This window comes from Poeciliopsis prolifica, unplaced genomic scaffold (assembly GCF_027474105.1).
Source record: "Poeciliopsis prolifica strain line A6 unplaced genomic scaffold, Auburn_PproV2 SCAFFOLD054, whole genome shotgun sequence".
Classification (NCBI taxonomy): Eukaryota; Metazoa; Chordata; class Actinopteri; order Cyprinodontiformes; family Poeciliidae; genus Poeciliopsis; species Poeciliopsis prolifica.
This window is the reverse complement of record NW_026562429.1, coordinates 1,945,001-2,082,500: the sequence shown is the minus strand read 5'-3', so window position 1 is coordinate 2,082,500 and position 137,500 is coordinate 1,945,001. Positions and strand designations below refer to the sequence as shown.

Genomic DNA, 137,500 nt, shown 5'->3' with positions numbered 1-137,500 from the left:
AACTTAGTCACACGCATTTAAGGTCTCATAGGCTATCATGACCTCACAGACCTCTGTGATGACCTCATGAGGTCATCATAGATGTCATGAATGACACTGGAGTTCCTGTGCAAGGTCTTGCTTCTGATCGTTGCTATGGAAAAAAATCAGACCAATTCTGCATGATATATATATATATATATATATATATATATATATATATATATAAATTCCCTTCTCACCCACCTCGGGTGGTTCTTATCCTCTGAGCTCGGGTCCTCTACCAGAGGCCTGGGAGCTTGAGGGTCCTGCAGTATCTTGGCTGTGCCAAGGACTGCACATTTCTGGACTGAGATGTCTGATGTTGTTCCTGGGATCTGTTGTAGCCACTGCTCCAGTTTGGGGGTTACTGCCCCGAGGGCCCCGATGACCACAGGCACCACTGTGGTCTTCACCTTCCAGGCCCTCTCCAGTTCTTCCCTGAGGCCCTGGTATTTCTCCAGTTTCTCGTGCTCCTTTTTCCTGATGTTGCAATCACTTGGTATTGCTACATCTACCACAACGGCTTTCCTCTGTTGTTTATCCACTACGACAATGTCTGGTTGGTTCGCCATTACCATTCTGTCTGTCTGGATCTGGAAGTCCCACAGGATCTTAGCTCTGGCGTTCTCCACCACCTTTGGGGGTGTTTCCCACTTTGATCTTGGGGTTTCCAGTCCATATTCTGCACAGATGTTTCTGTACACTATGCCTGCCACTTGGTTATGTCGCTCCATGTACGCTTTCCCTGCCAGTATCTTGCACCCTGCTGTGATGTGCTGGACTGTCTCAGGGGCCTCCTTGCACAACCTACACCTTGGGTCTTGTCTGGTGTGGTAGATCTGGGCCTCTATATATATATATATATATATAATATATATATATATATATATATATACGAGGCTGTGGAAAACCACCCTTGAAGCCAACTGCAAACCACTTGCACAAGTGTCCATCAAATGTGGCATATACCAAGGAGATGCTCTGTCCCCGCTACTGTTCTGCATAGGCCTGAACCCCCTCAGCCAAGTTATCAACAAGACTGGCTACGGATACAGACTCAAAAATGGGGCCAATATCAGTCACCTCCTCTACATGGATGACATCAAGCTGTATGCCAAGAGTGAGCGAGACATCGACTCACTGATCCACACCACCAGGATCTACAGCACTGACATTGGGATGTCATTCGGACTAGAGAAATGTGGTCGGCTGGTCACAAGGAGGGGGAAGGTCATCCACACAGAAGGGGTCTCACTCCCACAAAGGAACAATAGCAGACATAGAGGACAGTTACAAGTACCTTGGTATACCACAAGCAAATGGCAACCTCGATGAGGTCACAAGGAAAGGAGCCACAGCTAAATACCTCCAACGAATAAGGCAAGTCCTGAGAAGCCAGCTCAATGGCAAGAACAAAATCCGTGCGATAAACAGCTATGCCTTGCCAGTAATCAGATACCCTGCTGGAATAATTAGCTGGCCAAAGGAGGAGATAAAAGCCACAGATATTAAGACCAGAAAGCTACTAACAATGCATGGAGGGTTCCATCCCAAATCCAGCACCCTGAGACTGTACACGAGCCGCAAGGACGGAGGCAGAGGACTAGTGAGTGTGAGAACCACTGTCCAGGACGAAACAACTAAGATCCATAAATACATCAGGGACAAAGCCTCAACAGACAATGTGCTCAGTGAATGTCTCAGACAACAGGGAACGGAGGTTGAGGTGCCAGAGATACCATCATGGGAGGACAAGCCCTACATGGGATGTACCACCAGCAAATAACCCAAGTGGCTGATATCAGTAAATCCTACCAATGGCTGGAAAAAGCTGGACTCAAGGACAGCACAGAGGCCCTCATCCTGGCCGCCCAGGAGGCCCTAAACACCAGAGCAATAGAGGCCCAGATCTACCACCAGACAAGACCCAAGGTGTAGGTTGTGCAAGGAGGCCCCTGAGACAGTCCAGCACATCACAGCAGGGTGCAAGATACTGGCAGGGAAAGCGTACATGGAGCGACATAACCAAGTGGCAGGCATAGTGTACAGAAACATCTGTGCAGAATATGGACTGGAAACCCCGAGATCAAAGTGGGAAACACCCCCAAAGGTGGTGGAGAACGCCAGAGCTAAGATCCTGTGGGACTTCCAGATCCAGACAGACAAAATGGTAATGGCGAACCAACCAGACATTGTCGTAGTGGATAAACATCAGAGGAAAGCCGTTGTGGTAGATGTAGCAATACCAAGTGATTGCAACATCAGGAAAAAGGAGCACGAGAAACTGGAGAAATACCAGGGCCTCAGGGAAGAACTGGAGAGGGCCTGGAAGGTGAAGACCACAGTGGTGCCTGTGGTCATCGGGGCCCTCGGGGCAGTAACCCCCAAACTGGAGCAGTGGCTACAACAGATCCCAGGAACAACATCAGACATCTCAGTCCAGAAATGTGCAGTCCTTGGCACAGCCAAGATACTGCAGGACCCTCAAGCTCCCAGGCCTCTGGTAGAGGACCCGAGCTCAGAGGATAAGAACCACCCGCGGTGGGTGAGAAGGGAATTTTTTAATTTTTTTTTATATATATATATATATATATATATATATATATATATATATATATATATATATATATATATATCCAGCCTGTTAATTGTTAAGTTGCTCCACACTAATATTATATCAGTTACTTTTACTTACTCTATGTTATTTAAATTGACTGTAATGCAATAATAGCACACTCACATTTTGTGATCACATTCGTATTAGCACTAGAGAAAATGGATGAACTATTTGTAAATAGGAACAAATTAATCAGTTATCTGTATTTTACAATAAATTTGACTTCAGTTATGCTTTTTTCTTCATGAAGGCATTTAGAAGATAAAGTTTTTTTATATATATACTATATTTTTATATATTTTTATATATATATTTATATATATATATTTTTATATATATATTTATATATATTTTTATATATATATATATATATATATATAGATATATAAATATATATATTTATAGATCTGTAGAGCCTTCATATAGTATATATATAAAAAAAAAAAAAATTCCCTTCTCACCCACCACGGGTGGTTCTTATCCTCTGAGCTTGGGTCTATATGTATATATTATATATATAATATATATATTATATATATATATATATATATATATATATATATATATATATATACTGCTAAAAAAACAACAAAGGAAACACTCAAACAACACAATATAAGTCCAAGTAAATCAAACTTCTGTGAAATCAAACTGTCCACATAGAAAGCAACACTGATTGACAATCAATATCATCTGCTGTTGTGCAAATGGAATAGACAACAGGTGGAAATTATTTTCATATTTATTTCATTCATTCAGATCTAGGATGTGTTATCTGAGTGTTCCCTTTATTTTTTTGAGCAGTGTATATATATCATCCACTATAAAGCACACTAAATCTTTTTAGACTGTGGCAGGAAGCCGGAGCACCCGGAGAGAAACCTGCAAACTACTTAGAAAATTGAATTAGACAATATTTTTTATTCGCACAGGCTATCTTTTAGGACTATGGGAGAAAGCCGGAGAAGCCATGGAGAAAATGCAAACCGCAGGCAGACAGAACCCAGGCTGGGTTTCAAACCAACAGCAAGAGTGCTCCCAACTGAGCCACCGTGCAACCCTGATGTTTCATTTGCTGAATGTATTTTTTGTTCACACCTCAGAATTTAGAGAGACCAACAAGACAGACATGTTTTTAGACAGTGGGAGGAAATCGGACAGCCCGAAGAGAAACTTCAGACGTAATTCCAATAAAAATAAAAAAAAAACACGGAAACACAATAAAAAAAAGCCAAGAGAGAGATATGTAAATTACCAGCCCAGCATGAAACAACACAAGGAAATACCATGCATAACAAAAAATAGAAAAACAACTTTGGCATTATATTCTCCCAGAAAGTTTCTTCTATTTTGCTGTACAAATTTTCTGTCTGACTCTCTCTCATTTCTCCCCCCTCAAAATGGCCGCTTGGTTTGTTTTCTGCACTATTTCCTTTGACCAAATTTAGAGGTTGTGTCTGCTCTCGAAAACCGTCTTTATCATTTCGGAGAGGAGTGGAAGGAGAAATAGGTGTGTCGGATTCCTCTGCTTTCGTTTGCTTCTCATAAAGGTAAATAAAACCCCTTTCACACATGTCCTCTCTGCAGGATTTATCTGTAGAGAGGACATTCTCATCTACCACCTTTAAAATCCGTTGTCCTCGAATCAAATAGCTGTAGAAGTGAGCTGATTTATTGTCACCACAAATGACAGACGACAGACGGTATAACTCGGTTCCACTTTCTCCTGGAACCTCCATGAACAGTTTGGGAAATACAGGGTGTCTTCTTTTGACCCAGTGTGGCAGAAACAGGACTATAACATTATTATTGCTCAAGCAGTTTTTCCGAGTTAAGCCTGACTTGCAGTTGGAACAACAAGGCTGCCCAAACAAACTTACCCAGTCTCTAAAAAGCGAAGCAGTGTCGTTGAGTAATTTTGTGGATGGAAGCACAACAACGAGGCCATTCGTCAACAGCTCTAAGAAGGACGTCTCACATATACTACAAGTGTTTTCAAAGTACATTTCCTGATCAGTGTTCCCACCGTACGAGTCCAGCCAGACAAGCACCAATTCCACTAAACACAAAATCTCAAACTGTTTTCCCATCTCCAATGACGGTTCTCTCTCCCTTAGCTCCATTAAAATGGGGTAGATGTCCGCTGGGGTAAAGTGTCGTCCTGGCTCGTGGACGGCGGTGTGAATCAGATTAGCACAGTTCGGGATACGCGAAGCCTCTTTAAATAGTTTCTTCTGCGCCAGACACCGTCTGGTGACTTAGGTTGAGAATGCTCTGAAATCCAGCACTCATCCAGCTGTTATTGAACTGGTTTGCAAATCTGCAGATGTCTGTCTCCGTCTGTCCCATTATCATTTGCTCCTCAATTATAGCCTTCCCGTCCGGGTCCGTTTGGTTCTGAGGGAAAGTACAAAGGAGTTTCTCCCAAAAGTCTGAGGATGAAAAACTATCCCCTCCGGGAAAATGTTGAGTTTCTGGCCCACAGAGCAAACTGCCCCGGCTGGGTCAGTTTGCTCTGTGGGAACCGCTGAATGTCTGTTCCCAATATCTCCCACAGTGCTCTGACCTTGAGTGACACTCTCATCCAAGTCATTTCCAGGGAGGAAATGATCAAAAAGTTTCTGCTACCCGTTGTGACCAGGTATCCAACTCCAAATCCAATAGGAAAAATTAAGGGGTACATTTCTGAAACTCTAAAAATCTTTGTCCGACAAAGCTGGGTATCACAAACTTGTTTGGATCCTAACTGACCATGAACTTAGTCACACGCATTTAAGGTCTCATAGGCTATCATGACCTCACAGACCTCTGTGATGACCTCATGAGGTCATCATAGATGTCATGAATGACACTGGAGTTCCTGTGCAAGGTCTTGCTTCTGATCGTTGCTATGGAAAAAAATCAGACCAATTCTGCATGATATATATATATATATATATATATATATATATATATAAATTCCCTTCTCACCCACCTCGGGTGGTTCTTATCCTCTGAGCTCGGGTCCTCTACCAGAGGCCTGGGAGCTTGAGGGTCCTGCAGTATCTTGGCTGTGCCAAGGACTGCACATTTCTGGACTGAGATGTCTGATGTTGTTCCTGGGATCTGTTGTAGCCACTGCTCCAGTTTGGGGGTTACTGCCCCGAGGGCCCCGATGACCACAGGCACCACTGTGGTCTTCACCTTCCAGGCCCTCTCCAGTTCTTCCCTGAGGCCCTGGTATTTCTCCAGTTTCTCGTGCTCCTTTTTCCTGATGTTGCAATCACTTGGTATTGCTACATCTACCACAACGGCTTTCCTCTGTTGTTTATCCACTACGACAATGTCTGGTTGGTTCGCCATTACCATTCTGTCTGTCTGGATCTGGAAGTCCCACAGGATCTTAGCTCTGGCGTTCTCCACCACCTTTGGGGGTGTTTCCCACTTTGATCTTGGGGTTTCCAGTCCATATTCTGCACAGATGTTTCTGTACACTATGCCTGCCACTTGGTTATGTCGCTCCATGTACGCTTTCCCTGCCAGTATCTTGCACCCTGCTGTGATGTGCTGGACTGTCTCAGGGGCCTCCTTGCACAACCTACACCTTGGGTCTTGTCTGGTGTGGTAGATCTGGGCCTCTATATATATATATATATATATATATATATATATATATATACGAGGCTGTGGAAAACCACCCTTGAAGCCAACTGCAAACCACTTGCACAAGTGTCCATCAAATGTGGCATATACCAAGGAGATGCTCTGTCCCCGCTACTGTTCTGCATAGGCCTGAACCCCCTCAGCCAAGTTATCAACAAGACTGGCTACGGATACAGACTCAAAAATGGGGCCAATATCAGTCACCTCCTCTACATGGATGACATCAAGCTGTATGCCAAGAGTGAGCGAGACATCGACTCACTGATCCACACCACCAGGATCTACAGCACTGACATTGGGATGTCATTCGGACTAGAGAAATGTGGTCGGCTGGTCACAAGGAGGGGGAAGGTCATCCACACAGAAGGGGTCTCACTCCCAAAGGAACAATAGCAGACATAGAGGACAGTTACAAGTACCTTGGTATACCACAAGCAAATGGCAACCTCGATGAGGTCACAAGGAAAGGAGCCACAGCTAAATACCTCCAACGAATAAGGCAAGTCCTGAGAAGCCAGCTCAATGGCAAGAACAAAATCCGTGTGATAAACAGCTATGCCTTGCCAGTAATCAGATACCCTGCTGGAATAATTAGCTGGCCAAAGGAGGAGATAAAAGCCACAGATATTAAGACCAGAAAGCTACTAACAATGCATGGAGGGTTCCATCCCAAATCCAGCACCCTGAGACTGTACACGAGCCGCAAGGACGGAGGCAGAGGACTAGTGAGTGTGAGAACCACTGTCCAGGACGAAACAACTAAGATCCATAAATACATCAGGGACAAAGCCTCAACAGACAATGTGCTCAGTGAATGTCTCAGACAACAGGGAACGGAGGTTGAGGTGCCAGAGATACCATCATGGGAGGACAAGCCCCTACATGGGATGTACCACCAGCAAATAACCCAAGTGGCTGATATAAGTAAATCCTACCAATGGCTGGAAAAAGCTGGACTCAAGGACAGCACAGAGGCCCTCATCCTGGCCGCCCAGGAACAGGCCCTAAACACCAGCAATAGAGGCCCAGATCTACCACACAGACAAGACCCAAGGTGTAGGTTGTGCAAGGAGGCCCCTGAGACAGTCCAGCACATCACAGCAGGGTGCAAGATACTGGCAGGGAAAGCGTACATGGAGCGACATAACCAAGTGGCAGGCATAGTGTACAGAAACATCTGTGCAGAATATGGACTGGAAACCCCGAGATCAAAGTGGGAAACACCCCCAAAGGTGGTGGAGAACGCCAGAGCTAAGATCCTGTGGGACTTCCAGATCCAGACAGACAAAATGGTAATGGCGAACCAACCAGACATTGTCGTAGTGGATAAACATCAGAGGAAAGCCGTTGTGGTAGATGTAGCAATACCAAGTGATTGCAACATCAGGAAAAAGGAGCACGAGAAACTGGAGAAATACCAGGGCCTCAGGGAAGAACTGGAGAGGGCCTGGAAGGTGAAGACCACAGTGGTGCCTGTGGTCATCGGGGCCCTCGGGGCAGTAACCCCCAAACTGGAGCAGTGGCTACAACAGATCCCAGGAACAACATCAGACATCTCAGTCCAGAAATGTGCAGTCCTTGGCACAGCCAAGATACTGCAGGACCCTCAAGCTCCCAGGCCTCTGGTAGAGGACCCGAGCTCAGAGGATAAGAACCACCCGCGGTGGGTGAGAAGGGAATTTTTTAATTTTTTTTTTATATATATATATATATATATATATATATATATATATATATATATATATATATATATATATATATATCCAGCCTGTTAATTGTTAAGTTGCTCCACACTAATATTATATCAGTTACTTTTACTTACTCTATGTTATTTAAATTGACTGTAATGCAATAATAGCACACTCACATTTTGTGATCACATTCGTATTAGCACTAGAGAAAATGGATGAACTATTTGTAAATAGGAACAAATTAATCAGTTATCTGTATTTTACAATAAATTTGACTTCAGTTATGCTTTTTTCTTCATGAAGGCATTTAGAAGATAAAGTTTTTTTATATATATACTATATTTTTATATTTTTTATATATATATTTATATATATATATATTTTTATATATATATTTATATATATATTTTGATATATATATATATATATATATATATATATATATATATATATATATATATATATATATTTATAGATCTGTAGAGCCTTCATATAGTATATATAAAAAAAAAAAAAAATTCCCAATATCTCCCACAGTGCTCTGACCTTGAGTGACACTCTCATCCAAGTCATTTCCAGGGAGGAAATTATCAAAAAGTTTCTGCATACCCGTTGTGACCAGGTATCCAACTCCAAATCCAATAGGAAAAATTAAGGGGTACATTTCTGAAACTCTAAAAATCTTTGTCCGACAAAGCTGGGTATCACAAACTTGTTTGGATCCTAACTGACCATGAACTTAGTCACACGCATTTAAGGTCTCATAGGCTATCATGACCTCACAGACCTCTGTGATGACCTCATGAGGTCATCATAGATGTCATGAATGACACTGGAGTTCCTGTGCAAGGTCTTGCTTCTGATCGTTGCTATGGAAAAAATCAGACCAATTCTGCATGACTCAAATTAAAAATGAAAATGAAATTTATATATATATATATATATATATATATATCTATATATATATATATATATATATATAGATATATATATATATATATATATAGATATATAGATATATATATATATATGTATATATATATATATAAACACAGGGACCACTGTTAAATATCAGAATGTTGTGAAATAAAAACAATCATTTCAACACTTTTTCTAAATTTACAGGGAACCTTTTATGCAAAATTCACATTTTGCACGTTTTTGTACTTCCATTTGAATCTACTGAGTCTAAAAACAGTGAAAGCAACGTCACAAATCAACAGACACTGACTGCTAGGTAACTGACTGTTACCTAGAAAGCAGAGCTCCAGCATGTTTGGTCAGCTGGTTTTACTGCTGTATGCACTGCACAATGGCTGCTGGAAAAGATGAGTGTTTTGTTGTTGACTTGCTGTTGGTTGTGCAGGAGGCTCTGCTTCTGCTTTTCAAAGAGGTACAGTTGTATAATTGCGCATCTGTTTGCAGCCATTTTAGCAAGAGTATAAATGTTGAGTTAAGGGGCGTGGCCAGCTGCTGCTTATGTGGATTTAAAGTGACAAGAGGCCGTAAAACGGCTCATTCTGAAAGCAGCTCAACATAGAAAGAAATTAGCAGAATAAAATTTTGTTGAATAAGAATGATTTTGTGGAAAAAAAAATGTTTTGTATCCAAATGTTTCAAGGAAGCCTAATAGGACACTTCTAATATTGTGTATTCTGTTTCAGATGAAACTGAAACTGGTCCGAGAACCTACCCAGAGAAACGCTACAGCAGCTGCAGGAATTTCAGCTCATTACTAGTTTTATCTTCTGTGTGTGGCAGAAATCTCCTGTATTCTCCGCATGCCGAGAGCAAAAACTAGATGCATTTTCCTTTCTGAAAGACCATAAAGAATTTTTCTATTCTTTCTTACAGAAGAAACATCTTGGTCTCCTGCCAGTCTCTCCCAACGCCTTCTGGATGGATACCAAACTGAAAACAGACTTGGTCTCAGTCCCAAAACATAAATTGAAAGTTGGACATAAACAAAAAAGCATATCTACAATAAAATGATGAACTTTACTTACTTACTAATTGAAAGAACGTGAGAATCTCACAACTTAAGCAAACGTTAAAGCACTAACTTCAGTTACTGCAGTTATAATTACATAATTTATCATGTATTTGTCGTGTTTAAAAACTAGTGTCACAAAACGGTGGAAATATTCACCATGCTGCCCATGCCAATGTTTAAACTGGAGAATTTATAATAAACTAAAGTAACTGAATCACTTTCACAGCTTCTTTAAAAACTAGAGTTTGAGTTTAGTTCGATCAAGGTTGTTCAGGATTATTTCTGCACACCCTTGTGTCATGAATCACGTTCACCACGATTGTTTGCTCACACCAGTGAGTCATAATGAAGCGCTCCGAAGAAAGACAGCAAGCTGTTTTTTTTTTTTCTTGTTTTTTTTTTCATGCTCCACTCTGGACAAGGATGTCAGCTTGATATTTGACAGTATAAAAATCCACAATCCAGACACGTGGAAGCGGATAGAACATCCGTTTGGCTGAGGAAGAAAAGTTAACCTCAACCCAACAAACTTCTGAATTGTGAAATCTGCAAAAAAAAGCAAACATTATTTCCAAGAGCTGACTCTTCTGCTCATGAATCTAAGCAGTTGCATCAGGAATAAAACAACGTATTTGCATACATGCCTGCACTTTGTTTTGTTCTTGGCTCTGTGAAATGTAGGTGAGACTGATTTAATGATGAAAGCTGATCTGCACTCAGAGGTACTCGACGAGATCAAAGCGAGCTCACAAACCTCCTACATTCTCATTTCGGAGCACAAACTGCTCCGTTAGCTCTTCCTCTGTTCTCTCCAGCAGAAGTTCCTTAATGTAGAGTTGTGATTGCTTATGACCTTCATCAACAAAGTAATTGGATTACAGTGGCTTTGGGTGACCTGTGCAAAACAATGGCGTATAAAAACGAAAACTGAGTAATTTTCCTTTTTTTTTTTGTTTTATTTCACATTAGTCATGGATATTTTCTAGATGAAAAATGTCTTGAATAAATATGAAAAATTCTGATTAAACTGAAATTTTCTAGATAAAATTTGAAAATGTATGAGTTTAAAATGATAAAAAGTTTCTAGAATTTTTTTTAGAAATGTGTAGCCTGATGTCAGAAACTTTTCTAGAAAAAAAAAAAGAAGAAAACATATGAGTGTAAAAAGTTGAAGATTTGTTAGAAAAAAATTACATTTTCAGATTGATTCCAGATATTTTCTATAAAAACTTTATTTTTGAGCTTGAAAGCTAGAAAAAATGTTGGAAAAAAATCTGAAATTTTTAGAATAATCCTAGAAATTTTCCAGAAACAATTTGCAAATTTCTGTGATTAAAACACAGAGATTTTGAGCTTAATCTCAGAAATTCTCTCAAGAAAAATTAAACATTTCTGAGCTTGGAAAGTTGGTTTTATCGTGGAACAAGTTTTATCTGGCAAAGAGTTTCACTTATTTTTAAAACATTTTTTTCCCAAAAAGTTGCACAAGTCAATGTAATTAGTTAAATACATAAGTTGACATTTGCTCATCCTTCTCCTGACTAATACATTTGCATAATCAAATCCTTTGTAATCTCTGTTTAAATGATGGTTTTAGCTAAATGATGCATGAACAACTCAACTTACAGAAACTTTTCAAAATCCTTCAGACTGGATATTTTAAAGCGTTTTGAAAACTTTTTTCCACTGTATTTCAGCAAAATACAAGATATCTTTATCCTCACAAGGCCATCCAGCTGGAATGTCAAGATTAACAAGAAAAATGTTACATTGAATCAAATTTAATAATAATAGTGTTTTCCTGGTTTAATTTCTTCTGCACTCAATAAAGTGAAAGAAATGTTTAAAAAGTTTTTTTCTTTTTTTTTTTTAGGTTTGGCATTTTAAAACAACTCAGTATCTCTTGAGTGGTTTAAAATCCCAAAACTATATTTTAATAGAAAAGTCAAATCAAAAACATTCTTCATCCTTTTCTTTAAGAAGCTGCAAAACGTCAGGGTTTTATTTTGGAATATTAGATAAGAGCGGTTAGATTTCGGGTTCATTTATCCTGTGATGCTAAATATTTAATCAGTTTTTATAGAATGCATAAATCTGTCCTTTTTCATGACAGCTCGGTCGTGTGAAATAGAGCCTCACCAAAACAAAACCAAATGCACAGTCAGTAGCACGTCCGTATAAATGCATGTATATAAGGAAATCCTTATCGTTTCTTTTAATATATCTTATCTAGCTTTTTAATCACATTTCCTTCTGATTTTTATTGAGTTCCACTCGTCATTTCTCAGCTGTATTTTCATCACTTTAACCTGCCAGTAAACAAACAAGTGAAGTGATGCTGAAATTACAATAAATGTGAAAAAATATATACATAATAATAACAACTATTTCACAAATAATTAGGTTTCAAATGAATATGAAATAAAACTGGAAGTTTTGTAACACAAACTGAGCAAAGACACCAAAATAGAGGTTTAAAATCCAGATTTAATTATTTACGAAAAATGTAAAATATATATATAATAATAATAATTAAATTACATCTAAATAAAATTGCATATTGTGGATAAACTTACATATTTTGTCACTCATTTCTTAAAGTGAAACTCATGATATCATAATCCACAAAGCATTATTGCACAGAACCTTTTCTCCGAGTATATTCATAGAAAGTTGAGTGGAAGGACAAACTGGCAGGAAAAGGAGCCCCAGTAACAGGGGTAACTGCAGCCTTAAGAGGATTCTTAAGCAAAATACATTAATAAAACAAATCAGCCACAAGTTTCATACTTAAACCAAGCAGAAAAATACTGAACTACTGCATTTTCTGAGATACTGGATTGATTTTCTGAAGTTTTATCGATAACCCCCAGTCATTAAAGAAAATGTTTCACCCTGTGTAACGGATCTATTTAACGAGTTTCACTTTCTGAAATATGTGGCATAAGGTATTAAACTTTCATCATTTTTTTTTAAAACATGCCTTTCTATTTGTTTTATTTCAAGTGAAAAGATCAAGATGCGTGGTTGGTGTTAGTTCAGTGAGAAAAGTTAAGAAACAGTAAAGTAAATAAACTGAACAAAAGTTCACTTGATAAACAAAGTAAAATCAAACTATTATGTAAGAAAGAAAAAGACAAAATTAGAGCAAAAACAAGTCCCGCCGCTTCCACCAGGCTGGATTTCTTTAACATTTGCCCCAAAAATGTTTGCTCAAAGCCATTTTTCAATTACGTTTTGCTGGGGCAGACGGTGAATACACATTGTCTGAAGCCTGCATATTTGCTGATTTCTGCATTTGCTTTACAGACGTTGCACATAATCAGTGGGCGAATAGTCGTGATGGCATCTGGCAGTAATGAATTAGATCACTCAAGCTGATGGAAAACCCTTGACACAAGAGCCTGAAATAAGAAAAAGATGTGATGATATATTTCCCACATTCTCCTAAGATGTCTTTACTATCCTCAGGTCAGCAGGAGATTTTAATATTCTGATCATGTCGAAGGTAAAGGACAGGTTTTTAAATCAGTATGTAGATGTGATTTTACGTCAAGATATAAGGATGTATAAGGAAAAGGAAAAATAAAAAAAAGACATTTCTGCATTGTAAAAACATATGTCATTTTTGGTCCTCCATCATTCGCGTCTCTAATAAGCCAGAAATATGAAACATAAACTACTCATTTAATAATACACTTTTACATTAATTCTGCTTTCTTTTTTTTACATATTAAATATTAATTAAATGGTTCAGCTTGACTCCAATAGACTGTTTATTTCTCTTGCACAAAATAGTATTTGCTGCCATTCTGCTCATGTAAAGGAACCTTGGATCAATAACCAGTTTAAATATAACCAGTTTATATATTTATATTGGTACTTTTTATTATTAATTATCTATTTTATTGTTAGTGGAGCCTTGGAACGAGATGTCACTCGTCTACATTTTTAACATTAACTTTAGCTTATGTTAGAAAGCAATGTTCCCTGATATTTTTCTTTCAATTTTACCTTATTTTGTGTTTATTTTCAAGTATATGATGTTTGTTGTCGTTAGTGTCAAACAAACATCATGTTTTGGGCTCTTTGCATGAATAAGCACAATTTTACTCATATCTTAAAAGTAGAGCAGCACTTGTAGTTCTGACTGTTCAGGTTCAAAGTCGTTGCTTTCAGACAAATATGGCCGTGTTCCTTAAGGTCGGCGTGTTATTTTGTTTTGTTCGTTTTGCATGTTTCTTGTGAAGCAGCATTGGGTTTACAGCAGTGAGTACAGGCCGGATAAGTGGCTCGGCTGCCTGGCTGTGGTCCGCTCACTCGTTCCCATACACTCGCTCTTTCAGACTGAATACAGAAGTGACTCCATGGAAATAACACAGGACGGCTCTTTTATTTACCATCCGTCTCCTTCCCTGTAGTTTCAGACTGAAGATGCTGGTCCAGAGTGATCGCTTGGAAATACATGAAAACTCAGAAGCCCGTTATAATTGGACGACGATGTTCATGGTTTTGCTTTGTCTTTTCTAGCCGTCATGGTAGCTAAAAGCAGTTCGTAATAAAAAAGAATTTTTTGGGGCAATTTCATCATTTTTGCTTCCATATCAAGAAATGCAATTATGGACCAAGTAAAGAACTTTAAGTTTTAAGTTTCAGTTTGTCACACAGTGATGTTCGTGATTCATAAATGTTGATGAATCTCAATGTCTTGCTTATTATTTCACCAAAAACAAATAATTCCTCCCTTAAAAAACTCAGGATAGAATAGAGATTCCAGCTTTGGACTCACAAATAGAAAAAAAAAAAGTAAAAAAAAAAAAAAGTCAAGCCAGAACAATTTTCTAAGCTTTATCTAGCTGAACAGCAATTACATCTACAAGATTTAATAACACACTCTTCTTGTAGTCCTTTAGGGGTGAAGTGAAGAGAAAATAATTCAATAATGCACTTTTCAGCTCCAGTGGGGCCAAGCAAAATCATACAAATTGCCTCTAGCGATTGCCACTTGACGAGTACAAGTTTGAAAATGCTCTAAAATTAAAGAATAGACGCTGGTTTAGGGCTAGAAAATGCAAAGCTGAATACAAGGCTTGTATTTTTCCAAATTCAGTTTGAAGGCGATGCTTGTAGGCTGCATCAACCAGTGGCTTTACTACAAAAATCTTATTTTAAATAAAATATTCCTTATTTTGTTTAAATCTGCACATCAAGATAAATGATGACTGTATCTGACGACTGCAGGAACCTTTTGTGAGCTTTGTTCAGGAGTTTGTGGACAGAGTGTAACAGATTGCAGTCAAAAGCTGCTGTGGTCAGATCATAAATATTGCAAAGGCTGTGACACTTTGGCTCAAACGAGTCCCATGCCTCCTCCCTCAGAACAGACAAGTACATGTGTTTTTGCCGTTAATTAGAATCAGTGCTGGGCCCACGTCGCATGATTAATAACCTCGTACCTTTTTAGTTGCCTGCAAACAATGATGACTCCCTGCTTGTACGCCATAGATAGCTGGCACCATTCATCACCCCTGTAAGGTCAAGCCCAATGTTACATTATGTTGTGTAATTACAAGGCTCTTGTTCCTGGTGTCATGTTCACTTAATGCTTTTGATTTTGACAAATATGTTCATTTTGTTTCTTTGGACTTCGATCAGTGTTCTTAGTGGACATTAAATCAATATTTTCATAGATACAAGAAGGTTTGCATACTGTTTATAACTAGAAACAATCAAAATACTGGTATTTTGTAAATCAAAATTTACAAAATACCAGAAAACTTTGCAACATTTTTAGATATTTAGAGATGTCTTCCTATTTGGTGTATGCAAATTTCAACTGTACATTAACTCAATTTATTTGTGTTGGAAAGGTTTTTGTAAAATAAATTGTCTTGTGTTGCGTAAAGAAGATAGGCATCATATTTACAGTTTGCTATCAAATATATACCTGGATAAAATATGCTCTGCAAATTATTTTGGTGGTAAAAAAAAAGCCCTGAACCTCTGTCTTAACCAAATACACAAAACAAAAACTGAAATTTAATTGTGGGACAAGATCTGAAGTGATTAGAGCACGGACATTTTGTTTTGGCAGCAAGCTAGTTAGCCCGGTTAGCTTCATTTGACGCCTTGAAGCTATTCTGTTTATTTTATTGCTTGACCTACAATCAAGCAATGAAATAAATAATATCATTCTGCTGCTCGTAAAGTCAAACTAGAATTGTTTTTCTTTTTTTGTCTGAATAGCATTTTGCTTTGTTAGCTTCCCTGGCCGCTAAAGTGAAACGTTACTTTATTACAGCAGAGGCAGTCAAAGCGAATTTGATCTTGTTAAAAGAAACCACTGCCAACTAGCTGCAAATGGCAGAAACAGTTCAATGCATTACAGTAAAGAGCCGAGTCTTCCCAAGGTTAAACCAAAAACATGAGATATTTAAAACTGATACACCTTAGACAGCTGCAGTATCTTTCTTTGTTTCTCTCTCTGGAGGAAATCCATTACTACACACCTTTTTGGCTTTGGAGAATGCCACTGAGCAAATGTGTGTCTCCTGACACCTTGAGTTAATGATCAGCCAGCTTCCACAGAGGCAATGTATTTTGAGTCACCGGCGAAGCATGACAATAACCTTTAACATTATCATTTACACACATATTATACAGCAGGACACATTGTCTATAGGCTGCCTGCAGCAATAAGTCATCTGCCACCGATCGGGTACAACTGTCATTTTTTTCCCCTTCTTTTTATGTTAAGGTATGTGACTTTAAAGAGGTTTGCAGGCCAAAATCATCCATCTTATAAAATTTCATTTTTGTCTTTTATGGAACGCCTTCCCACCACTCCTCCGCTCTGAGGTGAAACATTGCGATAATGTCATTGACGAAATGTTCTGAGATTAAAAAAGAAGGGAAATGAAATTAAGTGAGTCTTATCAGCCCATCGAATATCACCCCCGCATGCAGAAATTTGAATTATTACATATGTTTAAACTGCAGGATGACAGCTTCAAGGTCACGTTATGTGCCAGGAGGAGAGTGAAATATTTGGGAGAAAATGCAGATTGACAGGCGCCGAAAAAAGAATACCGTGGTGAGACAATGTGTTATGAATCATGCTGTGCAGCAAGATTCAACACCAACACACAGCAGTGTCGACTTTCTCACTGTTTTATTAAAACAAACTCTTGTGACACCAATTAAACCCTGTTTTAACATGTAAATTAAGAACTAAGGAGCAAATATGTTGGGGAAAGTAAGACCATTATTTTTGGTTTTGTAGAAAAACTTAAATGTCATTCTGAAAAATCACTGTAAATGTTGGACAAACTTCAAATATGCACTTATGTGATGAGCTGCATCCCTTCTGCATAGTGGCGAATCTTGAATATTCATAGCAGTTCTACTGTTTCAAATTGATATTTAATTACCACTTTGTGCATATTGCATATATTCTAGCATTCACCTAAAAATGTTATTTTTTACATGCTATATTTATTTTAACAAGGTCTACCCAGTTCAAATGAAAAAACTTACAAACGAGATTTGATCAACTTTTGTTTTGAACTGACAAGTTGCTTTGTTGGTTGATATGGTTGAATATATTGATTGAATATCAGTATAAACAGCCAAATGGTTGAATTTTGGATTTCAGCACGAGAAAAAAATAAATTTTACAAATATTACCACTCTTTCATGTAGATTTAAAAGAATTAATTAATTTCTATGCAATGTATAAATAAACCGACTATACTAATAAAATAGAAAAATTAAAATGACAACAATTAAGTCATAGAATTATGCTAATAGTCATAATATCACGAGACTAAACTCGCACAAAAGTAGTCAGAATATTACCAGAATAAAGACATATTATGAGAAACACCAGCATTTTCCTTTCTTTGCTGCTCCACTCACCGTTTCCACCGTCTTCTCTGCCATTTCTAATCCCATCCTATGCAACTCTACGCAATCAAGAAAGCTTAATGTTTTTGAAAAAATTACGTTTCTCGTTCCTCAAATGTCCTCGTCAGTCAGTGGAACTGCTGAAGAAGCAACACAGAGCCGGTGCAATGATAATCGTGATTACTGGGAAGAGAACAAACTCTTGATTCAGTCAATTACCTTTCAATGTTTGAAGGCTTTGACGATAACCTTGACAGCTGATATACAAGAGAGAAATTACATGAAACATTTTGGTCAGCGGTTCATCGCTGTTAAAGGAAGACACGTTTTATATTTGCTTCAAGCTTTTAAAACTGTTCATATTTTGGTTACACAACCAAAGTACGAACAATGAAACAATAAAAAAATATTGTTTAAATTCAACAGAAATTTTTACATTAAAATTCAAAGAAGCTGTTCACTTCAATTACATCAACATAAACAGTATATGTATTTGAGTTTTGCCTCTTAGCTTTGGAGAAAAAGAATCACTCATTTGTTCATTATGTATATAACCATAAAAATACAGGAAAATATAGAAAATATTTTTACAACATTTACAACTAAACATAATTGTCAACGTCACAAAATTACAATAAGAAAGCAGAAAAATATGTAAATAAATATGTAATATATAATAATAACTAGTTATAAGGTCATGTCAAGCATAATGTCATGTCATTACAAGGATAGTGATATTTTGAGAACAAAGTTAAAATATTATTGCAAATTGACTTATAAGATTTGTTTTTCTTCCAACTACAACTGGAAAACTTAACACAATTAAGTGCTTCATCTCAGTCGGCATTCTGAGATGCCGTGCGGTTCTGGATCAGAGTTCAGCGAATAAACAACCACATATAACTTTTTTGTGTGATGTTTAAATGAACATGTGAACAGGTGAGTGATCAAAATAAAATGTAAAATCTGAATAAATATAATAAGATGGCAGAATGCTGTCACAGCTCACTAACTTTCCTAAAGAAAACTGGATTTCCTAAAATAAAACAAATGTGCTCAGAATATGACCTTTTTTATCTAAAACAGATACAGACGCATCATTTTTATCTAGAACATAACTGATGGTGCAGATGGGAGCCGGATGATTTAATTAAGGAGGCAAAACCATCTTTTCTCCTTGAGCACTCAAAGACCTTTGTAGCAGCAGACATTTTGACTCGTCACAGTGGGAAGAGCACAGGTGGAATTAATGATGGCTCATTTCCATTAGGTTTCACCGTAAGCCGCCACAATGAAACAGTGTGCGCAACAGGCACAAGTAAAATAAGGCCATCATTAAATACCTGCGCTTCCCAACTGCTGCATATCACAATGCCTGCGGTGAAAAAACTGTTTTTGGAAAAGTCTGTCTTTGCTAAATGTGGTTTAGTGTTTCCAGCTAATGCTAATGATCTGTTGGTTCAGCAGCAGCAACACAAGACAAAAAAAGCAACTCTTTGTTTTGATCCCACAGTTTGACTTTTTAGCTGCGTTTTACTTCATCACCTCCATATCACTTTCTACATGTTTCTCTTATTATAAGTGGCATGCTCATCCTCTGTGTTATTGAGATCTGCAACAAAGTTGTCAACATTTATTTAGAAGAGGAGATGTGCACAGAAATGTTTTCCTTTATTTTATGAAGAATAGGGCAAGAAAAGTGTAGGGATAAAACTTTTGGACCTGGCAAATATCCCTTACCGCAGTGGGGAGTTTGGAAGAGCTAAATGCTTCCAACATCAACAAATACTCACACTGCAAAGTACTTCCTGCTGGTGGAAGCCATCAAGTGCATCACTAAGAATAATTACTGTATATTAAGATTGAGAAAGCTTTTAAATGTTATCCTGTATACTGTAGTGTTGCATTAAAGCTGCAGTATTTAACTTTTACAAAAGAATGTTTCCATATTTGTTTAAACTGTCACCATGTCATCACAGTACAGACTAATCTCCACTTCCTCCCTCAGCTGCTATTTCCATCTGAAGAAATGCCTACAAAAACCAACCAATGAGAGTGAGGAGGCGGGTCTTAGTGCTGTCAATCACCTCATGCATTCGCTATTCAATGTGCTAGTAACAAAGAAACAACTCAGTGGACAGGAGAACAGTTTATTCAAGATCAGCAGTGGCTATGCTAACTAGCCTATGAATTGACAACATTCTTAGGCTATGCTAGCTGCTGTGTTGCAGAGCGTTAGCAGCAGAACCACATAGACGGTGATTGACAGCGCTCAGACCCGCCTGCTGGCTCCGATTGGTATTTCTAGATAACGCTGAGAGAGAAGAGCTTAATCTTTTAACAGATTATCTGTGAAACGATCATCTGGGACAGCGTCAACAAATATGTTAAAACGTATTTAACATGTTTTAACATTTTTTTATTTTGTGTTTTTGCAGTGTGTTCACATTTGGCTTAATTTTAAGCTTTAATTTTTCTCCTTTTATAAATCTTAAAAGTTTCTCCTAGGCAGGAAATACCTATGTACTTTCTGTGGCTTTGCTTTCCAGACAGTAGTTTCAAGTGTATTTTACTTTTGGTGCCTTTTTTCAGTTTAGTCTAATATTGATTCTCTTTGTTCTTCTGCCTTTTCACTGCTTTTGAAAACAAACAGTGCTCACCTACGCCTGTCTGGCTTTCAACATCTGTCTGCAGTTTGCTCCTCTTCTTTCCTCCCAGCTTGATTTTGTGTCAGTCGTGGCTAAAAGTAGGCAGTTAGATAATGGCGCACAGCTGACGCCGCCTCACTTGAGCAGCAAGGTAGCAGTTTAGTCCATTGCCTTGTCATTCTCCGAACCCAACGATGTGTAGAGTTGTATAACTCCGCTCATCACCTTGACGCAACATCTGCTGCGACAACAAAGCTGTGGACGTAATTAACATAAGAGACACTTTCAAAGCTTCGGCAGGCTGGACAGATGGGAGAAAGGTAGACTTTTGTGTGAGAGATTTGAGATTTTCTGCCAGGTTTTTTTTTTCTCTGTCTGAATTGAAGACTCTTATGAAAGGATGAAGCTCTCGTCTAGTTTATGTAAAGATAATCGGGTCAGCTCACAAAGTGTTTGCACTTGTTGGAAAGTCAGTTTCCTATACAAGTTGTGCAGAGTTTCTATTGGAAATGAGGGTGTCTCACTTTGTTCCTCGATGGTTTAAATCCATCAATAAAATGTTAGATTTTTGTGATGTGAAAAGCTAGACTTTGATAAATCATTTGAAAATTCTTCCTACAAATAAAATTGATCTTGTCATGGAATTGCTTTGTTTTAGTGTTTTTGCTTATTCTCGTAATTTTATTTTTTCATTTTTTCTGAGTATGACCCTAATACTCCCTCATAATGCCTGTGTATAGAGAATAAATTCTCTATACTTTCTGTTATGTGTTATTGATTGATGTTTGTTCACATTGTTTACGGACTAAAAAGAGAAAATTAATGAGAAAACCAAACAAATATTCTGTTAAATGTTTTTCTAGCTGGATGTTGCGGTCATAGCCAGTGATAACAGAACAGCTTTGATATAATTTGAAACAACTGAACCAGCTGAGAGGTCTTCTGCAGCCATTGGACTCAGTGACGCGCACCAATGAAAAATCTTAATATTTTTTCAGATCGCCCTGAGGGAACACACAGTCTCAGAGGATGAAGCTTAACAACGCAAGCAGCTTTAAAAGTTGTGGAGACACTGACCTCTGTTCCATAGATTTCTTCTTCTGGTGTTTTTAATAGGTATGGAGCTCACTTGTGAAAAAAAATTTGCTTCCAATGGGTGATTTTAAGAGTTTAGAGTTATCCTAACATTTCAGAGAAAGTCGGTAGTTAAAATGCTAATTATCTTAATTAGGCAGGTATGCAGTTAAAGGAGCTCCACGTTCCAAACAGCACCAGCTTGGACTTGTCACCTTACAGCTGAGTGATTGCAAGTGATGCATGTATTCTGGATGTCAATGCAAGAGGTGGAGTTAGTGAGTCATTTTTGATTTGTTGGGTAGCGTTAATGCGCACAAGTGAAATGAAAAGACTGCTGAAATGGAAAACCAGAGCCGTTACCAGCTCCAGCAGGAAGCAGAGTTTAGGGAACAGTATATTCTTCTACGTGTAATGTATCGGCATAATGACAATAATCAAAATAAAAGTTCAAACGTGTTTGTCATACAGTAATGCATCTTCAAATGTCAACGTTTTTGTCACATCATATACACAAAAGAGCATTATTGTGTAATAGAAGCAAAATGATTTTAAGAATTTTTACAAATAAAAACCAAAAATTATACTTCCGTTCTTTGTAAAACCAACATTTTGTAAGATGTTATCAATTGTAAAGTTTTTTGTCAGTGGCACCAAAAAAAAGGCCAATTTCCAGGCATCTGATATGTAAAATCAGCTTTTTAGGGCCGAGCAGCAAAGCGCTGCGAAGGCCTATTGTTTTTGTACTGTTTCTTATTATTACAATTCTCCATCCAAATGAATTGGCTTTTTGGGGGCTTTATCATATTCAAAAATTCACCAAACTTGGCGGAGGCCTTAAGCCTGTACAAACGTTTCGTATTTTAAGGTCGTCGCAAAAATCGCACAAGAAACGGCTCAACGGCGACACCTAGCAATATTCAAAGGACCCTTTGCTATTCACTTACTTCATCATAGAGAAGTAAGCTGGTGGATTAACCAGGGGACGCAGTGGAGTCAAATTACATTTCAATGCTGTTGGGCTCTTTAGAGGTCAACAAAGGTCATACATATCCAGTTTGGCGCAGTCGGATGATCCATGTTTCATTTAGAGCCGATCGTATGCACGTGGCGAAGTAATGCAGTTCGCCATTTCTACACCCCAATGCGGTTCGGTCAGCAGCCAACATTCACAGAGTTCATCATCTTGTTGTTTTAAGTCAGTTTTCAAATGATGAAACCCATATAAATGATAGAATAACAGTAAAACTCACAGCAGAAAAAACAGGTGACTGCCTGTGAAAAGTGGGTGGGGCTAGGGTGATGTCATCAAGTGATCATGGAAATGGGTTCAGGACTGTTCTATAGAGAAACACAGGAAGTGTGATGCAGCTGTGATCTTGCATTTGGAAGTTATTTAATCTTGATGTTTCATGGCCAATAGTCAAAGTTTGACACTAAGCCACACCCACATGCTTTGATGTGAACTACAACTGAGATCTAAATGCAGTGCAACTTTAACCTTGGAAGCTGTCCCATTGTTTTTTGCGAAGTAGCTTAAGACCAGTCAGACTGGAAGGAGAGTCTGAGATTATCAACTTTGCTAAAATCTCAGACTTGCTGGAATACATGTCTATGGATTCTGGGCAATTTCCACTTTCTAATAATACAACACAATAAAGACTCCATTCAATGCTTTAATTGTCCTCAGGGTCACTGGGGGAACTTGCGCCCATCTTGAGCAATCGGCAGCAGGAAGGCGGAGGTTTAACCTGAGCAGGTCACCAGGTCAGGGTTTGACTTAAAACTAATGAGGCATTTTTCTCCAGGTTCTCTGATTTTTATTCATTTATTTTTCCTGTGGGAGGTTTTGCAAAAGTACATTTCAGCAGGAATCTCAATTTCCCACCTCCACTGACATGAGCTGACTTCTACAGTAGTTGGTCTGTGTCATCTGTGCAGTTCACTAAGACAACATGCTAAGCTCCTAAAACACAGCTGGAAAGTTCAGTTTCAACCTCTGACAAGTTTTAATAATTCCTTCAAATGTAAGCTAAATATAAACATCTAAAACTCAGTACTGAACATTCACATATACACCACGTAAAGGTGACCTGTTATGCTACATGGACAATTCAGAACATGTTCAGTAACATTATTTTGCACAAAATCATTCTTAGATTGTGAGATTTTAGTCCGGTCAGCTCTGCTGTCATTTTAAATCCATCTAATCTGCAGCTGGCCACGACCCCCAACTCAACGCTTACATTCGCTCATGAAAATGGATGTTAACCAATGTGCAGTTATACATCTTTGACAAGCAGAAGTGGAGCCTCCTGCACAACCCACCAGAAAGCAGCAGGTGGTTTCTGAACGATAACTCATCAATAAAACCCTTGTCTTTTCCAACAGCCATTGTACAGCAATAAAACCAGTTGACCAAATGTTCCACTATTGTTGCTAGTTGACTGCCTGGGGTTCACTGGTGACGCGAGATAACAGACTGATGATTTGTGATGTTACTCCAGCGTTTTTAGAAATGGCACCAAAAAATATTAACTTATTGCCTAAAAAGATGTTTTGTTTTTTAAGTGTTTGGAAAATTCTTAGAAGCTGTAGAAACAAAAATGGAAGTACAAAATCATGCAACAAAAAAAAAAAAAGTGAATTTTGCATCATGTGCCCCCTCAACTCTGAGGCACTTTGGTTTAGACATCAACCTAAATGGATTAAGCAGATTGTATATTTACAAAAACGCACTCATGCACGACACAGACAATATGCAGAGCCACCTTTTTCATGCATAATAAACTCAACATATTGTAATTTAAAATTAAAACACTCTATGCCTTTGCACCTCATGAATGCTCTTATTTGGCTCCATAATGATTCCTGCCAAACAGCCAAATGAAGACATAATGTGACCTCGGTTGGTAAAAGGCTTCCTTGCAGAACAGATTAGAAAAAAGGATCTATAATGTTTCTTCAAGACAGTTTATATTTATGCTATTCCATATTCCTCACGGTTTCAATACTAAGCAGAAACGTTAATCCTAAATTTTACTTTATTGCTTCTGCACTGAAAGTATTTTCAATTTTATCCAATACTTAAGCAGCGTTTTCTCCTACCCGCTGTGTACCAGCCTTGCGGCCATGTTATCTGATAAAGTAAAGACATAAATAGATCTTTGAAGCCTTTAGTACCCCCTTTCGGTTGCTGATAATAAAAATGAATAATTCTGCCATTTTTCGGCGGCCCATTCGGTGCACATCAGTGGATTCCTCTAAGAGCCTTTTATTATTCAAATTGCCATGTCTGTCCGTCTGATGGGCTCTCCCAGAGGAACTCTATTATCTTACCTTGTATCTGACTTCACTTCAAAAGGGGAAAAAAGTGGATTTCTATTGAAAGAAAGTGACACAATGCAGCAGAGGGAAAAAGATCAGAACATATCAATTTATTTTTAACAGCCCTTTTGACATGAAATTCACCCCAGATGTCCGTAACAACTCAAGTATACCGCAGATACCAAGATATTAGAGCTAATTAGCCCAGAAATTAAATAATGCGTGATAAAGTTTAATGACATATTTATCACACTTGGCCAAATTAATGCAGAACTCAGCAGAAAATACATCTTGATGTAGAAACTATCTTTGCTCAGGGTTTAAATTTGACTCATTCTTCCACTGTTTTAGAGTGAGGAAAAAAACAAGTTTCATTAAGAAAACTGTGGTTCAACAATGTAATCAGCTTGTTTTATGACTATTGTCTCTGGATTGTTAAAGGAAGCTAGGTAAACAAAGCAGTAATGTACATCACGCAGTAGATATGCAAAAAAATCTTCATCACATAGAGGGATTAGCGGTCAACGTTACGTCAGCAGCCTCTCTGCTGTGCATGTCGCCTTCAGAACACAGGCAAGAACAAATTAAACTATTTACAATGAGGCTCATAAAATAATTTACAGCTCTCCTCACCTGTCGAAACTCCCACACGAAGCTTTGCGGCATCTGCAGATGTCAGAGGTTTTATTTTTAGTACATCAGTACTTTACCTCACATTGCCTCCCGTTCAACCTGCTGCATTTTTAATTCGTGAAGGCTTAATTTATCACCTTGATGGATGCAGCTGCATCTTCATTTTCCTTCTAATTGCGACCAAACAAGGAAGAAATCATTTAATTTGTCCTTTGCATGCTAAATATTCTGATGGTGTTATTGCTCACCATATATGTTTTATGTCTTATTTAGAGGAATTCAACATATCTCATCTAGAGCTAACGATCTCACTGTGAACACATTTATTTTATATTGCTAGTAATTAATATCCAAAGTTTGGAGCATTTTCTCTTGTCGTTTATCAACTCACCTGCATTTAATGTCCTTAACAGGCATCTCATTCGCTAATTTTAAATTAGTAGCATAACTTATTTAATCACTGTGTGATAAAACTGTTAGAGTAACATACTAGCTTTCTCTCTTTTCACCAACAAACTGGAATATGAAAATATTCCAATTAATTTTTAAATTTCAATGAATATCAATATTCATTGAAATTTCAAATGTATTGATCTTTGAGAATGAATTCCTGCATTGTTTTCATTCCACAGAAAACGGCCTCAAACAATATTATTATTGCAATAACTTGCTAAATTTGGTATTGTAGGTTTAAATGTACCTCCTCTATTACCTGAGATCTGTTGTTTTCCGGTTGGGTCATCCATAGGGGTTTAAGTGAATACTTTAAAATGAAGATATTAGTTCAGCTGTTTTGAGTGTTTGCCGCTTGCTTATGTGACTTTTCCCAACAAGATTCTGATCCCAGCTGCTCGTATTTTCTGATATGAACACAGAATCCCATTAAAACACACCTGATGTTTGTCCTTGGGGAATCCACGGAGCTCGACTTGTTGAAATTGAGGCTCGAGCGGAGCACTGTTTATTTATAGCAGGTTTACAGCACCTTGTTGTCAGGGTGATATGATATGAAATGGGGAAAAAAATATTTTAAATGAAATCTCTTCAGCGAGTAGAAGCTTCCCCAAAAGAACGTGAAGAAACCCCTGCAGGATGGTAACGCTAAGAACCAAACATAAGTAAATATATTAAAAAAAGACAATTTGCAACCAGCCAGCAGTGGCTCAGGCTTCCTTATTATAATAATTGATGCATTTTCAATGAGGACAGCTTTTCAAGAGTGCAATCTATACTGGCTGTGATCAAGAAAGGAGGAGATTACGCTGTCAAACACTGTTCTGTTCATGGTTTTAACCGAAGATATCGGCCTGTCGGGGGCGATGACACCTGGCAGTTATGTCCTGTTAGACATGAATTGTGAGAGGGCTGCATAGTGCTAATTTTAGGGACAGTTAAATTGCCTGTGGAGCGGCCGCAGTGCAGTAAGTGGTTCATCAGTCGGCTGTCTCTGGAGCGGAGTATGAGTGGTTCTGTACAAACAGTAACATATTAAAGCTCTGGCAATATTGTGGAAGGCTCCCAGGAGACGCCCTGTTACGACGTGGAATCAAATTTTAATGTGTTTTATTGGGAAGTTCATGTGACAGACAAAGACTAGTAGTACATGATTGTGAAGTGGAAGGAGAAGTTACACAGGTATTCAAAGGCTTTCAGCTTTTATCTGATACCCCTGAATACAATCATGTGCAAACTTTTTCTGTATTACAATAGAGTCTAAGTGTTTCTAGAAGGCTTAAAAAAGTTCTTTAGGGTGTTTTCAGACTTTGTGAAATTCAGGGCCAAATTTGTAAAATTTGCTGCATTTGCAGCTGATGTGGTTCGCTTTCACACTGTGCCATGTCAAACTAACCGAACCCTTTGAAAACCTGAGCTCCTTCTCACCTGTGGTGGCGATACACCAAGAACTAACGAAGAAAACAATCTCTGAAGAAGACTTTCTTCTTCATGAAATGCAAATAAAAATGGAGCGAGGTCACATGTAACCACTAAAATCTGAAGCCGCTCCATTTTTCATTACATTTTTTCGAAGGAGGCTGCATGCAGTGTCTTCTTCAGAGGTTTCTGGTTTTGGTGCAGCGCCCCCACAGGCACGGAGGGAAAAGATTTTTCAATGAGTTTGGGTCGTTTGACTCAGTGAAGTGTGAAAGAGAACCGGACTGTCATGTGAAAACATAAGAAGAGATAAATCCTAAAAGACTGCATCAGTCTACACTGGTTCTGCTTGCTATTTACTCAAATTGTATTTGGAAAATCCATTTAAACCGTGTCTTATCTTCTTTGTACTTCAATATTACTCACTATCTTGTATTATCAAGGAAAACATGAATGATGTGGGCTTATTTGAGAAAAGCTGATTCATGTTTATTCTTTATAAAGACAACCTGACAGGTCACATTCACTTCACAGCAGGAAAACCGCCATTCCTGGATGCCTGAAAGTCAGTATAAGAAGGTATGACTTCAATGGAAAGCAGTCCCTTTCCCCTTGATAGGATGGCCTAATTAATGGCCGGGATAATTAACTGGGTCCCATTTCACTGGACCTGAAGAGCAAGGCAGCAGCCCCATTATCCTGTTGATAACTGAAGTGTCCTTTCTTTCATCTCCACTCTTAATGCCATCAAATACCATTACTGATTGTCCAATTTACAGAGAGCTCTGGGATCTCACTCCTCGTTGAAATACAGAAGTGCATCACAAATAGGAGTTGGTGCAATCACAGGCCGATGAATTTAGCCATGGCTGTGGTTTATTTTAGGGTCAGCAGCAGAAAGCCAGTATAGGATGCTATGTCTGAGCTGGGGTACAGCTACAAATATGCACACATTTTTGTCTACATACTGCTAATGTCAAAATAACACAATATCGTCATTGTGGTGTTTCCATTAAAACTCTGTTTATTAAAACTCTCACCATGTCCTGACAGCATAATATGAGACAGATGATCTGTGAAAAGATTGATCTCCTTCACCTCCTCCCTGAGCTACTACTGCCATCTGCAGAAATGGTCCACTTCCAGACAAACAAATAACCAATCAGAGCCAGGAGGCGGGTCTTAGCGCTGTCAATCATTCTCATGTACTCACTGTTCAATGTGCTAACCGGAGATTATCTGTCTCATAGTGTCTCAAAATGTTGACAGCTTCAGCAAATGTGTAAAAAATATTCTTTATAAAAAAATATTTACAATTTTTCAAGCACTGCGCGATGATGTGAGAGCGCTGGTAAAACTACATATTGTTTTAAAATAAAAACAAAAATGAACCATCATCCTACTACTACTTCCTGTCATCTTATTTGTTGTCGTCACCTGCCGTGTCACGAGTCGTGTTGATCACACGATGCGCAATACGGAAAAAGTGCTTCAGAAAAACAACCTCAATCTTATTGCATAAATCTATTGCAATACATATTTTTATTGATTTATTGTCCATCCAAGAATAATTTCATACATAGTACAAGATTTTAATTCATTAAAATTTGTCAAAGTTAAAAGCTTTAGCAAACTGAAACCAACCATCTTCAATTGAGCTGATGTCATGTTAACTGTGCTTCATCATACAATAATTAAACAGAACAGCAAAGAAATCTTTGAACAATAGATGAAGAATCAGCCTATAAATTTCTTCTGGTTGCTGTTATCTGGGTCAGCACCTGTGAAAATGTATCAGACTGCTATTTTTGGCGGCGGAGTTCTCTTTCATCAAGGATCGCTGTCTGCTCTCTGAGCTCTGTGACATATTCAATACTTTATTGTTCCTGACATGACAAAAATGAGAGCTTTAATAGTTTTCACAGACACCACCAATGTGCTTGCTTGACATCAGTTGTACATCATCTATGTCCCGTAACACAGAACGGGGTCCGACCGAAACTAAACAATATTTCACTGATAATAAAACTAGCAGAGCCACTCTAAAAACTTGCTAAAATTGACTGAATAAGTCTAATTCAGTTAGACAGTTGGTCTAATTCCAAGTAGTTCAAGTAGTACTGTTACTAATACAATACAATATTTTCACAAATCCACTCTCAAACCTAATTAAAACTGTCTAATTCCAAGTTGTCCATGTAATACTAAAACTACAACTAATCAAAACTAAACTAAAACTAAACAATATTTTCACTAATTAATAAAAACTATCAAGTCCACTCTAAAAACTAACTAATTTAGACTAATTCAGTCAGACATTTAGTTCAACTACTACTCCAATAACTAATAAAAACTAAACTAAACAATATTTTAATCACTCTTACTCTAGAAACCAACTAAAACAATCTAATTCAGTTACTGCTTCTTCTAAAACTAATAAAACTAAAGTGAAAGTAAACAATATCTCACTTGTAACTAAATAAAAACGAGCAAACTTACTCTAATAACTAACTAAAACTAACTGAATTAGGCAGACTAATTCAGTTACTATATCTATAGCTAATAAAGACTAAACATTTTCACTAATGACTACTCAAATCTAGCAAACGCTCTAAAAAGTCTGTCTAATTCAGTTATTGTACTAGAACTAATGCAACTAAAATGAAACTAAACAAAAATTCCCTAATAAAAACTAGCAAATCCACTCTAACTCACTTAGTTTGAGTTAGTTTTTAGACTATTTCAGTTACTACAACTATAACTAATAAAATCTAGCAATCTAAAAACTTATTAAAACTAACTGAATGAGACAAAGCAAAAGTCACAATCAAATAAAATTAATCCTAAACTATGATAAGTCTGCCACAGACTTTAAAGTCTCTGTCTAATAATAAAAGACAGAAACAATTCCTTCGGATTAGTTTTACTTGTTAATGAAGCCGTTTTGACAATCATGGTGGCATCACTACTGTTGGTCTCTATTCCCCGGGGATTATGGGAAATAAACACAGCTGCAGCCAAGGTGGCGTTAACAGAAGCAGATGTTATTTGTTTTACCACAAACCGGGGAGATGCTGCTGCGGCTGCTGCTGCAGGGCATTTTCTTTCCCTCAAACACCGGGTTTTATCTCCTCTCGCTTTTTATGGTTCTAATAATAAAACCTTTTGGTAAACAAGTGTGTTTCAGTGCTGAAATGCAGAGAATGGAGTCGCCTCTTCTAAGACTGATCCATTACAGCTTCCCTTTCACTCTGACAAATTTTTATATTAGTCCATCTCTGGTCAGCAAAAGATTTTCAAACATTTTGTCCAAAAATAAATAAACTATGCAGTTTGAGCCATTCTAACCACAGTGATAATTAAAGAATTGTCATCTTTGATTAGTTTATTCCAAATCACGCGGAGGAATGCAGTTTTATACACCGATAATCTTTGAGACAGATGCAAACAAAGTGAGACAGACTGACAGTTTGACACATTTAATCTGGATTTGTGACAAATAAAGGGACCGAGAAAAATGTCTAAACATCCTTTTAAGCTGTCAGACACGTTTGTGCAAAAAATATAAATCTACTACTTACGAGATTTCATGAGGTTTAATCTGCCAGGGGGAGTTGTGTAGACATTTATAAAAATGAAAATGTTGAATTTTATGTACTTTCAAAAACAACTCCAGTTCTTGGAAGGACTCTCTGTCATCACCCTAATCTTTAGTCAAGAGTTTAATTTGGCATTTTGAAGAAAAAAGTGGTTTAAAACTAAATTTATCAAACTTATGTCAAGGTCGTGTAGTTCGGCACTGTAGATGCAGGAGAAAAGCTTCATATTTCATTAAATTTCAATAACTATTTGCCCCAAATTTAAAGAAGCACATGAATATAAATGGACTCAAAATTCATAAATCAGATGTTAGATTCAATAAAAAACAATAGATACATAAACACCAATCTTAATACTTTGAGGTTTCACAATGTTTATTCCACATTGGTTGATAAATAAGATATTTACACAATCTTTGGGTATTTTGATTATTTCCTTATAGTTTTAAAGGGTATTATCATTTTCATGTTCCTTATTGCTATTGCCATCACTCATTTTTTACTTGGTGCTAAAAATATGTAAGCATGACAAATCTGACAAGATGAGCATAGTATTTCAATAAATTATTTTAACTTGTATTTGGAAAAACATATAGTGGGGCTGTTGGCTGTATATTCTTCTACCAAAACAATATCAAAAATTATACATAACATAAGAGAATTATAAGTAAAAATACCTCAAGCCCTGAAAGTACAGAAAGTTCAAAAATTAAAATCTAAGAACTAAATTTGACATGGGAACAGAGACGTGCTCTAAATTATACAAGGAAATCTCTGATTAAAGACATTTTTGTCCTTCGGTGGAGGGTTAGCATTCAGAAAATCTTTCTTTCTAATCTTCATGGACGAAAAAAAATAGACTGTTCATGTCCCGATTACCTAAAAAGATAAAGTCTGCATTAAGGACAAATACCTGAAAGTGAAGGTCAAACTTTCCATGTTTAGCATACAGCTGCATCTAAAACTAGACTGTAGTTTAATATCCAAGAAGCAAATCAATCTAGTTGGAGATAACCAGGGACATGATGGATAGAGTGAGCCAAGTCCTTTAGTTTCACTCATTTGTTTCACAAGATTTTATGTCCTGCTTCCAATAAATCTAAGTGTCACTGCTTAAAAAACACATGCCGTTAAAACCAGATTTTTACTGTTAACGTATAAAATCACCAATTTTATAACACTTGGGATTATAAATCAAGAGATTTTAAAGAACGCCTATTGGCTTCAATGCTAATCGTAGTACTTTTCAATATAAACACATGAAGGAAGCACCATATTGAATGTGTTGTCATTTTATGCTTCCTGGAACAGATTACGATAAGTATGGGATATACAAAACATTTTTTGCACAAAAGCATTCTTGGACAATGAGATTTAAGACTGACTAGTTCTGCCTATTTTGTTTTAGGGCCTCTTGTGACTTTAAATTCCAATGAGCTTCTGCTGGCCACTCAAGTGTTTGCACAATTATACATCCGCGCATCTTTGAAAAGCAGAAACAACAAAACATTGTCTTTTCCAGCAGCCATTGTACAGCGGTAAAACCAAACATGCTGGAGCTCCACTTGGATTGCAAAGTAACCGAAGTGCTTCTTTTTAAACTCCTCCTCTTCTTGGTTGGCTTTTTAGAATCAGTTTTGACCAAAACTGAAGCATAATATGCAAAAAGTGAAATGTGCACAATGGGTTCCCTTTAGCGCCTTTTTTTTTTATGCAGTGGATTCAGTTTCAAGTTTAGTTTTCTGTTACGGGGTAGGGAGGGAAACATGCATCCATTTAGCAGTGAGGTCAAACAAATCAAGAGTGATGCCTGTAAACCGTAAACGTCCAGCAGCTTACCAGCATGTACGCTCCAGAGATTCAGCAGTGGAGGATGTGTGCTGCATCAAAACTGCTGATCCTGATGTAATATCGACAGGCGAGGTCTCTGTGTCTGACACATTAAGGTCATATTACCTCCTCCCCAACCGCCTCCCCTTGCCAGGCTGAGCTCCAAATATACTCTTTTCCAATACAGAAGCATGTTTAGGATTAAAAATTCATGGACTTAATGTTAAACATGTTGCAGGACAGCGAGCCTCAAAAAGTGTTGGAAACCAAACTAAACAATGTTAAAAAACAACAACAACAACAAGCGTTTACTCAAAAACTTGAAAGCATCCAATATAAAAACCTCAAAAATATTATTTATTTATCATTATTATTCTTAAACCTGGAAGACAATATATTATTGAAGTGTCAGGGCAAAATTCAATATATCTTCTTGGCAGCATAAATAATGCATTACAGGCTCTTAGGGTAAAAAGGAGAGGACGTTATAAATATGAAAGATACGCGTTATATTGATGCGGCCTCGTCAGGCTGGCTCCTGTCATCAGCTGGAGACTTTCTTATAAAACAACAAACGAGTCCACTGTCATTGGTCTCAGCTGTTGCAACTCAAATTTTAGAGGTGAAACTGTTTTTTTCTTTCATAACAACATAAATCCATGAGAAAACACCTGTGCTAATAACTTTTATAAAATATTTCTGAGGTTTTGTTTTTAACTTAGAGTTTAAAAGAGCACCATATTTCCCCCCCCATTAATATATATATATATATATATATATACAGAAAATAATTGTTGCAAAATTAGTTTGCTTTCTCCTTTGATCTCTGCATCCTTTTGTAAGCCATGGTTACACATCACAGCAATTGTCCAAAAGAAAAGTGTATTTGTTGTTTTTGCTGAATATCCCTTTCTTTAAGCAGTTTTTATGTTTAAAGACATTTCTTTGAAGATATCAACTGGATTTGGCGGTATAAATTGTCCCGGGGTTTTTCATCGCATTGTGGATATAAAAACAATAAGACACAAGTAAGACTGTAAGGTCTGGGATGATTTGTCTCCTACAGATTTAGCTTTTTTTTCTTCGTCATAAATAATAAAGGTTATGTGAATCCACTGTGTTGGTGTTTAAATTAATGTTTTAATATACAATGCAAACCCAGAGGGAGAGCAATGTTGCGTTATTTCACGATAAAAAGTCCAAAGAAAAGCTTGAGTTTATGAAAAAAAGAATATGCTCTCATCCATCATAAGAATTGGATGAGCTGTAGTTGGGATAACAAGTGGGATCCTTCCAATGTTCTCTCCCTTATGTTCAGCCAACACACAAAGCAACTCGCTGTTCATCCATAATCAGAATTTTTCTCTCTTCCACACAGTATGACTTTAATCTGTGGATCTGATTTGTGTTCTCAACACATTTGGTGTGTTTTAGTGAGATGGGGGTTGAACTCAGCAGCTGGTAATCCCCCCAAAAAGGATTATATTTCCTCTGAAAACAGAGGCATAATGTTTTTGTTGCCTTGAAAATGTATTTTTCAAACGCTGGCCTTGGCCAAGGACTGCGTCATGTGTGGAAGCAGCAAGTAGGAGCCAATAAGAAACTGTTCAAAGCAGAGTTTCTGACTCATTTGGGTTGAGTGACTAAGTTTCTCTCAAAAAAAAAAACAAAAAAACTTAAATCAACTTGGAACTATTTGGCACTTAGATAAATTCAACAAACTGATTTTACATAAACAGAATCGAGTTCAAATCCCTCAAATAATAAGTTGCAAATTATGGATTGAAGCTGCCTGACTGTAACGTTTATAATTTACCTAGGAAAAATTAATGGGGTTTTTTATTATTATTTATTTACCCAGCTCACACTTACTTTTGCAAACAAATCTTTTGGTTGAATAAACATCAATTTGAATCAAAATCTGACAGACAAGAGTAATTTGGGGCTTAACTGTACGATGAGCATCGGTGGATAAACAAACTTCATTGCAGCTAAAGAAAAATAGAAAAACATGTAATCCTGTCTTATGTAAATAAACTGGAGTTTTGCGCTTCGTAATTGTAATTTTCTCATTTTTAAGATGATTTTAGGCAACAAGAACAATAGATTTAACATTTAATAATATAGCTAACAATGAGCTAATAACATTTTCACTAACTTGTATGTTGTTATGTGAGCTTTATGTTTTTTTTCTCGTTTTCGATAACTTCTTCCTCTTGCATTTGAAGCATCTGGAAAGTATTGCATGCAGTTCACTTCTTCCACATTTTGTTGCTACACTTTATTCCAATTTGTATTAACACTGCAAAAACACAAAATATCCCCACCTTGTTCTTGTCAGGTTTTCCCTGCCAGTAGTACACTTGAAATAAGATGAAACTATTACTTACTACTTTTTTATAAAAAGTTATTGACACAATCACACAATTAGTTTGTGTGATTATTATGCCAGAAACAACAATGAAAGTATTTAATCGGGCAGGATAATTGCTGCCTCTTTTTACCTGAAACATTCTGCATGCTGCTGAATCTTGAGCTGACTCACGGTCATTGTACGCTGCACTTGTCAAGAACTCTGAGCACCACTGAAAGGCATTTTTCCCAAGCTATTTCACTCCTCTTTCTTCAGTATCCTTTGAGTTTACAGCAGGCAGATGCCGAACAGCCCAAGGGAATTTCATTTCTGAAGCAGAACAACAGAAATGTCAGTACATTGGCTCTGGGCGCCACATCCAAGAGAAATCAAAGCCTTGTATGTTTCTTGTAGTCCAACCTTGGGATAAGCTTGTACCTTCATACCTGGGCCGTGTTACTTCAAGATCATAGCAACCTATTGTTGTAATTGCAGCAGCTCTCTGTTGGATAGAATGTAATGTATTTTAATGTTTTATTGAAATTTTGTGTGATGGACTAAATTAATCCAAAACATACGGCTTCCTTTTGTATTTAGTCCATTTTATCCAGTAGAAATTGACATTTTTGGGCTACAAGTAAAACACAAAGTGCAGCTGCATCATCAGAATCAATCAATGGGAAGATGGATGCTATGAGCTAAGCTAACAGTGTGGTGGCCAATTAGCTAATTTAAACCCCAGCTATACTGATGAGCAGTCAGAGTTGGTATGTAGGTCATCTTTTTATTTTGTGACTGAACCTAAACAAGCCAAACATCCATATGTCATAGTCAAGCTAGCATAACTGACATACTTCCCTCTCCACCACTAATTTGTTTCTTAAAACTTTTTCCTGACTTTGTCATCTAGTTGTCGTAGTGTTGACAATTAGTAGTAAAACACTGCATCCCTTTTAGGTATGAGGCATACATTTATTATTTAACTTGTTATGTTAAGCTAACAACTAAAACCAATGCTAGTCGTCGTTAGCCAGCAGTTTTTTGCTCAGCATGCCATCACTTTGCAACAGTTCCATAGAAACTCTTACGCTAAAAAGTGTTTTTAAGTATGTTTTCTGTAATATATTTATGCATATTTTCTTACATTTCTTTCTGTTTTTGCTTTTCTTTTTGATCATGTTAGCTTGGTGCTCTTGGGTGCCCCCTGGTGGTGCGATCACATTGCTTTTGGCTGACCCTGCTGTGAATCTGAAAGCTTTTTATTGTAATCTAATCTGAATGACATACCCAGAGTTACCTACAGATCACAGAAACCTCTTGTTGCAGCATGTTTCTCTTGCTGTAGTGAGAAAGCAGTGAGAAGAGAAAAGGTTTTTGGATTTTAGAACCACAGGCCGACCTCTGGAGCATTTTATCTGGCCGTTCAACCTGGCTGGATGGCATTCTCTTTGCATGCCGTCCTTGTGACTGGCTGCTTGGCGTAAAGCCCGGGGATGGCTGGCGCACTCTGGAACCGAATTCCCCCTCCCTTCCTTTTATTCCCCATCTTTACCCTTCTCCCTCTCTCTTTCTCTCTCTGATTGGCCACTTGCCTAAAGACAACTGCAGAGCTTTGTGTGGCCTAGGGGTCCCTTTATGCCGTTTTCACGGCCATGGCTGGTAGGGAGACATCGCCATGATAGCTATAGACAACTGCACAATTATACGGCATCGTCGGTAAGTCACAGCGATGCGGCTTTCTGCAATGCACGAGTCAACCATCAGCGGTGACTTACCGAGACGCCGGTGTAATTCAATTGCAGGGATGGCCTTGGGTGGTGCAGAATCAGGGGGACGTACAACAGCTTATTATCCACCTCTCCGACTGTCGATCAAACTGATGGCTCACTCTTAGTGGCATCTCATTGACATTGTGTTGAATGTCCTGTGTCTGCCCTGCTTAATTGAACACAGAATTACCCAATTTGGACACGCTTAGCGGAATGGAGCTTAACGAACGCAGAAAATGGAAGATGGGATCGGCGCTGACCTCTGGATCACACTCGGTGCACAGAAAGCAAGCGGCGCCCGTCACAGAGATTATCTACAGAGCTGGACTCCATGCTTTTTTATTTCAAATGTGATAAATGCTGGAGTCCAGCTCCACTCTTGGCTCCAATTTTTCATGGTTTTAACACATTTGAAACGTCACTGATGGCATTTTATCTCAAATACAGATGATTTGCTCTAATAGTTCAGAAACATCTTGAATTTGTTTCTAATTAGAGTTTAAATCACCAAATAATCTGTAACAATGAACCTTTTCAACATAAAATGCTTTGAAGGTTCTTAGCTCTTTAGATTTAAATTAGAGCTGAGTGGAAAATTGATTTGACCAATTAATCAAATTTTTGGTTTTTGAAGATTTAATTTCTGGAAAATCTCAACAAAAAACAAAGATAAGTTACAACTAAAAGTCAATAAGGAATAAATCACATCATTAATAAAAGCAATTTTTTTTTCTTTTCTACCAAAAACTGGATGACAAAAGACCAAAACCGAGTTTGGTCCTCGGTTTTGGTCTCAATTAGCTATATTATGAAGAACAGTTTTGCTTACAGAGACTTTTTCATGCACTTTATTTTTTTCTGTGGTTTTATTTACTTTGGATTTTTAAAATGTCTTCCCCGGAAAAAGGTTTCCCTATAAACCCTCAAATGTTAAATCAGGGTTTCTGCAACTCAAAGTTAAGACTATTCCGAATGAAATTTGTATCACGACAAACGTACAAAAGAAAATCATATATTTTATAGGAATGTATAGAAATGTCCTTGAAAGTAATAAAAGTGCTTATGACACTTTTGTGGCTGTCCTTGACCACAACAACAAATTAGAAAATAAAATTACAAGAATATCAGAATTGTGTGAGAACAAAGTCAAAATAAGGAGAATAAAGTCTCAGAATTATGAGAATAGTAATATTTTGAGGGAAAATGTTATTTTACCAGAATAAAATTATGAGAAGGGTCTTATTATCACCTCTCCAACTTCATTCACTATGATGAATAAAGTCATAATAAGGTGGGAATAAAAGTCAAAATGTCTTAAGAAGTCATATTACAACTCCTTAACACATTCTTATTAAACACCTTTACAATTAATCATTAATCAAAGTAAAGTAGATCACAGTGAGCTGAAAGATGCTGAATTCTTACCGATATAATCTGGTGACACAACCTGTTTGCTTTCCAGATATGATCGCATGTATTGCTGATTTAAATCCCTTCAAACATTTGGTAAATTCAGTCAAATGTAAATCAGTTAAGAGAAGGTTTTCCCTCATGAATCTTTGATCGATATGAATAATTAATTATTCTTATTTTTCACATCTCTCCTGCTGTGTGACTGGAATTAAACAGGCTTTGGATGTGATGTGTGGCATTTTTCATCAGTTTAGCCTAAGCCTGGATTACAAGTTTTTGCTCTTTATTTGTACAAATAGCTGTCATTTCATTTTTGTTCTAAGTTTTAGTTTTGTAATACATTGTGGGAGTAAAGAAAAAATTAAATAAAAATCAAATTTATGGGTGAAACCTGCAGCAGTCCATTTAATTTAATTTAAACGGTCTCTGCTGCCCTCTAGTGACTGCTTCTTGCATCTTAAATGTGTCTTTATAAGACTTTTTTTTCAATAAAATTAAGTTTCACTAGGATTTTCTAAATATTTCCATGTGTTTTATGGTTCAAAATATTTCTTTTGCCAAACATAATACCAAATGTTAACTTGATTTTATACTATGAACTAATTAGACATCACTCCAGAGGATACATTTGTTGTTAGTTTATTACATGGATGATATTTTTTTCAATAGTTTCTGAAAAAAATAGAATCAGTTTGTATAGAAAATAACTGCGACACAATAAAGTTTTTATTGCCTTAGAGAAAATGGTGAAACTGCACAGTGTTTGATGAATCTACAGCTTTAAAATGCTGATGGTATTTAGTTCAACTCTATTTTGGGAAGTGTTTCAAGCGTAAACTCAGCTTTGCACTAGTTTCAACTCACAAAATTAACAAGCAGCTTTTCAGGAAGATATAGGAGCTTGTTTTAAGTCAATAATTTCTGAATATTGAGAAAAAAGTATTTGTTAAATTGACTTATTTCACTTATTACAAGACATTTTTTGTAGTTATAAGTAAAATAATCTTCCAGTACTTTTCATCAATATGAAGGAATTATTGACTCTAAACAAGGAACTATTTCTTGGTAAAAAGAAAGTGTATTTGCACTAGAAGCTAATAAATATTTGGTAGGATTTTGTTTTTGCAGTGTTGGTGTATACATGTCCATTAGATGGAGCCAAATACCTGCTTAAGAGGTCTCCATTTTTAGTGTTTTTAGATGTGCAAAATGTGTATTAGGCTCTTCTAAGAACTAGCCTCTGATGGGTTTCCTCTTGAAAAACAACCAATCAACCCAACATGAGCCAGCCACGAACATCCTGCTCCCAAACAAAGATAGGCACCTGGTTTTCCCTTCTTAAATACACCGAAAAGAGGAGAAAAGCTTGTATGAGTAGCTACATTCCCCTCAACAAAGACAGCATTTACTGTTTCTGAACAGCAATCACATCTCCACTCTCCCGAAGAAAATCCTCCAGATGGGTTTGAAATCTGCAACAATTTGTTTGGTCATTAAGATGCCTATTCAGAACTGTTTTTGCCTCATAATTATGACAAACTAGGCAGTGTGCCATGTCACTGATGCATTCCCTGGTGCTCACAAGTAATTTTCTTTTCCTAAGGGGGAAAGACGCTGCTGTGTGTTCTTTAATGTTCAGCCCACGTCTGGAACTCGCAGCTACAAGAGTGCTGAAATTATTTCAAACACATGGAAGTGGATTGAAGATTGCCTGAACAACAAAGCTGCTTGGAGCTGGGTTTCTACTCATAAGTTTATCTCTGTCGTTATTTGACCAATCCATGTTCACGCTTTCTTGTTTTGCTCAGGTGTGAGGAGCACATGAGTCATTGCAGTTGCATAAAACAAGGCGGTTGTTATCACAAGAGCTGTGGATTGAACTAACCTTTGGTCATGAAACAATGAGGCTCTGAATATAAATGAACCAATCATTGGTTTGACTTGCTGACTTTAAACGTTTCGTTTAATTCTAGTCTACTTATGAGCTCTTAGATGTGACCTATTAGGCTTCCTTGAACAGGTTTGGATATATCTACGGTCTATATAAAACATGTTCATTACATTTTTCCATAAAAACATTTTTATACAATGAGATTTTAGTTGGAATGAGTTACTTCAGGGTCTCTTGTTACTTTAAATCCAATCCAACGTTTCCACTCACATGTGAAAATGGCTGCAAATATTGAACAGTAGAAGTGGAGCCTCCTGCACAATCAACACGAATCCAGCAAGTGGTTTCTGGATGGTAAATCAACAACAAAACACCAATAAAACCAGCTCACCAAATGTTCTGGTGCCCCATTTGGGTTGCTGGGAAACCTACTGGGGTTGCTAGGTAACAATTCTGGGCTTGGCTGGGGTTGCTAGGTAACAGCATAGCAGCCGCTGACTTGTGAAGTTTCATTTGGAATGTTTTGAAATGGCTCTTCCGTTAAAAAAGAAACAAAATTAAAATCACAGATGGATTCGTTTGTACACACGATAAGTCATTAAAGTGCTGCTCCATGTTCTCTCTACCACTTCCTGTCATCTTTTTAATCATTTCCACCTGTAGTAACATCCGGGTGTTGGATCACATGACTTGTGTGATGTGAGAAAATGTTTCCAATGCAGTTTGGGAAATATTCCAATTTTGATATGACCAAAAAAACCACAGAAACCTTTTTAATAAAGAAGGTGAAAGTCTTTTTTTTTTTCCCCAATTGGAGTGTTTTTCTTCAGAAAAATTGTTTTTGTAACTCCAATTTTAAAAGGTTATCGAAACTCAACTCGTCAATGAACTCTGGGTAGCAGTTGTTGTTGTTGTAGCAAATGGCTATTAGCATCAGTAACATAGAAACCGGAAAATAAACTTTTGTATTTTAAAATTAGCTTGATGATCTGAAATGTTTATGTGTGACCAAAAAGCACAAATCTGTAAATTACCAAAATATTTCTTCATGACTTGCTGAGCCATAAAGCTCCCTCTGGAGGCCTGGACCAGTGATTAGAAAACAAAAAAAAAATGAAGAACCAGAAACTATTTGCTCATATTTACCTGCATGTGCTGCAGGTTTTCTGAGAGCAGCTGTAATTACGAGCACATATTTTCTAATAACACATTTTCCACAGCGCGTTTCTGAAGTGCACCTGTATCGGCAAGTTGGGTTTTTCGAACGCTAAAGGTCAGTTAATGGAAAAATCTATTCTGCCCTCAAGTGGGGTGGCCGAGGCTACAGTTATGCAATCAGAGCATGTTAAAAATAATGACTTTTTGGTTACAGTTTAGCCACATTAAGCTGATATGCAGGGAATATGAGAAATTGTCTGCCCTGGGTATCAGCTTGGAACTTGTTTGTGCAAGAAATTACTATTATAAAAATGCAGGCGAGGAGGGACAAGGGGGGAAAAAAAGCCCCAGGCAGTTTTCTGCTGCTGTCACATCTCGTCTGCATACCAATATTTCACCTGCATTATTGATTGCACTACTTTGCGTCTTTTAGTCTTTTTTTTTTCTTCCAGCCACAATAGACCCATAAGAAACATCATGCATTATGAAACATGACACAAGGCCTGTTTTGTACTAACATTGCAGGGACTCAGAGAAGGTGGGGGGCCAAAAAACATCCTGGAGAATTGAAGTCTGGAGTTGTGACGTCGGCCTTGTTTCTGCCGTCTAAAACAAACAACCTTAAAATGAGATTTAGTGCTTATGAATTGGGAACAGGTGAATTTATTGCAAAAACCGAACCACCTTTAGGATGTTGATGATACTACTATTTTAAGCAATAATGGCTCAATAAAGAACTCACACTGCCACTGAATATTTTACTTGTGTCGAGGCAACACGGCTAAGCCATGCTGGGTATGCTGAGATTTTTAATAAGAGCTGACAGCATTCTGTCAGGTGAAAATCTCCTCTAATTTGCACAAGATACCGAGCCTCTCTTTGCATTCTCACCACCATTTCATTCTTGTATTCTGATAGCCTGTTATGGATGACCCAGGAGGAGAGATTGACAGTATGATAACCAAGTGTTCCTCCAAATAAAGTTGCACCTAAAACAATGCAGATTAGGTCCGTTGTGTAACCCAGTGTTAAAAATGCAAGTGAAAGTTTATGATGTTAATTTGATGTCTTTTTTTTCCCACAAGATTCGAAAGTATAAATAGATTTTATGTTTTGCTTTACTTAAAAAATTATATCAAAAAGTACTAAAAATCTTTAAAAAGCTGTGAAGTAGGCCTTTTGTGACTGTTTTGCTGATGGATTGGGCAGCCAATGGCTGGCGTGGTCTGATATTGCGTCAGCCAATGGGGTTGACTGTCCCGCCCCTTTCACTGCTGCGCTATGATTCTGCTCATAACGCGTCAGACTCGGTTGAGAGCTCACAGCTAACCGTTGGTTCCGTTAAGAGCCTGAAAGAGCTTATAAAATCTGGACAAACGGTAAGAAAAACAATATTGGTATAGTTTCTCAAAATATATAATTGAAAATAGTAAATTCGTTTTTTTATTTATCTTTGAGAGCAGCTGAGACTGGAAAAAAAAAATCCCCGTTAGCATCAGAGACGTCAGAGCGATGGTGAGTAACCGCACGCGCTCGGCAGTTGGCTCAGTGGATTGGTTGAAAATTGACAAAAACACGTAATATCTGACTAAATTTAATAAAAATAAAGTAGCACAGTAAAATTTTTATTATTATTGTTGTGTATATTATATTTTTTCTGTGTAGTTGTTTATTTTTCTTTGAGTAAGTAAAAGTTCAACGGTTCTATTTCAGTTATGTGCTTTTTCCGTTGGCATTACAAGAAATTTATAGTGTTGAAGATGTACCGGCACTTTTAGATTGAAATATATATTATTATGTTATTTTTCTTTACCACATATTTAGCTAATTTCTTTAATTTAACTGATGTATAAGTAACATTGTATTCTGATAAACTGATGACTTTTGTACAACTTGAAAAGAAAAAATTGATCAATGATGGAAGATCTCTGAATTACAACAATTTATTGATACATAGGTTTGATTGATATTGGCATCTTGTATTCTGAGATGTTTTACTTTGGCCTTGTTCCAGGTCAGGGTTTTTTTTTTTTTTTTTTACGGTGCACTTTTGGCTTGGAGTGCCCAGAGACTTTCAAGACCCATTTCTTCTGAATTTGGATGGCGAGCCCCAGCCCAGAGAACCCAGTCAGACGGTAGATAGTGACCCGACTGGTCACTATCCTTGAAACACTGAGAGAACTGACTGACACATTGGAAGAGACTGGACAAACACTGAAATAAACAAATCAAACAAGAACGATTTTAAATGCTTAATGCAACTAATACGCCAAGTGGTTTCTCCTAATTAAATAGAAAATGCCACAGTTAATGAGTGCTGCAGCCTCTGAAACGTTCAACCTCTAAATGACCAGCATTTTCAGCACTATTATGATCTGGTTTCAGATTTTCAGTAGAGTTCAAGTCAATGGATTTATCTGCACAAACACAAAATCTTATCAAGTATTTTTGGTCTACTTTCTTGTGCAAATATTTACAATACACCTGCGATAAGACAAAACTAACGTACAAGTAACCTTTCAGCAATCAACATGATCTTTTTTAAGTAAGTAATCTCTGATATTAATTAAATGCTAGTTCCACTGTCAGATTTTTTCACTTTTTCTGTTAGAAGAGAAAAAACAAAATCTCACAGTGGTACTAATACTATATTTATTTTCAAGAATTATTTTCTTGAGCTTCTGTAACTTACTGCAAAATTATTAAATATTTTATTAGAAAAGTAAGTTATTTTTGTCTTATTTCAAGTGGACTGAGATATTTAAACTATAAACCAGACCAAAAATATTGGGTCAGATTTTGTGTTTTTGCAGGGTAATGAGAAAACAGTTACATTTTTGTGGTGGATTTTATTTGCTGACATCGTAACCGCCAGTTAGCCAAAATCCAACCTGCGTCTCTTTTTTCTGCACCAATTAACTGTAAACCAGCTGACCAAATGTCCTGGAACTTTGGGTTACTAGGGAACAGGTTACATTCCTGAAGTATTTGAAAAAACACCAAGTTGTTCCCAAAGAACAGCAGGGGGTGTTATTTTAAGCACTTGGTCAGTTTTTAGAAGAAGCTGTAACCCAAATTGAAGCAGAGAATAGATTTTGCGTATTATGTCTCCTTTAACCATTTTGTCACAACTACAATCACCCACTGAGCACTTTTTTTTGCGAAAGTGTTTCAAGCTGCTTTCCTTCGGACTTCCCAGGTGCTCCTGTGCAACAACCCATCTGTTGTGTCGTGTTACTGGGTAATCCCAGAACTCCCGATGGGTTGTCAGCATGTGAGTTTAACCCAGAGCCCTGGAGGCAACCAGAACAGAACACTGCCACTCACAGCAAAATGAAAACATGTTTTTTCTTCCTGGAAATCTATAAGGTTTAGCATCCGGCGCTGATGTTAATTCATCATTTGCAAAACCTCCTTGCTAATGTTCCCTGGAAGCATCCAGGCTCATAGAGAGGGTACAGATTATCTACCTCAGACGCCAGCAGACACCCCGAGGGGAGCAGATGCCCTCTTCATATGTTCAGGTTTCAGCTTAGGTCAGGGTGTCGACTCACGAAACGCGCTGCAATTCTGCTGAAATAACGACGCAAAGCCAAACGTTTCTGCCAAGGCGAATCAGATGAACATTTCCTCTAATGCTTCCCACTGGATGTATAATTGAGCTCTTCTTTCTGGGTTAAATTAAGGAGGGCTAACATTAACGTTAATTATACATCACAACTTCCCTATATTGCACGTATGAAAAGCCACATTTGACTTGCAGAAATCATGTGTTTAATGATCATATTCATGTTCAGAAAAAAGAGACTTTTTTTGCGTGACTGACAACCGCTATAAACTCTGTTTTATTTTGAAAAAAAAATAACTGCAAAAAATCTAATTATTATCAAGTGTTTTTGTCTGGTTTCTAAGTCAATCATTCTTTTTAATATTGATGGAAAAAATACAGATTATTTTACTGACAATGAGACATGTAACAAATCTTCTTTCAAATGGTTCGGAAAGAAGAAGTTGCATTAAATTCTAAATATAATGTAAAATAAAGAATTAGATAGAATAGATCTGCCATGATGGATCTGGCACTTTGTCACCAATACTTCATGTTTATGGGACCAATATCGATATCAAATTCAAATCAGTGCATCTCTAAGCACAGGGCTGCTGTGTAGAAGTAAGAAATTCTGTCACCTGCAGGTGGGAGTAAGCATCTCTTCAATGTTTTTGATAAGTGTAAATTTAACTTGCACTTTTGGGGTTAATAATGTATTTTTGATTTTGTATTTCAGTTTTTGTGTAAAATTTGTGACAGACTTAAATTGATGCATTGGTGAAAAAAAAGTTGAGGATTTTTGTGTGAATTTCCTTGCAGAAAGCTGGAATTAATCAAAATACAGATAAAATCTGCTTAGATTTGATTTATACAAAATATTTAATCAGATGTTATCTTGAAGGATCTATTTTGTGTCCCTTCAAAGGGCCACATAAAAAGCTTCAACGGGCCGAATTTGTCCCGAGAGTTTGACGCAATGAAAGCAATAATGTGGGTATTAAAATGTTTTGAGTCAGTTTTATCAATATATGAGTAAGGATGGTGATGGTGAGTAAGGGGAAGGAAAAAGGTCTCAGCAGGCCCGCTTTGTGTGCGAGTCGTGATGGAGAGCGGGGAGGAAGTCACAGTCATCTGACACACAGACGCAGTCGGTTTCACCACGGAGCAGACACAGCATGAACTCCAGCGACTCAAAAGGTTTCCTTCAGAATTAGGTTCAGCCTCTCCCGCTTTCAGAGTAATCACTAATGCAGAAAGCAGCAATCGCTGCTGACGCCCCGCGCTGGCCCCGCGCTGGCCCCGGTCCAGAACCTTATGAAACACCTTTCAGGGTAACTAAATGTACTACTTCAACTTTTCCACATTTTAAACCCTGAAAATTGAAGGTATTTTATTGGGAATTAGAAGAACGCATTTAAAAAATTGTCTTTAATTTCAACCATCCCTTCTGTGAGTTATATAATGTAGTATTAGTTATGAGACTGTCACAATAAGCAATTAATCAACTGATTGCATGATAGATTAAAACATGCTCAATAATTTCTAGTCTGATTATTAATATTATTTGAGGAGGAATTTTCTTTAGAGACTTTGGCTACATTCACAGTACAGTGACTAAATTCCAATTTTCTTGCCATAATGCCACCTGATAATAAATATGATGGTCTGATTAAACAAAGGTCAGATTTTTTCAAATGGCCACTTGAATATCTGTTACATATCCGATCTTTTCCAATGTAACCAAGTCCTCAACGTCATTGACACTTGACAAACGTCACTGTTCTGCGTCCTTGTGCGCAAGCGGGAAGAAAAATAACAACCATAATGAGGCTTAAGTTGTTAATATTCTGGCTCCAGTTTGGACAACTTCAAAACCATAAGAGAGACAAACACGCCTTTTTGGAAACAAGGTATTTTGTTATCTGGAAAATGAGCCGTTTCAAAATCCTCTTCAGTTTTAACGCACATGCACCGTTACCTAGCAACCCTAGAGTTCTGTCCATTACCTAGCAACCCTACAGTTCCGCCGTTACCTAGCAACCCAAGCAGAGTTCTGGCACCTTTGGACAGCTTTTTTCATATGCTGTACAAAGGCATCTGGAAAAGACAAGTGTTTTGTTGTTGACTTGCCATCCAGAAACCACTTGCTGCATCCTTGTTGGTTGGGCAGGAGGCTCTACTTGTGCTTTTCAAAGATGTAAGGTTGTATAATTGCGCATCTGTTTGCAGCCGTTTTCACATGCGAGCGTAAACATCGAGTTGAGCTAATTTGGATTTAAAGTGACAAGTGACTCATGCACCTATGCTAAACCTTTAACCTTTCACCTTTAACCCAGTTTTAGACATTCTCCCTGACATGTTTGATGTGTATAGCCAACCAAAGTGACCTTTTCTTCACTGAACCACAATATTTGGAGGCAACTAAATGCTCTGGATTTTATTTTATTGGGCAGAATTTTTTTGTATCACTGACTTAACAGTGATACTCTACTTTATGTCGGTCTACCACAAAAACCCAATAAGTACAGTAAGTAAATTTGAGGTCTTGTGAACACTTTGACAGATGAAAATGTAGATTCTAACAGGAAACATGGCAAAACAGGAAACATCCCTTAAAGCTCTCTTCAAGCTTATAAAAGCTTATAAAACCTAAATTTAGACGTGCCATATTCTTCTATTTTATCTGTTTGATACTAAACTTGGATCACAGTTCACAGAACGGACATCATGCTCTGTTAAAGAAGCTGTAAAACTAGCTGAGACCATAAACAGTTTTAGAAAATGTTTATTGAGGTCACAAATCAAACGAGAAGTAGGGTCATTTTCCCAAAGACGTCTGCACAAACAGTTTAATACTTTCTGCAATGACTGGACATAAAAACATCATTGGGATTAGATTAATTGCTTGGCTGCTGGATTGGAGGCACTGGCTTGTACACGTGTACCTAATCACCACTTAACTCCATAAAGTACGATTTATGGAGTTCTTATTCAACTTTCCAAAGCAAGAGCACTTTGTTTTTAATGATGATAGCTTTCTGGCACAGAGTAATAACAAAAGTTTGACAATTTGTGGTTGCAGTATCATTGGGATGTGTCTTGTAGATTAATATCAGACTTGTAAAACTCTCTGGAAGTTTATTGAGTACAGGAAGAGTTCTTTTAGTCTTTTATTCTGAAATTTGGGGTTTCTGCATAATTTTGAACTGGATATTGGTATTTTCAAGCTCTGGATACAAAAGAAAATGAGGCTAGTTAAAAATGGGGGGTTTATACGAACCGTACATATTTGTCTTTTAATGCATGGTTGCAAAATCAGGGACAACATGAGGATTTTAAAAATATTTTAGCAGCTACTAACGTCTGAAGATCACATTGAATGCATAAATCGTCTCCAAATTTTCTGTATTCACAATAATTACTTTTATCAGCTTAATTTTGAAATGAAACAAAAATTGTTTGAGTAATGAAACAGAAATGATGTTTTTGCTCATTGTTGTTTTTGCTAAACTCATGAATAAAACCTGGATGTTACAAGATATTTGTTATTGGTCCCAAAATTTTGATTTTTCTAGCAACAAACTGAATTTGTGTGTTAAATTTTAATTTCAAAAATTAATTTTTAACACCAGTATGAAATTTCTATTTGATTTTTATCCATTTGACAAAATGTTTAAATACCTTATTACCAAACTTTTTGAGCAGAAACACATAATAGTCTTTTCTCTGTTATTAATTTCAATGTTAGGTATTTTTTTAACTGTATTACATTATATATTTATAATATCCTATTAAACCACATGGCTCTTTAAATCTGAGATTTAGCATATTTGAGTATTTTTCAAGTAATAGTTGTTACATTTCTATTACAGAACAAAATCTTGGAAAACTGAAAAGAAGCATGGCTTAACCCTTTTCAGATCATTTTATTAAGAAAATAAGTATAAAAATATAAATATAAAACAATATGACTCAGCATTCAAATAGCATGAAAGCAGTGTGTGACAGTTTCCTACAACATACACTTTCCATTACATATTACACCTACATGATGAAATGAATTCACAGTTTGACAAAAAGAAACTCCACCAACCATTCACATGAACATTGTTCGTCAAACAGATATAGCAAATAGTTTATACGATGTCCATCATTAAAAACACTTTGTACATTTACAGTATTTAATGGAGTTGGCTGGAAAAGCCGTTGGACTCCTTTCCCCGTTTCCCACCCAAACCAAGCCGGCACCATTTAACATTGATAGTATACAATACTACTATCGTTCATGTTGATTACAAAACACATTATTCACACCATTGTTCACAAAAGTCCTAAAATTTAAAGGCATCGTTACTGATTATGACAAAAGAAAAAGCAAAAGACTGAGATTTATATTGGATCTGCTTTTAGAAAACTCACTTCAAGCCTCATTCTGTGTTCGAATTGTCCAATCGATTAAACATATCGGCGTTTTGTTCTGGTTTCAAACCAGTGAAAGGAAACCAGTTACATTTACCTCTGTAACTTTGTTGAAAAAAATGTACGTTTTACTTTTACTTGAGTAATTTTATTAATTATTCCTACTCTTACTTGAGTTAAATTTCCGAATTTTCTACCTACTGAGTGAAAAAAGAAAAGAAATTACCAGACACAGACACACACCTGCACTTTTAGCTGAAGTCTCATAAAGACTTTTATTGAAGGAAACTGATATGGAAACGATTCTTTTCCACCTACTTTATTATTGTTACTGATCATATATCACGGTAATTAATGTGGCAATTTCTTATTAAAATTTTGTGAACATTTTGAACATAGCTTTCCCATTTCCACCTAAGAATAGGCAAAATTGATTATATATATTACTTTAAAAGGCATCAAGCAACAATATTATCGTTGATCACGATAATTACTGGGACAATTTATCGTGGAGTAGAATTTTGTGAGTGAACATTTCGAACACAGCTTTCCTGTTTCCAGGTAAGCTTCCACATGAGGGTTTAATATAGTGCGCATGAGTTTGTGCATTTTCACGCACATTTGTAGGTGGAGCAAACAGACAACCAGTTGACTATCAAGCTAGCTAGCAAACTAGACAAACAGATAGCTTGATAGATATTAAGACAGACAGGCTAGTTAACTAACTAGACCGACTTGTGTCTGGCTAGCTAGTTAGCCGAAAGGACATTGAAAAGGAGTTTGGATTATAGAGAGACGGATGGCTTCGTTTAGGTCTCTCTGTCAGGGCTTCTCCCTATGTACATCTCCGCCAGCTTTTTGAACTGTGGTCCCCAGTTGCTGAGGTAATCGTAGTCGTGGTCGCCCTCGGTGGCGGCGGACTCCAGCGAGCTCAGGGACTCCGCCAGGGACCCGGTTCCCTCGTATGCGTAGGTCGCCAGGGAGTCGTAAGGGGGCGCCGTGGGGTCGGCGTCGTTCTCCTGCAGCCGCCCGTTTATGAAGTCTCTCACATCTGTGTTATCCTTTATTGGTGATGTCCTCCGAAACGGAAACAGCATTTCGGGTATGATGTCCCTGCGAAGCTTGTTAGCATCCATCACCTCCGGGTTGCGCAGCGTGCCGATATCAAAGGCCTGAGTGTCCTCCTCTCCTCCGCCCTCGTCGTTGTAGCTGACAACGTTGTCTCTGACATCCTCTTTGGAGATGATCAGAGGCTCCTTCTTCCTCTGTCTCCTCAGGGCAGCGAACAGCACCACGATCACTGCACAAAAACAGCAGAGAGGGAGCACAGAGCATAAGATGCGTGCCTCTGAACATGTGTCATGCATTAGGGAGCAAAAAGCAGAAGGGAGACACATTTGCTACCAGTGACAAATCCCTAACTCTGCCTCGGGCGTTCACCTCCTATTATTAAAGATTCAGTGGAAAAGCTTTTTCTTCCCCTTTTTCTCCTGAATGGCACTTTCACTTTATAAAATGCACCGCGGTTCGAGGATCCCATTTTACACTCGTCAGCGAACATCTTCACATTTCATCTTCGGGGGTGAAAACGTTGCCATGGATGCTGTTGTAGTTGAGCTGTGCAACGATTACAAATTTAGTTTTAACAATTTGCTGTTTTTTTTTTTACAAGATATCTTAACAGAACAAACAAACATGCATGCATAAATAATGCATTACTCACCCCGTTTTTAACAAAATGTTAACAAAACTGCCGTAAAAAAAACCCTACAAAACTTAGAATTCTGTGTATTTTACTGAAATTGTAACTTTAAACCACTTTAAAAAATACAAATACAATTTAGACTTAAAGACATAAATAAGAAACAAAGAAAATTAATTTATTCCTGTAGATGAAATATAAGTGTGTCCTGAAAATATTACAACTTTATTCCTGTAATGTTGCAAGTTTATAAAAATTTGACTTTATTCTCGTATTATTTCCATTCTACTCTGATGTGAGTTTATTCTTTATTTTTTTAAAACTTTTTCCCAGAACAACATCACTTTATTTCTGAAATATTATGACTTTTATCTCATTAATAATTTTTTTTTTTGGTTCGGCTCTTATACTCGATCTTAAATTTGTATTCTACTCAGATTAAGAAAAACACAGATATATGTAAGAATTTTTACCAGTGATGATGAACCTGATCAACAACTATGAGTTTTCAAATTAAATGCAAGGAAGTTTGTGTCGAAAATGTAAGAAAACATGTAAATATTTAAAGGGCATGAATTTGATGAAATGAGATTCTCCCTCTTCCTCTCTGGTTTTTCTCGTTTTCCTCCCAGTGGGCTCCACAGCGCTCTGCTTGCCTCCCACCTACGCGTTAATTGCAAAGCTTTCAGCATGGGCTGAGGCCGTTTCAGACATTAGGACATTTGTGACTGGCCAGTGCACGATTTCAGACAAAACATAAGTGCAGCTCCAGCTTCCTGCATTTCTGAGTCAAATGAAGGTGAATGAGACAGTCTGTCAGGGGGGTTTCAAAGGCAAAAAGCTTCAGATAATGAGCAGATGTCATGATATTTTGTTTGACATGAGAGGCATAAAAATTCAACCTTCAGTTCACTTGAGAGGCTCGTTGAGATCTGCCTACCGTATATTCGTTTATATATTTGGAATTTAAAATGCAGACAGATGGAAGAAGAGCTGGTCTTTTCTGAACTGCTTGTGTCAATAGTCTGGTCAGAGGAAAAATGAGGATAAAGATGGGGTCAGTTCAACACATGGAGAGAGTCAGAGTTTCTTATAAACAGCAGTGAGTACGCCCACACATGCATGCTAATTTATGAGGATCTTTTTCTGAAGTTATTGTGATTATTCTAACAACTTTTGCACAGCTTTTTTGCAACACGAAGAATTATTTTCTTTTTCTTTTGTCCAGGTGAATTAGGTTTTAGGTCTCATTTACTCTTTACTAGTTAGACAAATAAATAAGACTAAGAAGCCCCAAAATATTCTGAGGTCAGATGGTTTATTTAGGCCAAAGTAAACAGAAAAAAAGGAGTTGATTTCTGCCCAAAAAATAAATAAATCTAAGATTTGAAAAGAAAAACTCAAATTTGAGATTAATCTGAGAAATTCTGAGTTTAATCTCAGAAATTTTGTAGAAAAAAACTGAAAATTTCTGAGTTTCAAGAGTTGACAATGTTCTAGAAAAACACAGATATGTTTAGATTAATCTGAATAAGTTTCTGGAAAAAATAAATAAATTCTGTGCTCCAAAAGTCTAAAGAATTGCAAGGAAAAACTAAAATCTTGAGATGTAGAGACATTTGTGTGGGGGGGAAAACTTGCATCTAAAAAGTAGAAGATAAAATCTCACATTAAGATGAAACTCAGAAATTTCCTGGAAAATTTAAATTCACTGGAAAAGACTCTTGAAAATAGTCTCAAACATTTTTGAGAAAATTTCAGATTTGCAAGAAGAAACTCAAAAAACTTTGACAAAAAAAACTTTAATTTGAGTTTCAAACATGTAAAGATTTCACCCAGATGTTAAGCACTCTCTTTTGTTTTCACAGGAAATCTTTTTATCTTTGTGAACTTTGTGTTTCCAGATCTTGACTATAATGACAAAAGAATGACTGTTCTGAGTTGGAGGTTTTGCAAAAATTGCTTATTCAGCATTTAGATTGCTGAATAAGCAATCTGAATGCAACACTTCCCTTTGTATTTATGTAATTTTTGCAGCACAATATTCACTTTTGCTTTGTGCAACTTTGTGTTGCTTTTCCACATGAAATCTCAATAAAAACTGGTTGTAATGTGACAAAATGTCAAATTCAGAGGGTCTAAATACCTTTACATGCGCTATATAATTTGGGGATTAAAGTGTGTCAGTTTACTGGAGCAAAGGAGAAACCATCGTCCCTCCTGAGAGTGTCTGTATAAATTGTGCATCGGTGTGAAATGTAAAATCTGCAGTTTGAACTCCTGTTTTCTTTAGAAACTTGATTGGATTTTCTAAGCCCTTTTCATCTCTGCCTTCCTACCTTTTTCATCTACGATGTGCGGCTTATGTGGAAAAATAAGATAGGCATGAATTTTAAGTGAAACACAGGGCAGCTGCCTCACAGTGAAATGGTCCGGCAATGCATATAAATAGCTCGCTATTTTCAGGCGCGCATTCGCTTGTCATTGATACGCATTTTACATGAAATTTTGCACAGTTACAGTGACTTGCCAAAAGGTTGGAACAATGTGGAAGCGAAGGACTGGATGCTTTATGTTATGTAGCGTTGAAGAGCATCAGCTAAAGGATGCACAGGGTTTTGTAATTCTGCAGGCTTCTATTTGTTTTGAAAAAAATGACCTGTGATGACCTCTTATGACCTTGACATGTATGAGTCGAGCTGCAGCAGTTTAGAGAAAACACTGTAAAATTTCAGCAATAATCTCTAAATGTAATAAAATGCTGTCATTTCCAATCACAGGTGGATATTTAATCTACCTCTATTCCTGTTATAAACGTAAATATTACACTTTATCACTCAGTAAAGCTCTAATTTGTGTAAAATTTGTGTTTCTCCTCTTGTATTGGTACAAACATAACAGAAGTTCCTTATCCCAACTTATTAGATCAGTAACGTGTATTTTGATCAAATACAGTTCAGATAAAATAAAAAAAAAACTGGAAAAACATAAACCATGTGAAAGTAAAGACTTCTGACTGTAACACCACTCCAAAAGTAAACTGTTGTTACTTTGTAACGACACCATAGTGTACCTGTGGCGTTACTGACGTAACAGGTCACACTGTTATGTCACATTGTAACTCCATAGTGTTTTAAACTGTAACTGCAATGTAACATTGTAACGTTCCACTATTATGATGTATCATAATTGAAATTTTAAGTCTCACATAAAATAATTTTGATAATTTTATCTGACTGTATTTTGATATTAGGCTTATGAAAATATCTGTAAATTTAGTTTTTTAATCAAACATTAAATTAAACCTTGAAAACACCTTTTAAAATTTTAAATCTTCCAGACCCTGAAAACGTGCAGATCTGACACCAACGATGGATTAATTTCCTCTGCTGCCACAAACCATCACAGACGCGCGGGTGGGTGGGTCGTCCAGGCGTATACTTACTGAGCAGGATGATCACGCAGAGCAGGATGGCCACCAGCGCTCCGGTGGTGAGGCCATCTGAGAAGGGCAGCACCTCCGGGCTGCAGGACTGCATGTTGCCGCGGCTGTCGCAGGCGCACACGCGGACCACCAGCGTGCTGGTGCTGCTCTGGATGGGGTAGTCGTTGTCGGAGATCACGACGGGGAGGAAGTACATGCTCATCTCACGCCGGCTGAACCCGCCCCTCCTCGTCAGGATGTTGGCAGTGTTGTCTGCAGGAACACGGAGATGGTGAAACCAACGGCTTTCCTCTTGTCACAAATGTTTGAGATAAAAACTGAGAATATATAAGTTGTGACCTGTTATGCTTCATTGAACAGGTTGGGATAGATCCATGAGCGAAACGACACATTTCATCACCTTTTGCACAAAATCATTCTTTGGTAATGAGATTTTTACAACGCCGTCTTCCACCAAAACACATTTTCAGATAATTCTCAGAAAGTTTCAGGATTATACAATGCAATATCTGAGTCTGAAATTTGAAACATGAAAGAGTATAATCTAAAAAAAAAAAAAGTGGAAATTTCTAGCAAATTTTTGGGAGAACAATATTTTGAGTTTAATTTGACATTATCTAGAGAAAAATTCTTGGTCAAAAAATAAAAAATTTGCAAGAAAAAAATAGAAATTTTGAGACTGATCTCAAATTTTCTAGTAAAAACTGTGAATTTCAGTTTAAAACATTGAATATTTAGTTTATATTAGTTTGTTTTCCAAAATTTTGAAAATTTATCTAAATGTTTTACTTTTTTTAGCAGCAATTTTCTCCTTTTTGTTACATTTATATAATCTACATAAATAACCAAACAGTTTCTTTTTAATCATAGCAGCTTCTTATTAGATATTCCATCCAGGAAGAAGAGCAATTGAAATTGCAGGAAGCTCCAGCGAGTTTGTGTTTCTGTGTTTCTGGTACAAATGTCACTGAATGTGTGCTGGGAGCCGAACTTAATCCTACCGTCCTTGTCAACGATGGTGAAGTTTGGGTTGGTGGCGCTTATGCTGAAGACAAACTTGTGCCCGACAAGTGGTTCATCTGTGTCAACAGCGCTGATTGTCTGAATCAGCTGCACAGGGAAACAGCAAACATTGAGTATTAGGCACGAGAAAACATCCATAATTCTTCTTAATACCGGGGGTTTATTGGGCATGTGATGCGCAAATAAAACATTTATGCATGAATCTTGTAATACAGTGATCATACTACAACCTCCTGCAAAAGGGTTTCAAGTCACAAAATTGATTTTTCCTCTGAAAATGGTCAAAAAAGGAAACTTATTTCGATGTAAAGTTTACTCAAACGTAAATACAGTGTCCAGCTCTCTGTGGAAGACGAATCGAGTTTATATTTTAACAGATTTCATTCACCTGTCCTGCCTTGACATTTTCACAGACAAAGGTGTCGTAGGACATGGCGAACTCTGGAGCGTTGTCGTTGACGTCCAACACCTTGATGAACACGGGCACTCGAGTCGTCTGCCGAGGGTTGTCTGAAACACAAAAAATAAATTTTGTCACGTATTTCAGGACTGAAGAGAGCTGTTTGAGGACCTGAGGGAGGAAGTTACTTATTTCGGTGGCCACCACAGAGATGTTGTGCCATTTGGACATTTCTCTGTCGAGGGATTTCAGTGTTGTGATGGTGCCGTTTACAGAATCTATGTTGAACAGCCTTTCAAGATCCGTGTGTCGGTCAATGGAGTATCTGCAAGAGGGACACAGACGTCGTTGTCAGCAGTAGATTTAAAAATGCGGAGTAGCCGCTGCTGTCTTCTACACAAAATTTTTTGTTAAGGTTTTGCACTGAGAGTCAAAGTGTTTTTCGTTCATATTAAGTGGATTTTTTTTTTTGGAAAACTGCAATGGAAACAAATTGTTTTGCATTACGAGTCAATTGCAAAAGCATTGGGTTGTTACTACTGTCAGAAACGCAGAAGAAGACAGAAAGTCCACATTAGCAAAATATAGACAAAAATATTTGCATATTTGGAATGGAAGTGCAGCAACTATTAGCCTATTTTATACAATACTAGACACACATTAAAAGATGAACATAAACAAGTATGTCATTTCCTTTTTTAAATTAAAAAAAATTACATTTTATTGGAAATAACAGCATTTTTTTACTAAATGTTTTTTATATTGAATGAATTATGAGTGTGTTGTTCCATCAGCATATGTCCTTTTTGAGTCCTTCTACCCCAGTTAACAATACATTGATTACTTAAATAGTTGATTGTTCCACTAATCGATTATTCATGATTAATTGTTTCAGCCCTAGATAAAGTGTATTGTGAATTGTGGCAGTAATGTGATAAAAATGTGAAAGCGTTCCAAGAGGTCTGAATGCTTATGAAACATTACATCCAAAGTCTTATTTTCATTTTAACTGGAAAAGAAGAATCCTTTTAAATATACCCTGGACGATGCTGAGTTGTAATTGAAATTTCTGGCTTTAGGCTGAATGTTGGGTTTTGTTTGTTTAATTTGCATAGATTTGTTTTTTAGAAGTCAGAAAAGAAAGAAGAAGAAAACGTATTCTCTTTTGTCAAAAGATGACGCCTCTCTTTTTTGTCCTGGAGTCGGCTCATTTGTCATTGTCACCTCTCATGCTCAGCCGAGATTTGAATATGCAACACGAAGCGCTGCGTGGTGTGCCACATCTCCTGCGACGGGGGACGGGCGGCTGCCATATGTGCGCCGAACGGTTTCTGTGACCCACGCGAATCAATACGGCAAATTAGGAATGTTTGACTTTGCGCGGCGCCGTGGAGGGAGCTTACATGATTCTGGGAAATAAACACCGTCTGTATTCACTTCGCTGTCTTCCATTGGGAAATCTCCAGTAGGGACCTCATGAATAACACTCCTTCTCTCCCCTGTCGGAGCACTGACACGTGGGCGGGTTGATGGATTAGATAAACCTGGTGGGCACATTTTCATCTTCACTGCATAAAACTGACAAGGAGACTGTAAATCCACCATATCGCACTTCTTTCTGTATTGATTTTTTTCGTTTTTGCTGGTATAATTGAAGAAGGGGGAATGAATTTCGAAGAGCTCAAATTCGGAGAATGAAGCAGAAAGCCCACTTGGTTGTCGAGGAAATGTTTGCTTAGCGGTCTATTGATCCGGCCTTAAGTTTATAGAATGAAGCTGATCTCATTTCATGCAGTTACAGTAACTCACAAAAGTATTCACACTGAAAAAATCAATGCATTTCATGAGGTTTTCATCTTGTAAATCGACATAATAGAATGGAATATTCTTTATTGTCCCACCATGGGATTGGTGTGCAGCTATTTAGCTCTATCATCTTAAAAAAGTGACCTGTGTCTCTTTATAAGGAAACTTCGCTTTGACTGAATTTTTTAAATATAAAACACTAAAGTTCACTATAAATTTTTGATAGAATGTGTTAATAAAGGAATGAAGGACACGAAGTGAAGTAAAGGGTAGAAGGTAAAGAAGGAAGAAGAAAAGAAGTGAAATTAGTTGTTGATCATCTCAATAATCCATTAATAAGATGAATAATTTCACTCTTCAACAGGTGAAAAGTTCAGGTTTTTCTGCTTGAGTTAACATCACATACAGTGAAGAGCTTATCTGATTATTTGATTAACTGACAAATAATTAGAAGAGAAAAGGCGCTTAAATTTTTAATCATTTAAACCAGGTGAAGCTAAAACTGCAATATGAGGTACTTTTACACAAAGTAAGTTTATTTCTGTCTTAAATGCAAAAGTATATATTTGCGCAGTTTTAGATTAATTACTGTAGTTTCGACAAATGAGCTTTTCTTTATCTAGTCCAGTTAATGATTAATCAATCACTAAATCAGTTGATAATCACTTTTAGTAATCGATTAATCACAATTAGTCTAATTGAAAAGTTAAGTCCTTTCTGCTTGACTTATCATTATTATAATGTAGAGCTGATCTGTTGATTATTTGATGTACTGATTAACAACAGCAAATATTGCTTAATAGATTAAAAAAACAGTATTTTAAATGCAAAATGTTTATTTTTGTAAAGTTTTAGTTTAATTACTGCTCTAAGTATGTCATTAAAGGAAATGGGTCTTTTTTTGAGTCAGTATACTCCAGTTAACAATTAATCGATCACTAAAATAATTGACGATTATTTCAGTAACTGATTAATCACAACTAATAATTTCAGTCCTACTTCTGACATCATGTTAAAAGCTCAGCCCTTTTTGCTTGAATTAACATCAACACAGTGTAGATATAATTAGTAGATTATTTTTGACTAATAATTGGTTAGCAAAAGGTATTTCATAGGAGATTTTTTTTAAAACTGGATTTCAACCAGGTGAAGCTAAAACTGCTACTTGAAAACTTCTGGGTAGAACATATTTACAGATATGTTCTAGTTTTGGAACAGATAAAAAACTTATTTAACTCCATGCACTCCAGTTAATGATTAACTGACAATAACTGTATAATCACGATTAATCGTTTCAGTCAAATCCAAAGCCTGTAAATCCTGAAGATAACTTATGTGGGATTCTTATTCTGAGAAACGTACTTCACTGGCTTGTTTTCTGCGTCAGGATCTCTGGCCAGCACAATGCCGACGAAGCTGCCGGCGGCCGTGTCCTCGTGAACTTCGATGATGTAAGGGTTGCGGGCGAAGACGGGTGGCTCGTCCACATCCTCCACCGTCACCTTGACCGTGGCGTAGTCTTTGAACTGCACGCCGTGGATGAACCTGGCGTCTAAGTAGGTGTTTTTCACCTCCACTCTGAACTCGTAGTCCCTCTTACTTTCATAATCCAGCGCCTGGAGATGAAAGAGCACCAGAGAAGGAAAGCTGTAGACTTTTCCATTTAAAAGAGAAAGCCTGCCTCCGGGATTTTGATATGCGATTCATTGAGTTTCATTTGTCTGCCTTTATCTTACTGCCTCTCTAAATTCAGAGTAACAAATCCAAGTCAGGAATACTAGAAGATCTTAGGGGAAAACTAAAGAGAGTTTGGTGCAAAAGGCTCCTTTATATTATTCATTTTACAGGCGTATGATATCTGATTTTACACTGCGCTTCAAAAATAAATCCTGTCATATCTTTTTTGCATGAATAAATGTTTTCAGGGGGCCATTTTTTCTTAGTAAGAATATAATGCTGGGGTTAAATGTTCTGTAATGTTGGGAGGGAAACGTTTTGTAAATCCAGGGTGGCTCAAAAGATGGCAAAGGTTTGACTAGAATGGAAATATGCAATAAGTTTCCAGTTCATTTCAATCCCAAGATATTTAGAAACATACTAACAACTCTTAAAACATAAAAAAAAAAACTCTAATTTTGTCTTGTTACAACCACAAACTTAAGTGTCTTTTGGTTATTTCCTGTGAAAAACAAATAAATAAATAAATCACAAAGACAAACATAATTAGGATTTAGGTGGAAAATAATTCATTTTATGTATCAACAAACCAAAAATCATTGCTAACCCCAGGCTGAAAACAGACACACTCAATAAATTAGAATATTATTAAAGTCTGTTTATTTCAGGAAGCTTATCTCAAATTGAAACACATTATAAAAGATGAAATGCACTAAGATGGATGTTTGAAACTTTTTATACTGTTAATTATCATTTTTCACTTACAGTTACAGTTTTGGCTTCATTAGTACTCTGAATATTTGTTTGAATACGATTAATTAATTAAATTAGTTGACAATTATTTCAATAAGCAATTAATCACAATTAAGACAATCACAATTAAGACAATTAATCACAATTAAGACGATTAATCATTTCAGCCCTAACTGAATTACACCCATCTGACTGCAATGGATTTAATCAGATTTAAAAATACAGCATGTATTGTGTAATATTTCTTCATGTCATAGTAATCCACTACTTAAAATCCAAGTAAAATACATGAAGTTCTGAGTATAACATGACAAAATGTGCAGAAACTTGTATTGGACGGGACGATACCTTTTTGATAACGATGATTCCTTCCTGCGTTGCTTGGTCAGTGATGATGTTGAAAGTGTCATGGCCGCCAACGATGCTGTACTCCATCTCAGCGTTGAGGCCCACATCGGGATCATCGGCCTTGATGCGTCCGATGGCGCCACCTATCTCCGTAGACTCCACTGTAGTCACTCTGAAGGAATCTAAATGAAATTTAAATCTCAGCTTTTCAGCGTTTTAAGCCTCAGTTGAGTTAGTGGAGATGTATTGGGAGGTCCTTACGGTTGGCGAAGCGAGGCGGACTGTCGTTTACGTCAGAGAGGGTGATGCTGACTGTCGTGGTCCCTGAAAGCCCGCCCATCTGTCCGGCCATGTCTTTGGCCTGAATTACAACCTGGTAGTGCTCCTTCACCTCTCTGTCCATGCCAGGTAGAGCCGTCTTTATGGTTCCTAGGAAGAAATGTATAGATTTTATTATAGTTATATGATGATTGGATGAAATCTCAAAGGAAATTAGATTACTGACAAGGTTAGAATCCATGCTTGGTTATTTCTAATACCAGATGTCTAGATGAATACAAATAGTATATGCTCCAGAAGTATATCAATGCAGAATATATTGAAATATTCTAAACTTTAACATTTTCTGCAGCTTTACCCCAAATTGCTTTTAAATTCCTGTTTGCATGCTAACAAAAATTCTGGCAAAGTGAACTCTGGCACAGTTCGAATGCATACGTGAACACCAAAATCAGGAAGTGGATTGTACTGCACGGCATTCTTGGTAAGCTGCATCAAAACTGTGACGAACTAGATAGAGAAATGACTTATGGTCTTTAACCAACGACAGAAGAAATCCTACAAACACAACAATTTGCTGCCACTCTTTTTGTTTACATCTCAACAAGAAGAAAGTTGCGCTCAGTGTCTTTTTCTGAGGTTGTTTCCTTCAGTAGTTCTTGGTTTAGCGCCCCCACAGGAGAGGAGGGGAACAGGTTTGTTCAAAAAGTTAAGTTGCAAAGTGAAAGCGAAACGCAGCAGCTGAAAATGCATCAAATGCTGTAAATTTGGTCCCGTTCGAACCGAATAACACGCACCATCAAGTGTAAAAACATCCTAAGATTGCTTAAAAGGTTAAAATCTTATTTTACATTGCTTAAATTATTGTCTGATCTCCTTAATGTTGTTTTTTATTCAGTTTTGTGATACAATTCATGGAAATCTCACAAATGCATAATTTCTCCTGGGATTAGAAAGGCATCAGAGACCTTGCCGGGTTTGTCTCACCGTTTTCTGAGTCCACAGAGAAATATGGCTGCCCCTGCAGGATGCTATAGACCAGCTTGGCGCTGTTTCCGTATGTTTGATCATCGGCGTCACTGGCAGTCACTGTGACCACAGACGTACCTGTGAAATGCAAAGAAGATACACACACAGTCGAGTTCAGCTGCTTGTAATGCTATGATCAAGAGACTCAGTCAACTTATTTTCTTGTTTGCTTTCAATTTGCATGGACTGGCTGCAGGCCTCAGAGCGCTTTTCAACCATGCAATTTTTTCCCCAGCTTTTAATACCAGCCATGCCCTCATGTTACTGTTTCAACCAGTCGCCAGTGACTAATCTTTAGTGACTAGATGGCCTGAAAACAGGGCTGGAGTTTAGTTTCTCCTGGCACCTCAGTGATTAAACCCTGTTTTTTTTTTTCATATTTCATTTGTTCTGTTCCTTTGAGCTTTGGTGAGACTGAAGCAAGCAGCCAGCTGTCGAAGCTAATGCATTTAGTTAAAAAGGACAAGAGTTGAATATAGATTTTGACAAACTAATTCAAGTTAAATGTATTATGAAGTATTAGGGCCATACTAAGATTCTTTTTAATTTATAAGAATAAAGTCACAATATTATGAGAACACACATAAAAAAATAAAGTTGTGATATTATGACGTTATTATGGTAATATTATCAGAATAAGACCGTACAAGAATAAAGTTGAAATACTTCAATTGACATGCTTTGAGAGTAAAGTAGTATTATGAGAATGTCATATAAGAATAAAGAGTAAATGAGTAAAGTTGAGTAAAATCGTATTAATATACCTAAAATAGATGAGATGCAAGTTTGCATAGTAGGCAATAAAATATTCATTTTACTATTTAAAAAAAGAAACAAATTGTTTTATTTTAATATTTTATTCTATAAATTTTATAAAAATGCTCAAGTGGTGAAATGAAAAATCAGAAGAATGCAGCAAATTCTTTCTCCGATTAATCAGTTAATCGTCAGAACAATCGATTAATCTGTTCCATTTTTGTCATCTGCTCCTGGGATCAAGATTTTTGAAAATTGACCTATTGCTTCAGTAGCTCACATATTTTTATATGTAGTGCTTTACAATTTCAAACCTAAAAGCAAATAAAAGAATAATTTTTTATTCAATTGTTTGCTTTACCGGCATAATAAATATGGTGTTGGCAACATAAACAGTTATTTTCTTACTGAGAAAGGTAACTGAACTGTTAATTTGCATCTTTTATAATGTATATAATGTATAAAAATGTATAAAAATGTGGTATATTGCAAAACAATCTACAGAATGTGGCATTGTTTTCATGCAATTAATCGATTATGCAGATGATTAATCAATTAGTCGGTTCCAGTTTTGTTTTGTTGGGGTCAGAGTTTATCAAGATTTCTTCTTTGGAGAACATTTGAAGTTGATCTTTTGATTTAGTGGCTCATAAATTTTAAAAATTAATGCTGTACAATTTCAAACACGAGAACAGATGAAAGAATAATTTGGTTTAGGATAATTTTTTTTGTTTGACAACCATAATAAATAGGACATTCCACCATTTTTGCTCAAGGTTACCACACAATCTGAATCTCATGGTGTAGAAAAACCAAAAAAATCAAATAAGTGAAAGTCACAATGAGCTCAGCTCCTCTTAGACATCCAAACACTGAAATCGCCTCAGTAATAAACTCCACTTTATCCAGCCGAGCGTTTCAGCAACCCACACTGCACATACTGTCCTTGGCATTCAGGAGACCTCTGCCATGTCCTGTTTGGGTCTGACTGTCTCTGTGCATACTAATGATCCCCTGAACATCTGTCTCACTTAGTTCCTCCACCGATAGCGTAAAGGGAAGAGGGGGTTGCTGATTCTCCATGGCTGGCTGCCTTGATAAAGTAACGTGTTCAGTTTCAACATGTGAGGCAGCTTATTAGTCCACAGATGAGTAGCGGTGACCCTGACACACACCTCTCCCCCGCAGCCTGTGCAGCTGGGAAAACGGAGGACACCCATTTATGAATTCCAAATTGAGTATTGTTATTTGTCATAAAGGCAATTGGTTTTTTGATTTACCCCTGATTGCTCCTGTGTATTAATTTGCAGCTTGGTAATTGAGGATTGATTTCAGCTTGCATGCATTATTTTCATAAGCTTTGTTTATATTCAAGCCAACCGATTTATTCCCATTACTTGAATTCGAATGGAGTGCAATGAAGCAAACACTTAATTGGAAAGACTGTGACAATCTAAACTTTCAATATTTCAGCTGCCTATTAAAAATGGCAAATGGCATTACTTAATATGAATGCCCAATGAGGCTGACCAAACATAGCAGTCAGAAAACTGTAGAAAAGCTGCACATTATCCCAGTAACTTTTCTCATCTGCATTTAAAAACTGCTTTACCATGAAGTCACAATAAAAGCTGGACAATAAGTTATTGCAATAAATGATAATAGTGTTGTTTTGAAACCATTTTTAATGGGTTAATAATGCAAAAAAATCCTCAACAATCAATAAGGTTGAAATTCCAATTAACATTTAACCCTTTAAGGTTTCAAGTCTCCATCTAGATATTTTTGCCTATTTTAATTGTATGCTGTTCTTTAAATGTCCTGAGTAAATATTTTTGCCTATTTCTCCATAATAGCTGGAACTTTCAATCTCTAGCAGTTATTTTTTGCAATTTAATGTTTATTAAAAGAACATTTCATCAGAGTAAACCAAAGAAAAACATACTCCCTGTAACGGCAGGAGTGAAATTACCGTAATAACCTGATACAGGCTGGAAAGCGTAACGTCTCCCCTTTTCAGAAACCATTGGAAATTGTCAGATAGCTCAAAGTATGGCAGAGTTAGGGTACCACAAAGTTGGCGACATATTTTGGCCGACATTGGAACTGGGAGAAATTTTAAATGAATAAACAAAACAATAGAACAAATAAAAATGGAAAAATTGTCCTTCAAAAAAAGGGCTAGTTGAGACCAAAGCACCAAACTGAAGAATTTTTTCATCCCATTTTTGGTAGAAAGAGAGAAAAAAGAGAAAAACTCTACATCATGCAAATGAGCTCATCTCAATTTATCATGCAATTAATTGATTTATTGCTCATTGCAACACTCCTCCTTATCATATTCTATTCAATCAGTACTGACCACCCATAACATTATGACCGCTAGGCTGTGAAATGAGCAGTGTTATGTTTGCCTTGGACTTGTGGTTCATCCAAGTAGCAAAGGGGCCATCATCAAAACGTTGCAGGCAGGGATCAAAGAATACAGAAAGAGAGAACGGAGGTGCTCATCCAAGCCCTCGACCTCAATAAATCCAAATCTGATGCAATCTAATGGCATCTGCAGGAAGCAAGGCGAAACCATCCAGCAAATCCACAGGGCCCAAAGGATCTAACGCAAACTTTCTGGAACAAGAAACTTACAGGGACCCATGCTCTAACAGCCTAAAGTTAATAATATGGCGAAAAGCCTGACTTACTTTTATGCAGCTTTGATGTAGTTTCTATTAATATTAATCACAATATGAGTGACAAAATACTTTCCCTGTAAAATGAAATGGTTTTCTGTTTGTCTGCAACACTTTCGAGGTACCGTCTGTGCAGATTTCTGTCTGTTTTAGGGCTTCAACTAACGATTAATCGATTATTCTGATGATTAATCAATTATAAAATTGGCATATTCCAGACTTTTCATTTAATCACTTAAAACTTCTTAGTGCCTCGAGAGCAACAGCACATTCCTGTCGTGAAGCTGAAACTGCAGTCCCAGCCTGGCTGTCTTCTAAAAGAGATTTCCTTTGATTTACAGACAAAAGTATTTTTATTCTAAATGCAAATGTATATTTCTTGTATAGTTTTGACTTAACTACTGCTCTGACTGAATATGTTGCTTCAACAAATACATTTTTTTGAGTCTTTACACTCTAATGATTCATCGACTACTACATGAGTTGATGATTATTTCAGTAATTGATTAATCACAATTAATACGATTATTTGTTTCAACCCTACCTTAGCAGTGCTTATTCTAGTGACCTTGAACATTTTCATATTTTACGCTATATTTTATGTGTCTGATTTGCAGCAAATTACAGCTGCTGTTTCCTTGATAAATCTTATGATTCGAGACAAAAATGTTATGATTTTAATTGATTTCACAATAAACTTCAGTTATTGATGTTAAATAAATAAAACAAAGTATGTTATTTTGCTATTCACTTTAACTTTGAAATTCATATCAGATTTTCTGAACTTTCTGTTAAATTTTTTTTATATGTAAAAAAAATGAAACATTTTCTAGAGAAATTTTTACATTTTTCAAAAGTTTGATATTTTGTCAGACACTTGGAAATTTCTGTTTAAAATGTTAAAAATGTTTGAGATTAATCTCAAATTTTTCCAACTCTTTCTTGCAAATTTTCAACTTCTGAAGCTCAGACATTTCCTATTTTTTCTAGAAAATTTGAAATTTGAGATTGAGAAATGTACTTCTTTTTCTGCCAACATTGACCCTAATATGCTGTCATAAATATCAGTCAACATGATTTTTGCGTTAGATAATATTTAGCATGTTTTCACAAACTGCTGTTTTCTCTACGATCTTGTTTAAGATAAAAAATTTTTTTAATTAATGGAACAGCAGCACAATAAAAATTTGATAATACAGAAAAAGTGACATGCGACTTGTGCAAAAACCAAATTTTTCAATCCAAAGCCAATCAGAAACATGATCACAAACTTTCAGCATACTCTAATAATAAGAGGACACTTTGAAAATTTAAATTTCTCATGTCCCGCCATATTCAGGAATTATGCTTTGTTGTGACTTTGTTTGTCAGATTGGGGCCGTGTTGCCTAATAATCAAATGAATCTGCATGTTTTGTATAAATAGTTGCAAAATTAATTTTCTCTCAGAACCAAAAACTCACCAACTTCAGACATTTCAGGGACGCTGGCGTAGTACACTTCCTTTTCAAATCTGGGCGCGTTGTCGTTGATGTCGTGGATTTTTATGTTAAATTCTGTGTCAGGTTCGAGTTCTGCGTTCGTGTTTCTGTCCAAGACCTTGGCGTGAAGCGTGTACATGGCTTTCTCTTCCCGGTCCAGCCGCTTGGTGGCGTGGATGTCTCCGGATTTCTCGTCGATCAGAAACAGGGTTCCAGCCCCGTCTCCGGTCAGGACGTACTTCACGGTGCCGTCGCCTTTGTCCGCATTAGAGTGCAGCTGGAAATCAGAAGACAAGTTTGTTCAATACAGAGAATACATTTTAGAAAGTTATTCTGTTGGACTAAACGGCATCAATTTAATTATGGGAATGTTTTTTTTGCCTCTCTTTTTAACACAAGTTAGTTAATATGGGGCTGGACAATATGGCTGATAAACATAACACTATATTACATCAGTCAATAGTGATAATTATCTTGTAGTTTCTTGGTATAAATATTTGCCAAACATTTGGGAGAATATAAGGGCCACTGAAAAACATTCCTGACTTTAATCTCAGAATTCTGAGAAAAAAAGTTTTAATTGAGAGAATAAAGTCAGAATTGTTTTTTTATTGGCCCTCGTCCTCTTCCATATAAACTAGCGGCGTGACCTTTTCTGCTTGATCCTGTTTTCACTCCACGCTCTTATTTTTAAGCAGTTATAAGGCTCGGTGCCAAAACCTGAACCAAAGAGAGAGTGAGGTAGTTGATTCCACCAACCTTTATAACCTGTCAGAGGTTGAGCTAAGTAAACATTTTCTGCCTGCATCTCCCAGAATGCAGTGCGGTTCTACATCAGTGAAATTACTGAATATTCTGTCACAATATATATTTTTATCGGTTTATTATCCAGCTGCAGGTTAATGCATATTTTTATAAATATTCTGTTTGTCAGAAATGCATTGCTATGTTTCTATTTTTGCAGCAATTTGGAGAAGGGCTGCAAACAACGATTAACAAATAACAAGTAAATGATAACTACTTTAGTTGATGATTATTTCATAAATAGATTAATCACAAATAATCAGATTAATAATTTCAGTCCTAATTTTGAGTATAAATTAGTTCTATTACCTGTAAGTTCCACACATTTTAACACAATACAGTGCTTAATTTTTAATTCAATTTGACATCGTAGTACTGGAATATGTCCTTCGCTGTTTTACAAACCTACATCTGATCTATAAATAAAATCTTTGAAACATTAGCATTGCTATTTAAATCATAGTTTTTAACCTCTGATGCCTTTGTTTTAGCAGTTTAAAAATAAAAAGCCAGGCTGTGTTAGAAACCCCAATCTAAGAGGTTCAACAGATTGGCTCTTTTATTTTTGATGGACTTGATGGACTTGGACTTGAATCTTCAAGGCATATAAAGATGATTACAAAGTCAGCCTTTTATCACCTGAGGAGAATTCCTTGCATTAATGTCCCAAGAAGATTTTGAGAAGCTTGTTCATGCATTTATTTTAGCTAAAAATAATTACTATATGAATATCTTCACAGATCTGTCTAAAAAAAACACAGTTACAAGCAAAAATAGAGCACATTACTCCAGTTTTACAGTTATTACACTCTGTAATAACACACAGGGAGCCAGAGAATAAAGTCTATGCTCTGCTGAGAGAACAGACTTTAAATTTCTCAATTAGTTTATAAATTATTCAGTGGTTTAACACCAAACACATTATAGGTCTGTTCTTGTAGTATCAGCCTTCAGGCCTCCAAACATGGAGAAGCAGAATTCAGTTGTAATTAATCACAAATCTGAAACTTCCAGGAAACTGAAAAATGTCACAATTTCACCAAAAATTTGTGTCTTCTCTTTTTGTTCTGGGCTTGACACACACTTATCGTACCAAAACAAATTTTCTCTTGATTTGGGACCTAAAAATGTGCTATTTAATTAAATTCTTACTTATTTTATTTACTACACCTATGTTATTCTGATACTCAGAAATTTATGCAACTCATGCCTAATTCAAATGTTTTAACGTCCTTTCAAATCTTTTCGAATATTCTTCAGCTGTTTCACGGTGGTGCATAAAAGCTGCAGAGAAGCCCCTTGTGAGCGATGAAATAATGATGTAAACCCACCAAGGAATCGGTCTCGGTCTCTAAATCTTCGCCTCCCTCTGCGGCGAGGGCGCCATCGCTCATTACTCAAGGTCAAATTATGCCACGATTTCTCTCCCAGATTGGGCCTTTTAAAAAAAATGAGGAAAGTCTGACCCAGAGCAACAAATGCTAAAATTAGTCACCTCTGACCATCGATCACCTTGAAGAGCCTGACGGTGTCGGCGAGGAGTAATGGCGCCATATTGTGACAGACACTTGATTCAAGCTCATTACTGCGCCGGATCTGTCAGCAGATATATTTAGAGCACTATCTCATGGGCTCACATTTTAAATGACAAGGAGTTAGGGACGCGGAGTGTACCTCGGCAGCTTATTAATATTAATGCCTGCATGCTGCGCGGGGAAGTAATTATTTTTTTTCCTCCTGCGTATGGAAGAAGCGATGCCAACAGCACAACTTTTGGATGGAAATCAGAAAAACGCAACACCAAGCCGGTCCGCCGCCGTTCCCGGGGAGGCATTAGAGAACGAGGACGACGTTCGAAAACAAGACGCCGTCAAGTTCAAATGAGCAGTATACATGGGATTTGGCTCTGCATTTGAAGAAAATTTCATGCAGATGAACCCTATTATTCCAAGTCTATTAAAGAAGGATATCAGTCCGCATGAATGTTTACTTATTCATTGTTGTGAATTTGAATTCCCTCCTGAGCTTTAGGCCAGTGAACCAAGGATTTAAAACGGGACGCTATGGATGTAAAAGCTCTCGCTGCCATTGACTGTAATTTATGGGACAATTTAAGCAGGTAGGAGAGTATTTGTATGAATTTCTTGCCCCCGAAACAGGCGTCTCATTCCAGATAAAAAACCAAACGGGGAGGACAGGAATTGCAAATTAGCCGGCACTAGAAATGCAACAGTGCGCAGTATTTGTTAATGCAAACCACATAAAAATAAATGAGAAGCAAACACAGAAGCACCTTCTTCCTCTTAAAAACTCATAATTCAACAGTAATCCTTCATCCTGTACTTTGAAACCAAATGTTTATCTTGGGTGTTGCGTGTAGGAGGATGCTGATCTCCTCAGCAACATGAGAGGAACATATTTCATCAACGTTATTCAGAACTGGGACTCTTCAGACTTCACTTAATTAGGCCAGAAGAATTTCAGACCACAGGAGTTGCCTTTTTTTCTCCCTCTAAAGCTTTTGATTATATTTTTGCACTGATTTTTTTATGTGATCATTACCATATTTCCCTGTCTGTGTTGCTAATCCTGCAAAATAAAAATGAATATGAGAATAACAAACAAGCAGCCATCAAAGACGCCTGTACTTTACCAACAGAGCAAACATGCTTCCATAAAAACATCCACCAGTCTTTAGAGAAACTTGTATTTTTAAATAGTGTTGGTGAAAGTTTTCACACCCAAATGAACTTTTTAACATTACAATAAAAGTTTAATGCTGACTTTCCATGTTCAGATGATTGATTCAATGAGATGTCAAAAGTTTGGGATATTATTTTACAGCTTAACTCTGCAAAGATTTGTAATGGAAACACATTTATTGGCTGCAGCTATAATGCTGCTTGTATTGAATAAAATATTTAAAGATGCTACCCGCCAAACAAACCAGTTGTTTTCTCAGCAACTAATTAATCGGTTGATGCAATTTGTCCCAAATAAATTGCCCCTTACCTGAAGAAACTAAACATGCGATAAAGTGTCGGGTCTGTCATTAAGAATGTGCTGCGAACAAAGAGATTTGCTGGAAAATAATAGGAAAAAATGGTTCAACGTTGTCACTAAAGATCAGGATAGAGTTTATTCCTTTTCCAAAACTCAAACAAAATCTGAACAAATAAGAAAGATTGATCAATTCCTGTGGCTGACCTCATGAACAGCTATAGAGCTAACACATCTTTTTGTCATCAAAAAGATGTGTTAGCCGAATGCTTGGTGGTTAAATCAAAGATTGATGCGTCAAGCTCGGCCCAAAACAATAAATGCTTGATGTTGCTACAAATGGGTGCAGCTTCTTTGTGAAGCAGTAACTTTTCAGACATGTGGTGCAAATATTCTGACAAATGTAATCAAACACAGTTCAGATTCGTACTAGTAGGAAATTACTCACCCGCTTTTTAGTGCAAAATGTGCTCGACATAATAAGACAAAAAAGATGCACAGATGTGACAGAAAACACAACTGGTCTAATATTTGGAAAAATTTAAAAATAGAAGACAAATATTTGCCAGCAAAGCCAATTTTGAGCTGCATCTCCTCACATCATGGCAGCCAAGCTGCTGTGACCCCAGGCAGTTGAGGCTACCGCTAACACACCCTTGTTAGCAAGCTAGCTGGCTTTTTTACATTTATTACAGAGACGCAGGTCTTAAATTCCATTCAGTGGGTCTTAAAAAGTTTTACATTTCACTTGGTGGAACTTGTCAATGAATTTAAATATCATTAAGTTTCAGATTTTTCTAGCTTGCGTCTGAGAGCCTGACTTAGCCGACCTGCTAACGGCTAACGGCTGCCATGATGAGATTTTCTGTTGTTCATGTCATCTGTCAGTAGCCTGATTAGTGAGCACCAAACATGTAGGTAATAACTTGTTTTTGTCTTCTTGCTTGCTAAATTTCTCACTAAGAACTTCTGCAAACAAGGAACATTTGTGCAAACAGTGATAGTGTGAAATATTTCAAACTGTGCCAGGAACAGAGATTTATCCAATAATACCACAAAAACTCTAAACTTCCTCACTTTAAAGGCTACAAACCAAAGTGTGCGGCTTTTCTCTGACACGTGAATCTATATTCATGACTTAAATCTATATCAGTTTGCACAGCTTGGGAAAAAACGCCTTGGTAATTTTGAATAAGTGTGCCACAAAGTGTTTTTGCACAGCCTCCCCTTAGAAAATCAAATGTTAGCACATCCGTACTATATTTGCAGAGACTTAGCGGCTCGTCTTCCAAGGCCCCGTTGCACAAACACAGCCTCTTCAAGGCCTTACAACAGAAGCACAGAGGAGAGCCTTGATGAGTTAAATCACTTTGCACAAACACTGAGGAATTGTCAGTAAAGCAGCAAAAAATCATTGGCAATTCTTGTCAGGTCTCTGGTAAGCATTGCTTGCTGCTGCAAAGAGGAGATAGCAAAATAGAGCACAGAATGGATGCAGAATAATTACTCTTTCTCCTCTCTCTCCCTGCGCCTTTAAGACCTGGGTTGTGATTCTTTACTGTGCTATAATGTCACATCTGCAGGTTAAAGTTGCAGCACGCCGTATCTCTTAATGCGCTTTACGATTTTCCATTACTTACGCAAAAATTTATCAAACGAGGCCTTCCTTTCTGAATTCCCCTGGATGCTTATTGTCCAAATATTAGCACAACAAAGCAAGCTACCTTGAATATTTTAATTTAGGCCAGCACATTTTGTTTACAAGGCACAGCACAATACAGTGTACCAAGAATTTAATAGGATTTAGCTCACTTCAAACACACCACTCCAGTGCTCCTGAATCCAAAGTTTGCGGCTGTATTGCTCAGCATTGCAAGTGTTCACACTTCACAGCCTCGCTTAAGAAGTAGGCCACCGCAGCTGCAGACAGCACAGAGCTCACACTCACTAATGGCCTTCTCAAAGTATGTTAAAATGAGATTTTTTTTCTTCTTATGGGAGGATGGGTTTGCACTTGATTGCATAGGATATGAGTGGACCAAAAGATACGCCGTGCTTTTTTTAAAATCACGACGACAGCTGCGACAAAGCAGAGGGTAAAAGGTTGCAAATCCTACAAACGGAATGAGTAATTGTTTGTCTATGTCATTTTCTGGTATCTGTCAGCAGCATTCGGCACGCAAAAGCCTGAAAACGGCGTGTCTTTTGAACGCTGTGATAAGCATTATTGTGGAGCAGCAGTGCACTGCTTTCCCTTTCAGCTGAGCACAGGGCTATAAAAGACTGACAGTTCTTTACATCTAGTTTCACTGCCATAATCAAGAAATCAACCTCAAGTGACAGTTAGCGAGCGTGCAAAGGCTGATTGGAGAGGTTTGATTGAATGTGAAATAAACAAGGTTTCCCACAGTGCACTGCAAAAGGCTATTAAGTGATCTTTATGTGGAAGACCATCAAGGCTTTGATAGCTTTGTACAAAACATGAGTTCTTTTCGCAGTTTCATTACTTTCTTTTTTTTCTGCCTCGCTTCTTTTTTCCTTGTAGTCAACTTTGTGATTATATAATTACACAACGTATGTAATGTATAATTTATGTCAATTATGTAATGGGCAATTATGGGCGAAGGAAAGACGTGATGTTCCTTAAAAATAACACTGTAATGAATCAAATTCATATTCTTCTCATAATCAAGTTTAAAGTCTTTGAGGTCCAGTTCAAGTCTTGATGCTAGAAGTTTCTACAAAACCATCCAAAAATGTACTTTCCAGATAAATCTTTAGTCTTTCACCTCCACTCCAAAGTCCCGACCAAAGTCTTTTGGTCAGACTGTAAAAACACAAAATGTCACCAAGTTTTTTTGTCTGGGTTCTCGTCTAAATATCTACAATCCAAATAAGACAAAACTAACTGACATGTTACGTTTCGACACGATATAAGAGCTTGTTTTATGTCAGTACTAGTTTCACTGGCAAATTATTTCACTTACATCTTGTGATTGAAATAATCTGCCTGAGGAACAAGTACCTTTTATGTATTTTATATTATATATCCATAAATGGACCTATAGGAATTTTATTTTCTGATCATTTTACATTTTTTGTTCAAAATGTCGGCCGTGGCTGTCATTGAAAATGAATATTTATCTAACTGCAGTAAAAATCTACAATTGGATAAACATGTTTAGTGTTAAATCATTGCTTACATGATTTCCATGATCTTAAGTCATGGAAATATGATTCTGAATAGGATGACCAATATTATACACGTGATGTAACATAAAGTTAATCCAAGTTATGAAAATGGGTAATATTTTATGGCAATATTTTGTCAAAAAATGCTAAGCAATGGCGGCCATCTTTAAAAATGGCGGTCAGTCTGAAATTAAAGTTTTAAATGGGAAATATGAAAAACATTCAACCTGACCAGATTTTTTTCCTCTGTTACATTTTCCATTTATTTTGTTTCTATATTACCAATAACACTAAAATGTTACTACACACAATTGTAAAAACTACATGGTTATTTAACATATTTTATAAAACTACACGCATCATTTTTTGTGTAAGATTATGCTGAGGTTATTTACTTAATTATAATAAATCTATATTACAAATAAAAGGCTTTTTTGTTTCTAGAAATGTATCATTTGAACGACTCTTTAAAGTGAATGCAAGTCCATTTTCCTGACTCAGAATTGTCCTTTTGTTGATTTCTTTTAATACATAACACCAAGGGATCTTTTGTTCAGAAAACTGAGTCAGAATTAGAATACTCCTCTGTCCAAGATGAGTCATAATGTTTTAAGAGATAGAATAGACTTATAATTAAATCCAAAGTGTGGCCTGTTTGCTATTATCGAACTTGTCAGTGAAATATGCTTTTTCCTGTATTGGTGCTGAAGTTGCTCTGTTTCTCTGTCACCGGCAGAAGATTGTGACTGTTGTTCGATTTACCGATGCGTATCGCCACGCCTCCGCCTGTAAAACAAGAAGCACAGAGCCTTCGCTGCCGCCACCTGTAAATTATTTAGCCGTCATGAAGTTCTGACAGTTTAATGACTTTAGACACAAGGAGAGCGCGGAGACGGCGAATGTGATTGCCACGAAAGTTGGATGCCAAGAGGCATCAAAGAGTTTGGGGAAAAAAGGAAAAGTCATTGATGATTCACCGGATGGCTCCTTTTATACTTCACAGCAGCTGCTTTGCTGCATCATCACATATCAGAGAGTGAATTTATATATATTTTTTGATTGATATGTTTTCTTCCTTTCCATTTTGTCTCTCTTTTCTGTTTATTATACGCTGCACCTTTCTCCTCACCCACATCAGGATGATAGTTTCTGCAGAGGAAGTTGTCATCCCTCCACCCCTCCCCACTCAACCCTTTCACGAGACACTTGTTTTCTCCGGAGACTGAGGTGCCTGATGAAAGCAAGCCTTCTTCTGAGAAAATTGGGTGTTGACAGTCGCCTCATTTCCCTCTCCGAGTTGATAACGCCGGCGTTCCACCATGCTGCCTGTCTTTACGGTGAGCCGGTGAGCTGACAGGAACCGCTCTGATTTCCGGGACTGCAGATGAGAAGAGTTGTCCCAAAACACTCTCGGATCGGTTGTAGCCTTAAATTTGATCTCAAAGCTGCATCTCATGCTGATAATGTGTCCAGCCTCCTTATCGTGCTTTAAGTAAGTTTCTCCGTGGAACAAGTTCCTACCCTATGAAGACCTTACTACAGAAACAAAGCTTCTTGTTTTTCTAATTTTGAAGACTGGTCAAGACAATGCCCTCTGAAAACAGGTTTAAAGGGAACGTTTTAAGCAAATTTGTTTGTTTTTGTACGTTTCCATTTGAATCTCTACTGCTTCTGAACAGTCCAGCTAGTTTTTGGAAACAGCACACAGTGACCCTGGCCCCTTACCTAGCAACCCAAGCTGAGCTTCAGCACATTTGGTCAGTCGGTGGAAAATGGCTGCCGGAAAAAACAAGTGTTTTGTTGCTGTTGACTTCTGACCAATCACAATTCAAATTCAAAAATACTTTATTGATCCCAAAGAAAAATTAAGTTTCTTCTAAGAGTTACTGTAGATAGTGAAGGATGTTAGCGATAAATGTCTCCTGTAGCAGTCTATAATACAGCGAATCTGCAGCAGGCACGCTGTATTTCTACGTCAGTCTCATGAAGAGGTTGGCCATCATTTTATTATCCTTCTTTTATTATTCATCCAATCTGTTGTCCAGCTGAAAACCTAGGTATTTGAATTCCTCATCCACCTCCACTTCTTCTCTCATCAGATCTAACCCTGCTGTTTCTCCTGAAGCCTACAGTTATCTAATTTCAAGATGAGATGATTGCTCCCACACCATGTTACAAAGCGTCCACTAGATCTCTGATTCACCCGACGACTGCGGAGTCATCCGAGTATTTCTGTGGATGACAAAAGTCTGACTTGTGCTGTAAGTCTGAAGAGAGTGAAAAGGAGTGGTGAGAGTCCATTTCCCTGTGGTGCTCCTGTGTTGCACGACCTGGTTAAACACACAGTCCTTCTGTTTCACCAACTGAGGTAATCAGATTTTAGTCTTATTTCAGTTATTCAGTGCTACCCCACATCCAGCCACTAGGGGCCACCATCGCATTAGTTGCATAGAAAAGAGCTTATGGACACGCAGAAGAATAAACCTTCCTGTTAAATGCTATCAAAAGCTGAACATGTATCCCTCATCTTTTCTGCCACAGGTCAGTAAATGTGCCTCCCAATGAATATACGTTGCTGATTTTAAAGATTTGAAGATATTAACTTCTGAGTCATATCATTTGGTTATTATAAAGTAAAACCTGAAAACCACTGCGTTTTCAGGCATTTAGCATATAGAAATAATTTTAGTGATTCTAATTGACCCAAAACAAAAAAAGTTTAGTTTAATTAAACTTGAAATAGTAAGACAACATGTCCTTATTCATTAAGCATCTAGCTTTAACTGGAAACATTTTCCAAATGTAGCCTTTTAATCATGCATTAGATTGCACTTTATCATAAAATTGTGAAGCCTGAAACTATAATTTTGTATAAACAACTTTATACAGAAATTAACACCTAATTATTCAAGCATTTTCAAGAACCTGTCACATGTAACTTTTCTCCAACTTATACTTTAACAACCTGAGAGAAAAGAATAGTAGATAACAAATAATATTCTTCCGTGTTCAATCAGTGGAAGCTTGATTTTAATTTTAACTGTAATGTTTTCCGGGATTAGGACTGCACTGGAAAGCAGCATAGAGAGGCCATTGGTATGCACTCAAGTGGATCTGATTGGTCCAGTTAGCACTGCCTGTAACAATCAAGACTTCTGGCAGCCCATCCATCTCCTCCCAATTACATCAAACACTAGCCCAACAAGCTAAACCAGCTACAATTACTCTGCAGACAATGCACTCGGACACTTTACCTTGCCAACGTATTGGTGGTCATTTCCTGTGTACTCTTCGAGCAGAAAGAATTGATTCCACATCCATCCCCGTTTGGAACGCTGAAGAACCTTCCCATCACTCTCTGGCATCCCAAACAGATTCCCAATATTCCCAGTAATGAAAGGCAGGGCAGTACTGGGCCACAGGAAATAGAGCATCAACAGGAGCAGAGCTTGATTGCCTATCATGGTATCCAATCGGCAGGGAAGCGTCCAGAATGACTTGTGAATTATGGAAATAAGCTGAAAGGTAGCCGTGGCAGAACAGGCATTGTATTTCCTTTCACTCGTGTCCTTTAGATTTCTGTGAAGAGAGAGAACTGCAGTTAGCGTGGACTTTGTGACACTTTGTGCAGATTACAGCACAAGAATGCTCTTGTATCCACAAGCTTCAGGCTAAATTTATTCAATCGTAACATCAGTTTGTGCTTCACAACAGTCAGTAGCTGGAGAAAATATGACAACAGCAAGGAAAAATATGTCTTTCATATGATTTATTTATGAGGGTGTTAAGCCTTAAAGTTTCTAATCTGATGCTGGAATCTCATCTAAATTCAAATGTACTCAAAAGTTATACAAAAATAAATGAAAAACATATTCAGATATGATTTACAAGCCAATGAACAAGGATATTTTCCATCACGAAAATAAAAATGTCAACTCTTTGCCTTTGGTAATAAATTTAAAAACTGATGGAAACCTCATAAAAGACAACATATGTCTACCTTAGAGGCCTAATTTATTTAATTCATAATTTGATAATCAAGTTTATTTTTATAACACAGTTCAAAGTGCTTGACATTGTAAAATCACAATGATAAACTCAAAACTTGAGAAATCAGTAGCAAACAATGTAATTGGTCACAATCAAAATCATCAATATTTATCAATGTTTCAGGGATCAAAATAATAATAATAATAATAATTTGGACTTCTCGTCATGAATTACAAATTGAGTTTTTAAAAAATTGTCCACGTTTTGGACAAAATGTTGCTAGGTAACCAAAGTGTGAAGAAGTTAGTTGATGCCACGTCTCCCATAATTTTGTGCGTTTCTGGAATTATTGAACAATCTGATGTGTATCAATGTGTCTATCGCAATATATATTGTTATTGGTTTATTGTCACGATAAAACTTTCAGTTTGTTTTGCCTGTCTTTACTTCAGAGTCACTTAAATGGCCTTAAAGAGTCATTTTTGAAAGTCAGATGCTTCAGATGTGAGGTGGGGAAAAAAAACCTACATTTTAATCTCAAACTCACGTTTTATTTATGCGTCTCGTTTCACACCCAGTTGCAGTGTGCAGCTTCTCTAACATGTGAAAATGGATCGCGTTGCTCACAGGCAATCTACCCTCTTTTCACAACTCCTCGTAATTTTAGCTCTAGTCTATTTTACTTCCTTTAACTGAAGGGTAAAGTCATAGATTTTTGTTCCCACATCAAAAACGTTGTGAATCCACATGAGCCTATGAGGAATGGCCAAAAACGACCAAAAATCATCCCCAGTTACTGCCTAAGCTTTTGTCTGCAGATAAGCTGTTTTCTGTTATTGGCAGTCTTCTTCCAAGACCTCACTATAAGGCTGTATCCCCAGCAGGAATGGCCTCTGACAGGTAATTTGGGTGTGCATGCATAATTTACCGTCTTTTGGGAGTTAATCCTAATAAATCTTTCTGCTCTCTTTAAAGCCATTTGTGAAGGCTGAAGTTGGAGATTTATAATGAAACGCATTCTCTGTGAAACTCTGGGACTGTGGAGGCTAAGTTCACACTGCAGGTCTTGATGCTCAATTCAGAGTTTACATTTTTATTTATTTATGTGTGTGTGGTTGTTCATGCTACTAATTAAACATGACCCCAATGAGACTTATGAGTGAACCGTTTATGACTTTATTTACGCTCTGTTTATGGAAATGCATTTATGGATTGATTTAAAGGTTTATTCAGCAACAGTATCGTCACAAGACAACACAAAGGAAGCTCAACTTAGACTAGATTCACACTGCAGCTTCAAGTGACCCAGTCCTGTTTTTTGCCTTATCGTGATTTATATCTGATCTTTTTATGACACGCTCAACAACACCTCAGATTTTTTCAAATCTTGGATATCCAATATATATTTTCAGATATAAATTGAGTTTGAACAGCCAGGTCACATTCACTCGAACTGAATGTTATTGATTCTCGACAAACGTCACTATGATACAACCATGGCGGATGATAATAACGAATAAGTTGTTGCTGTTCTGCTTCTGGTTGGGTAACAACTTCAAAATCGTAAGATGTGCTCCTCCATTAGCATCTACATTTACCTCCACAACACAGAGCATTTCTTCTTCTGCTTCCTTTTCATGGCGGTTGGCAAAACACTGATGTCGTTGCGCATGCAGGACACTGTCATGTCGTTTGCAGCTCACGCAGGAGATCATAATACAAGTTGCGCAAGTAAACAAGTATGCAAATAAAAATCTGATTTCACCCAAAACATTGGAACTGAGCTTTAAGGCCTGCAGCTTGAACAGGTGGACTTTTGTGGAGAATTGACTGCAGTTTCTGTGGAGAAGTTTGTAGTCAGAGCTAAGAGTTGTGGGATTGTAAAGCGTTTTAGTGACAGACTTATTTCATAATTTTATAATTATAATTTCCGGCCATTGTTTACATCCCGATTTACTGCGTCCAACTTTTATGACATAAAAGTTGGACGCATGTCTCATGTCAGACTGACGACGCTTTGAAGACAGTTGGCTATTTCAGAATTTTAAAGTGCAACGTCACTTTAACAAATTTTGCTGGGTAATAAAATGTCACAGTAATTACTGTGATAAACAATTTTGTTGTTTTGAGACCATTTTCAATAAATACATCAATAATGCCATAATAATGGAAGTTCATTTTATACAAACCAGTTCCACTGGAACTGGAAAAACATTTTAAATAACCAAAATAACACGCAAAACCCAAAAAACAAAACTTTTAGTTCTAAGAATTAAAAATATGAGCTATTTGAATGTCTTTAAAGAAGCTTTTGTAAGTATGATAAATGGTAGTATATGTAAGTCATCAAATAGTACGCATCTTGGTGAGATTATTGGTAAAAGTACAACAACAACAAAACATGTTATTGGTATGATACAATGATGCTAATGATAATAGATAACTTAGGAACAACAAAGCATCTGGTTAGTAACTGGGGCCTTCCAAATAAAAATCAACTTAGGGTCCCAAAAAGCCTTGGTCCGGCCCTGCATATGAGTCCGAAGTGTTGTAGTTTTCCAGGAGTTAACGCCATAATCATGCTGATTGCAGATCCATTTCTCTGTAGGTACGAAATGTGACATAAGTGTGACACGAATGCTGCTGAAATCAGGGGAAGCGGCCGCCTTGCAATTAATCCAGTCTGATGCTTGTGATTGCATTTTCTAATTATCATTCCAGCCCGTCCTTGAGATTTTAATGGCATTCTGGATATTAATCTTTGATGTGGCGTGCCTATTAAGCATTAGGCCAGTGTTTCTTTTTCAAAAATTCTTCCAAACACTCCATTAAAGGATGAATGAGCGCGCTTGAAACCACGCCAGATCCTATAGGGTCGAGCTGAATTATCTCGACTTATTCAGCCCATTAAAAGAAGCGGGGCGCATTAAAAGAAATTGTTTATGACTAGATTAACTTGTAGGGAGCTTATTCGCCTTGGCACTACAACACACACAGATGTGGAGGGGACCAAATTGTTAAATATGCTTTTATGGGTGGTTGTCTTTGAATGTTTTCTCTTAATCTTGGCAACTACGCATTCCGGCTGGCTGGCAACAACTTCACCGTGCTCCATTGCTTTAATCTGCAAATTATACATTCTTGTTTTGCTGAATAAGAACATCTTTGATCAGATACAAACGAGCTGTTCATCAGGATCTGCTTCCTGGGAAGAAGAAAAAAAAAAAGCGCAGCCTTTGCAACATTGAATATGAATTTTCATGCACATGCCGTCCTAAAAAATGAACATGCAAGCTTGGAGAGAAAAACCGGAACTGAGCTCTGCAACTAAGCACTTTTGTGGATTCTCCAACTCGAGGAGTACAATAATTATAGCTGCAGTATGCTCTTGAGGTAAGCCTGCATGGAATGTTTAGAAGCGTAAAATATATGCAGTAAAGCTCAAATTTGTTCATACTCCTTGCAGATCCAGAGTTAATAGTTTTTATGCAACAAAGAAGTTTATTTCCACTGGGAAACAACAGGAATCTCTGAATAGACGATGAAATAATGTAAAGAAATCAATATTCAGTTTTCAGGGAGAAACTTTGGCATTACAGTAGAGCTTCAACTTGTCCAGAAACTTTCAGATTAGGCTTAAAACATTATTATTGTCGGTTAAATGAAACATGCTGATCCAATTAAAAGATTATTTTAAATCTAAATCTTTCTGGCATTCAAAGAATGAGTTTAAACGTTTAATGACTTTTACTTCTTCAACAAAGCTTAAAGTTTTCTCAAGAAGTTGCTGTGCCAAATAAATGTAGTGTAAAAACATATTTTACATATTTTTTTGGTTATTATCAAATATATAAAGCTTTTGATTAAAGCGTTATATGTACATAATTTCACATTCTCTCCATGTTTGCACTAAAATGTAACTTAAATCTTGATTAAACTCATTAATCAAATATCCAAGTTTATCCACTAGAGTCCAGGATGTTATTGTGTCTTCATGTTTAATGCAGTTTGCCACTTTCCACCAATCTGGATTACATTTCTCCAGTCTGAGATTAAAGGAAAAAGTTAATTTCACAACTATATGTATTTTCTTCATTGTTTCTATTCATTATTTAATATTAAGGGATTCTTAGACTTTAATCAGAATCCAGCTACTTGAGGCAAAGATAGAAGGAATATTTCCCAGATGGATAAACCTCGAAAAACCTTCTTTTTTTAAAAAACAGCTGCATCTTTAAATTTAATACGGCTGTTGGTATTACTTCCTAGTTTAAACTTAAACAACTGAAGATATTTTTCTGATCATGATCAACTTTTTTATGATAAAAGTTTTCATTTAAGTTTATTTTCCATCCCTTTAAAGGGTTTTAATATATTTTTCTTTCAAAAAAATAATGCAAATTAAAACAAAGTCATGAATTAAACCCAGTAAAGTTCTGGATATTATTGTGATATCTTCATATTGAATGCAGTTTGACACTTTCTTCCAGTATGTTTTAAACTTTTCTAATGTAAAATTAAAGGAGAAAGTTTATTTCTCCACTATATGCATTAAGAGGTTCTAATACTTGGCATTACTTGAGTTAATGTTGGAAGAAATATTTTCCATATGAATAAACTCAAACTTATTTAAATGTAATATCTGTTGGTTTTACTTTTGAGTTTGAATAAAGAGATTTTCTGGTTAGAATAAACTTTTTCACATTAAATTCTTAGTTAATTTCTCTGCTATGTGTATTTCCTTCAATGTTACAATTCATTATTTAATATTAAGATGTTCTTATATTTAACCTAAATCAAAGTATGGCTTTTTTTTATGTGAGGCAATGATAGAAGGGATATTTCCCAAATGAATAAACCTCAAAGCTTTCCCTCTAAAACAACTACTTCTTTAAATTTAACATGCCTGTTGGTATTATTAAGTTTAATATTAAAACGGAGCTATAAATATATTCAAATATAGATCTACTTCTTAGCAGATGTAGCGTTACGTAAGGACTGGATCGTATAATTAGGCGTCAATAATCCAAAAACTCCCACGCACAATGTGAAACAGACGGCTATTTCCATTCAAGTATGTGGAGCAAAATTCAGCAGTGAAGGTTTCGGATTCCAAGAAAACAGAGAAGACGACGACAAGGTCATGCACTGGGGTTACATATTTAATTAAAAAAAAGAAACATAACTCAGACTGACATAAGCAAACAATCAAAGGAGAAAAAAAAACACTGCGAGGTTTGATTTCCAAACAATTGCAATCTGATTGGCAGGTTTAGTGACTCCAGTGATTGCTTGCAGGGACAGAGTGTAAATCTACCTGGTGGGGGGGTTGAGGGGGGTGCAGTTGCAGTTACACCTACCTCCACTTGGTGGAGCCCTAGCCCTTCTCAACGCCGTGTGGCTGCAGGCTTTGGCAGACCTCTGCGAGCTTTACTCGTGTTTTGAAATCCTCAAAGCAATTTTGTGATACAGTGCACACTTCCAACACCAAGCCGGCTCGGCTCGGCTCGGCTGGGCTGGACGTTTCTTGAAAAGAGTCTGACAGTTAAAGTATGCCATGAAACCCAACCTGTGTTATTTAGAAGGAGACATTCTCGCTGGACTTTCTTTGGGGTTCATTACAAAAAAAGACTAAAGATTCATTTTTAAGAAGTGAAACATGCAGCAGTTTCCACTCCTTATTTGCACCTAAACCCACTAAAAGCACTGCATCGTCATCCCCCCCAAAAACCACTTAAGAGTGAGGAAAAAAATCAAAAATGAAGCCGGTCAGGGTTGGATTAAGTTTGTGCTTTGGAACACATGTCCAAGATAAACACCTGGAGCTATATTTTTTATTTTTCTTAGAGATATGAACGCTACACTGGCTCTCCATCAAATCGCAGCACAAGTACGACTTTCTTTCTTGTGGAGACTCAGAAAGTCAAACAGGTGCCAACACCTGCTGTACATGGTAGACACCAAAAAAAAGAAAAAAGAAAAAGAACGAGCAGGGATGAGTGACAGGTGTCATGCTTAATCTGAATTAACAGCTGCAAAAAATAAAAGAAGATGAATCCATGAAGAGTTTTCAGTCTTATTTTTCAAAATCTTGGCATGTGATTATGGGTTGAAGTAGCATGCAGATGAGATATGATGGATGGATGAGGGGAAAGGAGGAGGAAACGAACTGCTTTACCTTTGGTTTTGCTCTGCTTAGCATCCATCTGTGTGTCTCAGTGAGCGCTGCTCCGTCTCGGCGCTTAGCGGTTGGAGAATCGGACTCCTGACGGCAGCGCTTACATTCCAGGACTGACAGCGGCACAGCTGCTGCGAATGTGTATGGGACTGTGTGTGTGTGTGTGGAGGAGAGAGAAAGAGGAAGAGAGAGAGGGTCCTCCTCGCTCGCTCTCTCTCTCGCTTACTCCTCCTCCTCCTCTTCGTCCACACTTTCCTTCTTTCTTTCCATCATTTCTCACAGTCCCCTCCTCTTCTCTTTCCTCCTCCAGCAGTGCATCAATCCTGCCGGTGGATGTCACCGAGGCGGAGGCGACTCTGCCCCCTGATTGGCTGCCATTCACAAGTTACAGATAAAGGGGGATGAGAAGAACCAGAGCGCCGGCTGACGTCTAATCTTCCCTGAATGACGGAGGAATGAAGGAGAGAAAAGCCATAACTTGTAAATCAGAGTAAGAGGGGGAAGAAAGTGGGTTTCGTTTTGACCAGTTTAGCTTCATCTTCATCATCTTCGACTCGTAGACTTGGCCGCCAGCGTGAGGCAGGTGCACACACACAGAGTCCAGGCACTCTGTCATCTCTCCTCATTACATGCTGGATGCATATCAATCCGTCTGCATGCAGCGCGGCCCACTGAGAGCCATATAACATCTGTGGATGCACAATCGAACCACGGAGAAGTAGAGAATAAATAAAATCATAAAATTAGGAGAATACAGTCATGAAATTACAAGAAAAAAATACATTTATGAGAATAAAGTAATAAAATTGAGAAAATGTTCAGAAATGTTCCAAGAATAAAGTCAAAATTACAGAAATAAGTCAGAGTATTACAAGAATAAAGTTGAAATAATTCAAAATCAAGACGTAATCTTACAAGCATTGTCAAATTACAACTATTTTCTTCTTACAACTTTATTCTAGTATTTGAGTTTAATCTTGTACGTCTCATAATAGATTTTTTTTAATTCTCCTACAGCTTTACTCTACAATAAATAATCAATTTTATTTATAATGCCCTTTATACATCCAATTGAAGTATTAAAGTAGGTGATGCAAAACTACTGGACTGTAGCTACAGCTGCTCAGAGGCAGCCTGACAGATGCAGGCTGCCGTTTTCTGCCACTGGCCCAAGGGCACAAACAAGGGCAGGCGGACCGGGAATTGAACCGATGAACTACCAATTACCGAGCAAACTCCTACCACCATCACCCCCATTATGACTTTATTCTCATATTTTCATTTCTTTAATAATTTTTTCTTAGAGTTGTCGGCCAGTGTGAGGCAGGTGCACACACACCGAGTCCAGGCACTTTGTCATCTCTCCTCATTACACGCTGGATGCAAATCAATCCGTCTGCATGCAGCGCGGCCCACTGAGAGCCATATAACATCTCAGTTCAGCTGGAAGGAACAGAGGGAGGAGTGACGTGTGATGGATCTGATGAAGAAGGGGGCGGTGCATCTTTAAGGGTGGATTCACACCGATTGGTGCGTTTTAATCCACTAGTTTGACTACAAAGTCCAGCTCATTGGGGGAGTTGTGAATATGCAGTTTTTACTTGTACTTAATCGCTGCCTCAGATTATAATCCATGATCTAAACAGCAGTAGTAAAACATCACATTTACCAACATAAATAAGTGCAAATATTGAAAATATTTCCAAATTAGTACCACAAACGCTTTAATTTTTATTGTAAAAAATTACAAAAAGTCTCACAAAATCCTGGAGGGACTGAAAATATTCAATAATATTTCATTTTAGGAATTTATTGATATTGTAACAGTTTGTGAACAGGTTCTGTCAATGCATTCTGGCCCAACCAGCCCTTTAAGAGCATTTATGATCTTTATTTGGCCCAAAACGAAAAAGAATTCAACACTCCTGCTCCAAATCGTTGCTCTTTAGGTCCAGTGATAATAACTTCAGTTTTGTTTCTGTTCAGCTGGAGAAAGTTATGGCTTCATGTATTTATCTACCTAAGAATCTGTTTAAGTTCAGAGTCAACTGGAGATATGATATAGTAATATAGAGCTGTGTGTCATCTGCATAGGTAGGATAGCTAATTTTATTTCTTCTAAACTGAGTGAGTGGGAGCATGTAGACTGAGCCTTGGGATACGCTACATGAATAAAAATGTTGATTTTCTTATTTTAAAATGGAATTTATTATTCACTTTTTAATGTGTTTCCAATATTATATAAAAAAATGATTGATTAAATAAAAAATCTGCAGAATGTGCCACTTATCAGACAATGAATCACTAAAATAGGTCCTAAATACCACATTGTGTTGGTCAAACATTAAATCCCATGAAAACCTTGACCTTGTGATGAAATGTGCAATAATTCAAGTCTGTTGAGACTCTGGAGATCTTTAGACATCTCCATATTTCCTTAAAACACATCAGCCCAGAAAAAAGTGACTTTAAAAAACCGCCAGTCGCTGCTTGATGAATAATGTAAGAAAAGAAGCGGCTCCGCTGGCCAGCTTCAATCTGGGATCGAATTTTACTCTGCTGATATCAGTGTGCATAGATTATCAGCTGTAATGCGCTGCGCCAGATAAATAAAAATGCAAACAGGCCAAACTAATTAACATCCAAACGAGCGGCGAGGTAGCCTCCCTCTGATGCCAAGCCAAGTCCTCCTCACACTCCATAACTCAGCCCCTCGTTGGGTTCATGGTGCTGGGAGATTAAGAAGTAGGTGTGTGTGTTTGCATTTGTTCCCCCTGTGAGCGGTGTTTACCGAATGGTTGTGTGAGTCTGTGTGTGGCGTTCTCTTGCTAACAAGCCTCTGAAAAAAGGAAGCAATTTTGTACCTCTCTGCATAGAATTAGTAATAATTTAGTTGCTATTTACACCCCTGGGATGTTAATTACGCTGTTGTTACGCGGCCCAAACAACTCGGCAAACATCAGAGAATGAGAGCGAGCATTGTTCCAAGCTGCTTGAGGAAATACAGGAACATTTTCAGACTACACTTCTTTGGAAAACACACAAACAAGCAATATCTTCCCATTTTAACTCCACAACCTTATCCGCAGCCAGCGATTCCCACAAAGCAGTTTTTTTTCTTGCCTCTCTTACTCTCTAGATGAGGACTCTATTACATTAAATCAAAGTTTTCCAGCCTGCAGAAACAGCTTCCTTAAGTAAGAGGTGTCTCTTGATCCTCTCCTAATACAGAGTGTCAGCTTCCATCAGCGTCACAGAAGCATACCACCAAGCTTCGGCCCTGATCGGTTTTCCGATGTGCCGCAACTTCCCAAAGCTGCCAGCCACTGCGGATGCTCGGTGGCTGTTCTTTCTGCTGGAATCAGGACTCCAGCTGATGACAGGTTGTTGATTTGCCTCATTGTTTGGCAGCGGTTAAATCACATTCAGTTAATTCTCCAAGCTCCCATTTTTCTCTTGTTTTTTTCTTTCATCTTAAAGGTGACCAATTATGCTTCCTTGAACTGGTTAAGATAAATCTTTGTGACATAGAAAACACCTATATTACACGTTTCTGCAGAGATAATGAGATTTTAGAGTCTCGCCATTTTAAATCCAAATAAGCTTCTTCCGGCCAGCCCTGCCCAAATTAATATTTACACTACAATCAAAATGGCTGCAAACAGATGTGCGATTATACAACCATACAACTGAGAGACGCATAAAGACGATGCCAAAGTTGGCGTTCCACCATCTGCAGAACATTTTCAGGATGACAGGACTATATTACAAGAATAAAGTTGTAACTTTAGTGATTATGCAGTTATTTTATGATTGCTAACAAATGATTAGCTAAACTGGCTGATAATTGTGAGGAGTGAATGGTGCTAGTGAGTGATTTAATGTAATATATGGTTTCCTTGGACAGAAAACATCCTAAACTAATTAGAAAAATAAACATCTTGATAATGTTGAAAATTAACAACCGAACTGAACATTTCAGGGAGATTTACACAAATAATAGTTGTTTAAATTTGAGCATAAGCCCTAACTTGTGCATACAATTCTTATAAATTACTGTCGTTTATGTTCTCATGATATAGAACAACATGAACCAATCAGAAATTTTGGTTCATGTCAACTAAAAAAATAATTTTAAGATTTTAAAGGGACTGTACCATCCTCTTGGTGTAGAGACAAACAACTAATTAAAAAATACCTTGAGTTTTTTCCACTTGTATCGATTCAAGTCATTGAATGTACAGTTCAGCAAGGCAGTAATTACCAAATCTCATGAAAAGACAAAACGAGGAATCTCAAACAGTCGTCCAACCCATCCTATGTAGTTCTTAATTTTTGGTTTGTATTGAACAAATGAGCAAGCCATGAATTCAAGAATGTAATTAGGGCCTGAGAACTTAATTAGCTTCTTGGGTCTTTGGCTTGTTCACAAGAAGCTAATTAAGGTTCAGGATCTCTGTAAATGTTACATGAGAGCTGGAATCCCTCAGAATGGTCAAACAGGAAGGATTCTGGAGATCGTTTTGTTTTAACGTCCTTCCACAATCAGTAAAAACGTTTATTTGTTTACAGAGAAAAATATCGGAGGGTCACAATAAAGACTCCTCAATCCTAATCATCTACAAATGGTAATAATCCTAACTTTACTACTAGTCCCACAGACTTTACATGACTAATCTTAAAGTACAACAACTGGTCTCAAATAAGGATTTTTAAACTGTGTTGTTTCAGTTTAAAGTGCATAAAAGTTTAATGATTCTGTCACATTTTAACGCTTAGCATTTTGCCAATCCTTTATTGTTTTATTCGTTTATTCCCTGAAAAGATTACATTTTTAGTTCATTTAAGCCTGAATAAAAACTTACATGTACTTCCTTTAGTGTTGCTGCTGTAACATTTCATGTAATTTTATAAATTTAAAGTAATTTCTGATACATATTTATACCAAATTAACATAACTTCCACCCCAAGAAAAAAAAAAAACTAGAAAAGTCTAAGCTTTATATATATGTTTGGTTTCATTGATGTGAAAAATTACAATAAATTCCACTTAATTATCTCTGAAGAACCCAAAAACTGTTACTTGTTATGATTTCTCCATTGTTTGTTTCACAAAAGCATCAAGAAATATCAATGAAATAAAAAAATTCAAGCAAAAAAATAATTACTATGTGCCGCTTTAGTTTTTTTCTAATGGAAAACATATTTTAAAAATGTTTGCAAATATCTAAAAGGTTGTATGTCCATTTTTGATAAACTAGGTGAGTTTCCATTGCACAAATTGAAAATCCGAAATTTAATTTTTGGCATTTTGGAAAAAAAAAAAATCCAGTTTTTCTAAAAAAAAAAATGCTAGTACAGATTTGTGCATTTTGAAAAAAACTACATGTGGATTTTATCCCCCCCACATCACTCAAGTCATACTATCAACAGCTGCATGTTACCACTGGCAGAAACGGCAAAGAAGACAACAGGAAGAAGTAATAGCATAATGATGCTGCATGTTTTCAATGACTTATTCACATGTGATTTTAATTGCGTTTCTTATTTACTGAAAACACAGCAATTGCGAAATTGTGGGTTTTTTATCACCACTAGTAATGAAACACATCTAAGTGAACTTCCTCTGATACTGGGGTGAAGGAAATTACAAGCTGTTATCTCATGTTTCATAAATTCAAAAAAATTTTCTCTCAATATTTTATGTAATTTAGGAGATTTTGATTCTTTTCTTATACATAGTTAGAACTCAGTTATGAATATGTCCGTAGATATTTGAAGTAAACAGCTACTATTTGTAGTTGATACTGTTTAGCCTATTTCTGTTATTTGGTATGACTGCATAGAAAAAAATACATTATTTAAATATGATTAACAATGCACTTAAAGCCGATCTTCTGTAAATTTAGCATATTTTCACCTGTTTACTCTGGTTAACATGCTTCAAGGATCAAGTATTGATACAAAATTGTTATTTAATTAGACATTATTACCACCAATGTTAGAACTATTCCTTTTTAATTGCAGTTCCTGGTAGTTGAGCTGTACTTTATATTAATATGCATTTTGAAAAGTAAACTGGGTTTGTATAAGAAGTTTTTAATGGGTAGAAAGACACAGGAGATAAAACAAATAGTGTAAAAGTACGTTATACAAAGTACATTGGCTGAATTGGGCCAGAGTTTGATCTGGTTTCATTTAAATTCATTTCACAGATTAACTGCAGCCTTACTGAAAGCCTTGCTAACCCAGGGTGAAAATCTATAACAGAGCTTCATTTCCTAGTTCAAGGACACTTTCCTTGTTTGAATGGCTCTTATTAGACACGTTAGCTATCTGAGCTGCCTTCATATTACCCAGACTTGGATCCGGGTTCGGACTTTATCCGAGGTTTATTGCTCTTGTGGAACCGTTCCTTTCAAAATGTGGTTCAAAGGAGGGAATCAATTTTTATTTTCAACTATGGATATTTAATGTTCATTATTAGCAAGACGAGTAATGAATAAAAACTAGAGAAAAGGACATGTAAAATATTAAACTAGAAAGAAATAAGTCATTTATTGTCACTTAAAATGCCTACATGACATGCAAATTTCTAATAATCTATCAATCAATACATATAGTCAGAACAGGCTAAAACCCTTTTTGCTGCTAAATTAAGTAAATAGACATGAACTCCACAACATAATGTTCAATGTTTTTGTCATTCAACCAAAGTGCTATTCTACATGAAATCATAGTTATGTTAGAATGTGTTTGCAATTAAGCTAATTTGTCAGATTAAATGTACCTTTTGAAAACTGACAGGTAATAAACATAACCTTATGCATCAGATCTACAGGCTTTCCAGAAATGCCATTCATTATGTATGAAAAGATACATTATTTTAAATTTCTAACTTGTTAAAGTCTTTTAATTAACTAAAGTTAATATGAGAAAGCCCTAAGCTTTTTAAAAACAAAATGTAATACGTGTATTGGGTTGTATATGTATGTGTTGATTGAAAAACGTTACTTTGGATGCCTATTTGATGAATTGAACATGATTTTCTATGGAATCTTTTGGGATTATTTTATGCTCTGGGCTCTCCCCTTGTGCCTGTTCTCTGTCTCACATGTTAGAGAATCAACCAGCGGTCTACGTGTGGATTTAGGTAAAAACACCAGCAGGAGCAACTTTGTTCCCATCGTTTTGTAGACCCGATGAAAATCAAACCTGTAGTCCTGATATTGAAAGTCCTTGTATTAAGATTTTTTTTGTTTTGCTCCAATGTCTTTCTTCTGCTAGCTCCCTGTTTCTGATACTTTTTTGTGTATTTTCTTTTTTCTCCGTCGGACTCCCAGCAGTCTCTGAAGTTCCCACTGAGCATGCTGAAAAGGGAGCGATTAGTCTTCTCCGGACTTATATTTAATTCAGCTGTAAATCTAAAGTTTTTCCTTAAAGCCAAGTTCAGACGGCACAATTTTCAGTGCCATTGTTTGCTTCGCACTATGCGGCGTGTTTATCTCTTAATCGGGAGTTTAGGAGTCCCAGAGGGTTCATTCTACACAAATGATCAGCAATGGGGGGTTGAACTCTGCCAGATCTTTCACTACACTGAACCCCCCGACTTATCTGACGGATCTTTATCAAGGAATTAGAGCTGTCATGCAGACAAATCCCTCTTTCACATCATTACTGTGTTTTACACCACAATTCATGAGTTAGTCGCTTTCACTGAGCATTTTGTTGGAGAAAAAACTCAATATTCCCCTCCAAGCTTTTTCTTTCTCAACTCTGCTGTGATTTTGCATGCTGAAAATAGTCCTTCCAGCACAATAGCATCTCCACCATACACTCTCCGTTGTGACCGTTGCGTGTTTTTCTTGTTGCATTTCCCTCTTCCCTCAATTGTTGTTGTCTCATTGGCAGCAGCTCCTTCTGGCATCTTGCTTCACCAAAACCTTCTCCAAAATATCTGGGAGCATAGATACATGTCTGGTAGGGGACTACTAACTGCCGACGCGGCCATCAATCCTCCTCAGATCTGGGCTATTTGCCTGCAACTTGCAACGTTTCTCGGAAAATCAGGTCTAAAATGGTGTGAAGTGATTACCTGGCTGCAGGCAATGTCTTCCTCCAGACTTTGTGGTTCATTTTTACCAGAAGCATTTTGTTTGCCTGGGAGGAGGCGCAGTCTTCGGTGGTATATATGAAAATATTATTTTTTCTCCTTGGTACAGAACGTTCCCTCTACTGTTACTATATATACAAATATTCTACAACATGGCGGTGCGAGTGTCACGCTATTTTGAGTTCCTCTTCACATTTTAAATCCCCTCCAACAAGTCCAAACTCAACGTTTACATTTGCACATGAAAATAGCTGCAAACAATTGTCCAATTATACAACCATACATCTTTGAAAAGCAGAAGTAGAGCCTCCTGCACAACCTATAAGAATGCAGCAAGTGGTTTCTGGAGAGTGACATGAACAGCAGAACAATTCATTTCCTGCAGCCATTGTACATTCAGCAGCAACATCAGCTGACATGGTTGCTAGGTAACGGGGCGGGGCTTAGCTGGGTTGCTAGGTAACGGTGCAGCGCCATTGGAATGTAACTTAACAATCGAAGTTTTTGAAATGGCTCGTTTTCCAGACACTAAATAACATTATTGCCAGAAAACGGCTGTGTGGGTTTTTTTTTTAAGTGCTTGGGCTGTTTTTAAAAGGAGTTGAGACAAAAATGAAAGTTCAAAAACAGGTGCTAGTTGTGCTGCAAACTGCAGTTACCTTCTGAGACAATAACAACTATCGTTCTAAAGCTTTCCTGACTCAAAGAATCTACAGCATTTCTGCACATTGACATAGTTTAGACGTAAAGTGACAATAATTTGAGGCAATTTCAGGCCAGTATTCCACTTCCCAGTGGTAATTTTACAGTAGTTAACCACAGTAGACATCCAGACACCCCTTCCGTGATGTAATTTATTACCAACAGTGATTAATTAGAGTTAACAGTCTATATTGCACATTACTTGGTGAAGACTTTCCATCATTGGCTGGCATAAATCCCCTGTAATGTGCGGTGACGTGTGTGGGGATGGGTTGTGTGCATGATGAAGTGTTATGTGGTGGATTCCCAGCAAAAAGCCCTGAGGATGCTCCTGTCCTAGCCAAAGTGATGACAGTTTAGTCAGTCTGTGAATACTTACTTATGGAAGTGAAACATCTGCTTTTATTGACTAAGCTGGCTCTATATCAGAGAAATTTCATGCTCTGCTGCACTCTGTGGGCTTTCATCAGATGCAGCGCTTGCAGTCTTCAGCTGTTGAAGCTCATTTATTGCCGCACAATTAATTAAGCAAGTTGGATCATTTTTTATTATTTTTTTGGATTATTAGTTCCTATCACATATAATTTTGATAAGTCAGAACTTATCACTTAATAGTAGAAGATAACAAAATGGAACAATCAAAGCATTAAATGGCACCTTGTTTTTCCAACACTGCAGGAAAAGAAGATTTAAAACGCTGAAATATGGATTAACATTGCACAATGTTGTAACATATTAAAACATTAAAACAGCCTCATAATAATAATAGTACATCAAATTTATGTAGTGCATTTAAGGAGATTATGTAACAGTCAATGGAAAATGTAATAAAACTGCAGAACATAAAAAAATCTGCCAGTAGAAATAATAATTTTTCAAAAATATGAAATAATTATTGACTTAAAAAAAGCTCTTATCTTGTTCTAAGAGCTTATTTGTTTGTAAGTTAGTTTTGCCTAATTCAAATGTACAAAGATGTTTGCACAAGATTAACCGCATGCATCAACGTGTTAAAGTTGACAGCCCCAATTTTCCTTTCATTAGGAAAAGTGTGTTGGGGTTAGGGTAGAGTTAGGGGTCAAGGTTAGGGTTAACCCTAACACAAAAAAATCCCTACTTTTACATTTTAAAATATATACAAAAGGTTCATTTTTTGTTCCATCGCAGAAGATGTTCCAAGTGAAATAATCTTTCACTGGAGTTAGTATTTTTTCATCAACATTAAGGAATTATTGACACCTATCTCACTGAAAAGATCCTTGTAAGTTAATTTTGTCTAAATTCAAGAGTCCAAAAATATCTGCACTAGAAACCAGACCAAAAATACTTGGTAAGATTTTTGGTTTTTGCTGTGCATGTCAAATTCTGGTTTTGAAGACATTAATAAGTGTCTTTTATATATTATGTCTGTTATTATTGTGACATTTAGCAATGAAAAACATGCGTTCCTACTTGTCTAACTTTAGATAATGAGGTGGGAAAAGAGCGAATGTGTCTTTTTATTTGGTGTATGTAACAAATTTTTGGTTTCAAATGTATTTTGTTTTTCTTATTTGTTGAGCTGTTGCTGGAATGGAACAAGAGTCTGACCTTGGCGGGAAAAACAGAACGAACACAATGAATGTTTTGCATCACATTCGGCCTGATTTTTGCCTGAATGCAAAAAAAGGAGGGCAAAAAGACGTTCAGTTTGCGAAGAATTACCTATAAGAAACCTTGAATCCTTGCTGCAACAAAGCCACATGCCAAGATTTCTGACTTTTCTTCCCTATAACGGCTGCTGTCAATACATAACTGTGAGTAATTAAGGCGCTCCCACGAGGTTGTAACACCAATAATAGTAAAGGCACTACTGTGACTCCCGAGGACAATTTTTCTTTTCCTTTTTTGCTTCGTGAAATGTTGATGTTCGACCTTTTTATGCACTTAGGAACCATTTTATATGTGCAAAAAATAACAAAGGTCTTCCAAACCCTTTTTGCACATGTTTACCAGAGGGATTTTTCATTCAACGGCTCAAAATTGCAAAAGGTTTCTTGGCTTTTCTCTGAGATCGTTTTGATAACTTATGTCAATGTGACTCAGAAGCTTGTAGGAGAGAAATTTGTAGTGAAACTATCAATTTATTTTGACGTATAATCACTTATTCTAATGATTAATTGAATGTTCTCGTGATTAATCGTTTATTCTGACGATCAATAATTTATTCAGATAAAGAAATTATCTCATTCTGCAGATTTCTCATTTAACCATGTGAGCCCATTTAAACAATATTAAAAATACAAACAAATAAAATTATTCAAATACTTTTTCAAGTAAGAAAAAACATCTGTTGCTTTAGCTACAGTTGATAATTTGCTGCAAAAAATGCATCTGCAGCTAAGAAACACAATGACTTTAGTTATTGCTTTGTTTTGAGTCATATAAAAGACAAAAATATTGCATATTTTATCTATTAGTATATAAAAAAGCAACAGAGAAAACATACAGAAAGTACAAGACTGCCTGAGTCATCCAATTCATGCTTTATATGACAATAGACATCAAGAATACATTCAGCTCAAAAAGACGTGGGAAGAAGACAAATTTAATTACTCCCACTCCATATTCGCATATATAAATACTGTCTACTGGTTTATTTGCTTTTTTTAATTAACATATGGACCGAAAATGGTGCATAACATTTGTTTCTTACAATTTGAACCAGGTAGAACATATTTAACAGGGTTTTTCACCTTAAATACAAAATATATGTGTTTGGCTTAATTACTGCAGTGAACTTAACTACTGCAGTCAACAAAATGGTCTCTGTATTCTCCAGTTAATGATTTATCTTCTACTAAATTAGTCTTCTGTAATTGATTAATTATGTTTAAGTCAATTAATTGTTTCAGCCCTACATAAAATGTGAAGAAAAAGCAGCAAAAATTGCAAAATGCTCAATTTTTTGCATCCTAAAACAGCAAATTAGTCCAGTTTCTAAATATAAATATCTACATATCTGATCATAAGTGAGATATTAGACTGTTATTTGTGTCTATTGGTGGAAAACTACAGATTTTCTCAATTAAAACATGGAGGAAATGTGTTATTATATGAAAAATAATCTGCCAGTGAATCTTGTATTTTTACATCAACATTAAGGAATAATTAACTGAAAAAATTCCTATGTTTTACTGAAAAATGACAACTTATTTCAAGTGTACGAAGATAATTGTACTAGAAGCTACACAAAAACTCATGGTGATTTTTTTCATTTTTTACAGTGTTCCTAAAGCATGCATTTCAGGTTTGGCTCTTTTCTTTTCCAACCTCTCACAATGGGAGCATTTTTTTTTATTTTTAGCATGAATAATGATTACACTCCAGAATGTGTGAAAATTGGTTCAAATTGCTGCAGATTCAATTAGTGTGTTTCACGGGAAGCATGAGGGGTGATGTGATTGGTCATGACTAACGGTGGCCATAGCAGCGTCATCAACGCAAATGTTTTGGTTTAAGCATGACCTATGACACTTCCTCGAACAGCTGTTGTGGGGTTAATAGGTAACGGTGAGACGTTACTTTCCGGAGTTTTTTTGAATCGGCTACCAAAAAATATCAAATTATCACTAAAAACGGCTAGTTGTTGTTCTGTTTTTCAAAAGAAGTCTCTGGTTTCACCTCATAGACAAACCTTTTGGTTAAATTGGAAAAAAAAATTATCTGCAGGTGTATGAGTATTTTGGATTTAAGTATATGTTTTAACAGAAAGAGATTAATTTCAATTTGTTACGTAAAAATATTATTTTCAATGTTAGTGTTTGCATGTTTGTGATCTTTTAAATTTGAGATTCGACTTTCTTATAGAAGGGAATTTGTGTGTTTTGACAGATCTGTTGTCTCTCATTCACTAATCTAAAAAAAAAAAAAAAGCTTAAAACATGAAATATTTGTGTCTGATAAACAGAAATATTATTTATTCATGTGTTTGTTTTTCTTCCACCTGAACATTTATTCCCCAGATGGATATTCTGACATTTGCCTCGAGAGATAGCTGGTCGTATACGATGTCCTGGCCTCCGTGATGCACAATAGGATAAAAATATAATGCCATAATTCTCGTGCAAATACTCATATAAACAACATGAGGTGGTGTTTCACAGATGGGAAGGTTCCTGAGCTCGAATGTGGGGTTTTATCTTCTTTCCACCTCGTAACATATCACTGCTAATTTCTTCCACAATCCCCCGTTTTGCTCTCATCCGTGCAGATTTTTCGACAGCTCTCTCGTTTGTCCTTGTGATCTTTCGCAAACTTCAGACGGTAGAAATGCTCTTCTGAGAAAAAAGCTTTTTTCCCCTTTATACATCCATGCAATGCACGTCATTGTTGCTCAGACTCCTGCTTATGGAGGAAACGTAAACAGCAGAAGCCTGGAAAGGCTACTTCACAGCGATGCTGAAACCAGCAGCTGGTTTTTGAAATGCTATTTCAGGAACCTGAAAGTTTCCTCTGAATGAAACCTAGAAATGGTGACGCTCACTGTGGATAGAAAAAGATCAATTCCAGCCAAAAACACTCAGAAATTTTGACACTATCAGAAATTTTCTAGGAAAAACAAGAAATGTTTTGAGTTTCAGAAATGTTACATTTGTGAGAAAAAAACTCCAAAATCTTGAGACATCTTAGAAATTATCTAGATTTTTTTTTAATGTTTGAGTTTCAAAATGTGAAAATTGCTTACGTTTGAAAGTCAAAATTTCTCAACTTTTCCAAGATTAATCTCGAAATTTGTGTTTTCTAGTAGCTAATTTTTGATTTTTCAAACTCTGAAATTTTCTTTTTTTGTTTCTAAATTCTCAATTTTTGTTTTTCTAGCTAATTTTCAGCTTTGAAACTCAGAAATTTGAGGGTTTTTTTTATTTGATTGTTTGATTGCTTTTTTCCCCCGTCTACAACAGCTCTAAGATATTGTATTGTTTTACCAATGTTCTGCTTAAAATATTTATATTAGTAAGTAAACGTAATGTCTCTCTAGTGACCTCTGACCCCTTTGAGGAGTTCCATTTGGATCAGCTAGCCTGTTGGCTCTATTAACTAAAGAACATCTCATTTGTGGTATTGTCCAGGTTTCAGTTATTGTTAAATGTTTAATTATCCAATTTAAGTGGCTTTAACTGCTGATGCATATCAGAGAAAGAGAACCATCTACTCCAAACTAATCCACTCTGAATCCGGTTAATGAAATCCTCTGCAGAGTTTTACAACGCTGTGGCTAAGCCCAGCGTTTCCGCTTTGTTTTCACTTAAAACCTGTTTAGAAAGTTGGGGGAGTTATTAGGTTAATACTTTGCAAGCTGGCATTTACTTTAATAAACAGATGAAAACTAAAACCAGACGGTAATTAGATTCAACCCAGGCGCAGATAGCTTCTTGGTGAGACCGAAAAGGCTGTTTGTCTGATCAGGATCGTCCTCTGCAGAGGTGTCCAAACGCAAAGGAAATGTCCAAATGGAAACAGAAGCTGGGACACACTGCATGGATAATGTTCTTTATCCCATATAGCCTCGAAGGATTGCCAAGTACAGATGGAGGGAGAGGCATTGGCCTAGTGCTCAGTCAGAACTGGAAGGGGTGAGGATTAAGAGCTCTGACAGATTTCACAAACAAAATTTAACTAAAAGGCTCCATATTAGCCTAAAAAGTACATGTACAAGAATCAGAAAACCATCAAAAGTGATTTTTACATCTCAGGTTTCGTTCAAACTGGGAACTTTGTAGATTTTTGATGTTGGGGGCTTGAAATTAAAAATAGAAAACTGTTTTGGTTTTATTTCAATTTTAGCATAACTAAAGTTTGAGCATAAAACACGTGAATAGGAAATCTCTCTTGTGAAATCTTAGATCATTTGGATCAATGGAGCCAGCAGTATAAATAAATTAAATACAAATAAAAAAAATTCATTCTAGCATAATAAATTCTGCTTTTATTTTAGCATAACTTTTGTTTTAGCTTAAACTCTGTTTTATCATGAATTTAATTTTGTCACAGCTTCAGTTATTTTGAATTTTGTTTAGCCCTTCCAGGCCACCGTAGCCAGAGTATCAAGGAAAAACTGCCATTAAATGGGAAAACAGGCCAACTCTGCAGAAAAACCCCAGGCTTTGATTTGAAACCTCTTTATATTTATCTCCTTTAAATTGCTCCAGTGTTTTCCCATTTATGTACCCTTCATGTCCTCGGATTTGTTTGTTTCTTCATGAATAGAAAACTGTTCTTTGTTTCCTCTACATTAACTGACCCATATAGCATTTTATTTTGAATTATCCAACCACCGATTTCTGGTTATGTAACTTCTTTTTGTGGGACGCTGCTGAATGCATGGTCAAGCTGCATGCAGCATATGATGTAGAAGGCCATTATAAATAAACATGAAAGCCCATTTTCACCCCCTCTATTCGCAAACCCTTTGTTTCCGCTCTTTGTTGCGTTTCGCTGCAGTAAATGTTCGACACCCAGCTGATTTGACATCAACCATGTGGCACTTGTGTTCGGTGATGTTGCATTTCCTTTCTGTGAATCTGATTTGCTGTTATTTACAAGATGAGAGACCCTGTTTTCATGAATCCATGTCTTCCAGAAGAGCATTAGCATTTAATTAAAGTATAAAACCCAATGTAGCATCTTTCGCTAACTGTAATAGCCCAAAGCATTTCACTGAAGATGACCTTAAATCCATCCACTGAAAATATCTTCTTTTTTTCCTGCTTCCTTCCTTCCATGGCAACTTTGCCCTCATCACCATAATCACTGATTAATGACTACAGCGTGACACCGAAATGGAAGCAGCTTGAGCCCTAAAAAAAGAGGAGAAAAATCCACCGGATACAAGAAATCTGAAGAAAACCTCTAATCCATCTGTTTCTGCATAAGATGACATTTGCTCATCTGAATGAGGGGCTTCATGGAAGGTTTGCAAACACTAAAATATGGGTCTGAATATATTCTCAAACATCAAATACTTCACTGCACTGAAATGTAACGCAAAACAAAACAGAGTTAAAACATTTCACATAGTTATAACTTAAGACGTTATTTGTAAATTTAAGATTGACTGTGAAAAAATGTACACCACTTAAAATGATCAGTTTCTCTGAAATTCCAAGCAAAGATTTTGGATTTATTTGCATAAAATGAGAAATGGTCAAAGTAACAAAAAAATATGCCTAATTTTTTGCAGTTTCAGACCTCAAATGATGAAAAGAAAACAAGTTCATATTCATTTAGAAACAAGACAAATGATTTCTGAACTAAGAGTTCATGAATCAATATCTGGTGGAATAACCATGAGCTTTTCAATGGGGTTCAGTGCAAAGAGCTCTTAATTTTTTCTCAAACCAGTGAAAGAATTTCAGTAACATTTGAAAAATGCAAGACAATTCCCTAAGACGATAAACTCTTAAACCATCAAGAAATGAAAAAACATAAGCAGTTCATCTTTCACTTTTCTATCATTTCAGTATCCAACAGAAAATCCATTATTCCAAATTCAGACCTATGAAGACACTGTTGCAATAATTAACCACTATAAATAAACACACAGATGAGTTTTTTTCTTGATCTTCCTAGGATATTATTTTTTTAATCCTGGAAATGTTTAACAAGTGATAGAAGGCCGACTTTGTAACTGTCTGTATGTGACTCTGGATGTTCGGGTCTACTACATCCAGATTTCAGGCCTGATCAGCAGCCGCTATAGCCGATATTTTACATCCAGGCCTCTTCTAAGACAGAATCATGACTCATTTTCATCTTAATGACAATGACGTTTCTGATTTAGTCCCACGTACGGAAGTTGGACAAATTGTGTTTTCGCAAAAAGATCAGGATCAAGTTGTACTGTGTCTTAATTTATAACAGATTGTTTTACTTTCAATTTTAAGGGATTATTGACTTATTCCTTGCTTCAAACGTTTACCTTTGTCTTATTTCAAGAGTATTAAGATGTTTCCCCTAGAAATTAAACAAAATCACTTGGTAAGATTTTGTTTTTGCAGTGTATACCTGCAGTTTCTTTGAAAATTGTGAGTAAAATCTAAATGTGAGGATTGGATTTCCAACTGCTTCACCGTTGCCTTTTAAGGTTTATTTTGCTCAGTTAGGGTCCAAAAACATGGAGCCACACTGTTATTAGCTTGGATTTATTAAGTCCAGTAATTCCTGCCTTATTATCTCTGTTGTTTTGGCTGATGGGGGTTGAATCTACGCAGGCAACAGCCTGTTTACTACCGTTCCCTTACTTTCTAGAGCATTGCCACAAAGTTAATTAGCTTTGCTCCCTAATTGGGTACAGAAGATGCTTGTGGATTTATTTATTTTTTATTTTTTGTTGTGACAAAAGCTGGGTCCACTTCCAGCTCAGAATGAAGTGGTTAACTATGGCCTGCTGCAGCTGTTTTCTCCCTCTGTGTAAGTTTCTGTGCCCAACAGGCTCCATCTTTTATTAAACTCCTTCCTGCTCCAAGTCTTGCTCTGACAGTTAGCAGAAGGTAGCATGTAAAACTACTTTGAGAACAACTCACGCTCTGCAGTGCACCTCCACTCCTCTTTCTGACAAGTGGTGACATAGTAACTGTCGATCTTTCCTCCCCTATTATGAAGGAGGTTTCACATTTCTCCACTTCAGGGCTGCCAGTCGTCTTTTCTCTCCCCACATTTCTCCTTTGAAACTTGCTCTGCTGCTACAAATCAAATCATGACGTATCGAGCAGAACCGCTCTCAAGTAGCGGCTGCTTTGACAACACTGCAGACAAGCGTGGATGTCTGGTAAGGTGCATCGCTCCCTATGGTAGCTGGGTGTGCAGCATCAAAAAAGGGGTCATTCTGACACCTGGAGACATGTCAGAAATCACTTGCTTACTTTTAGAAAAATCAGCTGAATTTAAATTCAGAAATATTTTCTTAAAGTTTTTGTAACTTTTGTTGTAGGTGCTGTAGCAGTCTGTAATACAGCTTTTACAAAGAAGCCTCTGACTGAAGAGGGGACATTTTGGGGGAGAAAATATTTTTTTTTGCGTTTGCACAAACATCTCCAGAAAATAGTAAAAATAAATGAATCCTCCAAAAACAAAACCTACACTGCAAAAAGGTATAAGTCACCAAATCTGCCAGTAGAACTTGTATTTTTTCATCAGTATAACAAAATATTTACTTTAAAAAAACTGCTGCATCTTGCTTAAAAATTACTCTCAAGTTAGTGTTGTCTTATAAAATATTTACACTAGAAACTGGACAAAAATGCTTGGTCAGATTTTGAAATATGAAAATAAATTCACTTAATTTAAAAGAAACATGTATTTTGATATGTGAATGGGCTAGGATGAGGTGACTTTTTTAGAGGATTTTGCAAAACTGCAATGTAAAAACTTTTGTTGCATCACCAAAGTCATGTGACCAACAACCAGATGTTACTACTGGCAGAAACTACCGATAAGACAACAGGAAGTGGCAGGAGGATAATGATGATGGATGTTTTTTAATGATTTATTATTTATTTAATGGAAACGCTGCAATTGTGATATTGTGTGTTTTCTATGTTGATGGGATATTAAAGTTTTGCGCACATTTGTAATGGAAATGCACTTAGTGAGCACAACTTCCTGTTTCAGAAGAAATGAGCAAAACTAGAATAGTATCGGATTTTCTCTTTTCTTTTTTTCATAAAAGACAAAAGATTCAAAAAAGCAATTTCCTTGTCAAAGACAAAAGAAATGATTCACATGTGTTTTGGTTCTATTTACCCAGAATGCCGTGTTCTGTAGTCCACTTCCTGCTCTTGGAGCAAACTTTCTAGACAAACAGACTGGATTTGGATTAAAGCAGATTAAACAAGGCTGGTTTAAGTGTATCAAACGTCTGAATCTATGATTATCAGTAAAACATAAAGAAAACACCCCGACCCAACTTTCTTGTCTCATTATAAGCTTTGCAGATTAAAATCTTTTTGCAATTCAAATACTCTGCGCATGGCAGATCTTTCCGCAGCCTTATTAACAGCACAGTCTTCTGTTCACAAAACAGAAGACCGTGCTGTTTTTATCTCAGTGGGTCACCCCCTCCCACATCTTTTCTTCTTAAAGAAAAGGAAAGGATGTTGCAGTGGTGAATTTGTGATTAAGGCCAGGAAGAACCCAGGTGTTTTAAAGGTTCGAACGTCTGTCACTGGTTTCCTCACAACCCGCCGGGACCTGAACTGACAGTATGGTTTCTGGATGGATTTAACTTCTCCAGCAGATGCTTCTCTGACTCCAGGGTACAGATACTCGGGAGGAAAAGCTTGTGTTACATGTTTTCTCTCTTTTTTTTTTTCATTTTGGGATATATTACAGAAAAGCTAATTCTCAAGGGCAATTCGGTGGTGATATTTCGCCTGCTGTGTTAGCACAGTTCATCATAATGATGCACAGCCTGGGAAGGTTATTTTCGAAAATGTATTCATTTCATTATAAGCGTGGAGTTAAAAAGATACCCTCCAGAATGTGGTTATTAAAAAAAAAGAATATTTCTGAAAGGGTACACAAACAAAATGACTGAAAAGGATTAAAAAGAGCCACTGACGGCAGAACGAAGGCAGATATATCATTATTCTGACAAGAATAAAGGCAGACCTTAAGTGCAGAAGTGGACTGAATTTCAAGGTAAGGTTTTGTGATGAAGCTGAGTATTAATTACTCTCACACTGGGATTCTAACTGAAAGGATTGCTGCAAAAATCATTCCTATAAGCTTTTTAATTTGCTTTTTTCAACCTTTACAATTCAGAAATACAAATTTCTCTTTTTCCCCGCACTGCCCACGTTATCTTTGTCCAAGAAGAAGAAAGAAACAATGTTCTAATCTGAACTGAGTAGATAAGAACTCCACACCAAAGTAATGCAAAAACAGCTGCCAAGTCCTGCAAGAAAAGGAGGTTTAAAATCGTACTGCTTGTTTTTAATCAACAGTGCAGCTGCTTGTTCTGGTTTGTTTTCTCTTGTAGAGACGGAAAAAACAAAGCGCCTCAAACGCAACGGAAAGTTGACCATTTTGGGTCACAGCTGCCATTTTAGGACAAAAAAATGAATCTTTCTCCACTCAAAAACCTCGCTCTCTGTTCGGTTAAAGTGAACTCCGCTGCAGTTTGAATGGAAATTTGAACGCCATGCGGACCAGAGACCGCTTCAAAAGCAGGAAGTGGACTACAGCGCTGGGCATTCTGGGTAAATGCAACCAGGACAAACGTGATAGGTTAGCGCTAGCAGGAGAATTGAGTCTTGGTATTTTACCAAAGACAAATATAAATCCCACAACTAAAATGTTTATATTTGTTTATATTTTGTTGCGGTCATTGTCTTCTTCAGAGGTTTTCATGTTGTTTCCTTCAGTGGTTCTTAGTGCAGCGCCCCCACAGGCCAGGAGGGGAATAGGTTTTTCAAAGTTTTTGGTTTGTTTGACACAGTGCAGAATGTTGAGCCGCAGCAGCTGAAAATGCAACAAATGTTGCAATTCTGGTTCCCAACCAAACTGAGTCCACCAGACTGTCAGGTGGGATAAAAACACCCCGAGTTGCTTTTAGTTTCTTTGTGTGTTTTTGCTGTGGTGTGGAGCGACCCAGAGTATCTCAACTAAGTCCATCCTCAAATGAAACAGACATATTTTATTTGATCAAACATTATTGAAAGTAATGCCCCAAATGTTTAAATCTCCACTAGACTTCTCCAATGATCATAATCGAGTATTGGACTATGCGAGCCAAACCCTTTTTTCAAGGGTTTCATCCATTTCCTCAGGCAGAATATATTGAATGAGTCTGGCTAGTGGAAAACGAGTGTCAAGGAAATGTGCAACTACAGCAGAATAGCAATTTAATTGCTCTTTGACTTACTCAGCTCGAGTGATGATTGTTGTAAAATCACCAGCCAATCACTCCTTTGTGTGCGCAGAATAAAAAGGACCAAAGACGGCCAGCAGTCCTAATGTTGACAGCATGTCTGGTTGCCTTACATGCATTTTCTTCAGAAGACATCTTGTCATAAGGGAGCATGAGCCATCCTCCTTTTTTAATTTTTCCTGCTTAACACAGACATAAAGCTGGATAAACATTTATCTGCTTTTTGGTGCTAAGAGTAAAGAATCCAGGTGCGTTTATGTGGGACAGTACAGCTTTTTATTCTTTTCTACTCTTCCTACAAATTGCAGTAATGTCCCACATTTTTACTCGCGCTATTTTCCAAATATCATGTCTGCAGGTTTAGTACTTTCCCCCCATTTTGCCAGATGCAGTGGCGATTCAAGAAAGTTTGGAGAAAGTCAAGTGCATACTGACCTGTCACTGTCTTTGCTGCCCAAATGGGAAACGTTTTCAGAAATGCTATGAAAATAACGACTTATGCTGTGTAGATTTCTATTGAAAAACAGAGAAAATGGCCTCAGAAGAGAGGAAATAAAATGGCAACAAATGTTTTCTTGCTAAACCCTGGAGTAGCTGAGATTTAGAAAAGTAACTGAAAACACCGTCACTTACTACAATGGGCTGCACAAGTCAGAGTGCAGTGGGCAAAGCAGGAATAAGTGCTGATGTATGAATTTTTTGTTTTTAAAAATCATATTTTGCACATTTTCGCACATCCATTTGGGTTTCTATTTCTTCTAAGAACAGCCCAAGTGCTTAGAAAAAACACAGCTATTTTATTTTGACAAAATGTTATGATTTAGTTTCAGAAAAATATCTTGGAAACTTTCAGAATGTGAATAGCTATCTAGCTACTCGAGCAGAGTTCCTCGATGTTTGGGCAGCTGGTTTACAATGGACGCTGGAAAAGACAAGCATTACCTAGTTAATTACATTACAAATTGTAATGAACATGTTTTGTATCGCCCATAGAACTATCTTTACCTGTTCAAGGAGGCATAATAGCTCAGCTTTAATGCTTAACTTGGAATTAGTGCTAAAAGACAGGAGGCTTCACTTGGACTTATCCTCAAGGACATGACACTTGCGAAGGATTTGTCCATTTCAAACTTGAGATTTGACTTGGACTATTCCCTAAATTACTTGAAATCTGACCTAGTCTCATGCTGTAAGGGCTTAGGATTTAACTCACAGTTGTAGTTTTGGACTCAAGTCAAACACATTTTTATCTTTATTAGATTATTAGAGTCTTGAACGAGTTTATAGATCGGAGACTTTACTTCGCAGTAACTTTCAGGGAATTGTAAAAAATATTTGTGAACATCTCGGAATCATCCACAACTTTCAGCTTCTTAAAGAAAGTATCCCCTTGCAGAGTCAGAATATTTTAGCTGATTCTTGATTACTGTGCCAAGGGAAAGGGTAGGCACATTTATCAAATGGTCAGAAATAACAAGAATGCATACACTGCAGTGCAGCCTTATTGCATTCCCTGTGCACACACCGGTTCTCCTTTCTGTGACGTGTTGGCCTCTGTGGGCCCATTCTTAGCCAGAACATTTCTTGCTTTGTCAAGTTAAAGGGTTCAGAATGAGTTTCCACTATACCATCGAAGGTGAGGCAGTGAACACAACAAACGGAAATGAACCGAAGGACAACTGATGCAAATGAGCCAAACTGCACAAAGGATGCAGGTTATCATTACTTAGGAATTAGCTTTTAGACGTGACCTTTGCCGAGTGACTCTTGAAGGTGACACAGGTTGTTCAGTCATTCAATCAGATTATAGTATATCAAACTTCTCATAATATAATAATGAGAGCAGACATGTACAAAGAGCTTTTTTTTCAGATAATCAAATATGGTTAAGATCTCTAAAAGTTTAACGTTGAAGGAGACATATTGCAAAAAAAAAAACAAAGAAAAATCACATTTTGCACTTTTTGTACTTTTGTTTGGGTTTCTGCTACTCCTGAAAGCATCCTAAGCACTTAAAAAAAACACCTTTGTTTGGAAATAATTACATTTTTTGGTGAGTGAAAATTGAGCGTTTTCAAAACGAGCAACTCCAGCCAAGCGCAGGCCGAGTATTAGTGGTAAAAACGACATTCATCACAATTAATGATAAACAATGTGATAAATCCTACCCACTTCAACTTGCCATCCAGAAACCACTTGCTGCATTGTTGTTGGTTGTGCAGGAGGCTCCACTTCTGCTTTTTGAATGTTGAATATTTATGTGCGAGTTGGGGGGGCGTGGCCAGCAGCATCTTATTAGGATTTAAAGTGACAGAGGCCTTAAAGCAGGTCATTCTGATTGGATCAGACTAAAATCTCATGATCTAAGAATGATTTTGTGCAAAAAAAAAAAATGTTTTGCATAGACCACAGACCTATCTGTTCAAAGAAGCATAATAGGTCACCATTAATCTCTATGTGCTACTGGCCAATGAAATGTAATGATTTAAATCTTTAGAGTATTTAAAATCCAACATGTTTTAGGAAGTAAAATTAATTTAAAAAATCTAAAGAGGTAGTTCCTTTCTGATCAATTATCATGATCTCTACATTACTTTGAATAAGGATGATCTACCAGCTGTAGATGTTAAAACATAAAACGCCTTTCTTTAAGATAAAAGATAGTTTATTTGAAGTTGTATTGAACCATGAGATGAATGAAAGCATCCACAAAGGGCTAAGCTAATAGGCTGTAGGCGTTCAGAGTGATTTTAATCAATTAACTTACACTGGCTAAAAAAATAAAATGGATTTTTAGTTTTGCCAAATAACAGCCCACTCTTTTTCTAAGCCTAAAAGCTACATTTGTCCACAATATGACAGTCTAGTCACGTCAACAAAACATCAACCTGATCTGATTCATGTCGATGTTTGATTGAAAAACTCCTGGTTAATGCAGCTTTGGATTGTGAAATGTTTCATGTTGAAAGTGTTTCTATAAGCTCGTTGCTCTGTCTTGGTGACATGAACAAAATCAACAAATGAATCTGAACAAAATCCCAGAGTCTTTAAACATGTGAAATGCTTTCTCATTATTTTCATGTTTTTACTTTATTCTCGTACAACTTCTCATAATATTGTACTATTTTTTTTAGTGTGGCCCCATCTGAAAACTGCATATATCAAAAATAACACATAAAAGAAACTTGACTAGTTAAATGCTAGTGTCATGCTGCTACATGACGTTAGCATCAATTCAATATGTTTGTTTGTTATTATACATAATTAGTAGCTAACAAAGATAAGTGTTTTGGGTCATATTTTAAAACTCAAAGCTACGTTAACCAGTTAGTGTAACTGTACATTTTCCATGTTTCTTTCTGCAGCCTCTCTCTTTTCGCTTTCATGTTTTTGTAGTGTTTTTCCTTGAGCAGCATTATGTGAAATGTTGAATTGAATGTTGTTTTTGTCGCTTTCTTTAAGCTCAAGTCAGAGTTCAGCTTTCTCTCAAGTTTGAGTGAAATGCACTTGAGTTCGTACTGTGAAATTGAAGACCAGAGTGGAAAGAATGAACATAGAAAGCTCTGAAGCATAGAAGAGAAGCACTTTGCACTCCTGTGTGAAGCTTTTTTAGTTTTTCTCCCTTTACTCTGCCGTTGTATTTACATTCATGCCTACTGTATATCAAACCCTTGCTTTATTGTTTCCAAATGTGTGAACTTTATAAGTCGTGCATTTTTCTCTTCCTTGCTTGGAATAAAAACGTAAAATAAACAAAGGCAGCAACGTAATAATTTGCTGATAAAATGTATTCAAGTCAAACTGAAATCATCATAAAAACTGAATGAAAATCAACTTACAGATTACGGAAGATAAATGCATATAAAACATTGAACATTTTCAGGGCAGTGCAGTCAGGGGACAACCAGATTTTGCTGTTGAATTTGCTCATTGTGAGCGCTCTCCAGGGTGCAGTAAATCAGTGTTTAAGCTTAGATTATATTGTAATGAGGTCGATCCAGACTGAGAGAACAAGAGGGCTCTTTTGAATAATTCAATGTGAACCTTTGGGATCTTGCAAAGACAATTATGTGCCTGTCGACTGTAATTTTCCTATTTTTTTATTTTTTAAGGCCACAGATTTATAAAAAGGGGCAGAAAATAAAAAACTGTATGTGTAAAAACAGAATTAGAGCTTGTATTTTAATCAGATGTAAAGTCAGAAGAGTCAATACAGATTTAATAGGGTTTTATTAAGCTTTTGAATAGATAAAGAAGATTAATCCATTATTTCAGTCAAATATGTTTGATTATTTGAAGTACAGGCTTGTGATATTTAATCACATCACCATTAAACCTTTTCTTATGCAAAATAATAATTTTTCTGTTAGTTTTAATATTTATCTTGGATATTATGTGTTGGTTTTATTTATGTCAGTGACTCACGCTGATAATGTCTTGAGTGTTTTTTAATGCTTCAGTGTTTAGCAACAAACGCCTACAAACATTCATGAGCTGAAATACTTTGAATTCATTTGATTCAGACAGAGATAAAAAAAACAGACAGGGACTGGTTTTTAATTTAAATGAAAAGCTGAAACAAATATACTGTGAAAATGCAAGTTAGAAAAACTGCTAATTAGTGTTTTGTACTCATTGCCAAAGGTTTTGCTCATCAATTGATTTGTTGTTTGACTCTGCCCAGTATTTGGGCCAGATCTTGGTTAAAACTCAACATGTGAAAATGGCTGCACACAGATTCACAATTATACAACCGTACATCTTTGAAAAGCAGAAGTGGAGCCTCCTGCACAAGCGAAAACAGAATGTAGCAAGTGGTTTCTGGATGGCAAGTCAACAACAGACCAATAGTCTTTTTCCAGCAGCCATCTATGGCGGTAAAACCAGCCAATCAAACATGCTGCAACTCCACTAGGGTTGCTCGGTACAAGAAACCCCACGGATGACAAAATGACAAAAACATGCTTTCCATAAAAATTAAATATTATGAGAAATATAAATTTGTGTTAAGAAATTTGGTCATTCTTTCTCTTTTTGTGTCTTGTCTAATAAATTCATTTCGAAAGCAAAACCTTTAAAAATCCAGTTGATTTACATTTATTGGTGCAAACATCCACAATTTGTTGTTCCTTTTCTTCTAGCAGCCTGCAAAGCTACAATTACGATGCTGTCACAAGCTGCCTCTGCACATAATAATAATCCATTTTTTCCCCCCTTTGAATTCGTTTCACACTTAACAAATCACCGGCGCGGTTTTGAAGCATGAAGATGACGGGGCCCGTTGTTTCGTACGGCGTGACAGTTTGTTTCCTTGTCAGCTCGGCTCTCGTCAGGGGTCACAGGAAGTCGCATCTGAAGCGTATGACATGAATGAAATCTTTATTGTGCCGCTCTTTTGCATAAATGTTTGAGTTTCAGACATTGAAACTCAAACAGGGGAATCAGTAGGAAAATACAAAAAGACGACTCGCTGCTCAATCTAGATTTTTAACGTTGGTTACTTTCCTAAGAATGAGAAATGTAATGTTTTGGATAGCAGTGAACTTTTATTGCACACCTGTGGTGTGATAGCGTCAAGGAAACAGATCTATTAATACACTTGATTAACTGAAACAGAAGAAAACCCCCCATGTAAACCAGAGTTTAACAGAAAATGTCATTTGTGTTAATATTTACTGGAGAATAAAGTTCCAGCATTGCCTAGTTACAAATTTCCTGTTTTTTTTAGAGTTGTGTAATATTACAAGGATAAGTTGTATCATGTCGACTTTATTCACTTTCGTAATATTATTCTCTTACTATTCTGATTTTAAAAAAAATTATTCTCATATGACATCATTTGTGTAATTTTATGCATTTATTCTTGTAATTTTATTTTATTTTTTTTATTTGTTAGCCGTCATAGATTGACGCCAGGTTAATATGGCTGCTATTAATTTGACCACTAGGGGGCAGTCATTGCACATACCGCTGAAAAGAGTCCCTGAAGATTTTGTGATACCTGTATGCTGCTTTTAGGATGAATTACTTTGCTTTATTTGACCTGTTGTACATTAGTAGAGGGAGAAACATTTCTTTACTTAAAACAAAAAAAAAACAACATTCATTTCTTATAACGATGAATCCCTGCAGGCCCCAGTGTTGCAGATTAAAAAATAAATTGTTTGACCTGTTTCGTATGCACTTTTACATCTTTTTAAATAATCAATTTCATCCTCTGTGTGTTTTTATATGTATCTGCTATCTGTTAGGAGGAGAAAATGTGTTTTATATTGAAATGATTTCCATGATGTAATGTGAGGTGACAGCGTGTGGGCAGTTTGGACTTGGTTTGGCTCTCAGGTAGATTTCCATGCAGGAAAAGAAACCCAGCAGTCATCAATCACTCTCAGTCAGGCTGGAGAGACTGGCATATCTATCCTCATTTGAGCTGTCTGTACCAATCAGGGAGCCAAATTACACCCTGGACCTAATGTGTTTATCAAGGATTATTAGGGGATTTTTCTCCGCCTTAAATCTTCTTAAGTGTTAAACTTTTTTCTTTACCGTTTTTAGATGACGTCGTGAAAGTAATGTATCGATTATTGGTCATTTTTCTGTATATCTTTTCCATGTTAGTTCTGAGATCTCTTATAAAGGATCCATAAACTTGCCTGTCAGTGTTGCCGCTGAGGATTACGAATAAACGTAGGGAACTCCAGAACTGCCAACAATTGTAGTCGTAGTGTTGAAGCAAGTATTCCCAGTTGATTAAGAAATTGCCAATTAGATCTTAAACTTTGCCTGGGCACTAGAGCAATACACTAAAGTAAAGTATACAAAAATATTAATTATACTTAAAGTGCAGCTTTATTTACTGTGCACTACATTTTTAGTAGCTACACTGCAAAAACTCAAAATCAAACCAAGTAATTTTGGTCTAGATTTTAGTGCAAATATCTTAGTACATTTAAATAAGACAAATTTAACTCAGAAGGAACTTTTTAGCACAACATAAGAGGTTGTTATAAGTCAACCATTTCTTAGTTGATAAAAGATACAAATGTCTCGATCTAAGTAAAAATAATCTGTTTTTTATTATCACAATAAGATCTACTTTTACTACAAACTATGCATGCTAACATCCATCTGTGCCAATAGCTAATCATACCAACAGCTGCCAAGCTAACATATCTTGTTTCAGTTTTTAAAAATGTTTTTACTCTTCATTACTTTGGCCTTGGGATACATCTTCTTTGTGTTGATTGTCCGAACCAAATGACATTAATGTCAATCTGTAGTGACACAAATTGCCATTGGTAGATAAACAACTAATAATTCAAGCTAATAACTATTCATGCTAACAGCCAAGCTAACAGCTATTGACAACAACGTGAGTTTAACAGAAAATATCAGCTTATTAAATAGTTTTTTCTCGTGATCACTTTAGTTATAGACATGAATTTACTTTATGTCATTGTGTCGGAATACAAACACCATGGTAGTTAAACTACCAATGATTCAAGCTAACAGCTAATATGAACCGAGCTTGTTTAACAGTAAATTTAAGCTTTTTAAAATGTTTTTACACCTCGCCACTTTTACGTTAGCTATAAATCGGCTTTGTTGCTTTTGTCTGAACCAAATTACATTTGTGTTCATCTGGAGTGACGTAAATTGCCATAGTTTTCCTATCGATGATTTGAGCAAATAGCTACTCATGCTAATAGATAAAAAAGCTAGCGTCCATTTACAACAAGAGAGCTTTTGAAATTTTTTTTCATCACTTTCCACTAGGCATGAAAGTGCTTTAATTGTGTTAACCAAATTACATTTGTGTCAGTCTGTAGGGTAGAAAAAGCAGCTTTGGTACATATTTTTGGGATTAGCATCATGGCTGCCTTTTACAGAGAAGATATTGACTTTTGAAATTAAGAGATGCGTTATACTGAAAAGATTCTTTAACACATTTTTGGTTTGAAGGTACTCCATCTGCTCACTTGTCCCCAACTCCATCCTGCAAACTAATATAAAATAAATTCTTAATCGTCAGTGCCTGACCTGTGGGTCTTTGCTTTCTGATGAGCCTTAATTATCATCACCACAGATTTCCAACTGTGGACACCAAGAGGTCAGCAGAGACGGATGCCGCACATCTCAATAATTCAGCAATTAAGGTAAGAGAGTAAGTCATGTTTAAAGCTGGGGATGTAAAAATGTATTTATTCCACCAACTGCAAAGCAAAAAGAAGGTATTCTTTGATTTTAATTAAACAGAATATAAAAACAATGGCAGCGTAGATATATAACATCACAGTGACTCTGGTCAGTAAATGTATTGTTTGTGAGCCTTGCTGTCATACCCATGTGAAGTATGCATGTAATAAATACCCCGTTGTTTGCTTGGCGCCATGAAAAGGTCACGCTTTGGGGATTTCAGCAGTGCCTAAAAATAAAGCATCTCATCAAGGTGTATACATAATTAATGATCGGTCATTTTACATAAGGAGGCAGATTTTTCCCTCTCATTGCCCGAGTCAATCATCCAGTGTTAGAAAAGAAGGTTTTCATTCATATGCATTAGCTCATACTCATCAATTTAAGGGTCTTAATGTGTAATCTTTAATATTTGTCTGAAGGTGTTGATCAAGTGTTTAACCTTTTTGAATAATATCATATAATACACAAAGTGTTTCAAAATTGCAACCAATAATGACTTTAAAAACTAAAAGAAGCTCTATATCTCATTTTATTTTCAATTTTTTTCAGCAATAATTAAACTTAGGATGCATATAATACAATAGGGAACACTCTGAATGTTGTAAGGCAAATTATCCACCACAAATTAATTAAACATGTCAGCCCTTTTAAAATCTAAATTTAATCGACTCATTAGAAAGTAAATTACATAAATTAATGATCTGAAGAGTTCACAGCCTGTAATAAAGAGTAAACTCTGAGCTAGAATCGTGTTTTTGTGCTCTGGTTTTATGTTAGCCTGTATTTCTCCAGTAAACCTGGAAGATTTTTTTTCTTTTTTCTCCTCTGATGTACTTCCTGATTTGTTTTAGCGCTTGTCCTCCTTGGTTTTTATCCAATTAGTTTCCCCCGGCTCTTGACACACTTGGCCTTTGCTTGCTGATTACCATTCAGCTCTTGTTCATTTGTCATTATTTCCTCCTGGTTTCATGCACACAGACAATTGTGTTTTTGACAAACAACTTCAGTTTTTGACACCTCAAAGTGTTGTGGAAAAATTCTCTTTATGCACATTTTCGTACCTACGTTTGAGATTCTACTGCTTCTAAAATAAAAGTTTTCTTGGCAATAAGTTGATCTTCTTTGGTGTGTGTGGAAAATTAGTCATTTCAAAAACCTTCAGAATATAATGTCACAAATTTGAGGGCACTGTGCAACAGGCGCTCTAGCAAGTGTAAAGCGCTTTGGGGTCCATACAAGTACAAACCATTTACAAAGAACCTGAATACAGCCAAAACATTTGTTAAGCTCAATATTTAACATGCTAGTTAAATATTTGTTTTAAACCTAAATATTTAATCTACTAACAAAATATTTAGCTCCAAATTGAATATTTGATTAGCAAACTGACAGTGCTCAACATTTAGTTAGTAAGCTAAACATTTAGCTTACTAATTATTTAGTTAGAAAGTTAAACATTTAAAGCAAAAAAATTGTTGTTCAAAATAAATATTTGTTTTGAAGCTAAATATTTTGTCCACCAACTAAATATTTAGCTCCAAACTACACATTTAATCTACAAGCTGAACATTTATCTTCTTAATTATTTAGTCAGGAAGCTAATTTTTAAAGCTAAACATTTTGTTAGCAAGCTCAGAATTTAACATCTTTATAATCTGCTTGTGGAACTTGAACTTTTTCATCAATATTTAGGAATTATTTACTTAAAACAAGCTTATGCATCTTGTTGAAAAGTTACGTGTGAGTTAGTTTTGTCTTTTTTCAAGTGAACAAACTTATCTCATTAGCCAGACAGGACTGTGCTGACCTGTCTTTGCTTCTATCAAAATATCAATCATTCCAAAGATGTCAATGTTTCTTTCCCAATTTGAGCTTCATTTCCCTCATTAGAGCAGCACATTTTTCACCCTGTCATTTGTTTTGAACCGGCATTGAGCATGTATGATTAAAAGAGAAGAGATTGATTTTCTTACAGACACCCTCTTAATGAAACCCAGCAGAATAATTGACCCTGAACTTTCAGTGCAGCTGCATCTTCCCCTCATGTATCCTGAGCGGTAAAGATGCTCAATATTTAAATAAACACAACGGCGGCACTGCAAGGAGGAAATCGAAGGCCAAACACTTTAAAATACATTCAGATAATACACTACTTGCTGAAATGATTGGTGGCACGTAGGGAAGCCATTACGTGGCCGCCATTAACAGTGCATCATGCAGAAATAAGCTGATCAGCATTTTACGATGCAACTGGCATTTGTAAAGAGGATGGATGGCCGTCTGTGTTCATTATCATCAGTATGTCTCCAGTTACGCAAATCAATTGCACATTAAAGCAAAATGAAGCCAAAATATGTCTGGAAGGTTCTGTTTTGACAGCTTAGATAGCATAACATACAAATATACATTACAAATAATGTAATATAGCATTCTCTCTGTTCAGATGAGAAGTAGGCTCCTTTGTTGTTTTGCTTCTACCCCTTTTACAACTCCTCACTGTTATATAACAACATTACAATTAATTATGCTTAATTTTTATTGCTGTTCACTTTTAAACACTGTGGTTTTATTGTTGTGGTAAATGAAAGTGCTGACATCTGAATTTGCCCCTAGAAGACTATATTTCCAAGCATAAATAGATTTATTATTATTATTGTTAACCTTCATTTAACCAGGTGAGAAACCCATTAAGACCGAAGTCTCTTTTTCAAGGGAGACCTGCAAATAGGTCAGAGACGTCAGAAACAGGAGTAAGTTAATATAGTCGTTTGACATTTAAAGAGCAAATGGTTATAAAAGCAGTTCAATTGAAGACAAAATAATAAAAACCGTGTAAAAAGTGTTAAGTGTGTTTTCCCGCCTAATTGCCCAGTAGACACATTTTGATTGTGGAACAAAATTGCAACATTTGTTACATTTTCAGCTGCTGTGGTTTTCTTTCAGACTGCTCTTTGTTAAACGAACCAAACTATTTGAAAAACCTGTTCCCCTCCTCGCCTGTGGGGGCGCTGCAACGAGAACTATTGAAGAAAACAACACAAAAGCCTCTGAAGAAAACTTGAGCGCCACTTCCTTCTTCATTTTCAATTTGTAAAATTGAACTGTATGATATTCAGTTTGTAAAATTCAATGAATAAAACTATTATTCCAATCTAAACGTTTCCATTAACAATAATTTAAAAATCTAATTTAAAACTTTGCAACAATAGGCATCGAAGTAAATTACAGTAATGATGTATAACAGTTAGAATTGCTAAATTTAAGCTGTTTTATGTATTTCACAACCTTCTAAAAACAAAGTAGAGGAAGGTAAATTAACAATAATAGCATAAATAAATGCAAGTATTTTTTTTCTAAGTAACTGCTGTCAGATAAACCATATCCAGTTACTGAGTGGACTGTAAAATACCATTATACCATGATAAAATACCATTTCTACGAGTTTCCTTCAACATAAACTGATGTTTGTTCCGCAGGGAACAATTTTGTTTCTCAGTTGATAACAATTCAGCCAGCAGACATTTGGACAATGATTTCTGCAATCTGACTCATCATCTGCACAGGACTGCCTCAATTTTACCTTTATGACTCCGACAATAAAAGACCCAGCAAATGAGATGGATGGAAACAACTGTTAAATGTTTATTCAGAAGCAGAATAAACAGATTTATATGAAATTGTTCGTGCTTTGGCAAATCGTTTTTAACAGTAGAAAAGAAATCTTGGTTGAATTCAATTAGTTTTAAACTATCTTAGCTGACATTCAAGCTAAACTCAGCTGAACAGTGCATGATAAATACAATATGTAAATATAATTTTTACATGTTTAAAGTAATAAAATTGTGTCTGTTTGTTTGGAGAAAAGGCACGGGCAAAAATCTAGAGCATGATTTCCTCATTTTTCTGTCTTTCTGTCTTCCAAGCTACATTTTCTGGTCCTCCCCTGCCGTTCCCTCACAACTGAATCCGACTGCGAGTCATAGATCACTCCAGACGCCCCAATCATTTATATGCAAATTGGATGCCATCTATTAGCCTTTTACAGAATCAGTTTAGATTATGGGAGAAAACAGAGAAATGTCTATATCTGATTCCTCTTTCCTGGCCATTTTCCCCCCTACATGCATTAAACTGTCATATAAAAACATGACAACGCTTTCACCACACTGTACTTTCTCTCTTTATTAGTGGACTGATTATTGAGAAATATAATTTCCTTCTATGATGATTAATGGTTGAAGAAGAAAAGAAAATGCATAAAATCTGTATTGAATATTTTTTATTCCTTAGAAAGAATGAATGAGCGGTTAGCTAGCTTGCTGCTAATGCTTGTTGGTTGTTGACATTTCAATCTTAATTTCCAATTATAGTTACCAGAATTTTTCTATTTATAAGTGGGATTAAATTTGAATCCATGTGAAGAATTTGAAGATGCACATAAAGAAAACTTTTTATATTTTTCTAGTGCTCTGTTTTATAATTGGCTAGCTTTCACATATTGTCATTTATTTTCTTCCTTAAAAGTTGAAATGAATGATTGTGTTTTAACTTGCTCTTCAGATCCATTGTGCTTTTTTCTGGGGATGATTTATATGGAAATGTTCTGTCAGTTTTATTACTCTTACTATTTTTAGGTTTCTTAATAAACCAGAAAAACACTTGCATAAGACGACAACACTATAGATATTTATAATTAAACATAAAATCACATTTTGGTTCATTGTATGCTAGAATGTTAGCGAACAAGTTTAGCAAATAAACATGGTGGTATATAAATATCTTCCATCTTTGCATTTGAATGACACAGTGTATGGAAATTGTTTTTTGCAAAACAACAACATCTTTGCCTATTTTTGTTTTTTTGTTTATTACCAGTAATGGCTACTTTGGATGTTGGCATTGTAGAGAGAGAGAGTAATGGGTTGGGGTGTGGAAGCTGTATCTCTGCTAATTAAATGACAGCGAGCAGGCAGATGAGAGAACCAGTTTAATTTTTCAAAGGTGACATGCAACCAGGAACATTATGTGCCAGCTATCAATATGAATAACAGGTAGAGAGGCATCAGCTGGCAGGCTTTCTAATGAAGGACTGCAGCACTGTAATGTTGTCTCCATCTGTTGTCAGATGTCACTGCATTCACCCTGTGGCTCTGTTTCCTTATCCTGATGTTTGCCTTCGTCAGAACTCGGCTGTCAAATTACAGATCCAGGTACCAAGAAAATACGCTAAGTTCCCACTCATAATTAGTATTGGGGACATGCCAAGAAAATAAAATAAATGCAATTATGAGAGTAAAGTGGAAGTATTACATCAACAACATCATATTATTACTTCATTCTCGTAATATTATGACTTTATTCTTGAAATATTTTGACTTTATGGTCATATTGTGACTTTAATGTTGTGTAATTTTGACTTTTGCTCTCAACTTCATTCTTATTATGCTATGACTTTATTCTCAAAATATTTTTACTTTATTCTGATATTACGACCATCTTCTTGTATTATTTCAAATTTTCATAATTTTATGACCTCATATATTTTTCTCTTGATTCTTGTATTATTTTGAGTTTAGTCTCAAAGTATTATAACTATTTTCATATTATTTCAGCTTTATACTTGTACAACTTTATTCTCGCAATATGACTTTTTTATTTTAATGCTGTCTTTATTCTCATAATATCATGATTTTATCTTTATAGATAGTTTATTCTCATAGTTTTATTTTTTAAAACTTATTTTTTCTGTTTTTATGGCATAAACGTTTGAAAGTAAAATTAGTGACTTAGCTTTAGCATACACCGAGACTATTTGGTTATAAATGCATTTCGAGACTTGAAATGTTGTTCAAGTTATTTTACACTATAAAGGAGCACAACTATTGTGTTAAATAACTATTATTGGATTATTTGCAATAATAATGTGTCTTTATATAGACACCTCATTGTGCTGCTCTAAGAGTCCCTTAATTACTGAATTTAATGTTTCATTTATTCTGATTACATAGCGTTTCTGTCGAACCAGTTTAATAAAGACTCACTGGCACAGTTGAGATTATTATGTGAAGTTTGAGTTCAACAACAACACAAAAGCAGTTTATTCTGAAAAATAATTGGCTTTAATGCAAAAACCAACCAAACATGTAAACACACACAAAAAAAAGAATTAACCTCAAAAGCATCCAAGCATAAAATGATATAATCCCAGCTGGTGTTGTTCTAGTTCAGATTATATATCTGCTTTATATATCAAGTAAGAGTACATTTCAGAGCTGCATTAAAGATGCAAGTCGGAGAAGTAATAAGGAAGATAAAGTCAGTGCTCCAAATCCATGTAAAATATATGCAATTAGACGAGTTCATTTACATTACTTTGCATACATCTCGTTACAACATCCGTATGTTGAATCTGTTCTTTATAGATAGTTTTGTGTGTCTAATCAGACTTGGAGAGGACTCACTATTAAGCATCTGAAGACATTCCAGTCATCAGGGTAAATACAGTCCCATGATAAATTTTTGATTTAACCTCATTAAAAATGCATAGACGCTTGATAAGTACATCACCGCACTGTCCTCATGAAACAATGCAGAGTGAAGATGGCTAACATCAATCTTTGGAGAAGAAATATCTTTCCTTACAGTAACGCTTTAAGTATTTCAGCTCAGATAGTCAGATTGTCCCGGCTGAGAAATGGTGAGTCGAGGCCAATTGAAACAAAATGTTTTGTTGCGTTTCATGCAGAAATCTGCCTAAGAAATAAAAGCAACAGTTTGTACCAAAGATGTTTTCACTAGTAACTGGAAAAACATGAAATCATACCAAATATTTTGTCCAGAGTGGATGCAAGCTGATCGGAGACACTCCAAAACCAGGAAGTGGACTACAATAGGGCATTCTGGGTAAGTATGAACAAAACAAAGCGACTCATGCTAGCGGCAGAAATGTCTCGTGGTCTGTTGGCTAAAACAAAAGAGAAATCTTCCAGCTACTCAGTTTTTCTGAAAAAGGAAGTTGTGCTCAATGTCTTCTTCAGAGGTTTTTGTCATTTCCTTCAGTGGTTCTTAGTGCAGCGCCCCCACAGGTGAGGAGGATCAAATCGAGACCACAGGACTATCAGGTGTAAAAACACCCTCAGAGTCATGGTGGTGGACCGTGGGAGGAAGCTGGAGTACCCAGAGAGAACTCACTCATTAAAGATAATAACATGCAGAAAAATACCAGATACAGAAATTAATATCAATATCTCATCTCCTGAAAAGCGTAGGATGGCTTTTTTCCCTCTTGTTCCAGTATATAAATAGAGTATTCTTCAATTTTCTAGTTGTTTTATTGGTTTGTGGTACAGTTAAGTTATTGTGTTATATTAATGTATCCCCCTTAGCTGAAGTGCAATCTCATTGCAGCTCTAAAAAGCAATATTAAACCTGCATATGATGCATTTTATTTTTAGCCTGGATGTTTTTTGTTGGGTTTTTTTTTTTTCGCCCGTTAACAGTAATCATTGTAGTAATACATGTGACGCTTAAATGTTTTTCTGTAGCAGTTTATTTATCCTCGTCAGCCAGAAGCAATTGGGTGGCTGTTTTCCCCAATGTGAATTATCTGTGCTACCGATGCGTCGTGCAGTTACAATGACTCATTCTAAAAATTCAATACTGCTGCTTAAACACTGCCTGAGTATAATGGGGACAGGAATATTAAACACTGGCAAATTAAAACTATCCATAACGCTGATTAAAAGCAGCACTCTGAAACACAGCCACACGCAGGTGGAGGGAGATATATGAGCAGCCAAAGAACAGCAGAGTTTCCTGTTATGTGCTGCTGACATCCTTGTTCTAAGCTGAATACACAAAGTACAAGCCATTAGAAGGACGAGTGTCAGGGGACCTACTTAGCTTCACATTCAAGGCCTAGTGTGCATTCTTAATGGCCAGTTATTCACAAAACTAAAGTTGTTTATTGTGTCAATGCCTCTTTCCATTGCCTTTTGTCCGACGTGAGTGTTTCTGTCTGCTTTGATTTACAGTTAAAAACTGTTCTGCTGTCACACTGAAGCGCCTGAACTGCAAATCAAACGTTATTGGTTTATGATTTTCTCTTGCGTTGCCCGGCTACGTCGGTGGCTATTTGTTTAAATATGCAGAAGCTGTTAAAAAATAAGACAAAATTCAAATAGTTGCTTGAAAAATTAAATCCCTGGGTGTGTGTAAGGCTCATTGAACAACACACACACCATCCTTGCCAGTTTTAGAAACGGTTTGTGTCTTTTTTGATTAATTTCTGCAACATAAAGCAGCTCAGACTGACTTGTTGTTGCTATATTAAACTTTGGCATATTTAAGGACGATCAAACGTGGAAACAATATCTTGTTCTAAATTTTGTTGGTGATAAAGTTTCCACTCCAGCTCTTTTGTTTCTGTACTTTTGAATCACAGGACATGGAAGTAAATAAATGTAAAATGTATTGTATTTTATTTTTATTTAATGTGACAGACCAACACAGATTACAACAGAAATCTGAAAAACAATGAACGCTAACATGCTAACCGTTAGCTTCCTTCATCTTGTTAGGATGTTTCAAGTGAAACTGTCAGCTGCCTGTGACGCTGCATCATGTAGTAAAATCTCAGCTCAAGATGTAATGAAACATAATCAAAATAGAACATTTTATTTTGTGCTAATTATTGCAAAATGCTCTTTTTTGTAAAAATGTGGATTATGTGATAATCTCAAACTGTTTATGTTCATCTAAATCATTATACTTATTGTAACTATCATGTTGGTCCTTTTAGCACTGAAATCTTTGAAACTTTGGCCAGTAAATGCCAAACTTTTGGTAATTTAGTTGCTTTTCTTTCCTTATTTTCACTAACTAGACAGATATAATGATGCTCCAACAGACTGACTTATCTTTCTTAATTACTAATTTATTGAAGAATGACCATTCTGTTCTCTTTGACCATCATAAAACCGAAACATACAATCCATTAGCTAACTAGCCTAGCAAACTAGCTTGTTACAAGCTTATTACAAGCTAAAATAAAATATGTGCAAATTATTTTACCATTGCAACAATAAAATCGCAAATAATTTTTGTCACAATTCAAACTTCGGCATTACATTCGGCCATCTTGGATTTGTCTTCTTTCTCTAACCAAAACAATGTCTCAAAACAACCACCAGAGGGAGTTTCAGGGCGCTTTACACAAACTGTTAATCCAGTATTAAAGGAATAACCTGTAAAAAAAAAATTAAAAGCAAAACAAACTGGCATGAATGTTGAGGAATAAAATGTTTTTTGTTTCCACTTTTAATGACGACATCAACTCCTCTATGAAATACAAAAGCTGAATCTGTCTCGGAAATGTCAATCATGATTCTTTATTTATATGTGGAACCTTGATCTCATTTCAGAAAGTATAATCCTATTCTCCTGCACACCCCTGTAGCAGCAGATATGACTGTATTCATCTGGGAAAATGAATAAATAATGGCACCCTATAGCTATCAAAAGACCACCAGACTGGTTGTTTAGTGGCATTAATTTCATATGCAAATCAATAACTTCACATGGATGTCGAACTTGAAAAGGGCATTTCAAAGTCAAACATTTTTAACATTCACTTCTAGTGTGTCTTTGTGGCCTTTTATCTGTTTAGATAATAATTGTTTGTATAATTTCACCAAGCAGAACCCGTCCAAACACACAATCCGGTGTGTACTGTTGGGTTTTTACTCACACAGAGGCTGCATGTCAGGAGCAGCTTATTTAACCTTTGGTCTGGTCCCACAGGAACCCTGCGGCTGCACCACAATAGGATCAGTGGCTTTTTCAACATGAATAAGTTATGTACTGTAGGCTGATTATTGAGGTCTTAATGTTACATGATGCCTCTGTGGACGTGGGAGCAAACACAGAGGATGGGGAAAGCGATCTGAAATGGGTGATGCACTTTAAAAAAGGACTGGATCATGTCTCTCCGGTTGGAGACGAATAGAAAATATTTCATCTGGAAAACTAGAGCTAAAGCTGAAGGAACTAAATAAAGCTCCATAGTTTTGTTCACGTTGGAGCTGAGGTTGTGAATCAGGTGGGAAGACTCAACTCTTACTTTTTGTTTGTTATGTAACATTTTCAGGGGATTTTGAGATTATATCACAACCAACAAGAGCAAAATTTGAGGCTCTGGATCCCAACAGGTTTTATTAATGGCTGCATCTATAATTAATCAGGATGCTGCAATGGCTTTTTGTGATCACTGAAAACTCAATGAACTGATTTTGCGTTTCTTTTCTTCTGACTTTGTCTTAAATGTTAACATTTCTGCACATAACTTTCCCAAATATTGACAAAATTTTATTGTACAATAACACTTTTAAGTATCTTTTGAAATAACACCGTTAATACAAGTAAAATTATAACCTGAGGAGTTGTTAAAGTAAAAAGAAAAAAATTCTATACTGGATTAATAATAATTAATAACTAAAAACAAAAGTTGCATAATAGGAGGTATTTTTATAGTGATTGTAAAAGTGCTGAAACTTTGGAGTTTAAGGATTTGCTTTGGAAAAACATCTGAACAGACAGGAGTTTGTTTTTTATCTTAATTGAATAAAAACATATATAGTGATGGGGAAAAAAAAAAACATTCTCATGCACTTAAGAGTTATTTGTTACATTTTCCATAAATTATGGGCTCAATTTATTACAGTCATGCTAAGAAAAAGTTATATATAATAAAGAGATAAAATTAGGAGGACAAAGTTGTAATATTACCAGAATGAATGCACACAAGAATAATGTCAGTTTAACAAGAATAAATAAAAAGTTGAAATAATGCAAAAGTCATAATATTTTCTTGCAACTTTATTCTTACAATTTTATTTTTAAGTTTTCTTAGCATGGCCCTAATACTCAGTGATTTCCTGAATAGTTTGGCTTAATTGCTGTTCTGAATATGTTGTACTTTTAAAAAAAAACAAAGATTTTGATTTATTTCTGATTTTTAACACAACAACAAACACCAAACAGTAAAAATCTGACAAAGCAAAAACAGAAAATAAAACCAAGTAGCAATTATTTCCATAAGTACATGGATAAAAAGTTAATAACTAAAAAAATAAACTAACAGAAATTATGGGAAATAAAATACAAATATGTTGTGATTTAAGCAGAATTTGAATCTGTATTTTCCAGTTTGCAATTAATCTATTAATGATTGATTAATCGGGTTTAATCTGAGTAATCGTTTCCTCCCTCGTCTGTTCATGTTGCTGCTTCATGGTTCTGCATTGTGATCAGACACAAAGGGGAAATCCACTCCAGTGTTTTCGTTCCCACAGTCGCCACAATGCGAGTGGGAGAGATGAGAGCGGGGGGTTTTTGGGAGGTCACTTTTTTCTGCTGCCCACCTTGGCACCGCCGCCGCTTGTCTTCAGATCAGAGCTTCGCCGTGAACCGGAGGTTGGCGACGAATCCAAGTGGCCGGGGGAGATAAGGCAGCCGCTGGGACATTACAGATGCAGGCATTAGCTGAGAGGAGGCTTGATGGAGAGCAGGGCAAGCTGAAGCCTTTGATAGTGCTGCCGATGTTTACTGCCACCACTCAAGAACCGGGCGTCCTCGAAGCGCTTCGGAGACTTCAGGCTCATTCAGACTTGTACTGACACAGGCGTTCCACAATCGCTCCACAAGCAGAGTGATCAGATGTTTGGACGTTGCCAATTCTTTGCCATTTCATTCCTCCTGAGGGGATTCGACAAGCCCGAACAAATACATAAAATCAAATCACACCGATTTTAAATATTTGTATGCAATAAATACCTCTATTCACACAAATTTTCCCCCTATTCCTGCTGGGTTTTTTGTATTTTTCCCCCCACCTTATAGAAGATTCCCATTGGATTGCCCGGCATCCCACATTTTCCGTTCTCTGCTTATCTGACAGTAACAGTGCTGGTCCCCGTCCTGAATCTAACATTTACTGTACCATCCGTCTTTCTCCTCGCTGCCTTCAAGCAGCTCTGCCATTTACTATATGTGCCAAGAAGTCTGCAACCCAAAGAGACAAGCGTGAACTGAAAGAGGGAGGGCAATGCTTGACAAAGTGGCTGTCGCTCTCCAATGGTGTTTCTCGGGTGAATAATTCCATGGCTGGAATAATCGCCAACATAATGCGATAACCCACAGTGTTGTTTAATGTAGGACAAGTCCCCATTAATTAAAAGCCTCGTGGTCAACCGGCCAGGCCTAATTCACCAACCTTTTAATTATGCTAACAATTTCCAAGTCAGACACGCTAAGAACTAAAAACACTCAACAACGCCGAATGCAGACGTCCTAATGTCGTTGAAATAAGACAGAAGTGACTTTTCAGTAAGCTGTGAGCTCATTTTAAGTAAATAGTTACTTAAGTATTTGTTCCACTCACAGATTTATTAAATGCTTTAGAGTTCTACCTACATTCACCATGTGCTTTAATACTTTGAAATAATTTTATTCAGACAAACAGTTGAAAAACACCCTGATTTTTCATTTACAGTCAGAAAAGTCATACATTAATTTCTTGTATCAATTGCCAAAGTTTATTTTTAAACTGATAAGGAATTGATTTGTCATTTAGGGGATTAACTTCAATAACACAAAATCTCACCAAGTCTTTTTGGTCTAGTTTGTAGTATGAGTATGGTTAAAATAAGGCAAAACTATCTAATAAGCAACTTGTTAGCAAAAGATATGAGCTTATTTTAAGTCAATAGTTCCTTAATATTGATGAGAAATGTTAATAAATGAAATCATGTCATATATTTTAATTTAAAATATGATAAACAAGTTCAGTTTTCCAGTTTTTATTGTTTGTTTTCAGTTTTCCAGATTTGGTCAAACTGTACCAGAAACCTTCTTAATCAACACAAAGGGCACAAATTAATTATCATACAAACTAAATCTGATCAAATAAGCTCCATTACATAGTTTACTGATTGATAATGAATAAAGTTTTACACATACTGAGGACTTCAACCCCTAATTCATTTTGTAGACAGGCCACTGGCCTCCTAAATTAAATGCAGTGATGTCTCTTGGTCTCAATGCTTCATGGTTCCAAGGTTTCATTTATTATGCTTCACCCACAAATTAACAGGACGTAATTTGAAATTTAATATGGAAAAAAGGGGCTGTGATTCAGGGTCATATTTGGTGTTTGATGAAATACCGTATAATCCATCTTACAGACTCGTCCGTGTGGTCTAATCATGGATGGTCAAGTGGACTGTGAACTTAAATGTTAAATAGATGAGTACATCTCCCAACCACAGAGGAAAAGTAAAATGAGCACAGGAACAGAAAAGATGAGGCGAACGTCTGGGACGTTTTTATTTTGGCACCTGGAAGAAATGTAGAAAGAACAAAAAGGGTAAAGGTTAGGGTTAGGGGTTCTTCAGACATCTTGTTACAGCGGCCATTTCAATGAAACTCACTAAAGACACAAAACTAAACTGAAAAAATATAGAATGTTTGATTTAAGAAACAAATACGTCCATATATATTTCTAAATTATCTGTACTCTTGGAAAACACTCATTTTTGCCTAATTGTATCTTAGTACACTTGAAATGATACCAAACTAAACCACAAGTAACTTTTCCGTAGCTGGTTTTAAGTCAGTAATTCCTTTATATTCATAAAATAATTCTAGAAACTTAAAGGTTACTTGTACTTATCATCTTACTTCAGGTGTATTATGATATTTGCGCTGCAAACCAGACTGAAATACTTGGTTGCATTTGGTGTTTTTGCACTGTAATCGTTTACTGAAATGTTTTGGTTTGGTCCAAATGCAGGTAAGTGAACATGTGGTCATATTGAGAAATCTTCTGCAATGCTGTGGTCTCTTTTATTTTTTTCTAATCTTTGAAAAGTCATTAACTGAACGCCAACAAATTTGATGATATTTAAGGAAAAATGCATTTCTGGGGTAAGTGGCTGAAACCTTTCCCTCTGCACTGGCAGATCCTCTTCACTCAACGTGGCTAAGAATGTTTTCACATCTCATCGTCCGGTGAACTCGGTTCGAATGTGGACAGAAGTTGCAACATTTGTTACATTTTCAGCTGCTTTGGTTCTCTTTCACTCTGCAATGTGTCAAATGAACCAAACTATCTGAAACAGCTGTTCCCCTCCTCGCCTGTGGGGGAGCTGGACCAAGAACCGCTGAAGGAAACAAAATAAAATAAGACACTGAGTACAACTCCCTTCTTTGTTAAATGTAAACTTAAATAGAGCAGCATCAGATTTTTGCGGTTGTAGGATTTGTTTTGTCTTTGGTGTCTCGTGCTAGCCTCTTGTTTTGGTTGTATTTACCCAGGATTCCTTGCTCTCCACTTTGTTGAAGTGGTTCGCTTGGCATTCACATATTCATTGAAACCGCACCAGAGTTCACTTGAACCAAACCAAGACGGAGGTTTTTGGGCGAACCAGAGTTCACGCCTCCCTAATTACAAGAATAAAGTCATAATATTACCTGAATAAAATGGTATTATAGTTCAGTTTTATTCTTGTAATTTCTGTACAAGAAACCAGAATGCTCCGTCGTACAAATGGGTAGAAATATTCGCTACAGTGCATCAGCAGAGCAGAGGGGAAGTCAGGTTTCCCTCCTGTTGGTCTTTGTTCCCAGCAGCAGAGAGTCAAATAATAAACGCCTCCATTAAACAATCAGCAAACAACCTCTGCCGTCCTCAATCAGCGAGACGTTTGGCACTCATCAAAATAATCACCGTCCTGACCAGACACTGCTAACTGATAAACAATACAAATGTTATACTGTACAAGAAAAAAATCAGAGCACGAGAGGAAAGAAGTTCGTTTAGGCCTCTTAGATTTTTACTTCAACTAATTAAGTGTAAGCAGCTCACCACGGATTACTACTCTGCACTCGTTTGTTTTCACTAATGCAATCAGCCCTAAGTGTGCATGACGAGTTTGAAAACAAACAGCATGAATGTAGTCAGCAACCAGCAATGATTATTTCATCATTTGCTGCAGTAAAACTCAGGTTTCTATACATAAAAAAAAACTAAGTACACCCCTTGTTGCTCAAAAGAGGAAATAGCAGCTGGGTTCTTTCATCAGATTTGTGTTTGAAGAGCTAAAATGTTGAATTTCAATTATTATGAACAAACTTTGTGATGGCGTTTGAATTTTAGTAGTTAATTTTTAAGATTTGGAAAGTGCTTGAAATTCAAACAGCGCAGTTGTTTAATAAAGTGAAATCCAACGTTTTATCAAAAGCCTAAATTTGTAAAACGTTTTTCACAGCTGAAACCAGATAAATGTTTTTCTCACTGTCTGAAGTTAAATTTCGTTTCTGGCCAGTTAGAATCACCAAAATTATTTTTATTAGCAAAATGCCAGAAAAAAAACATTTTTTGTAACTGTCTTTGTAGTTTGTATTTAAAAATGTAATTTGAGAAGGAAGGTCAAATAATAGATACTCAAAGTAATGAGTATCTATTATTCATTATATTACATTACATTTATCATTACAAAAGTTGCAGTGAGTTAATTTTGTTGTGTTAGTTTTCTTTCTTCCTGTTGCAGAATGTAGAATAAATAATATATAATAGTGAATATAAACAGTTTTGTTTTTAAATTCAAAATTGTGTTGGAAAAGTTTGAAAACTTACCTTGAAAATAATTCAATTAATCAGAGTGGAAACAATGTACAAACCCTCAACTATCCACTTTCATTTAGTCATAATTAGGAAAAATGTTTGTTTTGTTGCCTGATTATTTTCCAAACATAATTGCTGCGACCTCGTCCCTGCGATGGTTGAACTGTGCCGCTCAGTCTCCTAACCGCTCCCTGCAGAGCCTGTAAACCAGATAAAATCAAAGAAAGTTTCCTTAATGCAGAGCCTATCATCGATTCCTGCAGGAGCTCTGGCGTGTTTTGGCTTCGGTGATGGGAAGGAATTGATTTAGTGATGACCGTATTTCCCCATCGAGTCCTTTGTACACAATTTCTGCTCAAGTGCACGAATTACAGCGCGGATCAGAAGGCTGCTGTCAGGGGCAATTGTCCTGGAAGATGAATTTAGAGGGATGCATGCAGCCAGAAGCCGAAATATACTAATCAGGGATGTTAACGACGCTTTAAATCTGGGCTTTTAATGATCTTTTGCAACATTATTAGGGAGATGGAGATTTATTTATCTTTTTATTTAATTTTAGAAACTACAATTTGGTGCACAAGTTGAATTTTCTGTCCATTTTCTCTAATCCACACAAGGTCAAATGTTTACATACAACTTTATGGGACAATTGTGACTAAAAAGTTGATCAATCCTCTTAAGGCTGGAACTAATAATTATTTTAGTAACTGAATAATCTATTATTTTGACATTTAATCGAAATAAAATATAGACATTAAACTACTGAAACCTTTTCCATACAATATGAAGTTTGTGAAGTTGTCCTAATCAGAGATACTTGGATTTATTCTTAAAGATTTTTTAAAAAGTGGATAAATGGAGGATTCACAGATTCCTCCAGACATCAGTGTTGTTCTTGGAACAATTGCTAAGTGCTGATAAACACAGACGAGTGAGTTTAACCCGAGGCAAAGATCCTGTTTGCTATAAGTCTACCAGAAGCCAAACAGGACATTTTATTTTATTTTTTCTTGTCTCTCTTTTTTTTCAGAACAGCGTCTTGCCACTGGCTCTCTACGCCTGCAGCTATGTCGCCCCGTGGGGAACGTTCTCTCGGGCGACTCTTGCCAATCTCCTACCTGCCTCCAAAATGTCCGTGCCAATTTCTAGTTTGCGATCCAAAATAAGCACAGCTCCTTTTCTGTTCTTGCATCCAGCTCACCTAATTATCCTGGTGCTATGAGGCATGTTAGGATGCACTCACTCTGCCTCTGCCAAGCCACTTTCCAACCTGTGCTCTTTAATTGGTCTTCATTATAGAAGGAGCTTGAGGAAACAAGTCCCACGTAAAGACTTAATGCGACTTGTTTGTATGCTGCATGCAGGGATGGTTCAGACTGTGTGTTTACAGTAATGCTGCTAATAACATTTAGGAAGAAGAAGCTGCTTGTGGTGTCTTTCTCACTCACACTATTGGATAAAAACTGGGAGGTGAGATTGTATCCACAGACAGCAAGTGATTTGAAAACAATGTTTTCAGGACTGCTGTCAAAAGTTTTATAAAATTAATCCATATGCTTATCTTTGAAATAATCCTCAAAGGGGATCTGTAAGCAAAAGTCACATTTTACACATTTGTGTACTTCCATCTGTGTCTAAAAACTTTTGGCAAAAATATAATTTTTTATTTGTTTTTGGTGTCTTTGTTTCAAAAACCTGAAATTTAACCACACTAATAAGCGGGCACTGGCTGTTACCTAGCAACCTCAGTGGAGCTTCGCCCATTACCTGGCAACCCAACCTGTGCTCCAGCATGTTTGGTCAGCTGGTGTTACCTCGGTATGCCCGGTACAATGGCTGTTGAAAAGGACAAATATTTTGTTGTTGACTAACCATCCAGAAGCCATTGCTGCATTCTTGTTATTTGTGAAGGAGGCACCACTTCTGCTTTTCAAAGATGTAAAGTTATGTAATTGTGTGTCAGTTTGTAGCTGTTTTCACCAGCGAGTGCAAACGTTGAGTTGGAAGTCATGGCCAGCAGCAGTGTATTTGGATTTAAAGTGACAGGAGTCCCTAAAGCGGCTCATTCTGACTAACGTCTCAAGAATTATTTTGTGCAAAAAATTGAATAAAAATGTTTTATATCGCCCATAGACCTATCCGAACCTGTTCAAGGAAGCGTAATAGGTTGAATTGAACATAAAAATGATTTATCGTCTCTCAAACCAAACATGTTTGAAGATTCTGAATTTTCCAGATACGTTCGTTCAGAAATGTTAATTCAGAAATGTTCATTCAGAAATGTTACCTATAAACTATTTGAGCTTCTGTCAAACTAGAAGTATTTTAGTTAATACAAACACTACACCATCTTGATGTACATTTTAAGAATAATCCTTAAGTATTTATTCAGTTTCAAGAATCTGGAATAATTTTGAGTTAAAACACGTTAAAACCTTGTTTGGGTTAAAAAAAACACAAAAAATAAGCAAAATCAATGTTTTAGGAGAGCAAATGGAAAATGTGGGAAAGGTCTTTCTATCCAATCTATCAGGTCAAGAGTTTCATCCCTGAAAATAACAGTAAAGCAATAAAGCAGAGGACTGAAAGAAAAAAATAACCCGACACGGTCATGAGTCGTCTTGTGGTTCAAATAGAAAAACATAATAATAAAAAAATGGAGAACCGCTCCGTCTGCAGTCATATTCCGAAACGCACGCTCAACAAGAACAATTACTTCATCCCAAATGGCGATTTCTCCCCTTTCTCCGGCTACTGTACCGCTTCCATTTGTTCTAATTATTAGAGGGTTTTACAGAGTAATTGCTTTTGGATCAGAGGAGCTGAAACATCAAAAGGTAATTCAGACATTCTCCACACCCCACAATGAGGAGTATGCATCGACCACAGCGAATAACAAGAAATGAAACCGTAGAAAATGATGTGATTGGATTGACCTTCTGAGTTAGAGCACGTCTGTGGAAGCGCCACTCAGTCACTCATGAGTGGGTTTTACCTCCTGCAGCATCCACAGCAGCCATTATTGTAATAGTATGCATTCCTGGCATTCAGTTCCTGTTTTGACTCAAACCTTGACCTTTACGGCCAATTTTCCACATATACATCGGACATAGGTGATGTTTTCTTATTCGGATATATTTGGTGAAATGTCAGCAACAGTTGGGGTTATATGCATAATGTATATAAATCAGATACATTATCTGAGAAGAAAAAGGCAGCAGAGTTAAAATAAATCCCTAAATAATTTGAGTTTTGCTCCTCATTTAAAATCCCTGAGAGGCTGGAATGAATGTTAGTCACTTCCCCAAAGTTTCACTATTATCCAGACGCACAAAAAATGAAATGCCATTTGAGGCCATGTACTGGAAATTAGTTTTCAAAACTGTAAAATGATGAGCAGCGGTAAGATGCTGAAGGGAAGGCCCTGATTGGCAGGTCTCAGACCAGCGCTATCAAACCAAAACTGCTGGAGAGATGTGAAATCCCAGACCCATGGGGTGGATAATAATAGTTCTGGTGCAAATATTAAAATACAGACTGAACCATAAAGGAGATGTTGATGTGCTCTCAGCGCGCGCTACTGAAATTCCTCTGTCAATGCGGCTTTCTGAGTTTCCCTATAAAAAAAGCATCCATCATTTGTTTTTAACATAAATTTAACTATAAATAAATTCAGTTTAAAAATGTTTAAATGTAACAAGGAAGAAACTCCTGTAGCAGTCAGTGTTGCAATGACCTCGGAGAGGCTTCTGACTGAAGACTTGCTTTTTTCTTTCCTTTACATGGATCTGCATTCGTCTCCATTCCTTGCGTCTACTACTGAAAATACATAACATACACAGGCAGCATAACAAATTCATGAGAGTAACTATAAAATACAAATAAATAGAGGCCACAGGTTAAAAAACCAATTAATTATACTACAATAAAAAATATTCTACAAACATTAATTTCAATTTTATTGCACTTAATTAATATTACGATTATTAAAAAATATAATTACAAACATGAAGTCATAAAATTATTAGATTAAAGTTTAAATAAACATGGTATTTATACCAGTTTTCAAAATAAGGTCATTATTTTGCAAGATTAAAGTTGAAATAAACACAAATAAAATGGTAATGATACAAAAATAAAGAAAAATATTCATCATTCTTATAAAACAGCTTTTATTCTCATATTATTTTGACGTAATCCTTGCAGATTACGTCAAAATCAGTCGTGATTTTATCTAAATGTTTTTCTTAGCATCAACACTCAGTCATATTTTCCTGTCCAGTTTTAGTGCTTTGAATGTTTTCTTCTTTTAGCAAATGACCTTTTTTGAGTTTGTTTACTCCAATTGACTAATTGCATATTTTTTATTATCTCGTTTCGTACGACATGAGCTCAATATTGGTGAAGTTTTACCCACATTGTAATGAAAACTTGTCTTCTTGCTCAGCAGGATCAGAAACGCTGAAATCTGCTGCAGAAGCCACTAAAATCAGAGACTGTCGCCGCTGTAATGTCTGCCACTCTCCGCCGAGGCCAGTTGACGGCAGGAAAAGCGAACGTGACATTATCTGACTGAAACTCGGACCCCGGTACCAGACGTACATCCGTGCTCCGCGGTGTTAATGTAAAACTCACTCTGACATTTATTTAAAATCCAATTTAGCTCAGGTGCTGCGGGGATATGGAGTCTGGATGGAGTTTTGTGTCGGCTCTCTAATGAAGGAACCAACGCTGGAAAACTTAGAGCCTGATGAATATGAGCAGATGTCAGAAAGTGATCTGACACATATTCCATCAATTTGGCCGTGTACCTGCAAGGAAATAAAATGTCTGAATAACTCATTTGGTAAACAGAACACCTTGTGTGGCACCACGAAATTCTATCAAACCGGGATGGGGACGGCTCGCTGCTTATGCCTGCGTGTCTGACTGTATGTGCATGTGGGTAAATTTCAATATGATGGTATTTGGAGAGTCAGAATTAGAGAGTAACGCATATCCAATTTTGTTCAATTTCACCCAATTTTACTTGTTTGTCAATTTGCTCCTGGAAAGAAAGGTTGAGATGCAACCGTCAATATCCCCTTCGGAGGAGCCATGAAATGGACATTTTATATAAATAGCTGGAAATATTTAGCTTACTTCGTTGGTATTTTATAACACAGACCAAAGCTAAGAGGTGCATAATTGTACAATCATACAATAATCAAAACTTTTTTTTTTTCCTCACTGTTTTAAGTTAAATCAGACCAAATGTCTCTTGTTTTAGGTTAGTTGAAATTATCAAAATTATTTCTATTGAATGCCACAATAATGAGAAAGATTTACTTTTTAATGCCTTCAAAATCAGAAGTTTACATACATTTCCTCAGGATTTCATCCACACAAACACACTCACACACACATACAGAGCCTACCTTGTTTAAAATGTCTTTACAAATTATACTAAATACAACTCATTTGACAAACGTTTTGACTTTTTAACTTGCAGTCTTAGCGCAACGCTTCAGAAGGGCACAGCAGATGTCACGGTCGGCCAACCTCTTCGGTTTGTTCAGTGTATAGGAACATATGGTTCACAAAAACACGACAAATCAGAACTGGTGGAACTGGGTCAAATTTGTTGGTCGAATGAAATCCTTTTTTTCTTGTTTGTTATACAAAACCAGACCAATTTTCTCTCATTTTAGTTAAAATGATCAAAATTTGCTTGCATTTCCTTTGTACTTTGACTTGAGTCAAACCTGTTAGTTTGCTGGAGTTCTGCATTTTATTAAGCGTTTTTGCATTTTCCACAATTCTAGCATTTTGCTTAAAGATTTTACTCAAATGATCAAAGAATAAAGGCATATTGTTAGAATATAACTTTTTTTCCCTGCAGGGTTACGATTCCTGCAATATTATGACTTTATCTAAACTTTACTTTTGCGTAACTTTATTCATGTAGTGTTTTGATTTTATTTGTGAAATACTCCAGCTTTATTCTTGTAATTTTCTGACTGTCTTCTTGTAGGACTCATATTATGACATTATTCCCTGAATCTTATTTTTTTAATTTTTCTGGCTATGGTCCTAATACTTGGTCAGAATAAATCAACATTTTGAAATACTTCAGCTATGCTGATGTGGTTTCAAATCCAATAATAATAATAATAATAATAATAATAATAATAATAATAAGTCATAATTTATTTATATTTCACATTTGCAACAATCTCAGCTGACCAAAGTGTTTCACAACCATCACATCACAGGCAGATACATTACAAAACAGAAAATTAAATTTGATTAAATAAAATAAATGAAATAATAACTTTATTTTGAAAGGCACAATGTAGAGCTCAACATAAATGTCACCAGATTATAGCATAAGCTAATTCACATCTGCAGTCCCATTGCTGCCATTGAACTATATAATATAAATGGACTTTTCTGTCCTGATTGCCAATTGACTTTCCCCAGATGAAGCCACATAGAAGAGGGCACCATCAACAATGGAGGCCAGATTTTCAGACACAATGTGGCTGATTTCCTCAGGACAAAAACGCCAGAATTGGTTGACGTGTCTCAAAGCCTTTGGATGTCTTTTTTTGAAGAGGTTTTGTGAGAAGCACGGCTAATTAAATTTGCTTTGCAGGCGGCGTGTGACTGCTCTGCATTCTGCGCTGATATGTTTGTGTACCAGCTGACAAAAACTCAATGCTTCAGCGTCTCGGTAATGAGAGAAGGTTGTATGAAACGTATGGCTGGGCGTTTAGATTCACTGTGATGCAACGAACATTAATGACACACTTTCAGAAAGTCAGTCAGATGACAAATGATGAGAGGAAAAGGTCAAAATGCAGGTTCGCTTTAAAGACGGGGAGTTGGAAGATACTTTACTCACAGATTCAGACGCAGAGTTTGACAAAAACAGAGATGATCACTGATCTTTGAATCTAAAATGCTTCAAAGTTGGATGGATGCATGGATGGATGGATGAATAAACGATGAATTAAAGGAAATTTGACTTCCTATTTTGACCTACAAAAATTGGGTCTCTGTCTCTTTAAAAAGCTTCTGCTCTTTCTGACTCTCCACCTTGAGGACATCATCACAACAACTTTTCTTCATCAAGTCGATTACAATCGTTCCAAAGAAAGTTGGACTTCTTAGGAATGTTCCACCAGGTGTTTTCTAATTGCTGCTGCTGCTAGTCTAGAGGATCTAAGTGAAAAGAGGCTTTACTGTGAGAGTATCTGAGAATCAAGCATTTCTGAAACATGTGAAAGAATCAAAGCAACACTCCAGGTTTATTTTTTATAGAATAATAACATTATAACAGCATATAAAGCTGAAAAAAAAAGTAGATTTTTACATAATAATCCTCTTTATCCACAAAATAAACTCAACTACTTCCTGTCCTTCCTCAGGATGAGAAACGTTGAATACCAAAAGTTGATTCGTTTGCGTTTGTTAATGCGGCGCCTCTAAAACCATGAGTTCTTGAGCATTATGAAGGTCGTTGCACTCCCACTGAAGTGTATGGAGAGACCAAAGCATCTTGATAATGTGAGCGTGTGGAAATGCTCACAGCAGAGGCTAAGAAAAGGTCACTTTGACAGAAGAGAATTAGAAAAACGACAGAAATGTCAGGAGGCAGTTTTATTAAAATGTCAATATTTTACTATATCACTTCAAGCAGGTCATTGAGAGAAGACCTTTATGCTGTGCTTTTCTGACTTTCTGCCAAATTCTGGCATTTTCTACAAGGAGAACGATGCAGTCTCATTATATTTTGGGGGAAGAAGGAAATATGCTTTTCACATCTAATGCACTGCCCTGCTAAAGTTTTAATGAACTTTTTCACTCTGTGGCTCACAGAAATCACAAACTATCGCATTCATTTTTGGGATTTGATTTGATCTCTTTGGAAAAAAACTCTTAATTATGAATAGTAGTGAAGCTAATAAATGTTTTGCATAAAAATCATTAATAAATGCTTTGTGGAATTGCCTCTTGCTGCAGTTCCACCAGTGTTTTGTGTTCCAACTTTGCACATGGACAGAAGGAAATGTTTGCATATCTTGTTCAAACAAGATATTTCCATTTATTGTTTAAAAAAAACACATTTTAATGATTTCAGTACATGGATGGGGAAGAATCTGTCCACAGCTTGTCTGGACTATTTCAGTAATGCTAAGGCTGGACTTGAAACAAATAAATATATATATATATATATAATAACACTTTACTGTGTTATTTATAAAAGGAAAGTTTTTTTTTTGGAGTAAAAGTAAAAGTAGCACAACTTCAAACAGATTTTTACTCGAGTAAAAGTGAACTGTTCAAGAGATTACTCAAGAGTTCAAACATATTTGGTAAACAAATTATTGAAGTAATAAGTAACTGATCATGTTATCAAACATTTAACATTTAAAAACTACATAATCATCAGGACCAAAACAAAAAATTAAGTGAAAATTTAGTTTTTTAAAGACCAGAACAACAATAATTTGTATAAGTAGCAAAAAATAACAAAATCAGACAAAATAAAGTTTATTTCAATAAAAAAAAATGTATAAAACTTTAACAGAAACTGCAGTTGTGCATCTTTGTCTGGATATTTGGTTAAAACATGTTTGTTTCTCATTCAGTGGGAAGAAAATCCAGACATTTTACTCAAATAAGAGTAAAAATACTTTATTATAAAGTTACTCAAGTAAAGAAAAAAAAAGTACAGCATAGTAAAAATACTCCTAAAAGAAAATCCTTAAAAAAAACGTTACTCAAGTTAATGCATCTAGTTTCTACGCTCTCTGCTAATATTGATATATTACGTACAGTTCTGACTATGAACAGACGAAATACTGAAGTAATCATGTTTCTGCAGCTATATTTGTGTTTATATGATACATGATGGAGTTAAATAAGGAAAAACTTCCACAGATTCCTGCCAA

General features: G+C 36.5%; 1 protein-coding gene and 1 long non-coding RNA gene across 3 annotated transcripts; one reads left to right on the top strand and one right to left on the bottom strand.

Annotated features, from left to right (window-relative positions):
• Positions 1 to 42,742: 42,742 nt before the first annotated feature.
• LOC129378947 (uncharacterized) lies at positions 42,743 to 75,077 on the top strand. The gene is made up of 3 exons (XR_008608113.1): positions 42,743 to 42,815; positions 42,900 to 42,951; positions 74,925 to 75,077. It is a non-coding gene; the product is annotated as an uncharacterized LOC129378947 (long non-coding RNA).
• Positions 48,904 to 84,252, bottom strand: cdh10a (cadherin 10, type 2a (T2-cadherin)). 2 transcript variants are annotated; one of them, XM_055059454.1, is made up of 12 exons: positions 83,955 to 84,252; positions 77,041 to 77,365; positions 66,773 to 67,067; positions 61,826 to 61,945; positions 60,821 to 60,988; positions 60,560 to 60,741; positions 59,144 to 59,397; positions 56,164 to 56,300; positions 55,964 to 56,085; positions 55,554 to 55,662; positions 54,553 to 54,804; positions 48,904 to 50,705 (listed from the first exon to the last, which is right to left on the bottom strand). In XM_055059454.1, exons 2-12 carry the CDS (start codon positions 77,248 to 77,250, stop codon positions 50,215 to 50,217), a joined length of 2,340 nt encoding a protein of 779 aa, XP_054915429.1. In that variant the 5' UTR covers positions 77,251 to 77,365; positions 83,955 to 84,252; the 3' UTR covers positions 48,904 to 50,214. The 2 variants fall into 2 exon arrangements, with proteins under 2 accessions (XP_054915429.1, XP_054915428.1); XM_055059453.1 differs by having other exon boundaries at positions 55,964 to 56,300.
• Between the last annotated feature and the right edge of the window lie 53,248 nt (positions 84,253 to 137,500).

Bases quoted from the DNA above. Each gene is read 5' to 3' on its own strand.
- cdh10a (XM_055059453.1), bottom strand. From the start codon at position 77,250: ATGATAGGCAATCAAGCTCTGCTCCTGTTGATGCTCTATTTCCTGTGG. The intron at 67,068-77,040 runs GTAAAGTGTCCG...TCTGATTTCCAG, and splicing joins ACCACCAATACGTTGGCAAG to CTGCACTCTAATGCGGACAA. The intron at 55,663-55,963 runs GTGAATGAAATC...TTCCCTGTGCAG, and splicing joins AAAATGTCAAGGCAGGACAG to CTGATTCAGACAATCAGCGC.